The sequence below is a fragment of the Hypomesus transpacificus genome, chromosome 21 (genome assembly GCF_021917145.1).
Source record: "Hypomesus transpacificus isolate Combined female chromosome 21, fHypTra1, whole genome shotgun sequence".
In the NCBI taxonomy this organism is placed as follows: domain Eukaryota; kingdom Metazoa; phylum Chordata; class Actinopteri; order Osmeriformes; family Osmeridae; genus Hypomesus; species Hypomesus transpacificus.
The window spans coordinates 8829527-8973705 of NC_061080.1; the positions used below are offsets into that span (position 1 = coordinate 8829527).

At 42.5% G+C, this 144179-nt stretch overlaps 4 protein-coding genes and 4 long non-coding RNA genes across 17 annotated transcripts; 4 read left to right on the forward strand and 4 right to left on the reverse strand.

Moving 5' to 3' along the window:
• The first annotated feature begins 19061 nt into the window (after positions 1-19061).
• Positions 19062-37741, forward strand: LOC124483357. The gene is made up of 7 exons (XR_006957817.1): positions 19062-19575; positions 20681-20835; positions 21022-21162; positions 21364-21462; positions 21775-21848; positions 21929-22087; positions 36234-37741. It is a non-coding gene; the product is annotated as an uncharacterized LOC124483357 (long non-coding RNA).
• Positions 37742-39180: 1439 nt separating this feature from the next.
• LOC124483352 lies at positions 39181-43986 on the forward strand. 3 transcript variants are annotated; one of them, XR_006957812.1, is made up of 4 exons: positions 39181-40419; positions 40671-40768; positions 40883-40984; positions 43337-43986. XR_006957812.1 is itself a non-coding variant. In XM_047043775.1 (3 exons), the coding sequence occupies exons 1-3, from the start codon at positions 39533-39535 to the stop codon at positions 40930-40932; spliced, it is 1035 nt and encodes a 344-aa protein (XP_046899731.1). In that variant the 5' UTR covers positions 39181-39532; the 3' UTR covers positions 40933-41260. The 3 variants fall into 3 exon arrangements, 1 of the variants encoding a protein (XP_046899731.1); XR_006957813.1 differs by lacking the exon at positions 43337-43986 and having other exon boundaries at positions 39181-39956; positions 40883-41260; XM_047043775.1 differs by lacking the exon at positions 43337-43986 and having other exon boundaries at positions 40883-41260.
• Positions 43987-45030: 1044 nt separating this feature from the next.
• LOC124483349 lies at positions 45031-49925 on the forward strand. Of its 3 annotated transcripts, none has more exons than XM_047043766.1 (11): positions 45031-45145; positions 45333-45525; positions 45621-46016; positions 46153-46254; positions 46345-46577; positions 46777-46955; positions 47109-47202; positions 47504-47630; positions 47736-47947; positions 48189-48302; positions 48386-48473. In XM_047043766.1, exons 1-11 carry the CDS (start codon positions 45062-45064, stop codon positions 48386-48388), a joined length of 1737 nt encoding a protein of 578 aa, XP_046899722.1. In that variant the 5' UTR covers positions 45031-45061; the 3' UTR covers positions 48389-48473. The 3 variants fall into 3 exon arrangements, with proteins under 3 accessions (XP_046899722.1, XP_046899723.1, XP_046899724.1); XM_047043767.1 differs by having other exon boundaries at positions 48189-48251; XM_047043768.1 differs by lacking the exons at positions 45031-45145; positions 45333-45525; positions 45621-46016; ... (4 more) ...; positions 47504-47630; positions 47736-47947 and adding exons at positions 48647-48764; positions 48870-48974; positions 49083-49268; positions 49355-49534; positions 49665-49925 and having other exon boundaries at positions 48191-48251; positions 48386-48477.
• A 3175-nt stretch (positions 49926-53100) lies between these two features.
• LOC124483355 lies at positions 53101-57139 on the reverse strand. Its single transcript, XR_006957815.1, has 3 exons — positions 56974-57139; positions 56812-56851; positions 53101-53560 (listed from the first exon to the last, which is right to left on the reverse strand). It is a non-coding gene; the product is annotated as an uncharacterized LOC124483355 (long non-coding RNA).
• Positions 57140-57463: 324 nt separating this feature from the next.
• On the reverse strand, positions 57464-58899 carry LOC124483354. The gene is made up of 4 exons (XR_006957814.1): positions 58729-58899; positions 58352-58558; positions 57890-58059; positions 57464-57651 (listed from the first exon to the last, which is right to left on the reverse strand). It is a non-coding gene; the product is annotated as an uncharacterized LOC124483354 (long non-coding RNA).
• Positions 58900-60752: 1853 nt separating this feature from the next.
• On the reverse strand, positions 60753-65531 carry LOC124483356. Its single transcript, XR_006957816.1, has 4 exons — positions 64494-65531; positions 64168-64283; positions 63823-64077; positions 60753-63667 (listed from the first exon to the last, which is right to left on the reverse strand). It is a non-coding gene; the product is annotated as an uncharacterized LOC124483356 (long non-coding RNA).
• A 765-nt stretch (positions 65532-66296) lies between these two features.
• LOC124483350 (zinc finger protein 501-like) lies at positions 66297-105047 on the reverse strand. Of its 6 annotated transcripts, XM_047043772.1 has the most exons (6): positions 104702-105047; positions 86409-86609; positions 85939-86099; positions 84856-85842; positions 84557-84725; positions 83803-84193 (listed from the first exon to the last, which is right to left on the reverse strand). In XM_047043772.1, the coding sequence occupies exons 4-6, from the start codon at positions 85733-85735 to the stop codon at positions 84073-84075; spliced, it is 1170 nt and encodes a 389-aa protein (XP_046899728.1). In that variant the 5' UTR covers positions 85736-85842; positions 85939-86099; positions 86409-86609; positions 104702-105047; the 3' UTR covers positions 83803-84072. The 6 variants fall into 6 exon arrangements, 5 of the variants coding, with proteins under 5 accessions (XP_046899725.1, XP_046899728.1, XP_046899726.1 ...); XR_006957811.1 differs by lacking the exon at positions 104702-105047 and having other exon boundaries at positions 84856-84965; positions 85655-86099; positions 86409-86771; XM_047043770.1 differs by having other exon boundaries at positions 84856-86099.
• A 2402-nt stretch (positions 105048-107449) lies between these two features.
• Positions 107450-109905, forward strand: LOC124483739. The gene is given in 3 exon segments (XM_047044281.1): positions 107450-108025; positions 108027-108919; positions 108921-109905. Coding segments are annotated over 3 exon segments (2454 nt in total).
• Positions 109906-144179: the final 34274 nt, after the last annotated feature.

The window sequence follows — 144179 nt, forward strand, 5'->3', positions numbered from 1 at the left end:
TAAATCAAGTCTTTCAATAAGTGAAACTATCCGACTACTAACCTGAACTTCATTGCCACAGCCTAAACTTTGTCAATCTGTTCATGAAAATAATTCATTTCAGCCTAAACCGTACAACGGAACGTTAAATCAGATTCAACCAACGCAATCGCTACCAAGACGAACACAGCAGTAGTCTAGTACTGTAGGCTACTGTAGTAGAATTTACCGGGGCAGCTTCTCCACACAGGGCTATATCGCATTTTGCGTTGTTACTGACAATGATCGCTACCAGTGAGCTTTTTATGAATGAGCGATTTTCCACTAAATAAATGTCAAGCTTATTTACGTTTTTGGGGGCATATTTTCAGTTAGCAGATGGTACTGTTTGAATGGCGATTCCATCTTCTACTGCCGGTAACGTCGTAGAATAATCGTCAAAGGGGGTTCTTTACTCATGAATGAATGCAATATGAGTAGATTAAATGCCTGAAAATATCACAAGAAGGGAAAACTTAAAAGGACGTTTAAGTAATAGAGATTAGGTCAATTTTTACACCGGTCTACCAAATGTATTCGTTGATTCAGCTATGAGGATGCTTCTTGCAGGGGAAATGAGAAGACATCATATTTCATTCTACACTTACTCGTATTTTGAGTTGTAAACAATCAATCAGAAAACATAAGAATACGCTCACACGTCGAATTGATAGGCTCCCAATTTGATAGGAGCTCTTAAAAAGAGCAGTTCTGAGCAGCAAAAAAGAGATGCTTTTAAATCTATGTAATCTTTCTAAATAATAAGTAGGCCCTGTAAATGACTACTAGCAATGTTTTTATTTTGGTGATCCTGTTTCCTACTTTGATTTTATGTGACTTTTATTTTGGCATCGTGTTGTCTGCATACGTGATTGATCGCGCGCGCTCATGCTCGCGCGCACACACTTGTTCAATAGAAGACGCGAGAAGTCACGTTGCAGGACGGTGCATGTTTGGAGCCAGAGATTTAAAGTTAAGCTAATGGCGGCGGCCTTCCCGGGATTACTACCTTATAGCACCCTTTAATATGCGGAGCGAGGTATGTTGTTCATTGTAATTGTATTTCATGTGAATTCATTGCCTGTAATAACTGTTGTCTGTCATACTGTTATCCATGTATGCTAAAGTGCATTATTTATATCTGGCTAAATTGCCTTTGTTATTTCCCTCTTTAGTTTTCACGGTATCCATGTTGGTGCTATGCACACTCGTCTAAAATAAAGTACACCCGTCTGGAAACACTCCCAAGCCTGTTTATTCCAAGTTGAAGGGATGCTACAGGCCCTATGCATTTTTATATAAAATATACCGAAATATCAGTTGTAAAAATGTCACTAAAAAGCGGACCCCTGTGCAACTGACGCAAGCAAGCACACCCTACAATTTCCCCAGAAATTGTACCCTCTGTAGTTTGAATTGTTTTAAGGAGATTGGTCCACATGCTAGGAAGGATTTAGACATCGAGAGGGGCAGTGACGGTTCATGTGAAGAGTGTAGCAGCAAAGACGTCCATGTTATGGACATTGAAGACAAGCCAAACCAACCTGACCCAAAGTATATTGAAGTACAGAGACTGTCAAATAGATCCCTGCATTTTCAAGACAGTTGGTACAAACAATATCCATGGCTTCACTAGAGCCCTTCCTTGAAATGAGTTCTATGTTTCCAATGTGTTCAAGCGTACACTGTCAAAAAGAGCACTTTGGAAAAGAATGCAGACCCTGCCTTTTCCTCAAAGGGATTCAATAACTGGAAGAATGCTCTAGCTAGCTTTGATCGACATCAGCAAAGTAAGTCCCATCATCATGCTGTCACAATTAATGCTCAAGAGGCAAGGCCCATAGACGTACAACTGTCAAGTGCCTTGGCAATAAAACAGCAAGAGGCAAGGCATTGTCTTGAGCAGATAGCAGGTTCAATACAGTACCTTGCTAGACAGGGCTTAGCCTTTCGAGGCCATGAGGCAAATGATGGAAATTTAAACCAGCTTTTACTATTCCAGTGATCCCACCCTCACCATTTGGTTATCCCGTTGTCATGATCATGTCAGCCCCAATGCTCAAAATGAGTTTTTGACCTTGATGGGCAATACAGTAGTGAGAGGAATTGCAACATCTATCAGAACTTTGCCAGTTGTGCAGTATTCCATAATAATTGATGGCACTCAAGATATAGAGGGGAAAGAGCAAGAGTCAGTATGTTTGAGATATGTGAACCATGACCTGGTACCACACGAGGTATTCATTGGTCTGTATGCAGTATCAGGGACCACTGGAAAGGAAATAGCTCAGGTAGCTGTTGATGTCTTTTTGAGATTGAATCTTCCAATGTCTGGCTTACGTGGTCAGGCGTATGATGGAGCTGCCAATATGTCAGGCAAGTACACAGGAGCACAGGCTGTCCTGAAGAGACAGCACCCATTGGCTCTTTATGTTCACTGTGGTGCACACTGTTTAAACTTAATCACACAGTCTGCATGCACAGCTTCTCTCTTAACACGTGACTCCTTGCTTTGGATTCATGGCTGGGGATTCTGAGCAAACAATCAGGGAAATTCAAGGCAGTATTTGAGGGAATAGCAAAATCAGGAGAACACCACACAACCCTGAAACCACTGTGTCCAACTAGGTGGACAGTTATAGGAAAGGCTGTTAACTCAGTTCTCACTCAGTATGACAGTGTGTTGTCTAGTTTGGAAGAGATGTCTTCTAATGGTTCAGACACGGTTGTCAGGGCCAATGGTCTCTTAGAACGATTCCAGAAAGGGAAAACTGTCCTTGGACTCCTGCTAACATTAGAAATGATAGGGGAGCTTGAATGTTTGAACAAGTCTTTACAGAAACGAACACAGACCATTGCAAGGATGCAAGCTGCAATACAGTGTGTAAAATCTACCATCAAAGCCAAAAGAAATGAGGAAGACTTTCAGGATGTGTTTAACAAGGCAGCGGCAATGGTTGACTCCCTTGGTATTGAGCCCATTCAAATACCTCATCAAAGACAGCCACCCAAATGGTATACTGGTGGGGCAAGCCAGCATGTCCCAAAGACACCTGAAGAATACTACAGAATTGAATTCTTTAAAATGTTAGACACAGTGGATTTGCAGTTTCATGAGCGGTTTAACCTGACAGAAATTCTTCTTAAACTGGAGGAAGTTCTCTTTACTGGGGAAATGGGTGAGGTTATAGATCAGTACCCAGAACTGAACAGGGAGAGTTTGAATGTGCAACTGCGTATGTCTCTATCAAAATACACCTACAAGTCCAGCACAGAAGTTGCAGATTTTAGAGGAATGCCTGTTGAGGTTAGAGGCTTGTTTGATCAGGTGGAAGTGCTTTTTAGGTTGTTGTTAGTTATTTCTGTGTCCTCAGCAGAAGCTGAAAGAAGCTTCAGCGCACTAAGGAGATTGAAAACGTGGCTCAATCCACAGTGTCACAAATGCGGCTAAATAACACAGCAGTGTGCCATGTCCATCGGGACAAACTGGACATTCTTGATATCAAATCAAATGTATTTGTATAGCCCTTTTTACACGCAAGCATGTCACAGAGAGATCTGCCAAAAATGTGTTTCTGCCAATGACCGACGTAGACATGTGTTTGGGTCTTTTACATAGGAGCTACTGTAGAAGAATAAGGTACTAGCAGGTGGAAGCAAATTAAATCAAATGTAACGTTTATATGACAACAAAGCAATTAATGTGATAAAACCTGTATCTTTTGTTTGTATACTAGTTTCACTCTGTTACTTTTCTAAGCACAAATAATCAGCAATATATTGTTGGAAAAACAAAACGTACAGTGTGAACTTTTTGAAAAGTAGCTTTAGAGCACACTAGATACTTTGTGCCTGCAGACTTGAAGAAATCATTATTCAATTTAGCTAGCTAATATATCAGCTTAAGAAATAAGTTTAGTTAACTACTGGATGTACGTACTGTTACAGAACTCTGAATAAACCTGAATATATTTTGACACTCACACTTCTGACCTAATGTATGTAGTAATGCAGTATCTTGTGTTTGTGTGTGTGTGTTTGCACAAACACTTTCTGCTCATGCTTTTAGCAACAGGCAGGAACATCGATAGCAAATAGAATGGTAAAACTGTGTCCCCACCAATGTTCAAATCAAACCTACGCCCTTGGTCATGGGGAAAGTCGGAGCTCCCCATAAAGAGATGGGAGGGGATGCGTAAAGTGCGCCTAATTATGTATTCCGCGGTAAGTACAAAAAACACCTGTGAAAGTGCACCTCTATTTTGCGGCGAAAATTCTCCGCCTGTTAAAAGCAGATATAAACCAGGATGTGCATATGTCTCCTGGTGAAATGGCAGCAGTAACCTGAGCAGAAGTATAAATTGGCCTTAAAGTAGTACATGAGGCCCTCAGTCTCTCCGTCTTTACACATCGCTATTTCACACAATGTCCAACTGATGGCGCCAGTCTCACAGATCTTTAAACCCAGAGCCAACATGGAGAAGACTTTTTGAATCTTTTATTAGCCACAAATAACACACTGACACTGTAAATGATTAGATCACTAATTGACAGGGTAACCAACTGGCAATATACCTCATGTGGGAAGAAAGCATACTGATATTCAATAAAACATCAAGGTACATATTAGTCTTACTCCTGCAGCTTTGTCCTCCTCAAATTCAGAAGTCTAATGTACAAAGTAAATTGCAAGACTACTTACATTTCAAAGATTAAAATAATTCTTTATAGCATTGTCATACATTTTGTGCTGTGTCTTTCAAAGCTGAAGGCAATGCATCAAGAACTGATGGCCCCTCGACATCATCCAATCAGTTCCTGATGCAGTATCATCAACATCAGAAAGTGTCTGAATTGAATACTGGAAACTGGCCTCCATATTGGCTACAAAAATACAAGTGAATACCCTACTGTTAAAATAATGCATATTCTTGCACAGATAGAATTCAAACTAAATGACCGGACTGATAAAAGGAAAACCTAACAACAAACAAAAAAATACACAATAACATTTTCAGTTGAGCAACATTACAGGGGTTTAGTTTCCTGATACACAGCTCAGTATTGTAAAAGTCTGTAAGCACACACACACATCATCGCTGACTTTTAAACATACTTGCCATCATCCCACCATCCTGCCATCAGCTTTATACGCATTGGTGCAGTAGATGAATACTGCTGTGTTTAGCATAACCCCAGTTGCCACCGTGAGAGAGAGCAATAAGATGCTCACAGTTGCCAGCTGAGATTAGGCCTAAGCATAGCCATACACTGATGGGCATTGGCCAAGATAAACATTCTTACATTATGATACTGGGCATATTGGGGTAGGTTCGGGTGGGGGGGTCTTGAGAAATGCCTGTGGCACATGCACACCTCTTCTTCCAAATTACAATTTTCAAGGCACGAGCATGCTTCTGAGGATAGTTTTGCCTGGTTGGAGAAATATGTTATGTGTTATTCACACTCCTAGATATTTTACCCCTCTGTGCATAACATACAGGCTAAAAAAGGCCTCTGTTCTAGACACTGATGTCATTTTGAAACATTCCTTAGGTAGGAAGTATGTATCCAAACGGTTGTATTTTGTGTGATATCAAAAGGCGTATGAGAAGACAGATTGCAGAATCTCTGCAGGTTATTGTGAGAGAGTCTATGACATCACAGTTGCCTGCAGAGATTACCCAGTCTATCTCTAGAGCCTGAGGAGCCTGGTTGCGGCGCCTAACTAACACACAACTAAGATTCACACAATTCAATTATTGATCTGAAGTTTGTTGACAACCATCCTCTGTAACTTGCTCTAACAATTAGCTCTGTCTGTCTATCTGTCCGTCTGTCTGTCTCTCTGTTTCTCTGTCTCTCTGTCTCTCTCTCTCTTTCTCAAACCCAGTAGCATTGAGAGAGAGAATCCAGATAGCTGGATGAGTTGACAAGTACTTCAACAATGCCATCCACAGACCCTCATCAGTAGTGTGTGTGTACATGTATAAACATTTCATTGCCCCTCCCTAGCACAAACACACGCAGAGCAATAGAAGTGTTCCATAAACAAAAACTAGCTCTAATCCGCTTAACCCCTAAACTACGAATAACAAGGCTGTAGAGAAGGTCGGCTAAGTCAGCTAAGTGGTAAAAAAAAAAGCATCCACCCCTCGGTAGCAGCTGGCGCGTGCCCCCTTGTCTTTTTAGAGAGACACCCTCCCCTATTTCACTCCCTCACCCCTCATCCAGAAGGTCCACTTGTTACCATGGTGATTGGGGGTCTATGTTCTATTGTCCAAGCGTTAGTGGTCGTTGAATCACGTCACCTTATAGAAGTCATGGCCTTGGCCTTTTGACACCTCCAGACCCCTGTGACAAAATAAGAGGGAGAGGGTACAAGGAAAAGGGGAAGAGGGGAAGGGAAGGAGAGGGAGACACACTTTTAGAGGATGTGTTTCGCAGACTGAACAGACCAACACAACAGATTGTAAGCTTTCCAGCAAAGCTCATAAGGAAAGTGTGGTTAAAAATTGTTTTTTGATTTGGCATCAGGATGGAATGGGAAGGACTCTTCCAGTTAATGCAAAACAGTTGTCATACAACACATTGACTATTTTCAGAATTATGAACAACAGTACGTGTATATAAGTATGAATAGAAGTATGAGAAATATGTGTGGAAACATTCAGCTTGAGCGCATAGGAAAAACATCCCATCCTATGTTGTATGTGTCTCAATTAGAATGAAGCAGATCTAAAAAAAAAAATAAATAAATAAATAAATAAACATTTAAATCTAACCTATATTGGCCGGGTTTCCCAGATTCGTTAAGAAGCTCTTAACGCTAAGAGCTTCTTAGGAGCGTTCTAAGAGCGTTCTAGAGCGTTCTTAGCGTTAAGAGCTTCTTAAAGAATCTGGGAAACCCGGCCATTGTTGTTTTTTTTGTCAATTTTGTTTTCTGTCACTATAACAATTACACCTTTTATACAAAGGTAAAACAAACGACTCAGGCAAACTGACCATAGAAATCTTGACTTCAAGCAACAATATGCTATCTGTGTGACCTGAACTCATCAAATTCACATACTGACTAAGCCAAAATTTGAGTAACTATTAAGAATTTGGTTCAGTAATAGAGCATTGCTTATTCACTCAATCGACTGAGTCTTTTTGACAGACCTTGCCTGGTTAGCTATGAGCCCCACAGAGAACAGCAGGACCCACACGCTGAAGACCATCTGTCAAAATGATGGAGGTTGTCTTAACTGCACTTGCCCCCACATGCTTTAGCCGAAACAGTAAACATTACAACAGAAAGCATATGCACAGCCTAATTGTCCTGCATGAGTGAAGTTGACTTTTCAAAACAATGAACGTGAAAAAAAAATAATCTATGGCTAATGTTTTCAGTTGAAGAATATACCCCTCTGTTCAATTATGTTCAATTATTTTAACCCAAATGGTTTATACAAAACAAAACAAAAATGAAAGCTTTGAAGTTTTACTGAAGAATGGATAAAAACTAAAGCTCAAAGCTGTGTTCATAAATATTTTGTCATGTATCCTTGTGACAGCTTCCGCAGTGCATTCATAGATTTCTTGCCCCCAAAACCATTAATCATTAACAAACGTTGTCCTGAACATCCAAAAAGTGCACTATAAAATTAAACATATCATCATTAAATCGATAATCATTTCAAATCCACAGCATGGTGTGAGAACAACGAACACTGAAAACCTCCATTGTTCAACATTAATGGCACTTTATATAATTGGAAAGGCCATGTGATTGTTTCTCAAGCAAAGGAATTCTACCCTTGCAGGGTTTTGTGCTGCTGCAATTGTCCCATTTTTTTTTGCCACCTTGTCTTTTTCCCATAGAAGTAAGATGAACCGTGTCGGTTGGTGGTCACTCTCAAAGGACTACTGTACAATGGCCCTTCCTCGCGAATTATGAAGAGATGGAGGCTGAGACGTCCCTCCTGGAGTGTTGATTGTATTGTTTGGTTGGGGCCATCAGCAGGGTGAGGAACTGAACTGGATCGGAGAGGTGTTTGAAGGGGGGGCCTAATACACACCCCTGATGAACACCCCATAACCTTCGAACGAGCTCCAAGGCCGAATCCCAAGTACTCAGGACTCCAAGTCCACAAACAATTACGGTCTACATGAACAAAGATGACATTTTTCATTTGTTCCAGCTCTGAGGTTCCGAGTCTTTTCTGGCTGGTAACAAGGGAAGACGTGGAAGACAATGCTTCAATTAGAGCGAGTAAGACTGGCAATGGATACTGAAATTGGCCCCCCTCTAGTTGTCCATTGTCTTGCCATAGAAGACAGAAGAAAATAATGACAATATGATTTGATTCTGGTACTGTGCACTCCAAAAGCCCTAAGACGTGACATGGAGGCCTACTAAGACTAATCACTCTTTTTCTGTCATCTTTCTTGGGCCATTGTGCTCACCAGTTCAACAGTAAGACACATTGTCTTTTTCACCCCTCCTCATGCCGCATGTCTTTTGAATGGATGTGTTCTAAGTTTAGAATCATAACTTAATAATATTGTCAAAAGCACAAATTGAGTTTGTTTTTGAGGCTCATGCTCTCAAACACTCAGAAGAGTGTTGGAGATCTCATGAACAGGATTTCTATGAATTCTGCAAATTAACCATTACATGTTCTTGTTGCAAAGTAAATATTAAATCCAGTAGTATCCATGCATCGTACAGAAGTGTAGCTTTCCTGTCAATAGCTTCTCAAACACAAATAATGACTGTTTGGAAAATGAGAGATAAAGCTGCATTAGGTCTCATTTCATCACACTGAACTCCATGGGAATACAAGAGCAAACGTCAAATAACAAAACTGAGGCGTAGTTATACTAAAATAGGCCTTAATATAGGCTCCTAATATAAATTCAGTGCAAAAGTGAATACCCAATCTAATCCGTATTTGGCCCCAACCAAAATAAATCCTTAAACTACATTTGTGAGTCTGTAGGTTTAAGAAGGTATGTTAGTTCACATTATGCAAGTCCACGTCAAACCAATATAAAATAACTTACAAAATATTCATAAAGCCACAGTTTCCTTAGCTTTCCTTTGTTTCTTCAAAAAACACGTCCCTAATGCCTCCATACGGCTAACTTCAACAGGCTTGTTCTGGCCCTTAAGCGAATGTTATATGTTCAGTGTCCAGAAGCTCTGTCCCGAAGTATACGCACAGAGCATGTGTTCGAAATTCCCATCCCAATCACCAACCCCACCCTACACCACTCTGCATCTGACCACTACCAGACCAGGCCTACCTCTTCCAATGGCTTGCTGGGATCCAGTATTGATCTAACAGACATGCGCACAGGCAGCAGTACACGTGCACGACATCATACACAGACACACATGCGTGAACATGTACACACAGGTAGTGTGCACACAGCAATTCATCAACACACATTCCCCCCAAATGAACATTACAATACCAGAGAGTGGAGTCAAATAACTAATTTGTGTAAGACTGTTAAAACATTTTATACAACATCCCTGATAATGTCAAATAACGTAGGTGCTGTAACTGAAACATACATGGTACAATATTTCCATACACCTAGTAGGTTTGTCACTGATTAACTGCTGTTGTTTTACTTGGTAGGGTGGGATCATCTTATCGTTGACACGACTACAGCCGGTGACCTTCCCACAGCTCACACTTTTGAAGTCAGAATGTTTTTTGGGGGTATATCATGCGCTGAGCTCACATAGACAACCCCACTGACTTGTAGTCCCCACATGGGCACCTGACAACTTCCCAGGTGCCCTATATTACACAACACAACTGCAATACATCAAAATTCACCATAGTTTGGCCACTGCATTTATAAAATGTGGTTTATGAAAGATAAATGTTGACAGTCAAATGGCCAAGCGGTTAGGGAATCGGGCTAGGGCTATTAATCAGAAAGTTGCCGGTTCGATTCCCACCCATGCAAATTGACGTTGTGTCCTTGGGCAAGGCACTTCACCCTACTTACCCCGAGGGAATGTCCCTGTACTTACTGTAAGTCGCTCTGGATAAGTGTTTCTGGTAAATGTAATGCACTGAGTTTTATGATTATGTTTTTCTCTGAAAGTGCTTGATTAGATAAATCATGTCCATCGTTGTCTGCTGCACTCCTTTTTTGCACTACTATGTCACATTGGAGAACATAGACTCGGAATTGGGTGCCTTCAAATTCACTGTCTGTTTCTTAGAAATTATTTTGTGATCTGGCCAACAGGCTGAGTTCAGTGTATCAGTGTATCGGGCCGCGTGAAGTAATCCATTGCTTAGTGCAGCCCAACATGGCAACCAATGTGTGTATGTGTATTTTTCTGGAACGACTTATCCAAACAACTTCACACTCAACTCTGCACGTCCTTGGGTTCTGAGCAATACACCTGCCGAATATCAGTCACTCACACAATTATTTGGTGATTGATCGAGGAATCCTTTCTCCAATACCATTTTGAGTGATCCTGCCCTTTCCTGGTTTAAACTAATTAGCCTCCGGCTTTCTGTGACCCTTTGTGACCTTTGGCATAAAAGGGAGTAAAACTAAAAGAGGACCACAGGCCTGGCCTCAGAAGCCTTCTGTTGACCTCACACATACATACACACACACACACACAACATTCATGATACTATCAACCGGTCAATGTTAGCAGCTGAAAATAATGGGAGGCTAGAAGATACAATTTGCAAACAGTTTGTGCTCCACTTTAATTGAGAGGGGAAGTGTGCCACATTGTTTAACAAGTTCAGGGAAAATGAAACACAAATTCTCAAAAAATCCTCAACACACACGCATCCACCTACACTTAAACATAGTATTTTTCTCTCATGCACACACACAAACACAAATTTTAAGCAAACACGGGTGGAGAAAGGATGTACACTAAGGCCAATTCCTCTCACTATTATGGGCAATTATTTGGTTTTATTACTATAACACATGGTGTAAAACAGAAGAATATGTTCACACTTCAGGTTATGGAGCCCCAAATGGAGCCCCAATCATTCACTACCATGCCCAACTGAGAACATCACAACAATTAAGCAATGTTTGGGCTCTCTGTCTTCATGGCAAGATGAGACTAAATTAAACTAAAATAACTTTGCTAGACTGCCAGTCCAACAAAATTATTTGTAACAAAACCAAACTTCCAAGCCTTTAACTTGGGGAGCTAGAGACTAGTATGCTTGTGACAATAGTAGGTTGCCATTGTTTCCGACATTAACATTATAGGTATTGGACATAAACCCACAATGTTGTGACAAGTATGACATCAAACTCCCAACATTGCACAGTGTAATCCACCATCTCAAAGGCCAGGTGTCAGTTTGCCAGTCTGCTGGTGAGCAACAGTGGGAACCCATGTTACAGAGAGGCCATGGCCATGTCTTTTAGCCATCATTACCCGATTCTTTCCTCTTCAGTTTTACAAAGCTCATTGAGGTACTACTTTAATACCTCTACTGCTTTGCACTGCACAATTTCCAACCACACATTGTTCTAAGTTGTTTCTCAAAAATGTATGGTTTAATTATGTTTCCTACAAAAATGGCAAAACCATTTATTTCATATTGAGATGCAAACAAACCAACAGCAATGTAAAGGGTTGTTGGGGTTATTTTGTGAATAGAGAGGGTGTCCATCTTGGCACCTATATTCCGCACAGTTGCCCATGTTTCTCGTCCATGGTTTATTTAGCATTTTACCATGTATTTAGAATTTTGACTTTTGAGTTTAGCCCTTCAACCCTTTGTCTTACTGTTGTCTTCTTTAATAAATCAGTTTTTGACAATTATTTGAGGTATATCGTAAGACCCAGTAAACATTTCAGAATGGTGGCCACATTGGCTCAATTAAAATGTGCATAAGTATTAACTACTTAACACTAGAAATTAAATATTTAGATCAGACACACACTGTCTTACTGCTTGACGTGTAAAATACTAATTATCCGTGAGATATTTCAAATACTGCATCACATTGTATTTATTATCTCACATTAGAACAACAACATTGCTTTAATCCACTGATATAATTTGTTGGACATATTTGTGCAATTTTTTCATATTGTATATTTACTACACAGTGTTGCTATAGTGTCAATGGCCTTTGATTGACAATTAAATACCCCATTATTGTCTTTTAAGCTACTTCTTCTACTTCAAAATGTTTATTAATTACCATGATGGCAGAAATGGTACCTCCAGTGGCTATTCACACCATTTTGACAGCCGATGCATCACTGCAATAGTATAAGACAACCAGATGACTGCATTTTAAAGTTGATAGTGGACTTAAATAGGGTGTAAACTGTAGCTGTCTTCTGTAAGTGAATCAAAAACTTTATTTCCTTTATCAATTGACTCCAATTGTGTTTTCTTATGTTTGTTTTCAGCTAGTTTGACTAACTGGAGGACTAACTAGGCGAAGGAAAATGCCAGTATGTTGTAGTTCAAATGTGAAAACATTTTAATCAAAAATGTTATTAAATATCTATGAAAATATACATATTTATACAGAACAGGATCTAAACATCACCATTGTATTCATGCCTTCAGTAGTTTTTGGGATCTTGAGTAGGCCTATGTTTTTTGCCACATTATGTATTTGTAATCTCTTGTTTTCATCAAGTTTCATTAGAAATTGCATACAAACATCAGGCACAGGAAGGTTAATTCTAACAACACCAGAGAATAACTAGAGAGAGGGGAATGGAGGAGGAAAGAAATAGGGGGTACCTCTTCCATGTAGCACAGTGGGATGATGTGACCAAAACCAGAACAGGTGACTTTCTCCAGTGGTCCAAAACGACACAAATTCGAAGGATGACAGGGAAAGACAGGGGGATGGTTAAGAGAGACATAGAGGGAGGGATTGGAAGGACAAGATAGCGAGACAGAGGAAGGAGAAAAAAGGAGTGCTTCAAGCCCCCGTCCTGTTGATGCTCCTCTCCAACAGCTTGGCAGTGGGCGGGAGAGAGAGGTGGGAGGATCCCTTAGCTCCTCCCCCAGCTGTCTCCTCCAACGGAGTGTGTCCAGTGCCTGAGGGAGGCTGCCTCCATCTTACCCCTATTCTTTGCAGGTTAAGCTGTCCCCATGCACTGATCCTGGGACAAATATTATGATCTCAGCCATCTAAAGGTTTAGTTTACACATTAAGAGTTCATTTGACTTCAACTCTGAGAGGCAATTTGTAGGAAAATGGAGGGACAGTGACCAGTATGGTTATCCACTAATCTATCTCCTATCTTATCTCCTAGTCTACAAGGTAATCTACAAACATAACAAATATTCCTCAGTAATGTTTGTTTGTGTGTGTGTTTGTGTGTCCTTGTACACCCAACTGTACACAACTAAGTGGTCTGTAAAAAATTAGGGAGTTGGAGAAGAATGATACAACATAATCATTTGAAGAATACATGATACCTACCTTGTTCCCACGTTCCACCCTTTCTCTATATCTCTCTATCTGTCTTTCTTTTCACCCATTGTCTGAGTGTTCATGTTTTCATTAACCTCTCCCCCCGTTACTGGATGCACGTTACATGACAAGAATGGATTTTTGCCCTTTTTTATTTTTTCCTTTTTTTGCTATAAAAGGAAAGAAACATGTTTACAAAATCGCAAATTTTGATTGATTAAAGTTGTATTAAAACTGTCCCACCTTTAGTGTGTCAAGAGCCAATTTACAGATCATGTTAATAAAAAATAAAATAAAAACGCGGACTATTTTATAGGGGGGAAGAACTGCGGACTATTATACAGTGTGTGTGTGTGTGTGTGTGTGGGGGGGGGGGGTGTTCCCCGAAACACATTTAATGAACTCATCATTCCAATTGGTATATCAATGCATATCAATAAATATTTCAAAAAAGTAATTGATGTACTAAAACAAAGCATTAACGCTTACATATCATGGGTTGGAGCTACTTAGGGCTACAAAAAGTTAGTCGGTTTATGGTAAGGGTAGAGCTCAGGCAAGGCTTAGCATATCAAAAAGAAACACTGTAACAAAAGAACCCTAGGCTAGTCATACATTTACATTTAGTCATTTTGCAGACGCTCTTATCCAGAGCGACCTACAGTGAGTACAGGGTAAATAGGGTGAAGTGCCTTGCCCAAGGACACAAATTAATTTAGCACGGCAAGGACAACCGGCAACCTTCTGATTACTAGCCCGATTCCCTAACCGCTCAGCCACCTGACTCCCAATTAGGCATAGTCATAAGACAATGGAAATCTTTGCCATCTCTCCTCTATTCTCAACTGGACGTTGTACAAAACACTTCTAATAAATCTGAAGGCTTTTGTGTTCTGAACACCTTTCCATTGCAGAGGCTTTCCCTTTGCAGGCCTTATATGCCCTTACGGAAGGAAAATATATTGCAGTAATTGGAAAATATCATGTGATATATTAGGCAATATATGTCCATATATGGGATTAAATATTTATATTGTACAATACATTGCAACATATTCAACATGAATATATAATATATGTGTTTATACATCCCAAAATATATGCAATTTTATATCTAACCACCATAATGTATTCCGATTTATATTGGAAAATGTATTGGTAATATATGTAAAGATATAGTGTCACATGTATGTTTAATATATCGTAGAATATATTTTAATTATATGTAAAAATAAACATAGGTGCAAGCAGCAATGGCAAAATATTGTAAAATTGACATAATAGATAGTTACACCGGGATTACCCAGAAAACTAGAAACTTTTTTGTAAAAAATTAAAAAACCCATGTCTGAGGTTGAACCTGGAACCCTTCGTTTACCAGCACAACCTCTCATCCAATTGAGCCATTCCAAGATCTGGACTTTGCAATGTTCAGTTACTGAATAATAAAATAAGACGTTTCTCCTATGGCAATCATAGTCACATTTGGTCCAAGCTCAAAAAGCTCTAATTCAGTCATATTTTCTCATATTAAGGTGAAACTTTGCAGGGGGAAGTCACCTTCAAGCCTATTGCTGACGGGAGAATCCTAATTATATGGAAGGATATACATAAAATATATGTACAGATATGTGTTCAATATATTGTGGAATATATTTAAAATATAGGTAAAATTATATGGAAAAATATTTAAAATATATACTGACAATGATCGCTTCCAGCAAACTTCTTTTGAATCAGCCATTTCCCCCTAAATAAATGTCAATCTTATGGTATTTACGTTTTTGGGGGCATATTTAGCCCCCAAAAGTTAGCAGGTGGTACTGTTTGAATCGGGATTCCATTTGAAATACTGCCATTGACAACGTTATTAGAATACCTTCTAGATGGCTGAGCGGTTAGGGAATCAGGCTATTAATCAGAAGGTTGCCGGTTCGATTCCCAGGTGCAAAAATTAAGCCGTGTCCTTGGGCAACACAATTCACCCTACTTGCCTTCGGGTATGTCCTTGTACTTACTGTAACTTACTGTGAGTCACTCTGGAAATCGTCTACTAAATGTAAATATCACCACATGTCTGTACATTGTATGGGCATGTTCTCATATATGTACACATGCATTGTACAAAACCTCTTTACATATATTTAAAATATATTCTACCATATTTGAAGCATACATGTGACACTATATACATTTTGGGATATATAACCACATATATTATATATTCATGCTCCATATATTGCAATATATGGAAAACGGCAATCATTGCTGTATTCTGCAATATATTGCAATATATTACATGAATATATATTATAGTTTATAATATATTAATCATCAATATATTATCCCATGTATTTCCATATATAATATATTGGTCAATGTAATGGAAAATAATACATTATAATATATTAAAATGTATTTCAAATCATGTATTGGTAAATATATTTTCTTTCCGTAAGGGTGGCTAGTATGAAATGGCTTATAGCAGGTTTTGCTTGCTCATAGTAGGTAAGTGGCCAGTTCCTGTATGCTAATAACATGTTAATGTAATACACTTTGCCAACTGACCCCTGCTTCGTTTCCCCCTTCGCGCCCTCCTCCCCCAACGACGCTCCTCGTTGTCCGATGACCCCCTGTGATTTCTGCCCCTACCCCTGCCCCTCAGGACCCTAGAGGTCATCCAGCAGGAGGGCACGTGTGCCGGCCATCTCGAGAGATCCAGCCCGGGGTCATATGGAAATGACTGCAGGGACACTCCAGCTCCCCTGGCTGTTACATAACACTGGTGACTGTGCAAAACTAGATGCAGGATTTGCATCCTCCATTTAGAGCAATGGTCTTCAACGGACAATCCACAGAGCCTACTGTCCAGTATGTTTCCCTGCTCCAACGCACCGGATTCAAATGATTGCTCATGATAAGGCTTCTGCTAAGCTTGATAACAACTATTCGATTGAATCAGGTGTGTTGGAGCAGGGAAACGTCTAAAACATACAGGACAGTGGGCCCTGAGGACCAGGGTTGAAGATCACTGATTAAGAGCCTTGAGTGTTTGTGCAAAAATGTATTGTGAAAAAGATTCTGTTAGGAGAGATGCCGTATGGTAAACATGCAGTATTAGGTTAGTTTGTTCATTATGACAAATATGTTTTATGTACTTACATTTTTCCTACAGGAAGATGTTTCCTACAGGAAATCTGGGATCTAAAATTTATATACATTTTCACTATCAGTTAGTTTGCTGCCTGCCTCATTGTCTCTCAATATTATTTTACCTGCTTGACAATTAGTGAAAATATATTTGGGCACTACTGATGTACAGTATAATGTGAAATGACGAAAAGTGCATTCACAAATCAGTATGCATAGACCTATTTTAACTAACCAAGGTTACTGTTGGAGAAAGTTGAATGTGTGTCAGTAGAATAGAAAGTGGGAGGGTGCATGGTGGCAACAACACACCGCAGGGATGATTAAACGGATTTCGGCAGGGTCTCCGTGACAAGCACATTAGAACACCTGACTGCACCCCCCTCTTTAGGAGTCCCTGTGCGTCTCCCTCTTTTCACAATGGATGTCGAGAGAGAGCAAGGGAGAGGAGAACCAAAGGAGGGAGGGGTGAAGGGAGGAATGATTTGTGGTCGGACCCCTGAGCGTGGCATGGTGAGGAGCACAAAGGACAGGAGGGCGTCGGGTGGGGGCTCATGGGCTGCACCATCTGCTTTCAAACCGGTTTGAACGCAGGGTTGTTGTTTAGGGGTGGGGTAGGTGTGTGCGCATCTATGTGTGTGAATCTATGTGTGTGGATGCATACATGCATGTGTGCTTATGTGTGGGTTGGTTGGTACATGGGTGTATTATCAGGGCCAGTGATGGATCCCGCCAACTTAGACACACACCTCATCCCCATCCTCCCCAAATTACACACAACCCCCCGCTGGGTAATCGGCGGGTGACGGCCAATTCCTTCTTATTTTCTCAAGTTTTCGTAGTACCGCAGTAATTAGAGAAATTACTTTGTCTGGCCCAGATTTGGTGGTGAATGTAGCACACTCTTTCTCTCTCTCTTAAACCTTCTGCTGTCTTTTTAGTCTTCTCTATCTCTTTCTATCTACTCTAGTACTCTAGTATATCCACAATGCTTTATGTTGATATTGATCATTTTAATTGACCATGTTCTTTTTTCTCTCAAGACCATTTTTTTTTTTCAATCAACTTACATCTGTACATGAGAACATTTTTTTGTAAGTCAATTCCAGCTGTCTGTCTTTCCATATTTTCCTGATCATTTACCATGCAAGTTTTCATGTGAAAGAAGATGAATGAGGTCATATTGGACCAAACAAGGGCCTGTACTGTGTAAGACATTGTGTAACATATTGTCATCTCATAATTGTCACACACACACACACATACTGGGTCAGGGGCTCCAAGACCCAGCATGATACCTCAGGCGTGGCGATGACAGAGGCCTCTTGGGATGTATGTTCTCAAACCCCCCAGCGCTCAGTCACGCAAGGGTGAGATTCAGTTGCTTTGATTGACAGTAACAATGAGTTTCAGCCTAATTGGAAAACAATCAAAACAACCTACCTGCCTGAACAAATCATCAGTCAAATGAAAATGATATTTTCAAGTCTATATTCAATAACATCCCTTTTGATTTTGCACATTTGGCATAAACCTTTCTTGAGAACAGTTTCCAGGAAGGAATAGTTGATTATATTTGTCTTTACCCGGTCCTTGTTACGTTTAAATTAAATGAGTATTTTGATGGGTTAGTAATACTTGACTGTACAGTGTTCATTATACAGTTTAATATGCAATTTACATGATTTAACATGTAATAAATATATAACTGGGTTGTGGAACAGCCTGTAACAGTCTACTCCTGAACACTTTTGAAGTAAGGCTTTCTCCTTTTGGTGTGTAAATACAGATATGTGACAGATGAAAGGAAAACCCTGAAGAAATGAAAAACATAACAAATACAGATACTTCCTGGTACAGTTCAATTCAATATAATGTTCTATTGCATGTAACAAAATGTTGAGCATGCCCAGTTGACCTCAATTTTAGATCAAGATGGTAACCGTAAAAATATCTGAGGAAGTGCCCGAGAAATTGTGGTCAATTGTGGTTAAAGGTGCACATTAGATGACCGTGATGTTTGTAGATCTGTGCAAGCATAAACAGAAAATGTACTCTTAACCAGGTGACAGAGTGTCAGTACAGGATGTGACTGTGGGAGCAAGAACAGTCCATCAACAAATGCACGGAGAGGAATATTACGGTTAGGTTGTTGTGCATAAACCCCTTATTGCAAAGATGAATGCACATCCGAGAATTCAGAAGCCAAGAAATTCAAGAACCAGGGGCGGTGCGTCCCATTGGGCAAGTCGGGCAGTTGTCCAGGGTCTCGGCCACCAGGGGGGGCTCATCGTATTTACAATGTATTTTTTTATATTATTATATTATCATTTAAATAAATCACTTGTCATTGCAAACGAAAACACAATTCTTCAATTCTATTCTTTATAGATAAATTTGATCCATCATGGAACATATGATTCAGGTCATGACGTTTCTGTCAGGAGAGTGTAGTGGAGTGTGTATGATCGCGGAAACATGAAACGATTTCAAAGTGGAAGTGAAAAAAGAAATAAGAAAAGGGAGAAGTTAAGGTAGAAATTACGCAAGCTAACGCAGTTTTTCTAATCAAAGAATGCATCCGTGGAAGATTAAGACATTTCTGATAATGATCATTTCAAGTGCTTCTGGGCCACGTTTAGCTATTGCTAGCAGCAGCAGAAACTGCAGCCACTTCAACACCAATTACCGTATTTTATGGAAAATAAGCTGCGCCTTGTACTGCGGCTTTTTTACAGTTTTCTTGTGCTTGTGCAGTTTATATTTCGAAGCGGCTAATAGTCCGGTTTCAGAACAATAAAGTGTCTTCTTCACCGTCTCAAGATCTCCACAGACCGTACAGCTAATTTCATGCTCAGCACTTGAACGGGGGCTTATTACTTGAAAGAGGAATTATTTACTGTGTCGTCTCAGTTACACTATCAGGACTTGGAAATACAGTGACTTACTGAGGTAGGCAAATGGCTAGTAGAACATAACATTTCATAATAATTTCAGTAAATCAAACAGCTGCAAGACCCAGTGAAGTGTTATAGGCTAGCTAGCAAAATAACGCTAGCATCGCTAACAACATTACTAATTCAACTTTGGTAGTGTAACCAAGCTCTTTGTAACTTAAGTTAGTTTTAGATATAATTGTATATGATTGTGTAGATGACTGTTTGGGGTTCATTTTAGGTTACTTTATGTTGTGTAAATAATGATAGAAGGACACGGTCTTTGAACACCAGTTGAATTTACTTTACTGAATCTCTCTCACACCAGTATACCAACAGGCCTTTTCTTACTTAAACCCAACGCTTGCCTTAGCAACACGCCTACGGCAACTCCCTAAGGACAAAAAACCCCCTTTCCCGTTACACCTAGAAAGGTCTGTCACATACGTCCCCCCCTCATCATGGAACGTCCCCGTTCCAACAGAACAGGCAGACAAACAGATCACACATCCAGGGAACATATGCAACAGTAGGCAGGCCCCCCAAAAAACAACACAATTGACTCAGACACCCGTGGCCGCTCCAACACATACAGATGACAAGCCACGCACTCCCCAAACATACCAGATAACACTGACACATAACACAGGAAGACGGAGGCCCCCTTGAAAGAGGCCCTCTATGCGCACACCCCACCTAGCACAAGAGCAGCACGGGCATGATCAAAATCAACAGAAGTATATCTGAAGAGGAAAAAAAATATCACAAATATACATACACACATAACTCGTATGTATACATATTATATCTATCCTATAGTCAGGAGTCAGATGGCTGAGCGGTGAGGGAGTCGAGCTAGTAATCAGAAGGTTGCCGGATCGATTCCCCGCCGTGCCAAATGACGTTGTGTCCTTGGGCAAGGCACTTCACCCTACTTGCCTCGAGGAATGTCCCTGTACTTACTGTAAGTCGCTCTGGATAAGAGCGTCTGCTAAATGACTAAATGTAAATGTATCCTCAAAGCGACCAGGGGGACGTACTGTTCTCCCGGTCCAAATTTTCACCCGAGCCGACTTGTCAGCAACAGCAGGCATTGCACAAACCCCCCTTTCGCCCACCAGGTCAACGGACTTCGTCTGCGCGGCAGGAAGAGCAAAGTCTGGGGAAGAAACAGGCGCTACCTGCTGGGGCTACGGGCAAGGTGTATCTCCTCAATCTGTCGTAGTGCACAACCTGCTCCCGGTCCTCGGAGTCCAAATGATTTTCAATCCGTTAGGTAAGCCCACGCTCACCGTGTGAGTCAAGCACCTGAATAACCCTATAAGGTCCCTTTCAGAGAGGGGCCAGCTTCATGCGACTCTCCGTCGGGTTGTTCAGCCACACCATGTCACCCATCTCATATGGGCGATGACGCACCCCCACGTCATAGTAAAGTTTCTGTCTTTCATGGGCCATTGTTCAGTCTTGCATCACCGAAGGCGCTCTCCAGTCCCTTCACCATTGAGGACACGAACTCCGCCTGCGTCCCGGGCACCTGAGAGTCGAACAGTCTCGGAGGCACCAACACATCCGATGGAACCCGTGCTTCTCTCCCATGCACAAGGTAAAATGGGGTGAACTGTGTACTGGCATGTTTCGAAGTGTTATAACCAAAAGCCACTTGTCTCAGAAAATAGTCCCACTCACACCCATGTGACAGCAGCCTTTTGGCAAGCTGGTCAATCAGGGTACAATTATGACGCGCCACCATGCCATCCGACTTTGGATTGTAGGCGGTGTTGCATGTTTTCTTTATCCCCAATAGACGACAGAGGCTCTGGATGATCTCCGCTTCAAACTGCCGACCCTGGTCACTGTGTTAAGTCTCAGGAATCCCGTGCACTGGTACATAATCTTCAAACAGGTACTGTGTGACGGACTGTGCCGTCTGGTTGGGAAGAGCATACAAGTTAACAAACTTTGTGAAATAGTCTGCTACCACAAGCACATATCTATTGCCCTTAGTTGTCGACGGCAACTCTAAGATGTCTGCCGCCACTCTCTGAAAAGGGTGACTGGCCAGAGACCCTCCCATTGGGGCCTGTTGTTTGAGGACAGGAAACCGTAGAGTCTGAAAAGCCTCACACTGCTCACACCATCGTTTAATGTCTCTAAACATAGACGGCCAATAACATGTTTGACGAGCTTTCTCCCACACCCGCTCTGCTCCACACAGCTCCGCCGTGGAGGTGCTGCAGAATGTCTGGTACGAGAGACGACGGAACAACTGTCTGCACTAAATTCTCACCGGTTAGTGAGGAGTGCACAGACCGACGCAAAAGTCCGTCAATCACTGTAAGTTGACTAAATTCAGTCCATAACTTCCTAAGACACACAGATGACCGCGGGGTGGTTTCAGCTCAACCCCTTCAACCCAGCCCAACACTGTGGAGATATCTGGGTCGGCCTGCTGCAACGCCTGCAGGTCGACCGGTTCCAAGTCCACTGACCAGCCTACAGTTGGTTGCGACTGGCCTATGGGCAGAGAGGTAGGGAAGTCATCCAGAACATCCTGTTGAGTATGGAAAGTCTCCGGATGGCCAGGTACATCCCCTGAGTCAACGGCATTTACGTAAGTCACATTCTTGTCCTCCTTGGCGTGCATCGACACTGGCCGGCGGGACAAAGCATCCGCGTTAGCATGACACACCCCCTCTCGGTGTTGATGACCCAGTGCAGGGGGTCCAGCTCCTGTACCCACCTATGGGTGGGTTAGGGTTAAAATGTTGAATCCTCACCTGTCCCTAACCCAATCTTCACTTTCCCTCCTGATTCGCGGCTTCTGCCTCTCTCCGATTTGCACATGAAGGGATCCTCGTCTCCATACCACATCTTGTCTAGTAATGCTATGTGTAAACTCTTCTTTTCTTTCGCACGCGGCACGCCAGACTCGGCAGACGTGTCACCAGCCAAGCTAACACGTTTTACTTCACCAAAACAAAAAACGATCTAGAAATAAACCCCATCATTCCGGACGCACCACCGCTGTCACCAATGTAGCCGACTGTTTGGGGTTCATTTTAGGTTACTTTATGTTGTGTAAATAATGATAGAAGGAAACGGTCTTCGAGCACCAGTTGAATTTACTTTACTGAATCTCTCTCACACCAGTATACCAACAGCCCTTTTCTTACTTAAACCCAACGCTTGCCTTAGCAACACGCCTACGGCAACTCCCGAAGGACAAAACCCCCCCTTTCCCGTTACACCTAGAAAGGTCTGTCACAATCGTGCGGACAATTAGACACGGACACAGTCTCTTTTCATAACTTGAACTTGACTTTTACTACTGCACTTCTTGACATCGCCATTCGAACAGCTCTCACATTCACTTAATGCTTTCAGCACTTACCCCCACACCCTCGGCTTGAAGCAACGGCCCTGGTGGATGTAGGTGGTATTGCATTTCTTATAAGACTTCCGGCTCCTCCGGTCGTTTTTATTCTATTAACTCCAGTCAACATTTACAAAACTATCTCCCCCAATAATTGTTGTTCGATTCTCGGTCCTGGTTCATACTATTAGCTTTTTCATAGAATAATTTTCCAGATTTTTGCTAAATTTGAAACCAATCCGAAATGGGTAAACTTTGTCTACGTCAATAAAAGTTGCCTGCAAATGTGCTCGAGAATACGAACAGGGCACGAGCATAAATGTTCAAATTGGCCGATTGCCGATTTACCTGGAGCTGAATGAGATATTCTTATATCGAACTACAGAGGGTACAATTTCTGGGGTAATTGTAGGGTGTGCTTGATTGCATTGGTTGCAGGAGTCCGTATTTAAATTACATTTTACAACTGATATTTCTGTATATTTTAAATAAAAATGCATAGCCTACTTATTATTTATAAAGATTACATAGATTTAAAAGCATATTTTTTCTGCTCATTTACAACTCAACATACTAAGAGTGATGAGTAGATTGAAATAGTTCTCATTTCCCCTGCAAAAAGGAATGGTGATCAGCAACCTCATAGTTGAATCAAAACGAATACATTTGGCAGACCGGTGTAAAAATGTACCTAATCTCTATGACAAACGTCATTGTAAGTTTTTCCCTTTTCGTGATATTTTCAGGCATTTAGCTTTCTCATATTGCATTCATTCATTAATAAAGAACCCCCTTTGAAGCTTATTTTAACAACAACGTTACCAGCAGTAGCTATCTTAGATGGAATCACGATTCAAATAGTACCATCTGCTAACTGAAAATATGCCCCCCAAAACGTAAATAAGCTTGACATTTATTTAGGGGAAAATCCCCTCATTCATGAAAATGTCAGTGGTAGTGATCATTTTCAGTAACAAGGCAAAATGCAATATAGCCCTGTGTGGAGAAGCTGCCCCCGTAAATTGTACTACTACTATTAGACTGTGTTCGTCTTGGTAGCGATTGCGTTAGTTGAATTCGATTTAACGTTACTTCCGTTGTACAGTCTAGGCTGAAATGATATTTTTCATGAACAGATTGACAAAGTTTAGGCTGTGGCAATGGAGTTCAGGTTAGTAGTCACAAGTCAAATAGTTTCACCTATTGAAAGACTTTTGATTTAAGTAAGGGTAGTGCCAAACATGTGCCACCGTTTGACTTCCTACTGTAGCTACTGTAAACAGCTGTGGAGATGTTTTTGTTAGCTACTAGACTACTGTGAGCTACACTGGTTTGAAATCACAGGTAATGCTGATTTCACCAACAAATCGTTTACTTGTAATCAGGCCCGTAACGGAAACACATGAGGCCCCCCGCGCAGAATAAGCCTGAGAGGCCCCCCCCCCCCACCACATATGTAACGGATAATGTAATACAACTACTGACGGGACGAACAGGACCCCGACGCGATCAACTTAACTTTTTGGAACATTCTGAAGAGCCGTATAATAAATGCAAGATATCAAAACTCAAGCTTGTCTTTTGAGGAAAATTTATTCAATAAGAAAAAAACGCTCAAACGGTTTGCAGGTGAATAGCCTACACATGTGCGCGTCTTTAAGCAAATCTGTGTGCAAAGTCTTTTACCATAGTCTTTCAGTGTTTCCCACACATAGACTAATTTGTGGCGGTGCGCCACAGAATCAACACCGGCCGCCACACATTGCATTTTGTAAAACATTTTTTTTATCGCTATTTAGGTTAAAACACGCAGCATATTCGTTCAGCTTCATTTCCTTTCCCCTGCTCTCCCTCCGTCTCTCTGTCACTCATGCGTCTTTCTCACAAATGCACACAGTCACAACGTCAGCACACGTTAGCAACAATGCATACATATGCCGTTCTAGTAAGACCGACAGCTATATCAGCGAGCCTTCAGCATTAGTGCCGTAGCTAAAAGTCGAGGAAAGTTGAGGCTAATTTTCGCTACTAGTAGGTACCTTACTCACATTTACATTTAGTCATTTAGCAGACGCTCTTATCCAGAGCGACTTACAGTACTCGAAGTTTCCCCTTCGTTCTTTTGGTGAGAAGTCTCAAGAGCTAGCTACTTACCCGGCGTCATGGAGCCGAGCAGTTAACCCTTTCCTGCCGGACCATTCAAATATGGGTCGAAAAAGACCCATAGAACCCGCCTTAATAACTTTGCCATCCAATCACCGATTTTATTTCTGAAAACTGCCAGATACTCATGACAACTTAAGCTCAAAGCACATATCATTGGTTAAGGGGTTAGTGGGAGGGGGAAATAAATCTATCGTCTGCAACGGCAGCCATTGTTTTCTGAGGCGGAGCCAGAGCGGAGACCATGGGAGATTGCCTACAGTGTTAGATATACAGCTTCGAATTGAAATCGGAGACGATATTATGAGTTAAGACAAATTCCTTAATATGTGTTGTCAATATTGTCTATTAAAAGTCTCAACTTTTTACTTACGAAGAATTTGTTTGTGGGAGTGACGCGAGTGTTTTCAGGAAAGAATGACGTGTCCGGCTTGGCCGTTTGTGACAGGCAGCAATGACGGTAGTAGCACTGTTTAGCTTCGATTTGAGCAGATTTCTAAAAAACTTCGAAAAACAACATTAACTAGGTAGATTATGTATACTCTAAGCTAAATGTACATGCCTTGTTTGGCCAATTCGGTCGATTGTGGAAGAAACTCGAACGTTTTTTACTTATCGAGAGGAGTATCTAGCCATAGCGCTAGCTGCTTTTAGCTGCTTTTGGGACAGGATAATTCCGGTTTCCCCCATGTCTCCACTAGTCACAAGAATGGTCATAACTTTTAATCAAAATAAGGTATTTCTAATCTGTCTTCTGTTCTACATTGCCCACAGACTTGTGGATATTCCACCTACTCAAAGTTTTTCTCTATCTTGTAATTAAAGTGGTGACAAATTCAGTTGTCTGATGAGGTATGGTGGATGGAGAAGTTTTTGTTAAAAATATCTACCTGAAACCACTTTGATAAAATATGATTTGCCTTAAGTAATCATATATTCATTTACATGATAAAAATCCCCTAGTTCTCCTCTTCAAGATGGTATAAACAGTTAAGGTGTATGATTTTATATGAAAATCCATAAAATATGAATATTAATATGCATATCATATTTCAACAGCATATGGAATGTTCGGAATTTTGTATTAGGCAGTAAAGGGTTAAATAGTTGTTTAGCACTACCGTTACTACATGCATAATGCAGAAATGATATGTTAGTTGTTGTTAATTTTGTGAAGGTGTGAATCATTTCGTATTAATATTTAATGTAACAAATTAACAAATTAACTGTGTAACAAATTATTAATGAAGGAATTATTACGACCCCCCCCCCCCCGGTCTGACAACCCCCACCCCTCCCCGCCACAGTTAGATTTCTAATCTGTGGGAAACACTGAGTCTTTACATCTAAACTGCGCGCACGTTCATTTTCTATGCTAAGGATGGGCAGACCTGACAGCCTCTCTTGTGACATGGAGCTTCTGAGATATGTTTTGATCAGTTTCAGCTTGGAAAATGACCTTTCAGCGCTTGCGACAGTCACGGGCATTGTCAGAAATAATTTGATGGCCGTGGCTACATCAAGCACACTTGATAGTATGGGGTTGTGTTTCCAGAAACACATTTTTTGTAGGTCCAGGTCAGCGAACAGAGGGAGTGGCTGAGAACGATGACGTTAATGTCGTGCACTAGTTTGAGTAGTTCAGCAATGGCGGCGGAGAAAGATGCAAGCGAAACTATTCTGCGGTTGTGGCAACGCTGCCGAATATCCATAGGTTTAAGCCGGAGCAAGAACATTCCTTGCTGAGTTTTGTTGGTGGCCATGATGTTGTGGCCCTCCTCCCCACGGGGTTCGGGAAAAGTTTGATTTTCCAGCTACGGCAGCTAGCTCCGTTAAAGTAGTGGTGAAGGAGTTGGCTAAGGCGAACGCTTGCGATTGGTTATGGCAAATCAGAGTGGCTCTGGGCGGATCCAATAGTTTTAAACTTCAACAGAGGACCCGCCTTCAAGGAAGTTAACGTTTGTCAATGGAGAGATCCCAGACCCTCTGTACAAATGAAATGTACGAGGGTCTGGTTAGGACCAGGCTAGGTCAGATGACCCAGAAGAAACTTTCGACATCTAGTGACTGCGGTGTACCTGGCTTCCTTTACAGTGGCTTACAGTCTCGCTAAACAGAGAATCAAAGACATGACCAGCTTGTCAGCTTTGGCTGGATTCAAACCTCTGACGTTGACGTTTCCAGGACACCAATTTATCCTAGTGAGCTCGTACTGTCACTTTGAGACAGTGCGAGTATTTTTACAAGCACTCGCGCATGTTCGACCTACAAATTTTGAATTCATTGGGTGTGCATGTAACACCCTCAAGGAATGAGTTAAATTGGTCTCCACATATATTTATTCACTCTGGAAAACATACAGAAACACATTGGTAAGTCAACAGCGCAAACGGACCGGTTTTTCCTCCTGCTGAGAACTGACTCTACATAGTGCTCTATTCATACATTTGCACGTCGGGCTCAATCAATCTGTGGTCACGCGACCGAACACATGCTAGTTAGCTAGCTAACATCCAGATAATCGTTATTTACATCAACCGTTGCATCAAAGTTCACATTCTACCACACATTACATGTTATTTTAACTTCGTACACACTTCTCATGACACTTGACACCAGCTCACCTGTAAAACATACAGAAACACATTGGTAAGTCAACAGCGCAAACGGACGGGTTTTTCCTCCTGCTGAGAACTGACTCTACATTGTGCAGGAGCTATACCGTACCCACCGTTTCTAGCGCGCTGCTGCCACTAGTGGTAGAACTGATGTACTCATTTATGCATTAATAAGCGCAGCTAGTTCTGGCAGGGCAATCGGGCAGCGCGCGTCAGTCAGTGATCGGGGACGTAAGGTGTCTTACTCCACCTTCCTTACTCCTCCCACTACCACACCCATGTAGCAGCGCATATCCATTGGGCCCCGTCCGATAAGGCGTCTTTAAAAGACGCGCGGATATGCACACACTCACCCCGGTCGTTGTATGATCAGTGCTGCTGCCAATGTGTTTGTATTCCTGCGTTGTCGGTTGTTGCTTTCGCCTGTGTTGCTGTGTCCGGCTCTTGCGATCCGGGGGTGGCCTGTTGTTGTTGGGGGTGTTTGCGGGAGGTTTCGGGCATTCGCCTGGATTCGCAGCCTCTGAGAACCACCCCGACGGCGGTTGCGACGATGCAGGTAGCCGGGCCCGGCGTAACTCGCGACGGCTCAAAGATCGCCTGCTACCAGGATTGGCGGTTCAACGCATCCTGGACTCTACAATGTCTTGGTCGTGTCGCTTTCCTTGAGTGTAATCATGATGAACTGCACGTTCGTGGAGTGCTGCAAGGCCGCTCCTTTCTCCTTCCTTCTCTTCCCGAACGGTGCCCGCTGAGAATGCTCTGGTCCAGGGAGGAAGACCCGGTGCTGTTGGCCCCTCTGGACGTCGAGGTCTCTGGCGGAAACGAGTGCTCGGGTCGTCGCGCTGGAGGAGGGGTCGACGACAGCGGTGGATCCGCCGATCCCCGGTACTGCTTCGGAGGCGCTCCCGTGGCCTTCGACTTCGCATTGACTTCAGGGGAGGAATGACGTGGTACCGTGTCTTAGGACACCACCGGCTGGTAATCAGGAATGGCGTACCCGAATGAGAGGGTTGTGTATCTGCGGCTCTTTAAATCGATTGTATTGCTTGATTGCCATGGCATTCAGTAGTATACGCTGTGCAACGGAATACTCGGACTACCATCTCGGATGTGTGACTTCGGACAAAATGAACGTCCGGTTATCTAGCTCTATGCACTACGCTGGTGTGGCAAAACATGTAGGCCTTCTGGCAAGAGTGTACCGTAACGGTAAACACCAGCGTCTAGCGTTGCTAGCTACGAGTGTCATGCTAGGTACTTGCCGGAAGGAAAAAGCTAGCAAGCTGTGGGCCCCACCGTACTCATGCTGTGGGAGCTTGGGGATAATTGGACTCACGCATCTAATGTGCGGAGTGTGGCTATGCAAATCGTTGCGGGTGTATTTGACGTGTGATGGGCCGTCAGAGTGCCCCTACGCTGTGGCTATAGTCTAGTGGGTCGATGGGTACTGTTGCACCATCGCATAAAAGTATGTCTATCTGCATACATGCTTTGAAACTGTCAAGACAGATATTCCACGTCTCCCGGGAGTTCCGGGCGGGAGAAGCCAATATTTAGATTCACCGCGTGTACAAATGCACTACTATATTGAATTGTATTTGATATAAAAACTGAATGAGATTAACCCCACCTTTCTGAGGTAGTTGGGAAGAACCCTTGGACCAAGTGTTGATTTGGTGTTACTACATTACATTTACGTTTATGCATTTAGCAGACGCTTTTATCCAAAGCGACTTCCAAGAGAGAGCTTTACAAAAGAGCATAGGTCACTGATCATAACAGCGAGGTAGTCCCAAACATTGCAAGCAGCTAAAACATGAAGCATACATTGTGGAAAACAAGTGCCAAAAGTGCCTTAAGTTACTAATGGTAGTGCTGAAAATAATACATAAATACATTGTATAAGGTCTGGGATTTTTTGGGAGGTAAAACATATATATACTGTACATTTAAATTTACAAACTGTAGTCGAACCATCATTTTAGGTGTCTGAATCCAATAGTAGGCTACTCAATATACTCTGATACAGACATTCCACGTCTCCCGGGAGTTCCCGGTGGGAGAAGCCGCCACCAGGAAATGGGTCTCTGCAGGTTGGGATGACTGACATCATCAGTGTTAATGTGACTGCGGTACAATGGTCATTTAGCAGACGCTTTATTCCGAGTGCCAATATTTAGATTCACCGCGAGTATAGGTTATCAGTTACGAGAAACCAAACGATTGCAACGGTCCCTCCTGTCGTCTGTTCTGAGGGACTGGATTTAACTCTGACATTCACATCTCAAGTAGACAGCGATTTCTCAGGCTGCCTGCAGGTCAACGACCGGTGGTCCGCGCATTCTGCTGCATGCCTCTCAGTGGCACCTAATTGGTGTCGGTGGGCGGCAGCTGTAGCCTACTCTCGGTGGTATCGGCCGCCGCAGCGTCTGCACACATCGACACGCTGTCGGTGGCTCCATGTTGGATCCTGGTAATGAGCACCAGTCGGCATTGTGCACCTGCTGGACGATTGTCAAGATGTTCCGTGATCTCCACCCGCGCTGCCTCTAGGTGTCTCGGCATTTCCTGATAGCGTTTCATGCGTGCGTCGTTACCCTCGAAGCGTGTCCTCTGCGTCGTGGTGGCCGCTCGGGCCCCGCTTCTATGCATGCATCGTGCCCCATAGTTCGTGTCCCGTCTGTTGGACTTCTCAACCCGTGCTAGGCTGTGCGGCCTTTGGCGCGGCTTCGGGTATTTTATCACGATTCCATGGAGTCTTCCTCCGCCTCGATTTTCGTATCGACGAGGCTGCCTCTTTAGGTTGGGGGTTATCAAGCTCTCCGGACAAGGCCTTGTGGCCACGGGGTTACTTCCTGGCTCTTGAGACGTATCTCACGGCTTTACACAAATTGCATTCCATCGTGATGCTTGTTATTGCGTAGGAAAAAGTTTACTTTTATAATATCGAAGCAAAGTCCACATCATAAGGAGGTCTGTGCATATCAATCTAGTCAGACTGCTCACTTGCAGACCAGAGTGTGGGAATCTCATTGCGCACCGCATTCTTTCAGGCTATAGAGACGGTGTGGCGCACTGTCTTGTTCATTTCAGGAGTTCCGATAGGCAAGCATGCCGCCATTTCTCGGACGGTGCTAGACCTTAGGCCCGGGTGAGTGCGCGGTGCACATGTAGGCCTATGTTGTCTGCCGGCGAATACATGAGGACGTTTTTCAATCCACACTGATGGATGAAGGATGCAACTTTGTGATCTAAGCAGGGGCAATGAGCGCACAGCGCAGACGTGTTACACACTGGTATCGGGGTGTTCAATTAAGGTGTTTGGAACCCTCAGCAAGCTGCTAAACGGGCCAAGAGAGCAGAATTCGGATCAAGATTACGTCTACTATCATCTACCCATCTTGCACATAGGCCACTGAGGGTTATGTTGGTCGAGGGCCACTTATGTGAGCCTTCCGTGACATTGCTTGTCATAGGGCTATGCTCTTCAAATTACTGGTGTCCAACTGATCAAGGGTACTAGGGCCCTATACGGCGATAACACTCGAGTCAGTGTTTCACAACCTTTTAATGTTTCACGGTGTGGGGAATTCACCACTATTGTGCAGTGAACGTTTAGTGTCCTGAACATTCCAACCTGATACTTTGCAAGGTGCCTCTATTGTGATGTCTCGATCTAACTGCGTTTTGTCCACTCTCCTATGTCACGCCGTGACGCTGTTGTCACCGATGCCGGCAAGGCCATGACGAAATCCTGGTTCGCTCAACGATTCGCTGTGGGCTGTCCCAGGATTGGTATACATCGCAAAGCTTCCGGATTGGGGCGGCCACCTGGGCATCTTCAAGTGCCTAGCCACGCTGGAATGATGGGGACTGGTCGTCCTCGGCTTATGAGCGCCATGTACGCCCCAATGCCCTGGACATCGTAGGTGTCCAGAGATCTATGAGCTTGACGTGAACGAGCTTGCGGCCATGTGGTCAAAGGACTAATCGCAGTGTGTCAATACATGAGCCTGCATTACAGATGGTGACTGGGTCGGCTTGTTAACCCATAACAGTAGAATATCTCTTTAGATCTCGGTTTAGGCGTGGTGATCCGCAGACGTGCTCTGATCTGGTAGCTATCAATCAGAATCCATAGTGTCTGAATCGAGATATCTCTAGAGATGCCCTGGACTCCAGGGAACGGCGGGTGCTCTGCCGACACATTTGTTTATCTCATTCTCACATAGGAACACTGATGGTACAACATGCGCCTCGCGTACATCTTTGGGGTTGCCGACGGGCGCTAGAGGATGGGTCTCTAGAGACAGCTGTAACTCTGCCCTGTATGGATGAGAGGTTACCGGATCACAAGCATTGTAGAATGTCCCTGTAGATCTTGGCTCAGCACTGGTGATCCGCAGACGTGCTCTGATTCGGTAGCAATCGATCAGAATCCAGCGTCCGAGTCAAGATATCTGCGGAGACACCCTGGATACCGGCCAGGGAACAGCAGGTGCTCTGCTGACACTAGTCATTCTCACTAGATAAGCATATCTTCGTGTTCCGGCGTACATGCTGCCTTTGTGTACATCCTGATGGGTTCGCTGATGGGCGCAAAGAGGGGCAGCTCTCTGGAGGTAGCTATCTGCCCGATGTCGGATGAGAAGGGTACCGGGGAGATGGTCGGTGTGTTTGGCTTGTCGCAGGTTCACCTTCCGTCCAGCACCGGGTCTGGACGGGATGTGCGCGTGGGATGGCTCGGTAAACCGCACATCAGATGGTATGTAACACGATGGATATGCACACATAGTCTTAGTCATCGTTAATGTTAGCATGACCCCCGCATCCAGAAAACGCTTGTTTTTGCCACTAGTACGTACGTAGTGGGATGTCAGGGGGTCCTCCTGTGGCTCAGGAGCAGCGGCAGTCCGCTCTACACATAGTCTGCATGGCGGAGTGGTGGCGTGTGTTTGGGGGATTATATCTCTATTGCTCCCTGCCTCATATGTCATGTCTGTATGTGTTGCATCGAGGAGGCAGGGAGTGCTTCCCTTAGATCATCCACTCCGCCAAAGTAAATCTACTTGTCCATGTCATGTAACAATAAATGCTCAAATCTAATACGTGATTGTCTTGACTGAAATAAGCGCAGCTAGTTCTGGCAGGGCAATCGGGCAGCGTGCGTCAGTCAGTGATCGGGGACGTAAGGTGTCTTACTCCACCTTCCTTACTCCTCCCACTACCACACCCATGTAGCAGCGCATATCCATTGGGCCACGTCCGATAAGGCGTCTTTAAAAGACGCGCGGATATGCACACACTCACCCCGGTCGTTGTATGATCAGTGCTGCTGCCACCCTCCACCGTCCCCTTCTCCCCCATGCTGTCTGTGTATCTATCCAACAGGGGGATTATATCTCTATTGCTCCCTGCCTCATATGTCATGTATGTATGTGTTGCATTGAGGAGGCAGGGAGCGCTTCCCTTAGATCATCCACTCCGCCAAAGTAAATCTACATGTCCATATCATGTAACAACAAATGCTCAAATCTAATACATGATTGTCTTGACTGAAAACCCTGAACACTTCTCAAAACATGGTGCATTTCTCCTTTCAGCCAATAATCTTGCGCTGAGGGCGCAACATGCACAATGTCAGCACACGTTAGCAACGACGCACAGATACGACGTTCTAGTAAAACAGCGATATCAGCGTTCCTTCTGCATTAGTACCGTAGCTAAAAGTCTAGGAAAGTTTAGGCTATTTTTCGCTAGGTACCTATAAACCTAGCTAAAAGTCTTGGAAAGTTTAGGCTATTTTTCGCTAAGTTCCAACGAACATGTCTTAATCTGCCAGACAAGTGGGTGCCCCTTCGTTCTTTTGGTGAGCAGTTTCACGAGCCCTTTTTTGCTCCATGACGCCCCGGCGTCATGGAGCATAGCAGCTAAATACTTATTGAGCACTAGCGTTGTATCCCTGCTTGTGTTAGAGCTGTTGCGATGTTATAGGCTACTCAGCAAATATCGTGTTATGGTGTCGGAAGACTGATCGAAAAGTGCATCATACATTTAAGTCATTTAGCTAAGACTTGCATGTACAGTACGTAATGTCACATTAAATAATGTATTTAAACTCAAGCTTATATGGTGCCTCGCTGTATATCAGTTGTAAAAATGACAGTAAAAAAAAAACGACGCAGGCACACACCACAATTTCCCCAGAAATTGTCCCAGGGGCGATTCTAGGATCAGACCTTTAGGGGTGCTCAGCCCCCCAATGTGTGTGAATACAGTGCCTTGCAAAAGTGCTTAACGTAAACCCCCTTGCTAATATAAATCCCTAATTTCACTGGATAACAATTAATACATTTATGTATTATTATGCAAAATATTGAATGAAAAAACTAAGGTTGTCCCTTTCTTCATGAACTACCAGCATCAAACGATAATAAACAATATATAAAAAAATATATATATTTTTAGGGGTGCTGAGATTCAATTTAGGGATGCTTGAGCACTCATAAAAAGGGTCTAAAATTGCCACTGAATTGTACCCTCTCTAGTTACATTAATAAATGCATTGCAGGGCAATATAAGGTGTGCCCCTAAATGAAAAAAAAAAACACAGAATGAAAACACAGCAGAGAACCACCACCTCTGAATAGGTGTTACATTGTAAAACTGGGAAAAACATCATAAAGGAATTATGCTTAGGGCACCAAAATGGCTAGCAGCGGCACTGAATGCCTTAGCTCACACGCTGGCGACCATATAAATGTATGCTTGCGACTGGTTGTTGTAAAGTATGTGTACAGCTAGTTGCAAGCGTGACCGAGTCTCTGAGCTAGGAAAAAAAGCGAGCCACTGTTTAACGCTTGACCGGAAGAGTCAGAAGTGGAAAGATGGCGCGGTCCGGTTTCGCGCTCTCACTTGCCTCACTGCGCCACTGAGCACTTTTCACAGAAATGAATGGGGACGCCATATTGGAAGACAAAAGCTGCTTCGTCTAGTAATATTAGGTGTGTTCGACTTCATGCAGCACCGGCGGCGCCGACAGCCGGCTGCCTTGAAGCTGAGAATGCCATTGGCCGCTTCAAGTCAGCCGGGCTGCAGGCGACGCCGGCGCTGCATGAAGTCGAACGCACGTATCGACTCTGTTTCAGCATCAAGCCTACGGCAACTCCCAAGGGACAAAACACCCATGTCCGTTGTCACATAGAAAAGTCTGCTACAGTAGGCTATCCTCAGGATTTGCAAGCTAGCTAAACTTATACTATATCTAAAATAATTTTGTAGACATAACAACGGATTCTGCCACTAAATGAGTGACTTGGCTTTATTTCTGGACATACTATTCACAACCGAAGTGTGTTACACAATGTGCATTGCTCTTGGTACCCAGAATGCCCTGCGGCAAGCTGAAAAGCTACTAAGTTCAGGGCATTAGCTTAGTTAAATAAGCGTTGTTTGGAGTTCTTTTGTTGTGTTCGTTCCGTTTTGATATGTGTAATGCTATGGTCTATAGTTTAGATAAATTGAGTGTTCACCTTGATTGGGAATGTTGTCAAGTTAGATCGGTATCCAAGCTGTCCGATGAGACAGTTTGATAGGGCAAGTAATTAATCGCGAGTATTGGTCTGCTCAACGGTAGCCAGCGCAATGGTGATGTTGTTTGCTTAAAAATGCGGTTTATACTCTGATTTATAAACTAAGTGCTTATTCTGGGGGGTGCGGCTCAAGGGGGGCCTCAAAATAGTTTTTTGGCTGGGGCCTCCAATTAGCTAAAACCGTCCCTGTACAAAACACTATAGGCGCTGGTGTACAGAGATGTTGGACAAAAATGACATGATCATCCGAGTCATCCTTGTCCCCTAGAGAAGAGTCAATGCAATCAAAAGTTTATGCAAATCCAGTATAAAGTTAATCAGAGGGGAGTACCTTTATCCTGTCATAAAACAGTTCAATCCCGATGGGAGTGGTGCCTTCTAGAATGACAGTGCCAGAAAAGTTTGATGAGTTTGTGTGAAGTCAAACTGAAGTGGAGACAATTGGTAGTCAAACTGAAGTGGAGACAATTGGTAGTCAAACAATTAGTGAGACAATTAGTAAAGTGGGCGGAGACAAAATGCGCCCGGGGCTTTAAAAAGGAGACGTCGGGAGCAAACATTAGTTGACGAACGGCATGAGTCGAGAGGAAGAGAGAGACTAGTCTGCTGGTCGCCAGCAAGAGATGCCCTACGAATGCCCGAATGACAGCCGGTAAGGAAGCTAAACTCTGAAACCTCCTCGCTGATGTAGCCACATAGTTGGCAGACGATCAACTGACGTCACTGAACCCTGTGTTGCCGGGGAAATTTGTCCGCTTACCGCTGTTTAAGGAACGAGTGTTTGGTACATTTTAAGAGTACTAAGATGAGCGAGTCTGTAATGCTTTTGATACTCTTGACCTATGGTGTTAGTGTAATTAACTGTTTAAATGTTATATTGGGTTTAAAACTGGAAAAATCTTATAAAAATGTGTGTTTGTGTTAAAAGGTTTTTCACCTGAACCGAACTGAAAACCAAATAAAAAGGAAAATGATGAGTGGAATCCAGTCCTTTATTTCGGGGTAGAGGCATCACATCCCTTTCAAGTGGGGTGGCACGAAACATCAGGAGGAGCTTGACAGTTTGAATCACATGCTATGGCATTTTCATCCTAAAGATCTAAATTCAATTGAACACCTATTGAAGATTTTGGACCTGTTACAGAGCGCTCTCCACCATCATCAAAACACCAAATGAGGGAATATATTTTGGATGAATTACATTTAATTCCTTCAGAAGAGTTCCAGAAACCTGTAGAAACTATGCATTGAATCTGTTCTGGCATCTTAATTATTTTGTCAATGCCCTATACTGTTTAGTTGCAGTGGATTATACTGTAAGTGTGTGGAGGACTTGGCAAACTGGACGCACAGTATCTCTGTGAAAGTGACTGGAATCCTCATGACTGTGCTTATGGCACCACCTAGAGATTAAATTGGAAATGTCATCATCATAAATGTGAATGTGGTTGTGGAGAAAGCTGTCCAATGAGTTGGTCCATTATTTCCCACTTGAACATGGTGAAGGATGACCAGTGCTCATGGGGTTTGTACTTTAATAATTACACTGTAACAACAACAAAGATAGTTATAAAATAAATGGAGACCATAGAGTTGGGCTATAATTTCTAAAATACACCTTACTTTAGGACGTTCTGGCTGTCTATTACAGTTTGAAATCACATCTTGCATTACTGGTAAACAACACTACAACAAAATGTAAGCATGCCACGCATTGTGGCTGGTAGATTTTTTCTTGCATTTTTACAGCTAAACAAGTACGGTTAATATCTGAATATTATGATCATCGTGATATGTTAAGGTTATAAGTAAGGTTTTACTGGCTGTATGGCTGTCTGATTGTTCAGATTCAATTATGTCTGTTCTGTTAGTACCAGTTAGTGGGGACAAAGCTGGTTAAGTTGGCAGCCTATATAAATACAGGCCTGTAGTTCTAGCCAGCATTTTGTAAAAAAAAAAACTAGAAAAATAAGTCTCAGCCCCATTTGAGGTTGGTAATGGTGCCAGGCAAGGGGAATATTTTCCCCAGTTCTTTGTAATCCATATATACAAAAGGTCTGTCCCAGCAATTGAAAGTCTGTAAAACTGGGTGCATGATAGTATGGTTCACAGGAATACTACCTATGTATGCAGATAATCTTGTGGTCTTCAGTCCATGTCAATCTGGTCTACAACAGCCACTTACTGTATGTTCTTGAGTGGAACATGATAAAAAATACAATGTCAGTAAGAGAATCATCATGAACCAAAGAGGACAAATGTATAACAAATGTATGACTGAGTAAAAAATGTGGGATAATAAACTTGGTGTCTGTTGGACATTTCATTTTGGCAGATTGTATCAGCCCTGTGGCTACCTCTCCTTAAACTGACATTTATCAACTCTGACCCAAGTTGAACACTGGATTTTGGTGTTTCAACACGCTTTGACACTTCCCTGTTGTATGGGCCCTATCTTGCACCCAGCGCAATTGACTTTGTACACCGACACATGCATCATTTGTATTTTGCACCCGACGCACAGCAAACTTTTCTCTCTACAGACGCACGTCGGTAAATGAGGGAATTAACTTGCGATCCCGGGGGCGGTTCAGCGAAAAGAGGAGGCGTGTTCCGGCGCAAACGATCCCTGGTGCTATTTTGCAGTTTCAGAAAACAATTCCGCCACAGACCAGGAAAAACATAGTCTAAAGTCAGTGGCGCGTTATTCAGATGCTATTTTAAGGGTGCATGCTTGGCCATAATGTAGTGTGTGCACAACGTGCATACATTTTGCTTTTCTCATCTACACAGACGCAGCAGTTCCCATTTTTGCAAACCATACATAATTACAAGGCAAAATATTACCACACGAGGGAAATCATTGTGGTGATGTGAAAAAACGCATAAATCTAGTGTGTAGGCCTAACAATTTCCCTAAATTATTCAGACTAATTGCAGTTGTGACGGATCAAACCTGTTTGACCAGTCAGAATCAGAATTTGGTTTTATTCGCCATGTAGGTTTACACAAACCCGGAATTTACTGTGGCTGGAAGGTGCAAACAATAAACATATACGGATCTTCAATCAAAGTATAAAAGTACAGTAGTCTAACTAATCCTAGGAACTTACAATCTAAAGAATAAAACAATTTAAAATGTAAATTCTAAAATATAAACAAAAATATAGCTACAAGCAGCAACGAGGTTGCCGAGTAAATGGCTCTTGGGAATTTTCTTTACTCAACGTTGTCCTGAGGGCAGAAACGTTTGTGATTGGTTTAATCAGACAGCCAATCGCAAGAGAGGAGAGAATTGCAGAGGCGGGACCTCAATTTTCAATCTTCTGGCGGCATTTTAAATTACACGCAGCAATCGGAACTGGTTATCATTTCAAAGCATTCATAGTAAGTATATAAAGGTAATTTCACACATTTTCACTTGAAAAAAAAAAAGTTTAATCTTTTAATACTTGCTAGTGCTATCAACATTATGTGTGCCCATACATGTTAATCATAAGCGCTAGCTAAGCTAGGTACCTAGCTAAGGTAGCTAGTCAAGCTAACCAGGTGAGCTAGAAAGCTTAGCTAAGCTAGCTAGTCAAGCTAATCAGGTGAGCTAGAAACCTTAGCTAAGCCGGCTAGTAGTCAAGCTAATCAGGTGAGCTAGAAAGCTTAGCTAAGCTAGCTAGCTAGGCTTTTATTCATGGCTGTTTAGTCTCATCTGGTCCCAGGGCAAAGACCATTGTTTCCCGCAATTTTGTTTTAGGCAGGTTGTCTGAGGGCAGGTGAATCTCCTGGTCTCAGGGCAGGGAGTCAACTGTCTCCTCTGGTCTCAGGGCAGGTTGTCTGAGGGCAGGTGAATCTCCTGGTCTCAGGGCAGAAGTTGTATTTTTCTGTTCTCAGGGCAGGGAGTCAACTGTCTCATCTGGTCTCAGGGCAGGTTGTCTGAGGGCAGGTGAATCTCCTGGTCTTAGGGCAGAAGTCGGGTTTAGGGGGTTAGGATTAAGGTTGTGCCTTGAACTGCAGGCAGGGCTGCCTGGAAGGCGCCATTAGGGGCTCAAAATTCCATCAAGCAAATAAGAAGTCAGGGGAAAGATGAATGCAACCAAGACTTGTAAATAGGAAAGAGCAAGATGAAAGGACATGTTAGTTTTCTTATTATTACCCCATTGCCTGTTTACGTTATCTCCAGTGTTGTTAGACATGCTGAAGTCAGTATACAGTGTCTTTTTCTAATTTCAGAATATGGCAACACACTGGGTGAATGGGGTTAAAAGACAGTTGAAGAAGCCACGTGACTCCAGGGTCCACCAAGATGTTCGCATTATTAGTGGGGATGCCAAGGAGTTCATGGAAGGTTATATCAACGAAGTGCAGGAGAAGGAGCATTGCTACTTCAGACCCCCAGTCTGCCCCCTGCAGGACTACTATCACTATGGCTGTGACCGTGGGAAACATTCTACAGGCAAAAGCAATGGGGAAGCCACAAAAACCCGGGCCAATTCTTGCAAGGCATACATCTCTTTCAAAGTCATCACGGACGCCGGAATATCAGGTGCCATAATCCAAAAGATGCTACAGCACACTGGCCATGACGAGGATAATTCGAAAGAGAAGAACCGCATCCTCCCAGACTTGCATTCCCTGGTCGAAATATGGCTTCAACAGGGTTGGTCCACTTCTGAGATCTTAATAAGAAGCCATGATTGGGCTCAACAAAATGGCCATGTGGACAAAAAAGACAGCCGGTTTTACTTGACCCCTTATGACATTCGGCTTTTAAAGAAAAACCTCAGAGGTGTGACTGACAGTGATTCTGTTTATGTGGACCATTTGGTTTCCACGGAACTTATAGACAAAATCTGGTTTTATCAGCCACTTCACAATGAACAACCATTCATTGTTGTTGTACAAACACCATTCCAAAAGCTACTTTTGGAAGAGAACCCCCATCCAATGGTTTTCATGGATGCCTCATACAAAGGCATAACAGCCCACGGGTATGCATTTTATGCACTGTTATTGATAAACAAAACTGGAAGAGGCGTGCCATTTGCCTATTTTATCCTGAGTAAGGAAACCACTGCAACAGTAAGCCTCTGCCTACAGAAGCTTCAATTGAATAACCCAAGGTCAGACAAAAGTTAGCCAAATGTTTATGCTGTTTTTGTTCTTTTCTTTGTCATTAGACAGGAAATATGCATGTTTGAATCTGAAAATACCACTGGACTGAGCAACAGCTTTTGAATTTTGGATCTCACTTGGTTCTTAACTCTCTATTCTGAATTGTCTTGATACAATGTTTACACTGTATACTATACACTATGCTTTTGGGTGTGGTGCAACTTTTTCTCTTTATTTCCTTTCTTTGTAAATGTTACAGGTCAGTGATGATGGACCGTGACTTGAGGGTGCTTAATGCCATCAAAAGAGTTTTTCCCAAATGCAAAGCTTCTCCTTTGCTGGTTCCATATGCTTCAGGTAAGTCGATGATTAAACAATATTACTATTTCAATGGAAACTAACAGCCACATGTGACAGGCTGACACAACATATATCCCGAATGTGCATCTTAAACAATGTATGCTATTGTAGGCTGTCAACCGGTGGCTTGTGAAGACAGATGGAGGTCACCTGACAGCTGAGCAAAGAAATGTGGTCATTCATGCAATGGCATCAATGAAAGCCTGCCTGACGGTACTATATTATATTTTTTACATTTATGACCCCAGTGCAACCCCAGTGGTCCTGGCCAGATTATGTAGTAAGTTGGTATCTACAGGAGATATATATGGTAAATTATAATTTGTTATTGGGTAAATACCACTGCTACTAAGTAGGTGAAGACGGCCAAGCTCCAGCAGAATTACGAAAAAAATACTCTACTATTACCCTGCAGTTACCTAAGGTTAATGTTACATTACATTACATTTACATTTATTCATTTAGCAGACGCTTTTATCCAAAGCGACTTCCAAGAGAGAACTTTACAAAGTGCATAGGTCACTGATAATAACAACAAGATAGCCCCACAGCATTGCGGGTAGTCAAAAACAAGAAGTACATATTGTGAACAACCAAAAAATAGTGCTAAAGGGAAGAAACCATAAGAGCATGTAGTTAAACAAGTTAAAATTACACAACATTAATCTCTAAGTGCAGGTGTACCTGTAGGCAATAAAAATAGGATTAACTAAAATAGAATACAACAGTTTAAATCAGCTACCACTAACCAACAAGAGCAACAGTCTAAGCAAGAGTCATTGTGATCCTTGAGGAAACTAGCGTTGGGTTCAGCAAACCATTCCTAAGTACCATTGTACTCCCGGAACAAGTGCGTCTTGAGCCTTCTCTTGAATGTTGGTAACAGTCCACGTCTAATGAGAATATAAGATAGTACTTTCCAATAAAATACCTTTTCAGATACATTTATCGATGATGGCCTCATTTACTTGGCTGGTATTCCTACCTCCGCGGGAAGAGTTTCCTCTACTATCATGGTAAATCTTCTTGGTTACTGGGTATGTTCCTGCGCATGTTTGGACTATTTACTCAGTAAGTAATCTGAAACTGGACTGTAAAAGGAAGCCGTGTTTGTTTCCATGGTGTTACTGGGCTCTTACCGTATTCTTTATGAGCGAATACCACTTTGTCAATGTTACCCTTAGTATGAACTTGTACTATACGTTCCAAGGCGATACTAGGTGAAACGTGGCTATGTACTCAGTAAGTAATCTGAAACTGGACTGTAAAAGGAAGCCGTGTTTGTTTCCATAGTGTTACCAGGTTCTTACCATATTCTTTGTGAGCGAATACCACTTTGTCAATGTTACCCTTAGTATAAACTTGTACTATACATTCCAATTAAGGCGATACCAGGTAAAACATGGCTATGTACTCAGTAAGTAATCTGAAACTGGACTGTAAAAGGAAGCTGTGTTTGTTTCCATGGTGTTACCAGGCTCTTACCATATCCTTTTCAACTGTTCATTCCCTTTTCATGCAATAAACACAAACTTGGATAATGTTTCAAAGGAAAACGTGACACTTCACTCTGTAAATTGTAACATTATTGACCAAACATGATCAAATACAAAGGTTAAATCTATTCAAACCTCTATATAAAAACTCAAAATTCAATAACTTCATACCATAGAACACGTCAGTATTAGTTTGGCCCCTATGGTTTGTCTTTCCACAGCTCCTGTAACATAACATAGTCTACAAATATCTAAGATTCTACCTATTTTATTTTAGAATACTGAATAATCGATTGCCACATTTATCTGAGTGTATCCTGTGTAGGATGCTGTGGTAGTTTTGGTTCTTTAGAAGTGGTTGCACACTGGGCATCGTTTTTTCCTTGCCAGCAGCCTCTCCCTTTGGAGCCTTCTTATTAAGCTTTTACCGCCTTGAGCCGTCCTCTGAAGTAATATTTTTGTAAATATCATACTACTAAAACAGATGTTCAATGAGTCTAAATTGTATTAGCACTCAGTAGCTTCGTTTTCTTAGCGAGAAAAACTGTGTGGACGCAGATTTCACGCATCGTGAGATTAAAATGGCTAGCAAAGATTTAAATGGCTAGCAAAGATTTAAATGGCTAATTTTGGCCTCGAAATATGTTCTGGACCAATCATCGTTCTACTAGTAGGTAATGGACGATAATAGACCGATGGTTCATCCAATCACCTGCCAACTAATATATGGAAGTTCCGGGTTTTATTTCGGGTTTTTCTGTCATCAATGAGTGGTTTCGACAGTTGGTTGGTTTCGTGAGCTAACTCCAGCAGCAGTCTTGCATTACTAGGTAGCTAAGTCACAAAATAACACACAGCCTAATTACATCATTTATTTGTCAAGAAAAAGTATAGAAATGCATATGAAATGAATGTATTTTGATCTTGTGCTAATAACATGTATTTTGAAAATAAAGTTAGGCTATAGCTAATGTTAGCACATTGCTAGACAGCTACCTCAGTCGACATTGCCTGGTTGCTCGTCCACGTTGCTAACATGTTTATTTTCTTTTTATGATCTGTCTTGTAGTTCACAGTCCAGAGGATGATATCCACCGCTATCGTGTTCGGCGCACCAGGAGCATGACCCTCTGCCGAAAACCAAATGACTGCCATCATTGGGGCAATTGTGATTTAACCTTTGTACTTGTTCATGTCAAGCCATGGAAACAGTGCTCTAATTTAAAATAATGTTACAATTTACAGAGTGAAGTGTCATGTTTTTCTTAGTAACATAATCCAAGCTTGTGTTTATTCAACCCAGTCTCATCCCAACGCGTCAAATATTGACGCTTGGGCAGAGCCCTTTGGCGTCACTATACCGACGCCGGGGGACGCCTTTTTCGTCGTTTTTTGACGCCTAGGGACGCCTAGGGACGCCCATTGCCTTCCACGTTAATATGTTCGGCTTTTCCCGTAGAAAATTGTGAACTATGGCGTCGTCTTTTGACGCATTAGGTCTCCCATAGATTTTGATGAGCGGCTTTCGGATTTTTACGAAACGTCACCATAATAAATCGGGTGATTTCGTAAAAATCCGGCCGATGTGCTTTCAACAGGATTTTTGTTGTTATATCCAAGACATAAACGTTATAAATGACATAAACCTTATTTAAGGACATAAAAGTTATTTATAAAATGGACTGATACCAAATAAACCGATCTAAAAAGGTAGGCCTATATGCATAAAAAAGAAAAGAAAAATAGAATCCATCGGGGGAGGAATATCATTTTATTTTAATCATAATTTTAAGCGCATGGAAGCAATCATGTCAAATGCACTGACAGCAAAACCTATAAATTATCCAAAATTATTGTAATTTTATTATTAAACACAAGTCGCCTAAAAGTTTGACGCTCAATATCTGGCTGGAACTACTTCTTGTCACCCAAACCTCCGCTCTCTCGTACTGAAAAGGTAAGCTATTATCGATGAGGTAAACGTATATTTAAGATACTATCCTACTATACAGTTTTTTTTAAATTGTTTTTAGGTTGGTTTAATGTTATTATGTTTGACGTACATTGCCCGGTGCTTTGCATCACCAATATAAATTAATTGACTTTGTAAACTGCAAAAATAGGCTAATACACTGTGCTAGCTAGTTAGCTAGTCTAACGTTATGTCATGCAAGGTCATGAACCGGTGCACTTTCATTGGACTCAGACCAATGTTTATCTTTGCTGGCGTGGCGTTACATCTCATAGCTTGCTAGGTATGACATTTATTGTATTGTATTTTTTATCTTTTCTTACTTGCAGCTGAAGTCACGCATTTTCTGGAAACGATATCGATATCCTTATTACCTCACCATATTATTACCTCACCATATCCTTGCCTTACTGCCTATTTTAATAATTTGTCAGGACGTACCTGTGTATACCTGTGTCCACCTACCTCTGTCCACCTGTGTTACGCCCTCCACAGGCTCTGCCTGTCTTTCTGTTTGTCTTTCTGTTTGTCTGTGTTTGTGTGAATCTCCAGGCTCCAGTGATCCAGTCCACCCTACCTGCACAAGATCCACACCTGCGGTCCAGTTTACCAATAACTTGCGGTGACATACCCTGGTTTGCCCTCCACTCACCGCCAGATCGTTGTTTTTACAACCTGGTACCTACGTTCCTGGCCTCCTTGTACTTCCGAGTCTATTATCTACTATTTGTATTCAAAGTGTTCTAATATTGCACTTTCTTGTGTCCCAAAGAAACATCCCACTCGCAATCTGCCCATTTGTCTGTCTATTCTTTCAACTCAATGATGAGTGATTTGCAGTTGATGGAATTGGAGGATGAGCTCAAGAGTGTAGATACATTTCTTGAACATCTCAAGACAGAAGAGGTAAAGCAGCTTCTGTTTTGTCTATACTTAACAGTATTCCTTCTTACCAGTTCATATAAGATACATGGAGGCGTATTTAAAAGACATGAATCAGAAGGGTTACACTACTTTAACTGCTTTTTCTGTCAGTAGTCTGAAGGCATTTCCCATATTGGTAAACCTTTCTTAAACCAATTTGTAATTCTAGACAGAGAAGAACAGACAGAAAACTAAGACCACATCACCAAAGCCTGTTCATTGGAATAAGAGGGACCACAATGGGGACATTGTTCACCAGCGCCCACGAGCCCTTAGAAAGCAGTCAACATCACAAAGACCAGACGAAGGAAGACATGTTTCTTCTTCACCGCCATTAGACCATGGCCAACACCTAGACCATGGTGAATAATCTTTTGTTCCAAATGCTGTATTTCAACAGTGTGTTGTGGCGATGTTGGAGTTACGATATTATTATTTTTTCTCCTCCCTTTTGAAGATTTGAATATGCGGCAGCTTGAGGACCTTCTACAGGACTCAGAGAACATGGAATCGCAAGATTTTGTTCAGCAGCCATCATTGTCCAGTTGGAGTCAAAGGCAGAAAGAGGTCCAACAATGTTGGCAACAGGCGAGGCCACAGAACCTTGACAATTTACTTTCTGCTGAGAACATCGTACAGATGACATGCAATCACTGTCACGTGAAAGAAGCTGTCATCCGTTGTGGGGAATGTATGCCCTCAGAGTGGTTTTGTGCTGAGTGTGATGGCTCGGTACATAAACACCACACTCTACACAACAGGCAAACCATCATGGATGGATTTTTCAAATACATCCCACCAACAGAGGCTGTGACACTCTGTGACACTGGAAAATACAGCATTTGTGAACAAGGTTGGCATTTCTTTTACAATTGATTGTCAATTTTCTTAACAGATCATTCTTATCTGAAATTGAAATGTGTTATTTAAGTCATTACTCACAACCCAAACATTATTAATTGTATACCTTATGGTTCTTTGCCTTGCAGATTGTTTTCTGCCAACAGCTCTACCTCAAAGGATATGCTCCTGTGACACCGCTGATGCAGCAGTCTCTGTTGGTAGATCCATCATACTGGTTTGCATAAATGGTAGGATCTTGTTAAACTGTTGAATTTTTTTATATTACTAACACATCACTTTGGTTTCATGTTATTGATTTGCCTTTCATGTGCTCTCAGGTCGTTATGATCTTCACGTTCCGGTGCTAACATGCAAACATTGCAACCAGAAATGGGCTCCAGAAGTCAGTGACTTTGTAAAGAGTGGTTACTGGCCTGCTACCATGCAGGCACAGACACTGTTCCACCAAGATCTCTTCCATTCCTTTGAGGCTATGAAGACAGCAGCTCCAGGAATGTCCAGACAAGCCTTTACAGCAATGTTGGACCAGAGAACAAAGCAATATGGAAGAGTAAGTAAAAAGCAGTTCAAGGTCCACAAGTGGCTGTAGTAGGTAGTACATATTTCAGATTATAGACTGAAGACCTTACCACACAAAATAGTCATTTGCATCCTTATGGATTTGAAAAGTTGCATACAAAACACAAAACATACAAAGGCAAAGATGTAGTTTATCGTTTTTGAAAGCTGTATTATATTATTTTCTTTAGACTGGCAAAGTGAATGCAGATGCATTTCAGAGAAGTTTTCTGCAATTTGTGTACTGCAACTATGAAGAGAACCAACTTCTTGGAAAGGAGCCATTGGTCTGTCCAGCCTGTAGCCCTGAAATGGTGGCTGTTTCTGTGGATGGCAACAGAAAGTTGTACAGGTTCCAGAAAACAAACCAGTGAGTTCTGTGCACACATTATAAACAGCCAATGTAGTTTATATACAGTATGTCCAGCTGTTAATGACACTGTTAATGTCAATGTTTTTTGATAAGTGCTACATAAATAAAAGGTCCTATTACAAAGGTAGTCCATAATACATTGTCTTAAAGGAGTGAAGAGCCAGGGTTCTTCGATGGAGTGTTTTTAGCCCGAGACTCTGAGGTGTCCAGTTTTGTTGAGGAGGTCCGGGGAACTGTCAAGAGTGTACGTTTTACATTATTCTGAACAACATTTATTGGGATTATTTTGTTCTAATTAAAGTTAAAGTAGAAAACACGATTGCCTTTGGAGAAGGGAGTCTATGATCAGGTGGGGATACAGCACTAGATTCTTATCCAGGGGGCACAGTACATTCATATTGCATATTGCTTTATCCTTCAAATGTAAGATAGGTCAGGCAATGACAAAATCTTGACAGTTAAAGTTTGTGTGTTAGCGTGAACAGTCCTGCAATCTAGTGTACTTGAATTAACTATTGTCATGTTCAAATGATTTACTTTGGTAGACCGCAGGAAAAGCGATGTGTGGTGACACCCAATGGAATGCAGCAAGAGAGACTTCAAAGCGGGCCAACAAGTTGGATGAAGAAGGTGTGGAAATTGCTGTGTGTAGACATGGATTTCTTCTCAAAGGTTGGTATGGGTCTGATTAAGTAGTAGTAAAAAAATAAAATAATATATATTTATATTATGATCTAAATCCTCTTTCATGTGCATTGCATTGTGCTTTTTTTAAAGGTCTGAATATGTATAGAGGAGAAATCTTTGCATATCCAATGTTTCTCCAAAAAGAGTTCCAGAGTGCTACATTTTTGGCCATGGATGTGACCTGCCGATATGTGCCATACTTGACAAAAGTGTCAGAGGCCCTGACGCATCTTCAACCCCTTCAGGAAATGAGGCATTGCTTGTCTGTGATGCATGCCAAAGCCCACAATACAAAATGCGAGGTGATGCTTTTAGCCACTTGACCGTACATTTTAGAGTATGATGTGGCAAACTGAGTGTAAAATGCCATAATAAATGACAATAGCCATACCACAGTGGTCTGGACTGACCCATACAACAACCTAGGAGTGTGTTTAAAGTTTTTCTGTAGCCCCTAAGTGCTGCCCTCTAAAGTTGGTAATCTCAGGATATGCTTCAATAACGTGTGTCCACACCGCTTTACACATTATCTTCTTCCTGTAGATTCTGTGGACTGCAAGGAACCAGGAGGGCGCCGGCACCACTCTCGGTGAAGAAGTAGAGCAAGTGAATAGTTTTCTCTCCAGATGTGCCCTTACCACCATATGGCCAAGTCAGGTTTGTAAGCTTATTTCCCCTGCCAGCCTGCAAATGTACTTGTTTTACAAAATTGTATTGTGATTTTGTTTTGTTCTTCACAGTAAGAACTGACATGCTGACTGTCCATGCTATGGGGTGGAATGAACGGAAAGAGAATGGCCTCCATATAGCCTTGTCTTCTAGATTCAAGAAGGTGTGTTCACATACTGAAGATGATTAACTTTTTAAAGCAGTTACATATAAACGTAACTTTTACTTATTATACCCAAAATGCATCAGGTTGTTATAGTACCCCCTAGTAGAAATTGTAGTGGTACAGGACCTCTGGTAGTTTTAAAGACCTTCTGTATTGCTGTTTTCAGACAGTAGAGAAGACTGTGGATGTAGCTGAGAGCCTGAAGACAATGCAGGAGCAGTTGCATTGCTGTGATGACATGCTGAAACAATGGGTTGTTGATGTCAAGCAGTGGGCCAGTAGCAGTAAGAAAAATACTTAATTCATAAACACTCTCAGTCACTTGGTTGTAATATCTGCATATCTGTAGCTTAAATGTTAAAAGTGTATTTATTTTATCTCTAATCAAGGAAGCGCAGCACCTGGTCCTGTTGATGCTCAAAGTTTGCAGATCACAATCGAAGCACTCTTTGTGAGCATTTGTCAGAAAAAGCACTACCTTTACAGACAAAATGGTATGTATAGTGTAAACATAACTAATGCAGATAAATCTTAGGCTATACTGATATCTTCATTACCATGGCAGCTCTTTTTACGTACTATTGTTTTTACTGTATTTGCAGATCGCAACAAAAGGCGACAGAAAATAACTCAAAAGATAGCCCAGGAAAAGAAACGGTTGCTGGAAGACATCCAGAGTTACAACCAACAGCCTGATGGTGACCTTGTGGACACAGAGTTAGTTGTGCAGAAACTCTCTAACAAAGCTGCAGAGAGCATGATCTGGCCTTGGCAGGAACAGAACACAGGTATTGCATCAAGATTTAACTTAAGTATGCATATAAAATGTCATCAAATTAGTTTATTAATGTCAAATGTTTTTATTCCTTGACAGACGGTGTGGACATCCTTACAAAGAAGAAGCTCTTTGACCACGTAATGCTTGCCTCACGACTAAAAGAGGAAAAGCAGATCCTTGTGAAGGAGATGCTGCAGCACTGCCAGTACCTCAAGGACTCAGTGGCAAAGGTCCAGACACTGATGGGCACTGTTTTAGTGAGCACACAGACAGGAAGTAAGTGTAAATCAAATGATCTGGCTACATGCACTTTCAAATTTATAGGTCAAACTGTTTAAGTGGAAACCAATCCTGCAAGTATAGTCTTCGGTAAATTAATTTCAACATAAATTAACAACATTTCCAGGCTTGCCAAATGGATTAACCGAGGAGGGGTCCAAGGGCCTCATCAGTGCACTAAAAAGAAGACTGCAAGACCTGAGACTCCAACAGCAGACCATAGCAGGCACCTACAGATGCACTCTCAAACCAAGTAACAGGCTGGTGGAAGAGGAGGACAGGGAAATGGAAGAAGACATGGACTGGCAACGTGGCAACAGCTCGGATGATGATGATAGTGATGAGGAGGAGGATGCAGAGAATTGAATTCAAGTCACTTGGATCTGAATCACAGCTGTAATCGCCTGAGACCTAACTTGATATACTGTAATGTATACTGTGTGTTCTCTCCCTTTGATCTTTACCTGTAATGGCCCATGCGAGTCAATTGCAACGAAGGCTGCCTCCAGAGCATGACTGCAGCAGAGCACAGAGCATTATTTGTAAATGAGTGGTAGAACATAACACTTAACTTGTAACATGGGTGAGTTGGTGACCAAGCTAACGTTTTCGGGTTTTTGTTTTAGATTCACTGTTAGGTAAGGGAGCGCGCTGGCTCCGCCTTCCCATTGCGGGGAGGGCCAGCGGCTCCCAGGTTTTGGTTTTATTTTCACTAACTCAGTCTTGTTTTTCTGTTCAATAAACTTTCGTATTATTTTTTACATACATTGACTTGCGTGGTTGGACTCAATTTATGTTGGCTGGCAGATTGGGCAATTGGGAAATGATGGGGATAAATTATTCATTTATTATTCATCATATATTTATTCATCATATATTTCAATTATCTAGATTGTTTTTGAAAAATTCTGATTTAACTCTGTATAACTCGAGACAACTATCATCTCAATATTTAATATTGATTAGTGACCATTAGTGAAAATATGAGTCTGGATGAGGTTGAAGTTCTGTGTGTAATATAAGGTGCGTTCGACTTCATGCAGCGCCGGCGTCGCCTGCAGACCGGCTGACATGACGCAGCCAATGGTATTCTCAGATTCAAGGCAGCCGGCTGTCGACGCCGCCGGCGCTACATGATGTCGAATGTACCTATAGACGCATTTTCTGTTGATAGAAATGAGTGGGAATATTTGGCATATAAACCACGCAAATAGGGATCCTCCCAACGGAACCCTGAATTAGCTGAAAGCTACTGATAGCTAACTGTAGTTCTTTAAAACCAACGAGATTCCAAACAATCGTAAAACGAAGTAATCGGATGGTTTCTAATTATGCGAAATTACACATTATGACAAACCAAAAAGGCTAAATATAGCTAACAACAAATCTTGCCATACACCATGATTTAAGTAGCCCTAGCCTACACAAAAGGTGTGCTGGACTTCATGCAGGGCCGGCGGCGCGGACCAGCCAATGGCATTCACTCCTTCAAGTCAGCGAGGCCGGCTGTCGGTGCCGCCGGCGCTGCATGAATTCGAATACACCTAAAGTCAAGGCTAATCCCTCGATGCGTCATCTCATTTAAAATACTACTCCATTGCCAACTAGGGCATTTAATGCTAATATTGATTACCTCTTCAACACCTCCATTATATTATAATCTATTCATACATACTTTGTATGTGATATATCAATTGTTAAGATGTTCTGTTTTCAAACCCTAAACATGTAAACTTTGAAACATGTAGGCCTAGTTGAACTACAAATATGGCGTCGTTCAACATCTCGATTCAGTGTTTAATGGAATACGTTTGTAGTTCTTTTAGTAATTTGTGTTTTACACCAATATCATCTCCAATTTTATATTAGATTGATCAGAAATGTAAAATGTACATGCATTATAGATCAATACGCATTATATATAATCAGCACTACAAAAATAAACTTTGGAATGTCTTTTTCTCATACTTTTATTTTATATTAAATCCGAGTTTGAATGTTTTTGTCACACTGCATGGAATGTCTCAATGGAGCAACATGGAAATTTTCAGCCCGGTAGCAGCATACATCGGAGTACAAGACACATTTTAAATTTTGAAAATGAACATTTCAAGGTGGCGCTGTTGAGCCTCTATCTGGCTTAGAGGTAAAGCCATGTGAAAAAAAGTATTTACTAGTCCAAAATATTCGACAGGGCAAGCCACGAACATGTACCACCAAGGACATCAAACCCCTAACCCTAGCGCTGTCTGTTCAGACCATGTCTTATGCAGAACAACTAATCATCTTTTAAGTTTGGGGATAAACAAATGCACAAGTGGTTCTGTACCCTGGTTCTGTTTGTGCTAAACCAGGACTATGTGCCACCAAAACATAATTTGACTTTGACCACTGATGTCGTCTATTTAGATTGTGAATGGTCTTGGAATCTATACTTGTAAAGATACCTCACTGCAATGGCAGATTTGGATTTTAATAAGACTGTCGTGCAACAACGTCAAACCCATTTTTGGAAAGGTCTTAGCTTGCAGGTTCATTTATGTAAATTTGACACATTCCTGTAAACCCTTATCTGATATATTGACCTTTGAACCCTTGCCAGGGGTCACCTTAAAGCCCTATTTTTAGTAGTAGTATGGTAATTTGGGTTCCTTTCATGGCACATAGTCCTGGCTTGGTACAGTGAATGACTGGGGTTAGATAAACTGTGTCTTTTAGTTTCATAACCCTAGCCCCTACAGGGGATCAACAGCGCCACCTAGAAAAGGTAATTTTTCCTAAAATTCAATTCAATTTTCTTTCCTATCTGAAGCTAGGATCATCCTGGGATTTTGTATTTAGACCAATACTGACACTCTTCACATCATACTGGAACCATGTTCGAAGATAATGATGTCAAATAATGTTAAGTAAAGTTTACATATAAAGATATTTAAATGTTGACTTTTCGAGTACTGATACATTTTGTCTTTCATAAAAGACCAATGAATGTATATTTGTCATATTAAGTGATTTAAATGTAACTGAGGACAAAGATCTTCTCAAAAAATTAGTTTTTAAATTGAAAGTAAAAAAGAACTACATTTCCCACAACCCCGCCAATATGTTTTACCGCTAATATGCGCCATATTTGTAGTCCACGTAAGTTCGCTATGGTTATCATTTTAGTTAAGTGTAGCCCACATTATTTAATGACCTATTCAATTACTTTAAAAACTTGTATAAGTCTTACCACGTGTCAACATGCAAAAAAATAGAATATATAATGTATAATTCATATAGCCTATCTTCATGCCATCACCTTTATTAAGGCATGGATTATTCTGAATGTGACGTCATCGCGCCACACTCCCAGTACAGATTATTCACATTCAGCCACAAGGAATCCATCATTTAACATTGTATGTAATGTGGTGTTAATAAGATAACAAATTTACATCCGCTTGTGATGGCCTAACTTTTAATCTAAGTTTTCTCTTCATAGGTAGTCTACTCTTACCTCCACCATGCAAAGGATCAGACGGTTGCTTGTAGGCTAACATAAGTGAGTCCAACCATGAAAGTCAATGTTTATAAAAGTAATACCAAAGTTTATTGAACAGAAAAACAAGACTGAGTTAGTGAAAATAAACCAAAACCTGGGAGCCGCTGGCCCTCCCCGCAATGGGAAGGCGGAGCCAGCGCGCTCCCTTACCTAACAGTGAATCTAAAACAAAAACCCGAAAACGTTAGCTTGGTCACCAACTCATCCGTGTTATAAGTTAAGTTTTATGGAGGCAACCATAAATCGATGCCTAGAACCCAGGAAGTGACTAAATTACTAAATGTAAATGTAAGTGGATAACAAACAAAACTTGAACTGAGAAAAAGATTGTGGCCGTAACAGTATCACAATAAGCTCATAACATGTTACAGTGTATATCAATAACAAATATAGAATTGGGAACACTTTAAACAATAACCAGGCAGCTAGGCACAGAGATATTAACAGCAGACTTCCAGGTATCCTCCCATTCTTTTACACTGTGAAAAGAAATACACATCAGAATCAGAATATGGTTTATTCACTATGTATGTGAACAAACACAGAATTTATGGTGGCAGGGAGGGGCAAACAATAAACATACGGATCTTAAAGTAAGTAAAAGTGCAAAAGTTTAACTATTTCTTAGAACTAAAATCTAAGAATAAAACAATTTAAATATAAAACATGTATAAAAATAAGAGTAAGACTAAGTAAATACAATTTTGATAACATAGTGGTTACTTTATCAAAAGTTAGTGAAATACAGTGATCAATGTTATGTTTTTACAATTTCACCATGAGATTATGTGACTTAAGTTAAAGGTCCCCATGGCATGCTGTTTTTGGATGCTTTTATATAGGCCTTAGTGGTCCCCTAATACTGTATCTGAAGTCTCCTCCCGAAATTCAGCCTTCGTGCAGAATTACAGCCACTACGAGCAGTCCCACAATGAGCTTTCCTCAGGATGTGCCATTCCTGTATCTGTAGTTTTAAATGCTATGAGGAGGAGAGAGGCGGGGCTTACTGCCATGCTTCGGTCGTTTGTAAGCCATGATGTCCCTCGAGGAAAAAACAATATCATGCTTGCACAGTCGTAGCTAATTTTATCATTGGCGGGCCATATTGTTTGGACGGGCAAAGCAGAGTAAGGGGAGGTAACCTTTCCCCCTTATAACGCATAAGAGGAAAATTCCAGATGGGCCCATCTGAACTTTAATTTTCTCAAAGGCGGAGCAGGACATCCAGGGCTTGGTTTACACATACTGCAATTTCTAGCCACTGGGGGACCATAGGTAGCCTGGCTCTGCCCTCCTACGTACTTCCGCTCAATTTGGATTTTGCTTCTGTACTAGGTCTGGGAGCTCGGCTCTGAAGTCGGTTTCCAGAAACAAATTTGTTGTAGGTCCAATCAGCGAACAGAGGGAGTGGCTGAGAACGATGACGTTAATGTCGTGCACTTGTTTGAGTGGTTCAGTAATGGCGGCGGAGAAAGATGCGAGCGAAACTATTCTGCGGTTGTGGCAACGCTGCCGAATATAGGTTAAAGCCGAAGCAAGAACATTCCTTGCTGAGTTTTGTTGGTGGCCATGATGTTGTGGCCCTCCTCCCCACGGGGTTCGGGAAAAGTTTGATTTTCCAGCTACGGCAGCTTGCTCCATTACAGTAGTGGTGAAGGAGTTGGCTAAGGCGAACGCTTGCGATTGGTTATGGCAAATCAGAGTGGTTCTGGGCGGATCCAATTGTTTTACACTTCAACAGAGGACCCGCCTTCAAGGAAGTTAACGTTTGTCAATGGAGAGATCCCAGACCCTCTGTACAAATGAAATGTACGAGGGTCTGGTTAGGACCAGGCTAGACCATAGGTAGGATAGGGGAACTCATATTAATGTTAAATAACCTCCTAAAGTGAAGTTTTCATATCATGGGACCTTTAACACTGTGTAAGTAAGGGTTTGGAGAAGCACATTTTGTCGTATTGGCTTAAATAAAATTAAAATCCTAATAGTAATCAAATCAAATGCTTGGACAGTAATATGAATCTGGTATCTGTGGCCGTTACAGGACTATAATTAACACAAAGAATAACGAATTATTATTGGATACTGCAGTTCTTTAGTAGAGTAGAAGTTAATTTCTCTGATTCAAGTTGGTGATAGTTTCTCCACAGAGGCAATGTATGTTTAATGATAAATGTTCAACTTTTAACAACAGGAACTATAGGCTTTTCACAAGTTGCTTGAGATGAAAAATGCTGTTGGCTACATTTCAGATGGAGGAAAGAACATGAGATATAGCCAAAAGATAAGAGTACAGTCTCTTAGAGTTCGATGGGCCTAAATGTTAACCTGACAAGTCAGATAGTTTGTTGCACAGAACCACCTGGGGAAGTCATCCTTGGAAACTGTTAGGAAAAGGGCAGGCGCTTTTACCCCTAAAATTGCAAGGGATTGTATCTGTCTATTAGGGCCCGGCGGTATGACGGTATATACCGTGCGACGGCAGAAACCGGGAGAGTTTTGGCTATACCGTTTCAACCGCGGTATACTTTTGACTACTTTGAAATGTTTTGGGTTGGGCAAAAAGGGCTCGCATCTAAAGTCTTTACAAATTTGTGATATTTTTGTATTTCACGTCAAATAAATGTCTGGTTGTTGTATTGTATATAAGCCATTGCATAAATCGTATTCCTTCAATATTTAAAATTGTAGTTTAACTTTTATTTGATTTGCTATTTTCGTTTGACCTTGATGCAGATTTGCGTTGGTCTGACGGAATTTTTGATGTGGAGTACACATTCATGCCGATGCTAATTAATTATATATTTGATAACCCATTCTGCAGGTAACCAATTTGATTTGTTGCTCAAGTTGTATGTCTCGTGCTGTAAAATTATTGTTGTAAAATTACACTGGTGGCGTTGCTAGCATTCTTGATTTAGGATGACTAGTGAAGGCTAACTACTGACTAATTGAGAGTGAGGACATGCCGGGAAATATCAAACTGAGGCTTTAACGTATCGACCGAGCTTTAACAAGGTTGATACGCCGACACCGAAGTTATATATGGTTAGTAAAACTCTGAGCTGTGAGTACGTCACCATGCGGATGGCATGACTGTGCATCCGCCAATCGGAACGCTCGTACTGTCGTTGCCTTTAAATAATAGCCAGTAACGTCTTGTAGTACATGCAATACTGTTTTTTCCACCACACTAGTGGCACTGGTAAAATTTCTTAACTGAATTTACAGAACAATTACTATACCATGATATATACCGTAACCGTGATATAAAATTACTCATACCGTGATAGAAGATTTTGGCCATAGGGCCCACCCCTATCTATCACTCTCTATCTAAGGCCTGTAGCTGCCAGGAGTTCCTCTGTAGGATGATAATTCGTTTGGCCACAAGTGCATTACTTCAGACGGCCTAAGGTCAGATGGCTGAGCGGTTAGGGAATCAGGCTATTAATCAAAAGGTTGCCGGTTTGACTCCTGGCTGTGCAAAATTATGTTGTGTCCTTGGGCAAGACACCTCACCCTACTTGCCTCAGGGGGAATGTCCCTGTACTTGCTGTAAATTGCTCTGGATAAGAGTGTCTGCTAAATGACTAAATTTAATGTAAATGTAACTTGAAGCCTGGCAAGATGGATTCATGGACAAGCTAACTCAAAAAAGCTTTAATAATAATTAAACCCCCACTAAAAATAATTTAAATGAAACACAATTGCATGCATCTGAGCTTACCTGCTTTGAACGTCCCTCTTTTTAAACAGGAAATTGCAGCCTGAAAATATATGAACAGAGGAATAACAAATAAGATGATTTGCCTGATTTTTTTGGGGTCATTACAAGAAAAGATTATTCATAATGCATAAGCATATGACCCTTACATAAGACAACCTTTACCTTAAATTCTTTTTCTTTTTCCCGGGGAATGATTTTTGGGAAGACCTTGAGGAGAAGAGATGTGGGAAGAAGTAGAAAATGGGTAACATAGAGAGAGGGTTGGTGAAGGAGGTAAAGAGGGCAAGGGACTGGGGGAAGGAGGTGCGGAGAAAGAATGGGAGGGAAGAGCAGGAGAACAGAAAGAGTGGGAGGGAAGAGGAGGGGAAGAGAGAGAGGGAGTCATAGGATGTGAAGAGGGAGAGGGAGTAGGAAGAGTAGATGAAGAGAGAGAGGGAGTAGGAAGAGTAGATGAAGAGAGAGAGGGAGTAGGAAGAGTAGATGAAGATAGAGGGGGAGTAGGAAGAGTAGATGAAGAGAGAGAGGGAGTAGGAAGAGTAGATGAAGAGAGAGAGGGAGTAGGAAGAGTAGATGAAGAGAGAGAGGGAGTAGGAAGAGTAGATGAAGAGAGAGAGGGAGTAGGAAGAGTAGATGAAGAGAGAGAGGGAGTAGGAAGAGTAGATGTAGAGAGAGAGGGAGTAGGAAGAGTAGATAAAGAGAGAGAGGAAGTCATAGGAGGTGGGTGGGGGACCGGGACAAGGTTAAGGGTGAAGGTTTGATCCTGAGTGGAGGCAGGGGATGTTGCTTCTGGTGTTTCTTCTCTTGTTTCTTCACCAGCTGTGGCAACGAGGCTATTGTGGTCTGAGAGATAAAGACAAATAAGTAAATGTAGAGGGAAGCAATATGTTCTCTGCTCCCAGCTTGAATCTAACTATAACAGCCCCACAAATGAGGTTAATTAAACAGAAACAGGGTCTAATCGGGGAATATTTACTCATCAACAATATTCTATTAGTATATTTTATGTTACATAACGTGTTTAGAAACTAAATGCAAAGTTATAAAAAAGCATGTCCCAATGCAAAATATGTGTTCTTACATTTAAGATAGTATTCATAAAGGGTGGTCATTTTTTTAATGATCTCCCTCACAGGCCCCTCTGGTATGAAGCCTATGCCTGCAATGACCTCTGCTGTAAACCCCCCCCCCTCTCTTCTCTTTCCCCATGAAGAGCAGGGGCTTTAAGTCCAGTTCATGCAGCTTATTGACCTAAAAAACAGACATTAACAAGTTATCAGGCTTTGTCCTCTGTATCAGCTCTCTTGCCATCTGATCAACTACTTTTGAAATGGTATCATACTTCTTCCTACTTTTCAAAGTATCTACTATACTTCTTTTCAAATTGACAAAGCTAGGGGTCCTTACAGGAAGACTATAAGATGTGATGCTGCTATTGATTAAATGATATGGCCTGATACCAATGAAACTGGCATTGATATCAAGTTCCACCAGTATGGATCTGAATGGAACCGTAACCTAAGACCTCCACATTCTCACTCACAGATATGCGGGCTGAATCTATTACTCTGCCTGCGTTGCGGTGCTTCTTCACATTCTCCCCCCAGTCACCAACATGCAAACTCTCCTCCTTGGACTTAATCCTCTTTTTTTGTGAGAGGCTTGCAAAACATGAAAGGCATGTTTTGCGGTTGACAGTATTCATGACCTGGCAGTGAGGGCAAGGCCTGCTTTTGGGTTTGGTCATTTTCTGCAAACATAAACACATTGACATGTTATAAGCATTACAAGTAGGAATATGAGTAACACACATTAAATAATTATTATTCTTACATTTCATTCCTATGGCTTATGGGTATTGTAGTAAAGCATGAACTTCGGCATGAACATGGAAAGAAGTAATGTATATATTTGTCTCACAAACACCGAGGCAGGTAGCAAGCAGAGCGCGTAGGCAGGCAGATGAGAGTTGGGGTGAGTGGGATGTTTCTTTGGGACACAAGAAAGTGCAATATTAGAACACTTTGAATACAAATAGTAGATAATAGACTCGGAAGTACAAGGAGGCCAGGAACGTAGGTACCAGGTTGTAAAAACAACGATCTGGCGGTGAGTGGAGGGCAAACCAGGGTATGTCACCGCAAGTTATTGGTAAACTGGACCGCAGGTGTGGATCTTGTGCAGGTAGGGTGGACTGGATCACTGGAGCCTGGAGATTCACACAAACACAGACAAACAGAAAGACAAACAGAAAGACAGGCAGAGCCTGTGGAGGGCGTAACACAGGTGGACAGAGGTAGGTGGACACAGGTATACACAGGTACGTCCTGACAAATTATTAAAATAGGCAGTAAGGCAAGGATATGGTGAGGTAATAATATGGTGAGGTAATAAGGATATCGATATCGTTTCCAGAAAATGCGTGACTTCAGCTGCAAGTAAGAAAAGATAAAAAATACAATACAATAAATGTCATACCTAGCAAGCTATGAGATGTAACGCCACGCCAGCAAAGATAAACATTGGTCTGAGTCCAATGAAAGTGCACCGGTTCATGACCTTGCATGACATAACGTTAGACTAGCTAACTAGCTAGCACAGTGTATTAGCCTATTTTTGCAGTTTACAAAGTCAATTAATTTATATTGGTGATGCAAAGCACCGGGCAATGTACGTCAAACATAATAACATTAAACCAACCTAAAAACAATTTAAAAAAAACTGTATAGTAGGATAGTATCTTAAATATACGTTTACCTCATCGATAATAGCTTACCTTTTCAGTACGAGAGAGCGGAGGTTTGGGTGACAAGAAGTAGTTCCAGCCAGATATTGAGCGTCAAACTTTTAGGCGACTTGTGTGTAATAATAAAATTACAATAATTTTGGATAATTTATAGGTTTTGCTGTCAGTGCATTTGACATGATTGCTTCCATGCGCTTAAAATTATGATTAAAATAAAATGATATTCCTCCCCCGATGGATTCTATTTTTCTTTTCTTTTTTATGCATATAGGCCTACCTTTTTAGATTTAGATAGTTTATTTGGTATCAGTCCATTTTATAAATAACTTTTATGTCCTTAAATAAGGTTTATGTCATTTATAACGTTTATGTCTTGGATATAACAAAAAAAATCCTGTTGAAAGCACATCGGCCGGATTTTTACGAAATCACCCGATTTATTATGGTGACGTTTCGTAAAAATCCGAAAGCCGCTCATCAAAATCTATGGGAGACCTAATGCGTCAAAAGACGACGCCATAGTTCACAATTTTCTACGGGAAAAGCCGAACATATTAACGTGGAAGGCAATGGGCGTCCCTAGGCGTCAAAAAACGACGAAAAAGGCGTCCCCCGGCGTCGGTATAGTGACGCCAAAGGGCTCTGCCCAAGCGTCAATATTTGACGCGTTGGGATGAGACTGGGTTGGTTTATTGCATGGAAAAGGGAATGAACAGTTGAAAATAATATGGTAAGAGACTGGTAACACCATGGAAACAAACACGTGTTTGTTTCCATGGCGTTACCAGTACCATATTCGGCTTCCTTTTACAGTCCAGTTTCAGATTACTTACTGAGTACATAGCCATGTTTTACCTGGTATCGCCTTGGAACGTATTGTACAAGTTCATACTAAGGGTAACATTGACAAAGTGGTATTCGCTTACAAAGAATACGGTAAGAGCCCGGTAACACCATGGTAACAAACACGGCTTCCTTTGACAGTCCAGTTTCAGATTACTTACTGAGTAAATTGTCCAAACATGTGCAGGAACATACCCAGTATCCAAGAAGATTTACCATGATAGTAGATAAAACTTCCTGCGGAGGTAGGTAGCCTATACCAGCAAAGTAAATGAGGCCATCATCGATAAATGTATCTGAAAAGGTATTTTATTGGAAAGTACTATCTTATATTCTTATTAGACGTGGACTGTTACCAACATTAACCTTAGGTAACTGCAGGGTAATAGTAGAGTATTTTTTCTGTTGGAGCTTGTCCGTCTTCACCTACTTAGTAGCAGTGGTATTTACCCAATAACACATTATAATTTACCATATTTATCTCCTGTAGATACCAACTTACTACCAGCGGTATTTAAATAGTAATATTTATACGTTTTCAGGTAAATACTACGTTTTCTCTTCTGTCTTTACCTAATTAGGACCAGTGAAAATTACCTAGTATTAACCAGCACGTTAGTAAATAGTTAATGGGTAAATACTTTAAATTATCGCTGTATTTACCACCTAGGTACCAATCGGTAATACCCTATAAAACACAAAACATACCCTTTACTTTCTATGTAAATACCTAGTACTTAAGGGACTGTAAAAGGAAGGGTTACCCTCTACAAACTAATACATAGCAAGGCATGTCAAATTTAAATAATAGATACAAGAACAAGTCCGTCCGTCATTTGCCGCTTGTCCCGAGGCGTTCCCAGGCCAGCCGAGAGACATAGTCCCTCCAGCGTGTCCTGGGTCTTCCCCGGGGCCTCTTCCCAGTGGGACATGCCCAGAACACCTCACCAGGAAGGTGTCCAGTAGGCATCCTCATCAGATGCCCGAGCCACCTCAACTGGCTCCTCTCGACGCGGAGGAGAAGCGGTTCTACTCTGGGCTCTTCCCGGATGACATAGCTTCTCACCCTATCTCTATGGGAGAGCCCGGACAGCCTGCGGAGAAAACTCATTTCGGACGCTTGTATTCGCAATCTCATTTGAGAACAAGTACATACAGTATAATATGAGACAATATGAGACATCAGTCAAAATAAAAGGCTAAACATCTTCATAGGTACATCACAGACACATCAGATCCAAATTTTAAATCTGTACACACAAAATTAACCCAAATAAACCATAAATTACATTTGCAGCAGAGCCAATAAAAATACAACCTTTAATCACGATCAAAACACCATTGCCATTGAGAACTACCCAAAGTGAGTTATCGGACCCTAATTGGACTACAAATATGGGGTATTCACAATGTAATTGTATTGCGGGCATGATGGGACTTGTAGTTATTTCCTTTTTAAAACTATATTTCCCCATATCCTAATCAAATTGGACCTGTAAAGGAATGTTTAGGTTAATTAGACACCAATAAATGTCACACTTAGTCAGCACTCATCAATGCAACTTGTACGTACATTGTATTTATATGTTTACATTATCTTTAAAAACTCAATTTCTGTTCATGTTTATCATGTGTTTCCAACCAAATGCATTAAGGGTGTGATATTGGATCTTCTATCAGAATTTAAAAAAGATAAGAGCTTATATGTGACTACAAAGCAGGTTTTCAGTTAAAAACAATACCACTTCTAGGTGGCGCTATTGAGTCCCAATTCGGGCTAGGGGTTTGAAATTGAAAGAGAGAGTTTAACTAACCCCTGTTTTTAACTGTACAAAGACATGACTCTGCACCTTGAAAGGAACTCTTAACCCTAACCCTAATTTTTGGCCAAAATTGCATGCTTGAGTGTGGGTATTTTTAGACACATTTGCAGGAGGAAATCTGTCAGTGTCAGTAGAATATTACAATACGATATAACAATTCATATCTGTAATGATAACATGATGACACAAAATAGATTCATTCAATCATTTGGACATAGGCTATGAGTGCTGTAATCTCGGCTAAGCAGGCAAGGGTGGGTTTATGATAGTGAAAATGGATGTAATTACTAGTCAATCCACAAAAACACGTTGACATAAAGTTCGATACCACTGTCACTGCAGCGAACCTTTCTGTGGCAATCGGGCAGCGTGCGTCACCCGCTCATCATTACAACACCTGTGCCACAACCGATAAGACGGCCTTAAAAGGACGCGCAGATAGGCACACTCACCCCGATTGTTGTATGATCAGTGCTGCTGCCGCCCTGCACCATCCCCTTCTCCCCCTTGCTGTTTGTATGTTATATCCATCAGGGGGATATTGCTCCGTGCCTCATATGTCATGTATGCATGGTAGCATCGAGGAGTCATTCCCTTAGATCAGGGGTTCTCAACGTTTTGGAACTAAAGCCCCCCCAAGTCTTCCACATCATGTGTCAAGGCGGCATCAGTCAACTGAGGATATTCAGCAATCACACTCAACCAAAACGAAGAGCAAGAGCTAAAGAGGTGTCGCAATCTGGTGTCACTCTTTAATTTGACTAACTGCTCCTCCATGGCAACTTAAATGTATTTTCCTGAACAACACCGAGTAGCCTACATAAAATATTATTGTATTTTTTTCTTGTAAAGTAAACCAATGGCGCCGCCCTAATGATCTCTCCGCGCCCCCTGTTGAGAACCACTGCCTTAGATCATCCACTCCGCCAAAGTCAAACCATTTCCATGTCATGGTATCAATAAACACTCAAATCTAATAGGCCTACGTGATTGTCTTGAATGAAATGTATCCATTTCTCACCTATTTCTAAGCCTATACAAATGTGTGCAAGGTGTACTTATGCATAGGCTATCTGTATTTGAACGCCATAAAGATTATTGGCTTATAATACGGGAAAGGATTATAAAATTATATATCCTTCCAGATTGATAGGGGGTTTATAGGAAACACAGATACATTTGTTTAATTTGTTTATGTAACAGGGGCAATGCCTATGCCCAACACAACCACTGGGCCAGGGTTTGCTATCTTGCTCAGGTTGGCCAATGAAACAAGTTGATTAAACAAACACTTAAAATGGGAAAATAAACAATACAGATGGAAAAATGACTTTTGACATATTGTGGTTGAGTTGACTGCCGATATCCTTCATCCTGTGGTTGTGAGTTTGCTGCCAATATCCTTTGGTTGATGGTCTTGGGTGTATTGCTCCAAGTCATTACATACCTTTTAAGTGAAGAAGGGATAGATAATAAAAGTAGATAACAAATTAATAAAAAGAAGATAAAAGTATAAAACTATATATCCTTGAATTGTAGTCTGAATGGGCGCATGCTTGCAGTCAATCATCTCCACACACACGTTGCATAATACATGTTTACCTCAAAGTTTTGTAATGACTTTGCATGATCTGTGCCACAGAAAGAGCATCAGATGCCTGATGAAGTTCTCCCTGTTCATGTAGGACAGTTGTCCTTTCATCTTCTTCAAGAGCTCTCTCTTGGAAGTCGCTTTGGATAAAAGCGTCTGCTAAATGAATAAATGTAAATGCAAGAGCGAGTTATTCTGCTCTGCCACCTGAGAATTTATTTTCTGGAACTGAGGATAGCTGTCCAGATTGTATCCAATGTTACACCCTTAAATAAATAAAAAACACAACAGTTTCATTGACTAGCATTTGCAATATAAAAAGGCAAGTACCCGGTATAAAAAGCACTGCAAATCACCTGAGTGGTTGCGCCAGTGCAAACGATCCACAAGAAACCAAGTCTCTCTAAAAGAACCTGTAGCAAGCAGTATGTTTGCAGCTGACAGGCGTTGTCATATATGACTGTCTTGGGGCCTGAATGGGGTGCACACAGATGATTACGGACAACAAATTCACAGATAATTAGTCACGCCAATGCTAAGCAAAACCTGAACTTACATTGTCGAAAACGTTCACCGACTCCACTTGCTCCATTATTCCATTATACACTTGCTCAATAACCTTACCAGCAATATTCATTATTTTCAATAGTGTAATGTCAATGTTCAAGTAAAGTAACCTCACCATGTGTGCAGAACAGGGTGAATATGCCAGGGATCAGGTTAGGGTGTCTGCCTGCTGTCTTCCTACAGTCACTGGCCTCCTTTTTACACCTGTCTTTAGTGCACAAGCCTCTGTCTCTCACAGGAGGCAGATTGGGGAAGTAATGCCCAGGATCCTCTGGGGAAGTTAGGGGTCTCAAGACCGGAGGTGTGGACACTGTTTCCAGTGCCTTTTTATAGAGGCACTGAAAGATGGGTACCACCTCCTGAGGAAAAGTCCCTTCCATCCCAACCACGCTAAAAAACAAAGGGCATTCCTTGGCAAGTTTCCCTAAAAGTGCTGGTTGCCGCTCGATCTGGCAGTACTTCAATCCCTCCATCTCTGACATCAACTCCCCGAGTTCTTTACTGGGATGTAGCAGAGCACAGGCAGGGGAGTTCTTGCTGACTTGTGTTAAGAGAGGGCGGTAGGGCTCACTTGCATGTGTGGGTCAGGGCCAGCTTCTGCAAAAGGGGCAGGAGGAATGGGGCGCTTTTGGCACTCTGTAACATAATTTCCCTGTATTCTCCAGGGAGGATCCCGTCTGCACTGTAGCGCTGCAGCAGTTTACGGAGGTCTGGCTCAGGAATCAAATTTCTCGTTCTGTGACTGGTGAATTGAATGAAAGAGAAACAAATTTAGAAAGGTCATAATAACATGAGGCCTTAATCATTTAAATGTACAAATTATAGGGGTAACATTGGCATGCACACACACTGAGACACACAATGATTAAAACAAAAAATCATAGACTTATCTTCCACTGTTCATTACAGTTTGGCCAGAAACAAGCCTTTCTTTGAGGCCATACCGCTGCTGATACCCCAAAGAGGTGCCATCCTTAACAACCTCACTATTGAGACAATGTACACATGCATCACATGCTTAATTACAAGTTCCAAACATTGTTGTGATATTCAGCCATGGAAAAAATGTAAAGACCACTCCAAGGTCCGCAATCAATGTTAAGTGGTCTCAAAATTTTTCATTTTTTTCATGGCTGTATATCCAGACCATTTGCAACGTTGTTACAGAACTTACTTGAAGTTATCTTGGCAGATGGGACATTTGAATCCCCAGCTAAAGTCTGCACACAGAAGCTGCAAAAAGGCTATAAATGCATCCCTCAACTTGCGGTAGGACATCTGGAGAGAGTCCTGTGTCCCTGCATCTCGCAGATGAGTGTTGTACACTTCTAAGAAGTTGTACATGGTTGTGCTGCAACAGATAAAGAACAAACATGTTGAGCACCAAAGGTTTGATAATAATCTGTGTTTCTACACATGATTACATATCATATTTGGTTAACTTGCCTTGAATTTAGGAAATGATAAACATAGTCCCTGAGGACTTCATGGTGCACCATGTATGTTCCCATGTTTAGAATGAAATCACATCCACCATCACAGTTTTGAGTTTTCACAAATAACTGTCTCACCCTGTTCTCATGAATGGTGGAATTGGCATCAGCACCAGCATCTATACCAGCACCAGCACCAACACAAGCATATATACCAGCACCAGCATCAACACCAACACCAGCATCAACACCAGCATCTATACCAGCACCTATACCAGCATCAACACCAGCACCAATACCAGCACCAGCATCAACACCCGCACCAGCATCAACACCAACATTCACGGATTTCTTCTTGTGGTCCTTAAAGCAACACAAATAGGACAACGTGGATAAGCAATCCTTCTTTCTGAAGTCCGTCCGTCATCTGCCGCTTGTCCGGGGATCGGGTCGCGGGTGCAGCGACCTAAGCAGGGAGGCCCAGACTTCCCTCCCCCCGGCCACTTCCACCAGCTCTTCCTGGGGGACCCCGAGGCGTTCCCAAGCCAGCCGAGAGACAGTCAATCCAGCGTGTCCTAGGTCTTCCCCTGGGCCTCTTCCCAGTGGGACGTGCCCGGAACACCTCACCAGGGAGGCGTCCAGGAGGCATCCTAATCAGATGCCCGAGCCACCTCAGCTGGCTCCTCTCGAAGAGTTTTACTTCTTTCTGAAGTAAAACTGTAAAATATTACTAAACTAACAAAAGATTGGTATTTACGTCTCAGTAGTCCAGCGTTACGTTTAACATCATACTTGACGTTGGAAACTTGCCCAGGGAGATCCTGACTTAGGGCCTCGAAGGCCCGTCTTTTTTTTTAGATGGCCTTAAATACAAAACAAACAATAATCAGTTACTTCGACAAACATACTCAAACATTTGATGATAATAAGAACAACATATAATGAGGTTAGTGGCTGGGTGCAGTGCAGGGGTTCGTGGCCGGAGACTGGGACGGCTGGATGCGGAGCAGGAGGTAGGGGTTACTAGTACCCCTACTGGGTACTGGTTGGTAGGCAAAAAGCACACTCAGGGTACCAGGAGTTGTGGACCTGAAAGGCAGGCTGATAAATTAGGGTGACCAGACGTCCTCTTTTACCCGGACATGTCCTCTTTTTGAGACCAAAAAAATGCGTCCGGCAGGGATTCCAAAATCGTCCGGGATTTTGCCTTTTATTATGATTTTAAATGTATTAATTATGCTAGATTAGTTTATTATTTTGTTATGCATCATACATCCGTACATATCAAGGGATATATAGCCTATTAAAAGAGCATTATTACTATCATAATAACCTTTTTTTTTTACAAAAACAAATCATTTACTTATGGATATTAATCAGTGTAAACTGCTTTATTTTTTAATTTTTTACATTCATTGCTATTGAAATCAAAACATTTATTTACTTATGCATATTAATCAGTGTAAACAGAATTATTAAATAAAACAAAAAAAATACGTCTCTGGCATTGTTCAGAGGGCTGGTCCAAATGCGTTGGTGGGCCATATTGGGCCCGTGGGCCGTAGTTTGGGGACCCCTGTGCTAGAGTGTGCTGGAGGCAAGCAACAATAATATAATTCACAGCGAGTACAAGTAGTTAAATCAGTACAACTAACCAACAGGTCCCTCAATAAGAGTCATTGTGTTCCTGGAGGAAATCAACAAACATCTGATCCAACAAATCTTTCCCAAGTGCCGTTGTACTCCAGGTACAAGTGCGTCTTTAGCCTTTTCTTGAAGGTAAAGAGACAGTCAGTGGGCCCTATTTTAACGATCTGAAACGCAAGTATCAAAACGCAAAGCGCAAGTAACTTTGTGGGCGGGGCTCCGGCGCAGTTGCTATTTTGCCGGTGTGATAAATGACTTTGCGCCTGGCGCAAATCTAAAAAGGGTTGGTCTGAAGTAACTACATTACTAATGGGTGTGGTTGGGGCGTAACATGCAGTAAACCAATCAGAGCGCCATCTCACATTCCTTTTAAGAGCAGGCGCGCTTGTTACATGGCGGATTGCTATTATAACGGCGGATTTGCCAGGCACATGCCAGGAGCGGTTCACTGCCAAGGAGAATGACGTTCTCGTCAGGATAGAGAAGTGACATTGTATGGGAAAGGCAGAGCAGTGTTCTCATTGCACTAAATTGCCCGCTCATGATGCTCATTCAAATTCTTATTTTTATATATATTTCATTTAAAAAATTGTACTTAGTTTAACTATTGTACTTTTTAACTTAATTTAAGACCCGTATATGTTTATTGTTTGCACCTTCCTGCCACAGTAAATTACTACATGGCGAATAAACCGAATTCTGACTCTGATTGTGATGGAGATGGGAGAAGAAATCCACACAAATTAGCTTCGGTTAAACAGGCGTGGGAGGAAATTGCCACAATTGTTACAAATCAAGTTCACATACATGGGCCTGTCGCAATAGTCAATATATTGATTTATCGCACGGTATATGGAAAGGAGCGCAATAATTTTTAGTGCCGCGATATATTGCAACTGATCATTTTTATAATAAATAATAATAATTATATACATGTTTACATAAGAACAAATGTCACCAACATTTTAGACGATCCTGCTGCTTCAGTCATCTTGTGTGCTTTCTGTGTCAAAAGCGTAGGCGGAACTAGCGTCTCCACACACACAGAGTGGACACCAACAGGTGAAGAGAAGGCATGAACTCACTGTGTTATAAAGTGTTCTGTTTCATGACACCTGCAGCTAGTTAGGAAGAACAAGTAAAAATTGACTTGGATTCAAAGCCGCAATCTTCAGCTCCAGTGAGGGAACATTTAGTCTTTAAGTCGAATGAGATGAAAGCCAATTAACGTGAACGAGCCGGTATGTCGACTTTGATTAAAAACAGTGGAAACGAAAAGAGGAAACTAACCTAACATCTCACCTAGCAATACATAACTATCCCACCCAGTTTTTCAACCAGTGAACAACATCTGCAGCTGGAGCTGGAAAGGGATCTTCGATACAGTTCTGTTACAGATGCCTTTTCCCGACAGTGCAAATATAAAGGTTACAGCGCGAAATGGCGCACACTCACGGATAGCGTAACTCGCTATAAAACCAATGAGATGCAGCCATTAATCAGTGGCATAAAAATGAAAATTACAATTGACGTGTGTGCAATAATATCTTTTAACACAATTCATTTTGGTGCAATATATCGCACAAGAAAAAGTGGTTATGTGACAGATCTAGAGATTTCTCATGAAAATCTTTTTATTATCTTTGAAGAAATGTAACACGTCATAAATCAAAACAATGTAACGTAGCTTCGCAGAAAGAAGACCCTGGCCTCGCCAGCAGTGCGCACGGGCCAAGCTTGCGCCATAAAAATAGCATCTGAATAACGTGCCATTGACTTTAGACTACGTATTTCCTGGTCAGTGGCGGAATTGTTTTTCTGAAACTGCAAAATACACCAGAGAACGTTTGCGCTGGAACACGCCTCCTTTTTTTGCTGAACCGCCACCGGGAGCGCAAAGTCTTTCCCTAATTTACCGACGTGCGTCTGTGGAGGGAAAAGTCTGCTTTGCGTCGAGTGCAAACTAGGAATGATACTTGCGTCATTGACAAAGTCAATTGCGCTGGGTGCAAGATAGGGCCCAGTATATCTGATGGAGGTGGGGAGATGATTCCACCAGTGGGGGGCCAGACAGGAGAAGAGCTTCATAGTATAGTCCTCAGCCTCACAGCAAAAGATATGTTACATTGTTGACATTGATACGGTTTTTCACCTGTGTTTCTTCATGTGTTCAGCCAGAGAACCACTTCGGGCAAATAGTTTGCTACATTCCTGACATTGAAAAGGTTTCTCTCCTGTATGTTTCCTCATGTGTTCAACGAAAACAGACGGACGATGAAACGATTTGTTACATTGATGACACTGATATGGTTTCTCTCCTGTGTGTGTTCTCATGTGTTCAGCCAGAGTACCACTTCGAGCAAATAGTTTGCTACATTCCTGACATTGAAAAGGTTTCTCTCCTGTGTGTGTCCTCATGTGTTCAGCCAGAGTACCACTTCGAGCAAATAGTTTGCTACATTCCTGACATTGATAAGGTTTCTCTCGTGTGTGTGTCCTCATGTGTTCAGCTAGAGTACCACTTCGAGCAAATAGTTTGCTACATTTCTGACATTGATATGGTTTCTCTCCTGTGTGTGTCCTCATGTGCACAACCAAATCTGACTTCATACAAAATCTTTTGTTACATTCCTGACATTGATAAGGTTTCTCTCTTGTGTGTGTCCTCATGTGTTCAGCCAAAGTACTACTTCGAGCAAATAGTTTGCTGCATTCCGGACATTTATATGGTTTCTCTCCTGTGTGTGTCCTCATATGAATAACCAGGTGACCCTTCTGAGAAAACCGTTTGTTACATTGTTGACATTGATAAAATGTCCCTTCTGTGTGTGTCCTCATATGAGAAACCAAATTACTTTTCTGACTAAAAGTGTTGTTACATTGTTGACACTGATGTATTGATTTTCCTGTGTGACGTTTCTGTGGTATATTTTCCGTTGGCTGAGCCTCATTGTTTTGTCTTCTGTTTGGAAAAAGCAGCACTCCTCCATGTTCCTCCTCCTCCTCCAAACTCTGAGCTGTAGGACAGTCTGGAGCTACAACAGAGAGGGGCTGAGAGTCACTGCCTGGATCTGGTGATGCATAGTCTTGTCCATCAGACTCTGCTTTGATTTGCTCCTCAGTTGTGTTGGGTAGAGAGTCTCCTTCTCTGTTCTCCTCTTTAACAGTCAGGTCAAGATGTGAACGTTCAGAAAAGCCTTCCTGATCAGACTCATGTTTCACACAGGGAGAACTGAACATGGAGTCTGTAGTTTCAGACTGCAGTCCTTGGAGCTGCTCTTCCTCCTGACTGGTGCACAGCTCCTGTTCTTCTTTAATCTGTGGGGGCTCCGGGAGAGAGAGCTGCTGCACATCTGGCGGGAAGAAGAAGCAAGACAACAGTTAGATGTGGCCTGCTTCATTATTCTGCAACATGGATTGACAGCTAAAGAGACCAATTAAAACTAAAGTATGTAGATAGTATAGTACTGTCAAATGATTAAAATATTGAATCACGATTAATCGCATTAATGTCATAGTTAACTCGCGATTAATCGCAATTAATCGCACATTTTAATCTATTCTAAATGTCCCTTGATTGATTTTTGTCTCATAATTTTTTCTCATTGTAAATGTTCTTATCAACATGGAGAAGTGGATCAGATTGCTTGGTGCGAATGTTTTTTTTTATTGAAACCATCATTGCAATCGCCTGCCTTTGACGAGGGGGCGGAGAATTCGCATCAGCTGTGTGCTTGGCCATCAAGTGGTATTTCAGACTGGCGGGGTGCGATGATAGCTCAGTTCACAACGACAAAACACACAGATCACTTTGGTCTTGTCAATGGAACCATTTGGCAACTTTTTTTAAATCAACTTTCCAACAGGGTTCATACACATTTTGACCAACGGATTTCCATGACTTTTCCATGCCTTTTCAATGACTTTAAACCAAATTTCCATGACCAAACTTTTTGTGAAATCTTGGTGTATACGTTAAAAAGTTGTATTACACGGCTGTTCGTAATACTGTAGAATGCTCCATTCACTTAAATGGGGCTTCCCAACGTTCTGCGGTGAACAATTTTTTTACATTTGAACTTTGCTATGCATATTTGACCGCTGTCAAGGGAAGTGGCCTTTTTGCTTCGGATTCACATCTTTCTCCGCAAGCAGTCCGGTAACTTTTCAACCCCAGCGTAATCCGTTGCTTAGCGACATCAGCTGATTTGAAGCCTAAAGAATGTTCAACATCTATGAAGTTCAACTTCGAATTATTTTTCTGCTGATCAACACTACGAACGGTAACAAATAAATTGTAAAAAGACGCACTGTGTTAAGTTATTTTTTTCGCAAGTAGCCGTGTGCGGCATAATGTATAGAACGCCGGTCTTAGTCGGGAAAAAAAGCCCCTTCAGCCCACATTACCTCCGCAGTTAGGACTTCATTTTTTGTCACAGCATCGGTTATCGACCCCTGCTGCTAGGCGTAGCACTGGACCTCGCTGTGGTGAGAAAGCCGGTGATGGGAGCTGCTGTAGCTTTGCTAGCAGCACCCATCACCGGGCTGCTGTAGCTGTGCTAGCAGCAGCGCTCTGATGTTTGCTACCTTTGGAATGGCTAGTTAATGCCGCCTCTCCCATGTTTGAAATGTCGAATGATTTTCCACCACACAACCGACATTTTGCTCGTCCCGGGTCTTTGTCTGTTTAATGTATCTTTCCATTTGTAGCCAATCATCGTTAAAGCTACACTTTCCTGGCATTTTGAATTATCCATCGCGCTTCTCTGAGTTACTGTTGCTATGGCCATCTAACTTTTCAGTTAGTATGAGAGCGTATGCCTGCTTATATTTTGAACGTATTTCTTTTAAACGCATGTGAATTATTTAAAACTCAGCGTAAATAAACAACATGAAAATATGATTATAACAACTTTCCATGACTTTTCCAAAACTTTTGGGATTTATTTTTTTTCAAGCACTTTTCCAGGCCTGGAAATAACCATCTTAAAATTCCATGAATTTTCCAGGTTTTCCATGACCGTACGAACCCTGTTCCAATCAGAATCTTATTGTAATCCATTTTGGCGTCTCGTGCTCGCCATCCACTCAAAACGTAACGTTAGCCTACTACTGTACTAGGGTACGATTCGTTGTGTCGCGCGATTATTACGCCACTCAATATGTCGCGGAGATGTTTGAGTATAAAAAAAACAAAGTTTCGTTGAGCGCGGACCGGAGGTAGAGGAAAGGCCATCGGAGAGACGTTGAGTAATGTTGTTCTGAAACACATGGCTGAGGCAGAGAAATCAGTATGACCCAAGTCATCCAAGGTGTGGGAGCATTTCACACTAAATACATAGAAACAGTGTGTTAATTGACCGAGGTGAAGTTAGTTTCATATTCGACATTCGTCTCACATTCGGAAGACGCTACTTTGCAGCATCGCGTTAGGGACTGGGTGAAAACAACCCATACCATTTTGAAAAATGTAGACTTTTATAATATTTTTGGGAATATAAAACCTCAAACAGACACCAAAGTATCTTAACAATGTCTGGTATACTTCCACAGCCTTTACTTAATTTACTTACTTAATTATAGAAAATCACTCATCTTTGAAAATAGCTTAATCCTTACAAATTGTTAAAAAAAAAAAAAATTGTGTCAAAAAATCTTAAATATACACCAGATTATTCTAATTAAGTCTGGCCTATTTCCACAACCTTTCAATTTTCAATAAAGTTCTAAGCAAAACTCAAATAAATTGCTCATCATGGAAAATAGCATTAACTCAATGCTAATATTAATAACTTTTTAAAAATGCCTGTGTGCACATTCTGAAGATTTTTTGCATTGTGAATTTGCACTGTCAGTTCTGTTTTTGAATAAAGGGTTGAAAATTAATGCTTTTTTGTTTTTTCATCCGATTCATTGATTCATTGAAAAAAGAATCGACAGATTAATCGATTATTAAAAAAATCGTTAGTTGCAGCCCTATACTGAACTTCTTAGCCCACTCGCAAGCCCAAACAAGTCTGTGCGGCGTGCCTGTTGTTTTGTTTCCGGTCTAGCTAGATCCGGTGTGGTGTTGTAGATTTTATAATGTCAGTAGTTTTTGCAACAGCATGTGAAAAAAACTACAAAGTTTTCTAGGCCAAAAAGAACATAAATCTCGCAGTAATTTATTTTTTAATAACGAGTTTAACTGACAGCGTTTAACTGACAGCACTAATATAGAGATCTTAGCATGGGTTCTATGGGATGGTGTCCAAATAGAGAACACTCCACCCAACCCAGATATTAAAGGTCACATGACATGAAAACTTCACTTTAGGAGGTTATTTAAGATTAATATGAGTTACCCTAGCCTGCCTTTGGTCCCCCAGTGGCTAGAAATTTGGATAGGTGTAAACCATGTCCTGGGTATTCTTCTCCGCCTTTGAGGAAAATGAAAGCTCAAACGCTCGGTTTTGAAAAATCCCCTATTGTGACGTATGTATCCCCTATTGTGACGTCACCTCCCCTCTCTCTGCTTTGACAGAAACTGAGCTACGACCATGCAAGTGTTTTTAGCCTTGAGAGACATCATGGCTTGCAAACAAACGAAGCATTACATTTGCTCAGTTTGGATGTACAAAGGAAAAGAAAAGTACTTTTACGGTTGCTTCATCCGAGCCTCTGAGGACCCAGGGCCTCATTTACCAACAGGATTGCGCCCATTTCAGGCGTGAAATAGCAGGTAAAGACATAACACCGTATTTACAAAGGTTGAGTAAAAACGCAGATTACCGCTGCTGGGAGGGTAAAAGGGAAAAAGGGTGTGTATATTTCTAGCTCCTGTTTGCTGAGATTTTTTTTTCTTTTTCGAATCACCCATGGTGGCAGTACCATGCAGGCGATTTCCCGTCTGTTAACGGCACACAAATTAACAAGTTAACTAACGCTATATAATTTTGTTGCTTTATGGTTACCGAGCTTGCTACCCTTAGAATGTGGCTGTCACGTTAGCTCTGCAGCTAACAGCTGAGTTAATGTCGCTAATGTAAAGGTAGATACCATCAAGTATGTGTGTGAATACACGTGCTGTAACGGCGAGTGTTGTACATTTACGCAAGTCGCGCTAACACGAATAAGTCTCACTTGGGTAAACGTCAACTTAGACTTAAGCCTCAAGCCGTTCCACTAACGTTCTGTTCCACTAACAGGCAATGCTAATTCAAGCTAGGTCTCAATAAGCTTACACCATATAGTTAATATAACTGGAGTAAGCTACTTTTGTCTTCCAAGATGGCGTCCCCATTCATTTCTATGAAAAGTGCTCAGTGGCGCAGTGAGGCAAGCGAGAGTGCGAGACTGGACGCGGCCATCTTTCCACTTCCGTGTCTTCCGGTATAGCTTTAGTGGCTCTTTTTTTTCCTAGCTCCAAGACCTCGTGCACGCTTGCAACTAGCTGTACACGTCATACTTTGCGAAAACCAGTCGCGAGCATAGATTGATATGGTTACGAGCGTGTGAGCTAAGGCATTGCAGTTGCAAAATCTATGGGCAGAATGGGGTACAAGTCCGATGAGAATCAGACACATGATGCAAACTTAACGGAAATGTATTCTGTCACTGTATAGTATTCTTTTCACTTGTTTTTTTTGAAATAGGCTATAGGGCTAAATATAGGGCTATTCTAGATGGAACTCATCACATATGTTGATTTTTTTCTCCGTGATATGAGTATGATTTCCAACGCATTGTATCGGATGAAATTATCTGTTAACATGAACAGCTCCGTCGTTGTTCTCGCCAGGCAAAGAAAGCTTCATAGTTATTTAGGTACCAAAATCTTCCATAATGCAGACTTACCATAGCTTACTGTCAACTTTATATTCAAACGAAATGCCACGAAATTCACACTGCCTTCAATTTCACATAAGTGTCGAAATGTGACCTGTGTTTTATATGTTCAACCTAGAAAACCAAACGTCTATTAATGGATATAACGTGATCTAACAAGACGTGTTAATAATGTAACAAATAAAAGCTTGAGAAGTGTGTCAAAAATATACTTTATTGAACATTTGCCTTTGAAAGGGGCATATTCATAGAACCATATAGGCTACAAGACGTTACCATCAGATGTAAGTGGGGGTGAAACATAGTCACTACCATGGCTGCAGGTCCAGATGCTGCTTGTCTACGGCCCCCCCCCCCCCCACACTCCCCGTTGCAAGTGTCTTTGTAAATGTTGGGTGTATGTGCTGAGGTTTTAGCCTGTTCCCATACTGTACTCCTCTAGGAGCATTGTATGGGGGTTGCCTTTTTCTCTCCTCCTCTCTCCGCATGTTATGCTGTAACTTTTCTAGTTGGCGCCGTAAATGGCTGCCTGGGTAGGCTCTCCTGCCAAAGTAAATTCCTTGTCTGTGCATACTTTCATGGCGAATAAACACCAATTCTGATTCAGACCTTCATTGTCCCACAAAACCAGTCTGGCACAATCAAAAAAAGAATAATGGGTGTGTTTAACAAAAGCTTCTTAAGGCAAGACTAATATTATTTAAATATCATTTCCTATTGTGGTTAACAGTTTAAGTATTTATCTTCGTCTTTGCTCCAGATAGACATGTCAACAATCTATGCTCGCGCTTATAATAATATATTTGCCATCATGTCATGAACGTTTTTACGAAAAATCAAATCTGTTTTAAAATAACGGGAATAAACTATATTAACAACATTTCATGTATGTGTGACAACGATTTGCTAAACTTGCTACAACAAGGCAGGCAACTCAAGCCATTTCTCCCTGTGCTCATTCAATATAAGTTTATGGCTCATTCAGCTCAATGTAAATCGGCTATCGGCCAATGTGAACTTTTGTGCTCGTGCCCTGTTAGTATCCGCAAGCACATTTGCAGGCAACTTTTATGACGTAAGCAAATAAATGGGGTGCTAGTTTAGCCATTTCGGATTGGTCTCAAACTTGGCAAAAATTGGGGGGAAAAATTATATGAGAAAGCTAGTAGTATGAGCCAGGTTTGAGAATCGAACAAAAATTATTAGGGGAGATAGTTTTGTAAATGTTGACTGGAGATAATAGAATAAAAACGACCAGAAGAGTCGGAAACCTAACCGTAATGCAATACCACCTACATCCACCGTTGTAGGTGGATGTACGTTGCTTCAAACCGAGGGGCGAGAGCTTGGCTTATACTGTGCAGCCCAGATCAGGCGATCGTCGAAAAGGAGTTATGTCGCAAAAAGTAAAGCGTAAAGCAGCAGAGGGGTGTTGTTTCATCAGCATAAATAGATTTTTTTAGTTTTTTGGGAGTTGTCCCCAAAAAGGGCAATGTTGCCGCAATTAACGTGGCAAGGGAGACAACTTGTCAAACCATAACGACCGTTAACATGCGTAAATTGTAGACCTACCAAATCGTCTTAACATATATATATATATATATGCATTTAGGCCTACTGATAATTAGCGTAATTTGATGAGCTGTCTGAAACCGTTCTGACAGTAGGCTAGCCTATGGCCGATATTCTTAACAGGAGATTGAGAATAATAGCCCAAAAAAGTGGCAGCAATTGAAAATTGTAGGATAAAATTCAAAACACTGAAGAAAGCCATGGTTAATTGCACTTGATGTTGGCTAATAATGTTTTTGTCTTGACATCTTGAACAAAATCAATAAATTACTCAAAATAACTTTGCCACACGCAATTATTAACTGATAGGCTAAATGCTGAGCTTTAAGATAAAAGGGAAAGATAACCATGACTAAAATAGGGATTCACTGAAATGACTAGTATTGCACAGATCCAGAACTTACTTTTTAGATCAGAAGGTGACCCAAACTGCACACTTTGTTTGGCAGAACACTCATTTAAAATTGCTCAGCATGACTATCATTATTATATTACAAGTATTTCCAATTAACATAGTCTGCCTCCACAGATCCAGAGGGGGCTTGGACAGTGACAGACTGTGGCTGTGTCAAGTGTTGTAACAGCCTAACTTTGGGAAAGCATATCCTACTGGGAACATTAGGGGAGACTGTTGGGCACAGCATCTAATTGTCTTCTTTGGAAAGGGCAACATTTGTTGGTTGGTGTTATGGCACGCGCGTTATCCGCCTTTCCCCTCATTGAAATTACTATGAGTGTGCACCTCTGCAAACCAGGGTGATCAGATGAGAAACAGCAAATTCGAGGCATCTTACGGCAACGGGGCTACGAGCCATTGCGATACATCCATTGTAAACATTAGTGCATGGTAACGCCTCTCTCCTCCTCATGAGGATTTAAAGCTACAGACACAGAAACAGCGAGTCTTGAGGAAAGCTCATTGTGGGACTGCTCATAGTGGCTGTAATTATGCACCAAGGCTGAATTTCGGGAAAGAGACTTCAGATACAGTATTAGGGGACCACTAAGGCCTATATAAAAGCATCCAAAAACAGCATGTCATGTGACCTTTAAGACTTCACAGTTCATTTCACAACCACTATTGTTTACAGCACATGATATAACTCGTAGCTCTGATGTCATGACTTGTTCAAGGTTAGGGATAACATGTCTGAACATTTATAAAGCCTTCTGAGAAGCTCATGAGTGATGTTTGTCATTATTCTTGGATTCAACTAAGTAGCTTCATTCAATTTTTGAATCCACTTTCCTATCCAGGACTGATGCCATATCTCCTTTGGTTTCACTCCTATATCCACAGTGACACCACTGCTTTCAATTAGTGTCTGCAGGCCACAAGCATCATCTACACTCTGAACTATGATTTGAACCTGTGTTTGCTGTGGAGAATGTAGGCCCTTTTCCTGTTATTTTAAAACTGTAAAAAAACAATACCTTGCTTAAAATATTAAAGAAATGTGTCATGATCTTTAACTTTATGCCTTTTGGAAATCAGGTAATCTTTTACTCGCTTAGCTATTTATAGCAACAGAAATTTTGACCAAGGATGCCCAAACCTTGCCTGGGCGCTAAGATGTGGTTACTTTGCCCTATGACATGGATAAATTAATGTATTTTGGCAGGGGCGGATTTACCCATTAGGCAAAGTAGGCAACCGCCTGGGGCCCCCAGCTGCCAGGGGGCCCCTTGAAAGACTCCATAAAAATACTATATGATCAATAATAACTATAATAATAATAACACAAATCAAGCGAATAGTGTTTTACTGAGTGTACATCGTGACTGTCTCCTGACTAAGTAAGTGACTTCAATTTGTAGTATTGTGTTGTGTTTTTGCTAAATCTTGTGTCTGGGCAGGGCTGATAGACAGCAGTTATCCAGGCCGTTAAGTAAAGTAGCTAGCTAGAGATCGAGTTCAGGGTACTTGCCGCTGCGTGAGACCCTGGCCTTTGTTGACATAATTAGGGTCATTGTCAGCTGCGCCTTGCATATTTAAGGCGTCTGGCAATCTAGAGGCAGCCTCGCCTGGCAGCCTCGGTGCATGAAGACTCAGTCGAACAAAGACAGGGAGTCTACCGGCGGGAGTCCACCGAGGAAGGCCGACGGGGCCGGATCACTTCTTCTGATAAGTATCAACGTATTCATATTTATATTATATCCTACCTAGAACATTTTCATAGCTAGCATGTGTTTCCTTAGCATTCCTGTTCATTACACTACCCGTAGACGTAGATATGTCACAAAGTATATACGTTCTACTTCTAACCTTCACTACCTATCCAGATCTTCTCCACCTGCCCTCTCTCTTTCTTTAGGGCTCTGGAACTGCCAGTCTGCTGTGAACAAGACAGACTTCATCCCGGCGTTTGCATCTCATGCTTCTCTTCATGCCCTTGCGCTGACTGAGACATGGATCCGCCCAGAGAACACTCCAACTCCAGCTGCTCTCTCCGTCAACCACTCCTTCACTCACTCACCCCGCTCAACCGGGCGGGGTGGTGGGACAGGGCTGCTTCTATCCCCACATATAAAATACACATCCACACCACTCCCTGTTACTGCCAAATCATTTGAACATCATTATGTTATGCTAACTGATCCTATCAAAGCATGCTTAATTGTTCTTTACCGCCCACCAGGACCGCTAGCCGACTTTGGGGAGGAGCTGGACATGCTCCTCAGCGTCCTCCCGGATGATGGAACCCCCCTGATAGTCCTTGGGGACTTCAACATCCACCTCCAAGGAACGCAGGCCGTCGACTTCTTGTCTCTCCTGACTTCCTTTGACCTGACGTTGCTGAGCACACCGGCAACCTACAAGGCAGGCAAACAGCTAGACCTCGTCCTGACACGTAACTGTATCACTGACTTAACCTCTGTAACCCCACTGCAAATTTCTGATCACTTTATCCAATTCTCTGTCTCTCTCCCTCCAACCCCTCCTACCTCCCCTCCCCTTGTAACTTTCCGCCGCAACCTCCGCTCCCTATCCCCCTCCCATTTCTCCTCTATTGTAACATCCTTCCTCCCTCCCATTGACGAGTTCTCGTCCCACCCCACTAACACCGACTCCTTGTTAACCACTTTAACTGCATCACTTGACTCTCTCTGTCCCCTGTCAACCAGACCTGCGCGATCTTCTCCCTCCTGCCCGTGGCTTACGGATGTTATTCATGAAGAGCGGTCCACCCTTCGGGCAGCTGAGAGGAGATGGCGCAAGTCCAAAGACGGTCTGGACCTTGATAAGTATCACTACCTCCTTAACTATTTCTCTTCTCACATAACTGGTGCTAAAAACCTCTACTTTCTGAACATAATTAACTCTGCTTCAAACCCCCACAAGCTTTTTTCTACCTTCTCCACCCTTCTTAACCCACATCCCCCACCCCCTCCCTCCACCCTGACAGCAGACGACTTCTCCTTCTTCTTTGAGAAAAAAGTCGCCGACATTAGCAGTCGGTTCCCTAAACCCACCTTTCCTACCCTCTCACCCTCCTCGACTGACCCAACTAAATGTCTAAACTCTGGGTGGGGCATGAAGAGAAAACTCTCCTCTGTCCGAGGCAGAGATCTCTGACCTCATTTTCTCTCATCGCCCCACCTCCTGTCCCCTTGATCCTATCCCTTCCCCTCTCTTTCAAACCATCTCCCCCTCCATCATAACTTTTTTTCTCCATGTCCTAAACTCCTCTCACCTCCGGCACCTTTCCCTCTGCTTTCAAACAGGCCAGAGTTACCCCTCTACTCAAAAAACCCTCCCTTAATCCTGCCGTCCTCCAGAACTAAAGACCAGTATCACTGCTACCCTTCTTCTCAAAAACAATTGAACGTGCTGAATCTAACCAACTGTCTTACTTTCTCTCTCAGAACAACCTGCTTGACCCCAACCAATCGGGCTTCAAGACTGGCCACTCCACAGAGACTACCCTTCTTTCAGTCACCACTAACCTCCAGTCTGCCAGAGCGGCTTCCAGGTCATCCGTCATCATTCTGCTGGACCTTTCTGCAGCGTTTGATACGGTTAACCACCAGATCCTGCTCTCCAGACTTTCTGAGATGGGCATCACTGGCACTGCACTCCAGTGGATCTCATCCTACCTGTCGGGAAGATCCTACCAGGTCTCCTGGGGAGGCAAACTGTCAGGCCCTCGCCAGCTCTCCACTGGCGTACCACAGGGCTCCGTCCTTGGCCCCCTCCTCTTCTCTCTGTACACCACCTCACTTGGACCAATCATCACCTCCCATGGCTTCTCCTACCACTGCTACGCTGATGACACGCAGCTGTACCTGTCGTTCCCCCCGACTGATCCGGGGATCTCAGCTAGGATTGAGGCCTGCCTCACAGACATCTCCGCCTGGATGACCGAGCACCACCTCCAGCTGAACCTCGCCAAAACAGAACTTCTCATCATCCCGGCTAAACCCTCCATCCCCCACGATCTGTCAATCACCCTGGGATCTGCGACGGTGACCCCTTCATTCTCTGCCAGGAACCTTGGGGTTACCATGGATGACGAGCTCTCCCTCACGGCCCACTTATGCTCTTATGGGTCTTCCCTTTTGGCACTTGTTTAGTTGTTTTTTTTCACAATGTATGCTTCATGTTTTGGCTGCTTGCAATGTTTGGGACTACCTCGTTGTTATGATCAGTGACCTATGCTCTTTTGTAAAGCTCTCTCTAGGAAGTCGCTTTGGATAAAAGCGTCTGCTAAATGCATAAATGTAAATTAAAAGTCAAAACCTTTCCCAAACGTATCAACAAAGTACCAACAGATCGTTTATTCTATTTGTGTCAACGCAGGCTTCCCCTCCCACCCTATTCTACTGTGGACTATTCCATCGATTGCAGCAACTGCGCAGCAAATCACGTCATTTCAGTTGGTTAATATGAGACAGTAGAAGAGTGAAGTGAATGTAAAAAACAATTTGCTAAATGAAACGCAACTCCCCAAGCGGAGCACAAAAGAGAAAGACAAAATAGGAGAGTTAACAAATAGCTGCCAAACTGAAACTACTGAAGAAAACGTCATTTTTCTCTCCACTGGTATCCAATGATGCGGCAGCTAGCACAAGTGCTGCTCAGTGAAGTTTGGCTAGCAACAGCAGCTACTGTAGGCTAGCTTGCTCGTTGCACAATTTATCGGGGTCAGCTTCTCCACGCAGGTCTCTATACTCATTGTTACTGACAATGATTGCTTCTAGCAAACTTTTTTTGAATGAGCCATTTCCCCCTAAATAAATGTCAAGCTTATTTACGTTTTTTGGGGCATATTTTCAGTCAGCAGATGGTACTGTTTGAATCGCGATTCCATCTGAAATAGTGCCGGTGACAATGTTGTACAATAGCTTGTTTCAAAGGGGCTTCTTATGAATTAATTGAGCTAATATGAGTAGGCTAAATGCTTGAAAATATCGCTAGAAGGGAAAAACTTATGGTGTCATAGAGGTTAGCACCGTTTTACACCGGATTGCCCAATATCTTCGTTTGATTCAACTGAGGCTGCTATAGCTTATCAATATTCCCTCTTGCAGGGGAAATAAGACAACTGTTTCAGTCTACACTTCACTTTTTGTATTTTGAATTGTAAATGAGCAGCAACAAATGTATGCTTTTAAATCTATGCAATCTCCATAAATAGTATAGGTATACGCATTTTTATATAAAATATACAGAATATCAGTTGTAAAAATTACAGTTAATAAACGGACCTTTCTACAACCGACGCAAGCACACCCTACAATTTCTCTAGAAATTGTACCCTCTCTAGTTATTATTATATTTATCATTATTATATGGATTGAAACGAGTGAGAATAGGAGTTAAGGGGGCCCCATGCCTGTCTTCGCCTGGGGCCCCAAAGTCACTAAATCGGCCACTGTATTTTGGTTTATTAAACGTTTGGTTCATAGACAATTGACTGCAGCCTATGCATGTGTGCATAGGACATCTACTAGTTAGAAGTTTAATTACAACCTTAAAGAATTAACACTTTTTAATATGTCACTCATGTAATTATTTCATAACCAATTCTCCATTCAATCCTTGGGATTGAACATTGTAGGTCTTTTCTTTTGATTTTAGCTCTAGTGTACTAGACGTTTTTTCGCTTGTCTCAAAGAGGTTATGAGCTCTGCTAATCTGGTGAATATCACTCAGATAGCTAGCTAGGGACAATTGGTGCTACTAGTACATAATCACCCAGATAGCAGCTGACTCCGGGACGGTTCTGGTTAAGTTCCGGCCGATCCGAGTAACAGGCGGATCTGTTCCAGATCTGTTCCAGATTTAGTACAAGTGCAAGTACGCCTTCTCAGTGTCATTATACGGAACTGGCCCATTTTCTGATATTTTTTTACATTTTGAATTATTTATGATTTGACATGATGATGATGACGATACATTTATAAATGTACGCCCAGTCACCCATTAACCTAATTAGATGTGCTTTTAGCTTATGTTGTCATGAGTATCTGGCAGTTTTCAGAAATAAAATCGGTGATTGGACGACGAAGATTTTAAGGCAGGATAGGAATATAAATTCCCATATTTTGAATGGGAAAAGGGCAAATACGCGAATCTCAGGATGACGCCCAGCTGGACTAACTGACCAAGTATTTACCTGCAGAAAGATACACCCCCCCCCCCCCCCCCTTCTCATGGATAAAAAACAGCAACAATCTGAAAGCTGGGACGCCAGCTTTTTATACATTTTAAATGTGTAATATTATCCTGAATGAACCAGATATTTAGATATTTTTTTTTACTTGTGTACATTCACGTTATAAACCCATGTTATAACACACGTTAACAACAAAAATATGGTCTCCCAAAACTAAGTTAACATAACAAAATAGGGGTTTCTCCCTTTCATAATCTGGAAATGAAATGTTAAGGCCACTGACCATCTTTAAAAACAGTAATAACTCCTTCATTTAATGAAATATATATTTTCTACAGAGTATTTCAGTAATACTATAGTAATATATCCTATAGTTTGGAAACTGTGGTATAATTTTGGAAATGTACACTTAAACACAGAATAAAACACTTCAGGGCTTAAAATACAATAAAACCAAAACAAGCTGTCACTATTAACGGTTTATTTAAAACAAGTTGTCTGCACGACATATAGCATAGGTCATGCTCTTTAACAGAAACATAGCTACAATACATTTAAAAATCACATTTAGCCTCATCTTATAAACTACAGTTTCCTACTCCCTCCATTCATAATCTGAAATCTTTTGGATCAGGGAGAGAACTTTGGCATTGACCGCCTTCTTGGATCCCTTCTCCACTTTGGTCCCCTTATCTGGATTTATGCGGAAAATACATCTGTTAAGAAAAGCAAAAGTAAAACATTTAGAATTTTTGCATTCAGGGGAGATGGTAAAGGATCTGATAAAGGATCTGTGTAATATGAATATGAAAGTGCCTACTCAAATCATTTTACCCAAAACTTGTTTAAGTCTGATCTTAGTGAAGAAAATAATGGATCACTTGCCGTGGAAACTATATAATTTAACACCTGATCATAGAAACTCACATAATAAGTGGCTGAAGGGACAGAACATAGGTATTCAGATGGTGGTCACAAAGTTAACAGCAAATATGGTGTCAGTGGTTCATGGTAGCTGCCCATCTTGATACTGTGAATGCCCCTGAGGTACATGAACATTTTAGTGACTGGATTCTTACCTCTGCAAGAACTCCAAAGTTGTCCCCAGTGTTGCTGGATAACTGATGTTTAGGCAGTAGTATAGAGCAAACATCAGGAATAGTGCATCTCCAAAGTTGGTGACGCTGCCATTGACAATACACTGGTCTGCAGAAACCATAAAGGTCTCAGCCGTCACAGGGGACTTCCCTGTGTTAAGACAGAAAAACAGCTCAAGTTGCCAAAATGTAATAAGTTCAATAAAGTCATAATTAAAGTGGGTCTATCCAACCTGTTTGACAGGAAAGCTTGTGTTAATATTAAGTTAAATTATTCATACCACATACGATGATGCAAGGTGTCTTTGGTAGCTTCGCACAGTCAACCTCAAAAGCCAGGCATACTTCATCCATTTTATGAAACATTTGGTCTGCATCCTCATTGAAGTGCCTGAGAAGTAGCAGGAGAGAAGCAGGTAGATTGGCTTTCAGATGCTTCTGTTTGTCCACTTCCACATCTGCCAAGATGTCCTCAGTCTTGTTTCTTTTTTCAAATGATTTCAGGAATAAAACCACTCTCTCAGATTTGCTTTCTATGGCTTCTTCAGTCACATATACACCAGTTAGTTCCTTGAAATGGCTCCTCATGCCACAAGGCTCAAAAAGATATGGCCATTCTCTTTCAAGGTCAGTTACTTCTTCCCCACTGGTAATGTCTTTCCTCTGAGAAAAGAATGTAGTTGTCATTTTCATCTGTATGTTTTTGCTGTCACTGCTGTTAGAAAAGAACATTTTCTTCAGTTCTTCTTGTTTAAATTTCTGTGATTCATTTGTTTCACCAGGTGGCAGTGTATTCAGGAGCCAGTTTACGCAGCCATAAGAATCAATTCTCAACTTCTTGTGGGGTGTACCATCACAGGCGCTAGATACCTGTCTTTTCTGGGCAAAGTAGTTGTTCCCTCTCTTCGGGTTGTCTACTCTACTGACGAGCTGCTTGGTAAGGGAGTCATAACCACTGCCAACAACTTCTCCTTCAATTACATCCTTGAATGATGATGGATAGGTCACTACCATCTTTCTAGCTACTTCACTCAGGTGTTTCTTTCCTGGAAATGGGCAAACTGTGAGGATTTCACTAACCAAGAGCTTGATCATCTGCAGTCTTTCATTCTTCTTTGGTTGCTCCTTATTCTTCAGTTTTCTCATCAGTTCTGTGGGCATTTTGTTCCATGGGATTGAAAAATTAAAATGCCAGTCATTTTCCACTGGTCCACGAGTATGGAGTGCACTTGTGCTTGACTGTGGTGAACAGTCCGCATTGTATCCATCTGTCAGGGCACAAAAGTAACTTTTCATGAGAATTCCTTGTAGCATGTATTTGTAAAGGAAGTATCTTGAGCCTGTACCCCTATACAGACACATACGATGGCTGAGCGGTTAGGGAATTAGGCTTCCAATCAGAAGGTTGCTGGTTCGATTCCTCTCGTGGGTGTTTGGGGAGTTTCAGTCACTCTTCTGGGTGTTGCTATGGGGCTCTGTTCCATAGCACTGGGAGTTTGGAAGATATCTGCTGAATCATTTTCACCTAAAACATAACATTAGACAAGATGGGAATTAGTTGTTGTCTCATGCTTTGTGTTAATGAAAAAAGGTCAACATAATACATCAAGACAGGTTTTCCCACAAATTACAGTATGCCAGTTTCTCAACCCAGCCCTTGAGGCCCACATATTTCAACTAGCTCACCAGCAGCTCACCTGATTCCACCAATCAAGCCATTTCATATTAGAATCAGGTGGAGGAATATGGCAAAAGTGTGTGAGGGCAGGGACAGGCCTCAAAGGTATTGTTGAAAAGCTGCACAACAGTTCTTTCAACTAACTAGTATACGTACCAATAGCCTTAAAGCTGGCAATCACTTTCCTTGCTTCTATTGGCCTTAGGATGTTAAGAAGGTCTGCCTCCCTGACATACTTCATATCTTCCAGGCATTCCACTCCCAATGTCTTCAAGGCGTTTTGCAAAGACTGATCTCCACATGGGTTTGGAAGAACAGAGGCAATAAAAGAGCCAAGAGCATCATCTTCTTCCATATCTACAAATGAAAAGGAGGAAATCACATTGCTGCGGTCTCCCGGTCGTGTAGATTCACCCTCTACACCATCCGGAACATCAGGAGATATCTGTCTGAGCACTCCACCCAGCTGCTTGTCCAAGCACTTGTCCTCTCCAAGTTGGACTACTGCAACTCGCTGCTCGCCGGTCTCCCAGCATGCACAGCCTGCCCTCTTCAGAGGATTCAGAACGCAGCGGCCCGCCTGGTCTACAATCTACCCAGACGGTCCCACGTTACCCCGCTCCTCATCTCCCTCCACTGGCTACCCATCACGGCCCACATCAGATTCAAGACCCTGGTACTGACCTTCCGAGCAGTGAACGGGACTGCACCCGACAACATCAAGTCTCTCCTGCAGCATTACACCCCCGCCCGCCACCTACGGTCTTTTTCAGACAACCGCCTGGTGGTCCCACCGCTCAAGACTGCCCGGTCCCAACACAAGCTCTTCTCCTGCCTGGCCCCCCAGTGGTGGAATCAACTCCCCACCTCCATCAGAGACAGAGACTGTCTCTCCACCTTCAAGAGAAGGCTCAAGACGCACTTGTTCAGGGAGTACAACGGTACTTAGGAATGGTTTGCTGAACCCAATGCTAGTTTCCTCAAGGATCACAATGACTCTTGCTTAGAGACTTGTTGCTCTTGTTGGTTAGTGGTAGCTGATTCTAACTGTTGTATTCTATTTTAGTACATTTTTATTTTATTTTACTGTTGCTTGTTTTTCTACAGGTACACTTGCACTTACAGATTCATGTTTAAATTGTAACTTGCTTAACTACATGCTCTTTTGGTTTTTCCCTTTGGCACTTATTTTTTGGTTGTTCATAATGTGTGCTTGTTTTGGCTACCCGCAATGCTTTGGGGCTATCTTGTTGTTATTATCAGTGACCTATGCACTTTGTAAAGCTCTCTCTTGGAATTCGCTTTGGATAAAAGCGCCTGCTAAATGAATAAATGTAAATGTAATTATGAAATGTAACACCTGATTCAAATAAAAGGGTCGTTATCTAGCTCTGTAGAAGCCTGGTAACGAACATACATTTGAATCAGGTGTGTTGGAGCAAGGAAACTTCTAAAACAAGCAGGACAGGGGGTCCCTGAGGACAGGGTTGAGAACCACTGGTTTAATGTATTGGTCTACAACAAGGGATTCAAAGTCATGTTGTTGATGCCAAATTCAGTTCAGTGTGATTGCTATGTGAATGACAGGGCTGGACTGGCCATCTGGCATAGCGGGCATTTGCCCGGTGGGCCAACGCATTTTTGGGCCGAATCGCCAATATAATTTACAGGCTTTGTTTTTTTGGTCGGGCCGGCCCATAGAGAACTGACAGCGGCCCATTGGTTAATTTTTTTTATTGGCACTGGCCTGACCCAATGAAATCCAGGAACCCCCTTCCCCTGATTCATAATATCGCCTCCCGCAAGCCCAGAGACACAAGCTGTTGGCTAATGCGTATGCTGGTTTAGCATCGTAAATGTTTTGCATCGCAAAAATGGAGAAACAACCACCAAAGCGCAAGGGAGGCGCAGAAAAGTTCAGGGAGATAAAGAAAACAAAATCTACAGGGGAATGCCACAAAACGTGCCAACATTTCGAACATGTTTGGGGGGGCCTTTAGCTGCTTCAACATCAGCATGACCTGTAGAGCAAGGAGGAGAGGTGGCTGGCTCAGAGAGGTGCTGACAAGGTCAGGGAAGAAGCCGAGGAGGAGACTGACCCTGACAGGGCCATGGGAACGAGTGAGGAAAAGATGGAAGTAGTTGACGACGTGGTAAGGAGTAGGCAAATTAACAGGGACTCAGGAAGGGAGGGAGGCTGTGTATGTGTTTCTGTATTGTATTTAGCAGACACTGTTGTCCAAAGCGACAAAATATGAATCTTACAATAATTCAAATGAACAGTAAACTGTTTAAAAGTTGCAAAGCCAATATTAAGCAAAATAGTAATAAATATACAGGGTGTCTACAGGTATAAACAAGTTAAATGTAAGACTTTTTAAGACCTTTTAATACCACTTCTAAATGAAATTTAAGACCAAACTGACAATGTAAATACAAATCAAAAGTGGAAAAATACAATAATCTTTGCAAATAAACACAATGATCTCTGTTCAAAATGACTTTTTAAGGACCTTAGGCTGAATATAGCTGCAAGCAGCGATACGGGTTCCTCCGCAAAATGTCTAAATATTATAAACTTCTACACTGTAGAAGATCGAGACTTGGACAACAAGAGAGCAAAACTACTTCATGCTTGGCCAACAAAAAAGCTGAACGGGGATTTGAACTCGTGAGCATAATGTTACAAGTCAGTCTCTCTAGCGTCTTTGCTACACACCGACCGCTGAAATTTTATGATTAGTAAGGGCTGACTATTAACTTTTCATAGGATATTGAAACTGTTCTTGAATTGATCTCTTTCCAAACTCTCAGTCAATGCATAACTAACAAGTCATGTGGGCAACTAGGCTAGGGCAGAGCTCATATTCAACTCCTTGCTAGAATAGCCTGTGACAATACAGCAACCGACTCTCTGGTCACATTAAACTACACAACATGCACAATCAGGGTGACCAACAAGATTATATTAACTAACCAACAATAACATTACAAACATCTAACTGTATACCCCTGCATACCCCTCCTTGAGTCACCACCTTACCGCGGTGGAGGGGTTTGCGTGTCCTAGTGATCCTGGAAGCTATGTTGTCGGGGGCTTCATGCCCCTGGTAGGGTCACCCAAGGCAAACAGGTTCCAGGTGAAAGACCAGACAAAGCGTGGCTCAAAAAACCAACCATGAAGAAATACAACAATGGTTCTCAGTTGCCCCTGCCCGGAAGCGGGTCACCGGGGCCCCCCCCTGGAGCCAGGCCCGGGGGTGGGGCTCGATGGCGAGCGCCTGGTGGCCGGGCCTTTTCCCATGGGGCCCGGTCGGGCACAGCCCGAAGAGACAACGTGGGACCCTCTTCCAGTGGGCTCACCATCCGCAGGAGGGGTCATGGGGGTCGGGTGCAGTGTGAGACGGGCGGCGGCCGAAGGCGGGGGCCTTGGCGGTCCGATCCTCGGCTGCAAAAGTTAGCTTTAGGGACGTGGAACGTCACCTCGCTGGCGGGAAAGGAGCCTGAGCTGGTGCGCGAGGTAGAGAGTTTCCGGCTAGATATAGTCGGCCTCGCCTCGACGCACAGCGTGGGCTCCGGAACCAGTCTCCTTGAGAGGGGCTGGACTCTCTTCCACTCTGGAGTTGCCCTTGGTGAGAGGCGTCGAGCTGGGGTGGGAATACTGGTTTCCCCTCGGTTCGGCGCCTGTACATTGGGGTTCACCCCGGTGGACGAGAGGGTAGCCTCCCTCCGCCTTCGGGTGGGGGGACGGGTCCTCACTGTCGTTTGTGCTTATGCACCAAACGGCAGCTCAGAGTACCCACCCTTTTTGGAGTCTCTGGGGGGGGTGCTGGAAAGCGCTCCTCCTGGGGATTCCCTCGTCCTCCTGGGGGACTTCAATGCTCATGTGGGCAATGACAGTGAGACCTGGAGGGGCGTGATTGGGAGGAACGGCCCCCCCGATCTGAACCCGAGTGGTGTTTTGTTGTTGGACTTCTGTGCTAGACACGGTTTGTCCATAACGAACACCATGTTCAAGCATAAGGGTGTCCATATGTGCACCTGGCACCAGGACACCCGAGGTCTCAGTTCGATGATCGACTTTGTAGTCGTGTCATCGGACTTGGGGCCGCATGTCTTGGACACTCGGGTGAGGAGAGGGGCGGAGCTGTCAACTGATCACCACCTGGTGGTGAGTTGGCTTCGATGGTGGGGGAGGACGCCGGTCAGGCCTGGCAGGCCCAAACGTAATGTGAGGGTCTGCTGGGAACGTCTGGCGGAACCCTCTGTCAGAAGGAGCTTCAACTCCCACCTCCGGGAGAGCTTCGATCATGTCTCGGGGGGGGCCGGGGACATTGAGTCCGAATGGGCCATGTTCCGGGCCTCCATTGTTGAAGCGGCTGACCGGAGCTGCGGCCGCAGGGCGGTCGGTGCATGTCGCGGCGGTAACCCTCGGACCCGGTGGTGGACTCCGGAGGTGAGGGATGCCGTCAAGCTGAAGAAGGAGGCCTATCGGACTTTATTGGCTGGTAGGACTCCAGAGGCAGCTGATGTGTACCGGCAGGCCAAGCGGAACGCGGCTTTGGCGGTCGCGGAGGCAAAAACCCGGGCATGGGAGGAGTTCGGCGAGGCCATGGAGAATGACTTCCGAACGGCTTCAAAAAGGTTCTGGACCACCATCCGGCGGCTCAGGAGGGGGAAGCAGTGCTCTGTCAACACTGTATACGGTGGGGATGGTGCGCTGCTGACCTCGACGGGGGACGTCCTGGATCGGTGGAAGGAATACTTCGAAGACCTCCTTAATTCCACCAACACGCTTTCCGACGTGGAGGCAGAGTCTGGGGACATCGGGGGGGGCCCTTCTATCTCTGGGGCTGAGGTCGCCGAGGTGGTTGAAAAGCTCCGCGGTGGCAGGGCCCCTGGGGTGGATGAGGTCCGCCCGGAGTTCCTTAAGGCTCTGGATGTTGTAGGGCTGTCTTGGTTGACACGACTCTGCAACATCGCGTGGACATCGGGGACAGTGCCTCTGGACTGGCAGACCGGGGTGGTGGTTCCCCTCTTTAAAAAGGGGGACCGGAGGGTGTGCTCCAACTTTAGGGGGATCACACTCCTCAGCCTCCCTGGGAAAGTCTATTCAGGGGTCCTGGAGAGGAGGGTCCGTCGGATTGTCGAACCTCGGATTCAGGAGGAGCAATGTGGTTTTCGTCCTGGCCGTGGAACAGTGGACCAGCTTTATACCCTCCGCGGAGTCCTGGAGGGTACATGGGAGTTCGCCCAACCAGTCTACACATGTTTTGTGGATTTGGAAAAGGCGTTCGACCGTGTCCCTCGGGGGCTCATGTGGGGGGTGCTCCGAGAGTACGGGGTACCGGATTTCCTGATCGGGGCTGTCCGGTCCCTGTACGACCGGTGCCAGAGTTTGGTCCGCATTGCCGGTAGTAAGTCGAACTTGTTCCCGGTGAGGGTTGGACTCCGCCAGGGCTGCCCTATGTCACCGATTCTGTTCATTACCTATATGGACAGAATTTCTAGGCGCAGCCAGGGTGTTGAGGGGGTCCGGTTTGGTGACCTCAGGATCGGGTCGCTGCTTTTTGCGGATGATGTGGTCCTGTTGGCTTCATCGGGCCGTGACCTTCAGCTCTCACTGGAGCGGTTCGCAACCGAATGTGAAGCGGCTGGGATGCGAATCAGCACCTCCAAATCTGAGGCCATGGTAATCGACCGGAAAAGGGTGGAGTGCCATCTCCGGGTCGGGGAGGAGATCCTGAACCAAGCGGAGGAGTTCAAGTATCTCGGGGTCTTGTTCACGAGTGAGGGAAGAATGGAGCGCGAGGTCGACAGGCGGATCGGCGCGGCGTCCGCAGTGATGCGGGCTCTGCATCGGTCCGTCGTGGTGAAGAAGGAGCTGAGTCGAAAGGCGAAGCTCTCTATTTACCAGTCGATCTACGTTCCTACCCTCACCTATGGTCACGAACTATGGGTAGTGACCGAAAGAACGAGATCGCGAATACAAGCGGCCGAAATGAGCTTTCTCCGTAGGGTGTCCGGGCTCTCCCTTAGAGATAGGGTGAGAAGCTCGGTCATCCGGGAGGGGCTCAGAGTAGAACCGCTGCTCCTCCGCGTCGAGAGGAGCCAGCTGAGGTGGCTCGGGCATCTGATTAGGATGCCTCCTGGACGCCTCCCTGGTGAGGTGTTCCGGGCACGTCACACTGGGAAGAGGCCCCGGGGAAGACCCAGGACACGCTGGAGGGACTATGTCTCTCAGCTGGCCTGGGAACGCCTTGGGGTCCCCCAGGAAGAGCTGGCGGAAGTGGCCGGGGGGAGGGAAGTCTGGGCCTCCCTGCTTAGGTCGCTGCCCCCGCGACCCGATCCCCGGACAAGCGGCAGATGACGACGACGACGACGACGACATCTAACTGAACGAAGACAACAACTGAAATCCCTCGCATGGCTGTTGTAACCAAACTATTTTCCACAAGTCTTTGTGTTTTTTGACGCACTGCATGCTGGGTACCCAAGGGTGCTGACGCTGATTATCTAGCTGTGCTCCGACTGCGTGACAAGTATTAGTTTTTGGTCAGCTTTGGGACAAAGGTTAAGAAACGGTTGACATTTCAAGGTGAAATTGCATGAAATTGCGCATGGTATTTCAGAAGGATGTTTGACCGTTTAACTAAACAAGTAATCAAAATTATGATATGCCAAAAGACTTGCCTGGATTCGAACCTGTGACCTTGCACTTCGTAGGACACTGTTGCAACCCATTGAGCTACCCTCAAGGATGAGAAAATGTGGTCAGTTACTGTACAACAAAACATAAGCCGTTTCACCTGTAGCATGGATTGTTTGATTCGGCCCAAGTTTATACAGCTGTAATTCAATGATCTTTTGACATTTCAAGGTGAAATTGCGCATGGTACTTCAGAACGATTTAAGACGGGCTAAACGACTGTGGCAGGATTCGAACCAACAACCTTATACTTTGCAGGTCGCTGTCCCAGCCCAGTGAGCTATTCTCAGTGTTGAATATCGTCACGTTCAGTTACTGTATAAAAAAGTAAGCTGTTTCTCCTGTGGTAAGCGTTGTCAGATTCGGCCAAAGTCGAAACAGCTCTAATTCAATCATATTTTGACATACCAAGGTGAAATTGTTTACGGTAGAGCGTGATGTCATCTTGAACCAAATTAGGTTTGAAAAACCAGTCAAAATTATATTTGATTTATTGACACAAGGATATTGAGGCAATGTGTACATTTACATAAATACACCCCTTTCAGCCATTTTGTATTGTATTTCTTATTCCATGTCACTCTATATACAGACATCAATTCTACACATCTGTACAAAATTTCAAGTCAATTTGACCTTTTTTATAAGAGTCGATGCATTTTGAAGATTTTCCCAAGTTTTCACTGTACAGGAAAATCCATCATGGCGGACCTTATGGGTCCTTGAGGCTTTTTTGTTCCCCATGAGAAATGAGGCATGTACACCAAGTTTCGATTTTTTTGTCCCAGTCCAGCCTTGGTGAATGACAAAACTAGCTACAGTATTTGGCCAACAAGGGATGCTTAGTACACATGCAGACAGTCAGGTAAGAACTAAGAACCGACTTTACACTCTCTCATTCAAACAAATACACTTGCACACAGTCACACATGGTAACCCACTTTACACTCTCTCACAAACAAACACACACATGCTTGTCTCAGACAAGCTAACGTCTAAAGTTAAATGAGACACATTAAGCACAGCCTCATGAGTTAGCTAATAATAATAACGCGACTAAAGGAGACGAAATAACGTTATAACATTTCGTTTCGTTTTTATTTTGTAAACTATATTTTGTTTCGTTTTTATTAATTAACAATACTGCATTATACATTTAATTATAGTCATCGTCACATGACCAGCATTTACGTTCCGTCTTGTATCGTTTTCGTCACTTGATAAAGGTTCGTTGACCAGGATATTTTGTCATAATTTTCGTTGACAAAAGCAAAACTACTGGGAGCCATGGCATATTTTAATTTTAATTCATTATTCGGTGATCTTACAAATATTACAAATATTTCACATATTTTTTTATCATTTTACTGGCCATTGTAGCCCCTCTAGCACGTGTCAATTTAAGAAAGACTAGCCTATATCTTGTGGCTTGGTTATTACTGTACTCATTTAAAGGCTGTCACATATTGTTAGATCATTATATTCTAAATACTCTTACTCATGCAGTATTAATACACTATTGTAGATGGCAATTTTTTGCCTTACTCTGTGTCCAAAATGCTATGTTTTAAGGAAATTACTCTAGTTCCACGAAGAATGTAAGCAGGTAATGGATAGTAATCCAAACACAGCTCTGCACTTATGCTTAGCATTTTCTCACTAGCTTCTTGAACCTCATAGAGTCCAAATTCTTGGGAATATGACATAGCATGAGGTGTGACACGAAAGAACACACTCTTGTTCTCTTTTATCAGCATGAGTTCCATTTGTCCAAATTCTGGAGCCAGCTTCATTACAAATGTAACTTCAAGTTAAACATGTGTGTTTAAACTTCACCTGGGGAAACTGACTTCAACTTCAGAGGCTCGGGGGAAACTGCATCCCGGCCAGTCTTTGCCGGGATGCAGTACGACTTTAACAAAGGCAAATCTCACTCAAGAACTCCCCGAATACAGACAATTCATCAACTGCCCTGTACCACAGAAGGGAACACTTTGGATCACTGCTACTCTACAACCAGTAAAGCATACCATGTGGTTCCCCGAGCTGCACTGGGTCACTCAGACCACGCCATGGTCCACCTGATTCTTGCATACAGGCAGAATCTAAAGCGCTGTAAGCCTGTTGTGAGGACTTTGAAACAGTGGAACAGTGAGGCTATGGAGGATCTGCAGGCGTGCTTGGACTGCACTGACTGGGACATGTTCATGACTAGTACAACGGTCCTTGGGAATGGTTTGCTGGACCAATGTAAGTTTCCTCAAGGATCACAATGACTCTTGCTTAGAGACTTGTTGCTCTTGTTGGTTAGTGGTAACTGATTTAAATGGTTGTACTCGCTGCGAAATATATATATATATATATTGTTTTACTGTTGCTTGATTTTCTACAGGTACACTTGCACTTATAGCGATTCATGTTGTTTAATTGTAACTTGCTTAACTACATGCGCTTATGGTTCTTCCCTTTGGCACTTATTTTTGGTTGTTCACAATATGTGCTTCATGTTTTGGCTACCCGCAATGTTTTCTTGTTGTTGTTATCAGTGACCTATGCACTTTGTAAAGCTCTCTCTTGGAAGTCGCTTTGGATAAAAGCGTCTGCTAAATGAATACATGTAAATGACTGCCTCCAATAGTCTGGATGAGCTCACGGAGGCTGTGACATCATACATCAGCTTCTGTGAGGACTGCTGTATACCAACACGCACCAGGGTGATCTTCAATGACAAACCCTGGTGTACAGCTAAACTCAGAAGGCTGAGGCTAGACAAAGAGGCCGCGTTTAGGAGTGGGGACAGGGACAGTTGAAGAACAGGTTTAGCAAGGCGGTGAGAAAGGCTAAACGACTGTACTCGGAGAGACTAGAACATCAATACTCTGCAAAAGACTCTGCTTCTGTCTGGAGAGGAATCAGATTACCAACTTCAAGCCCAGAGCCCCCCACTCCACTAACGACTCCCGCCTGGCCAACGACCTGAATGAGTTCTACTGTAGATTTGAAAGACAATTGGACAGTCCTGAACAACCCCTTTCCACCCGTGAGGCCTCCCCCCTCCCCCCTCTACAGTGACGACTCTATCCATTCAGGAGAGAGAAGTGAACAAACTGTTCAAGAGACAGAACCCACGCAAAGCAGCTGGGCCGGACTCTGTCTCTCCAGCCACCCTCAAGAACTGCGCTGACCAGCTGTCTCCGGTTTTTACCTACATCTTTAACACCTCTCTGGAGACATGCCATGTGTCAGCCTGTTTCAAGTCCTCCACCATCATCCCTGTGCCCAAAAAGCCAAAGCCAACAGGACTTAATGACTACAGACCCGTCGCCCTGACTTCTGTGGTAATGAAGTCTTTCGAGCGCCTGGTCCTGGCACACCTTAAATCTATCACAGACCCTCTCCTGGACCCCCTGCAGTTTGCCTACAGCGCCAACAGGTCTGTGGACGATGCAGTTAACATGGCCCTCGACTTTACAGCACCTGGACTCCCCAGCATGCTACGCCAGGATCCTGTTTGTGGACTTCAGCTCTGCCTTCAATACCATCATCCCCGCCCTGCTTCAGGACAAGCTCTCCCACCTGAACGTGCCTGATTCCACCTGCAGGTGGATTGCAGACTTCCTGTCTGACAGGAAGCAGTGCGTTAAGCTGGGAACACAAGTCTTTGACTCCCGGTCCATCAGCACCGGATCTCCTCAGGGCTGCGTCCTTTCTCATCTGCTCTTCTCCCTGTACACCAACAGCTGCACCTCCAGTCATCCAGTCATCCGTCCGTCAAACTCCTGAAGTTTGCGGACGACACCACCCTCATTGAGCTAATCTCTGGTGAAGATGAGTTTGATTATAGGTGGGAAGCGGACAACCTGGTGACCTGGTGCAGCCAGAACAACCTAGAGCTCAATGCTCTCAAGACAGTGGAGATAGTTGTGGACTTCAGGAAGAATACAGCCCCACTCACCCCAAGTTAACCCTTCCGCTTCCTGGGCACTATCGTCTCCCAGGACCTCAAGTGGGAACTGAACATCAGCTCCCTCACCAAGAAAGCACAACAGAGGATGTACTTCCTGCGGCAGCTGAAGAAATTCAACCTGCCAAAGACAATGATGGTGCACAGCCATCCTCATCTCCTCCATCACCAACTGGTACGCTGCTGCCACTGCCAAGGACAAGAGCAGGCTGCAGCGTATCATCCGCACTGCGGAGAAGGTGATTGGCTGCAATCTGCCTTCCCTCGAGGACCTGCACACCTCGAGGACCCTGAGGTGAGCGAAGAAGATTGTGGCCAACTCCTCCCACCGTGGACACTCTGCGGTCCATCAGGACTAAAACCTCACGCCACAAAAACAGTTTCTTCCTTTCGCTGTTGGCCTCCTCAACAAGGCCAAGAGTTCACACTGACTTTAATGACTTTGTGTCTTAAAACAATTTGCATTTTGCACTACATTACAAAACTGTATCTGTACCATTTGTGTCTTCTCTAATATTTGTATTTATATTATAAATTGCGGCAAATTTTATTTGAATTCTATTCCACTTAGTATTGATAGTTTATGTACCCTTAGTATAGTTAGGCCACAGATTTAAATTTAAGATTCCTATATGTTTATTGTATGAACCTTCCTGCCAAAGCAAATTCCTTGTCTGTGCAAACTTTCATGGCGAATAAATCCCTTTCTGATTCTGATACTGCACCGCAGCAGAATCGCTGTGTGCGAGCCAGCCTGTGTGAACGCCGCTCTGCCCGTTTGATGCAGGGAAGTAGCTAAGTATTCGAGTGGAAAGGGGCTAAGAATACATTTAAAATGAAAAATGTTATTGTTTACTTTCGGTAAATGTATTGTTCAGTTCAATGTTTTGAGAAGCTTGTGGACATAGTGGCATTTTACAAGTACAGTTTTTGGATCACCAAAGTTAGGGGGCAGCTGGGGGGCTCTAGAGTGGGGGGGGGCAGCTTGCCCCCTGTAGATCCGCCCATGTTGTTGAGGCACAAGCCATTTCTGCTGACAAAGAGTACAGACTTAACTGCGGGCCGCGTGGTAGGCTGGCAGGTAGCCTAACTCTTGAAAAGGCTCCACTGCTCTTGATAAGACCGCTTTTTGGTATCTGTTGAAAAATAGATGCCTCAATTATTGTAAAAAAAAAAATGTATAAAGCTTACTACAACACAAATTATCATGGCTAGTAAGAATCCAACTGTTTTTCACAAACCACCAACCTTCACCAAACTGACACACAACCTTCAGTTCGAAGCACAGTCACTAGCTCTACCGACAGTATTTAGCTGGCAAAATAGTATTGGCTAGCTAGCGCTACTTTGATAGCAAAAACACAGAACCACCACACCTGAACACGTTTTGTTTACTTGCCTTGATGTTCGGGATAGTTGACACTTGACTTGTGTGCTTGTGGAGTAGGTTTGGATGAGGTTTGAAGAGTTGCCTTTCGGTACAGTTCTGCACAGTTGTGTAAAGGCGCAAGATGAAAAGAACGGCCGTTCAATCGTCTCAAAGAATCATGCCGCATAATAAAATAAATTATTGGCTCACAGGTTGAGAAGGGTGAAAATACAAAAAAATACAAACATTAACTAGTTATTAGAGGTCACAAATGTACATTTCTTTATATGTATAAAATACTGTGATTGGTTCTACTTTTGGTGAGAGAGGGGGGATGGGGATTATTTGAATATGAAAATTAGCCTATTCATATTTATTGTGAAGTGCAGCTGAGGATTCTTAAAAGGAATAAAAATTATTATTTTTATTTTTTTTTTGAAAGAATTTATCATGGGAGCACATACAAAAACTACATTGTTTGGATGATTGGATGCCACTCGTCTGGTAAATGTTCACACATGGTTTTGGTAGTGTGGTGTTCACCCTAAACAACACGCCCTTAAACAATTGAGTGAATGAATGCCAGAGGAGGCTAGTTATCTCTAATAATCACAATAATAGGTCACTGTTAATAGACATTTTAGAATGTGTGTTTGTAATATCCAGTTTTAAGGTAATTCTTCAGTGCCTTGCCTTGTTTGACCATAAATTGGGCTAGAAACATGCAACAACTTCTGAAAGCTGGCTTCCTGCCTGGGTGTATGTCAATTTTTTTTAATCTGGCCCCACAGGAAATGACTTGTGAGGCAAGATGCCCCCTTAATAAAAGTTCACTGGACAAACTGTGTATTTCAGTTGACAATTATACAAAAAAATAATTTGTATTAATTGTAACATATTCATTCATAGACCTAGCCTGGCTGCCAGCCCAACTTCTCCCCGTCCACAAAAAATTTGGTCGGGAAGTTGGATCTGGAGGGTCTCGTATTGGGAACAATTATATAAAACCAGGATCTGGGCGGACCAATGAAATTGCCACGGCGGGCTTTATACGACGATGGACAGATGATTAACAGTAACGTAATCAACAACGTCACGAAAGAGCCCTTGGGTTGAATTCGTTTTCAACAAACAACATATTACGTTGCTCTGATTGGTTGTAGGTCTATCCAATTGAGCGAGTAGGCATTTGTTTTACGAGTTCGGTTGAAACACGCCCCATAGTCACAGCCCAACGGAGAGTTTTCAGACTCATAGTCTGACTAGAATTATGAGTATGACAACGTCAGTCTATCATAGACCAGCAGCAGTTCACAATTCAAGGTTCCTACCTTTAAACCAAAAATATGTAATTAAGAAGTTATTTGTCCATGGGATGAAAGTAAATATCTGCAAAATAACTGTTAAAATGGCTAGTTTTGATAAAGTGAAATGTGTTTTAACAGAAAATTTTGGTGAAACGGTTATTAATATTTGTTTAAAAAAAATCATTTTAGTGTATTTTTAAGTAAAAATGTTTTGCTGTAATTTTTATGTAAATGTATAAATGTACAGTTTGCCATTTTTACAGTTTGCCTTTCTATCTGTATTTCCTGTAACTTAGATATACATAAAAAAATCATTATTTACAGATTTTTTTTTTTTTTTTTTACAGTGTAGTCTTGTGGACAGGATTTCAGAAACTCTAACTCAGATGCGTAGGTATATACCAGCATGGTTTGCAAGGAAACCACAATCCCTTTGAGAATTAGATTGTTGGAAAGCTACAGAGTTCAGACAATTTCTCTTGTATATAGACCTTGTTGTTCTGAAACGACATTTGGACAGTAATTTATATTACAACTTAATGTTGTTATCTACAGGTATATCCATCCTTGTCAGTCCACAGCTCTGCTCTATGTATAGTAAATATGCAAACACGCTGCTCACCACATTTGTTAGTTTTGGGGAGCTGTACGGCAGAGATGCCTTAGATATGTCACTAAAAGGTTCTGCAAAGGTTAGCATTGATACAGAGGAATGGTCCTATAATGGTTCCTAGAACGTCCTGAAAGGCCCCGAAATAACGTTCTGCTACCCTTTAACGGTCACATGACATGAAAACTTCACCTTAGGAGGTTATTTAACATTAATATGAGTTCCCATAGCCTGCCTTTGGTCCCCCAGTGGCTAGAATTTTCGATAGGTGTAAACCAAGCCCTGGGTGTTCTTCTCTGCCTTTGAGAAAATGAAGGCTCAAACGCTCTGTTTGAAAATCTGCTCCTTGTGACATCACAAGGAGCCAGGCTACCGCCCTTCTCTCTACTTTGCCCGCCCAGATAATCTGGCCCGCCCATGAAAAACTGAGCTACGATAATGCAAAGGCAAGTGTAATATCGGTTTTTCCTGGAGAGACATCATGGCTAGCAAACGAACGAAGCATAACAGTTGCTCAGTGTTTGGCTGTACAAATCAAAAGTTGTTTTTTTTTGTTCTATCATCCAAGCCTCTGCACAACCAGTATCTTAATTTTATTTTTTTCGCTGGAAATGCGCCAACACAACTTCCCAAAGTTTTGTATGTCTGCGCCAAACATTTCAGCCACCACTGTTTCCTCGTAACCGAATGCCGATGGTATTTAGTATCTCTTACAATGTCCTACAAATTAAAAATATAGTTTGTTTAACATGCAAATCATCAGAGCGAGCTTATCACTGCCTGAAAACTTGCAGCATGCGAATTTACGTAGAAGCTGAGTGGGGAACGTTGCAACTAGGGCTGCAACTAACGATTATTTTAATAATCGATTAATCTGTCGATTCTTCTTTCGATTCATCGATGAATCAGATTTTTTTATAAGCATTAATTTCCAACCCATTATTCAAAAACTGAACTGACAGTGCAAATTCACAGTGCAAAAAATCTTCAGAATGTGCACAAACAGGCACACAATTTAGAAAAAGTTATTAATATTAGCATGGATTTAATACTATTTTCCAAGATGAGCAATTGATTGGGGTTTTGTTTAAAACTATTGAAAATTGAAAGGTTGTGGAAGTAGGCCAGACTTTATTAGAATAATCTGGTGTATATTTCAGAAATGTTTTACACCATTTTGAAGAAAGTTTAGATTTGTGAGGATGTATTTAGTGTGAAATGCTCCCATACCTTGGATGACTTGGGTCGTACTGATTTCTCTGCCTCCGCCATGTGTTTCAGAACAACGTTCCTCAACAACGTCTCTCCGATGGCCTTTCCTCTACCTCCGCTCCGTGCTCAACTAAACTTTATTTTTAATACTTAAACATCTCCGCGACATATTGAGTGTCCAGTGTTTCCCACACAGACTAATTTGTGGCGGTGCGCCACAGAATCAACACCGGCCGCCACACATTGCGTTTCGTAAAACATTTTTTTTAATCGCTATTTAGGTTAAAACACGCAGCGTATTCGTTCAGCTGCATTTCCTTTCCCCTGCTCTCCCTCCGTCTCTCTGTCACTCATGCGTCTTTCCCACATATGCACACAGTCACAACGTCAGCACACGTTAGCAACAATGGATACATATGCCGTTCTAGTAAGACCGACAGCTATATCAGCGAGCCTTCAGCATTAGTGCCGTAGCTAAAAGTCGAGGAAAGTTGAGGCTACTTTTCGCTAGGTACCTTAATCACATTTACATTTAGTCATTTAGCAGACGCTCTTATCCAGAGCGACTTACAGTACTCAAAGTTTCCCCTTCGTTCTTTTGGTGAGAAGTCTCAAGAGCTAGCTACTTACTCGGCGTCATGGAGCCGACCAGTTAAATAGTTGTTTAGCACTATCGTTGCTACATGCATAATGCAGAAATGATATGTTAGTTGTTGTTAATTTGTGAAGGTGTGAATCATTTTGGATTAATATTTAATGTAACAAATTATTAACAAATTAACTGTGTAACGAATTATTAACGAAGGAATTATTACGACCCCCCCCGGTCTGACAACCCCCACCCCTCCCCGCCACAATTAGATTTCTAATCTGTGGGAAAGACTGGTGTCGTAATATTCGCGCGACACAACGAATCGATAATGAAATTCGTTGCCAACACTTTTAATAATCGATTTTAATTGATTTAATCGATTGTTGTTGTTGCAGCCCTAGTTGCAACAGAGAAAGATTTTGTGTTGGCCGGAGAAGATAATGTCCTAAGACCTATATGGGACGTTCTGGGAACGTTATAAGGCGACGTCCTTTTACACCAACGGGAACGTTCTGGGAACGTTCAATTTCTACCTGGGTATATGGTTATTCCGTAATTCCAAAATGAAACAAAACAACGGAAACCAAGGCTTTCCCCATCATTTGGTTCTTTTATTTGTTGTTGCAGATACCAGCATAAAGGATATGTAATAATAAAACAAACGAGTAAATACCATTTGTGTTATATGGTTATTCCAAAATAAAACAAAACAACGGAATCCAAGTAATTGCTCATAATCCGGTTCTGACATCCGAAATGGACAAAACAATATTACGAGACGATTTTTCTTTTTTTGCAGATACCAGCATACTGTAAAGGATATGGAATTATCAAAACAACTAATAATGGCTCGTTATAAATCCGTGAACCCTTCATTCTTTCGTTTTTCAGTTTCAAAACCAAATCGGCAAAAACGAAAAACAAACTTGTTTTTAGTTTTTTTTGTTTTAAAACCAGAACGGAAAAACAGGGAAAAAGAACAACAGAAATCACTACTTCTGTAGCGGTCTTTCTGTTTCAAAACCAAAAGGGGAAAGCGAAAACAGAAAATGCATATAAATTCAACTCAAATTTGGTTTTCCCCATAAATGCAATGCGTGGAACTTTTTCCGCCAAAATCACCAAAGTCCTATCCTATTCACGATTACATGCTGCTGAAAACGACATGTAGGCAGCCTAACTTTGGCAAATTGATATTAATTTTTTGTTATTTAAATTGTGTCATTACATAGGCCTATGCATGCACTGAAGGACCGATGAATCAGCATTAAGCATATTCCTCTTCTATTTAAAAAGGGTGTCGTAATATAAATTTAGCGTCTGCTAAAAAAAAATGACTAAATGTAAATCCCATCCCCTACCATGCCGAACACATGGGTCAAATGAAACACATGGACCAAAATGAAAACATTTGCATGTTTGGGGCCACCCACGTGGCCAGAATTTTGGCAAATCCAACCATGCCCATTAACAATAATTTGATTATTTATGATGAGGTGTACAGGTGAGTACTATACTATGCAAAGCAAAAGTAATATTGTTTTCTTAACAAAAGAGCACATAGGGATGATTGACAGAAATCACTCACCCCATTTCTGCTTTGTAGAACATTTTAGCCCTCCTTACCTGTCATCACATGCTTCAGCGCTGCAGAGAATCTCACCCATTTCCCTTTCTCCTCCATGTCACTATATCTAAACTCACATTACCCTTTATCCACAGGGGGTGTTGGACATCACTTACACACAGTACCCCTCTCCGCAGTTAGTAGGCAGCCCTTTAGGCATTGGCCAGCTACCAAGCCAGACATGCTTAGTATCAATGCTCCATTTAAAACATGCTTTTTAAGCTCCCTATCAAGCACTGAATTAGTGAATTTGAAATTGTGTTTTGCAAATTAAATGTATCTTCAGTATGTCTGGTCTATGCATAATATCTTTGAGTTTAATGCATTTAATGGATTTGTGTATGACTGTTGAACCAACTGGACATGTTATATTAACAAATACATTCGTTCCAGATGTGCAGTAGTCAACAATGGGATGTGGGACCAGGTGAAGGTCGGCCATGGAAAGGAGTTTTACCTGTGCCTGTACATGCAGGAAATCCCCCGAAAAACAATGAAGATGCGCCTGCACCACCACATTTCCACGAGAATTCCAAGATCAAAATATGACAATAACGAAAAAATCAAAAACGTCATTTTTCCGTTTTATCAGTTTTGGTTTTTAAACAGAAAAACCGCTACAGAACTAGTGATTTCAGTTGTTCTTTTTCCCCATTTTTCCGTTCTGGTTTTAAAACAGAAAAAAACAAGTTTGTTTTGGGGTTTTTCCGATTTGGTTTTGAAAAGGAAAAATGAAAGAACGAAGGGTACACGGATTGTTATACGATTTGTGTTATATGGTTATTTCATTAGTATATAAAAAACACGACACAACCAAAAACAAGCCGTTATAGTTAAACGTGTGTTCGATTTACTTACGTAAGTGACAAAACGATATTACAGCCCTATTTTGCGTATGTCAACACGCGTTGCAAAAGAGAAAAACCAATGGCCGCAAGGTACACGGACCGACCTCTTATCGATCAACATTTTTACACAAGACATCTGGGTCTGACTGTGCAAAATCAAATACGACATAATGAATATAAAAACAGCAGATTATAATCGACTATATCGAACCTGCTCGGTGAATCTTGATTTCAGGTTGAATAACAATGTCCAACAACCGTTGAAGTCGCTCACTCTCCTCCTTTGAACGAGAAATCTCCTCTTCGAACTCAGCAAACGATTTTTCAGCTGCCCTAAATATCTCCAAAGCTGCCGTTGTTAATCGCTGAGTGATAAAATCCCTGAACACCTCTAGATTGGACATTTTGGTGGTTAAAACTCGAATAGAACGAAATTGTACCTAGAGTAGCTAGCTTTTTCCTTCAAGCTCTTTCTTTCTAGCTGGATGTAAACAACTCAAGCTATTCCGGTGATACACCGGCTTCTTCCAACCTTCGCGCCATCTGCTGTGGTGGAGTTTGATCAATCGTGGCTTGACAGCTGCAAATAGGCTACTGTAGACCATCGGCGGCTCCTGAAAAAAATCTCAGGGGGGGCAATTTTTATGATAATGATTAAGGCGACCCACTCGGTAAGTACCTTAAGCAGGACAATTGTATCTATTTGTTGTGAGGTGATTAACTCATACATCAATGCCTTTTTGTCCAGTAAATAGAAGCACACAACAGAAATATTTCCCCTCCAGCTACATAAGTTACAGGTGGAAAGCTTTGAGGAGATCCGCCCCATAGGAGAGCTCTGCTCCTAATGGTTTACCTAGTGCAGCCAATGACTGAAGATCAAAATGTATACACACCTGTCACTCACACAGGTGCCCTATATAAGGGGGTGACAGCCGTCACTCATCCTCCCAAAAAATTCAGCACGGGTTGTTCTGAATTAGATTCAGATTGAAAGAGTATGAATTTTTCCATGTCACCTCTGCCGCATAAAGCTCTTTTAAGAGCTCACTGCAGGTGCCGTCACCTGGAAGCCGAGGGAGACCACCACGAATTTTGTTTCGTGTGTTTGGGACCTCGGCATGCCAGGTTGTACACTTCTTTGTTATTTGGATAACCGTTATGCTGTTGGTGTTATGGCACGGGTGATATCCGCCTTTCTCCTCATTGAAATTATTTATGAGTGTGCATCTCTGCAAACCAGGGTGATCAGATGAGAATGGGCAAATTCGAGGCATCTTACAGCAACGGGGGCTACGAGCCATTGTGATACATCCGTTGTAAACATTAGCGCATGTTGCCGCCCCTCTCCTCCTCATTAGCATTTAAAGCTACAGACACCAAAACAGCGCGTTCTGAGGAAAGCTCAGTGTGGGACTACTCGTAGTGGCTATAATTCTGCACCATGGCTGAATTTCGGGAAAGAGACTTCAGATACAGTATTAGGGGACCACTAAGGCCTATTTAAAAGCATCCAAAAACAGCATTTCATGTCTCCTTTAAAGAGGAGATGGAAGCGTCACAAGTTCTTCCAGGTAGGAGAGTTACTCGAAGACGTGGTCTCGGCCCTGCTCTCCGATGAGGAGAGTTCAGGGTCAGAGGACCTAGGCGTACTCGAGGTGACTAATGAGGTGCAAACGTTTGGGCGGGGACCTCCTGTGGAGGCTTCTTTCCCAGGCGCGTTGCGCTCAACCCCCCCCCCCCCCGCACTTCTCTGAGGTAAAAGGGCGCGTGTTGAGCTTGGCCTCAGAGGATGACGAGGAGCCGGCTACCGACCCTCTCGTCTCCTCTGCGTTGTCTCGCAGAGCAGACTTCCCTGCTGTCATAGCAAAGGCAGCGGCAATTTTTGGGCGTTCCCCTTCCAGCCTCTCCTCCTGTAGAGGAAGAGGACCCGTGGGATGTTGGCTCCTATGCTCCTAAGCCTTAAAGCCCTTATGCCCCACTATGCCTAAATTGGCTGATTATGTGCAGGGTTCATGGGATGCGCTGTTGACGGCGAATGCGCCAGTCAAGGCGCTTCTCTCGTTCGAGTGAACGGGCTGGAAGAGGCTGTTAAATCGGGTCCCCCGCCCTTGGAACCGTCCCTCGTGGCGTCCTTGGTGCCAGGGGCGAGCACCTTGTTGGCGGCGTGGAAGGCGACCCTGCCGTCCCCCCGGGACAAGCTCACTGCCTCTCTGGCAGATAAGGCTTATGTCTGGGGTGCGCAGGGAGCAGCTGCCTCTGGAAACCCTGCCCTTTTGATGGCGGCGGTCTCGAAACTTTCCACGGAAAGGCCTGAGGGACTGTCGGCCGAGGAAACATCGTGGGTTGCCAGAATGGCGTCCGCGGCTCTCCACCTGAACCAGGGGGCAGCGATTTGTTGCCGGCAGAGCGATGGGCAACAGCGTGGTTGTTCATCGCCACCTGTGGTTATCGCTCACTGCCATGGAGAGGCATGAAGTCCGCCCTGCTCAATGCTCCAGTGACTAGCGAGGGCTTGGTCGGACCGGCTGTGGCATCAGCCTCTGAACGCTTCTCGCGCCTTGTGGAGGAGAGGAAGCACCTGCTAGGGCGTATGCCCGGGAGAGCGGGTTACAGCCTTCCACCTAACCCCAGCTGGCGCGGTGGCAGAGGTGGAAAGAAGAGGAGAGCATGACTGGCAGCGGGGACCGAGGCTTCGGTTCCCACCCCTGTTTGTATGGATGAAGGAAAGAGGCTTGGACCTCCGCTTTACTCTTTCCAAGAAAGACAAGTGTTTCTTCCAGTGCCTCTTACGGTCTCGACAGTTACTGAGCTGAGCACTCGTACTGTTGTCGAGCGGAGAAATTAGTTGGTTTCGGTTTGCGGGTTTTCCACAACTAGCGATGCCGAACCATCGAGCACGTACGTAGAGGAGTCTGGCCCAGCTAGCAAGCGTGTGGCCAGACCGCTAGCCGCCCCCATGCACCATAACACAGCGTGTGACTCTGTTATCACGTTACATGAGCCACCGCTGCAACAGTACGCACAGACCTCTGGTCGCGCTGTGAGTCCTCTCGAGGCTCATAATGAGGACAGGAAGACTTCTTTTGGCCTTGAGATGCTGCTCCAGCCCTTTCGAGTTGACCCCACCTTGGGCTGTGTCGCCGATTCGGTGCACAGCGGCGGCTGGGGTCAGACGAGAGTACGGCCGTTTCCTGTCTGCGGCTCCGCAGCTGAACGCATGCCCGCTCTCTCTGCGTTATGCAGAGTGGCGAGAGTCATGCTCACTGCCAAGCTGGCTAGACAGGATACTGAGAGAGGGTTATGCCATCCAGTTCATGCGGACTCCCCCTCCCTTCAGAGGAGTGAGGGAGACACGCTTGTCCTGCCCGTGCTCCGGAAAGAGATAGCGAGCTTGCTGACCAAAGGGACGGGGATCCCTGTCCCCAGAGATCAGGAGAACTCGGGTCTCTACTCCCCTTATTTTTTGGTTCCCAAGAAAAACGGGGGGATGAGACCGATTCTAGACCTGAGGGTGCTCAACGAGAGTGTGGCCAAACGGCCCTTTCAAACGGCCCTTTCGCATGCTGACGATAAAGCGTTTGCTGACTTGTGTACAGCTGAACGACTTTGGGATCAGCACACTTCTGAAGGACGCGTATTTCCATGTCAAACTGAAGCACAGGAGATTTCTGCGTTTTGCCTTCGAGGGGAAGAAGTACGAGTACACGCGCCTGCCGTTTGGGTACGCGCTGGCTCCTCGAACTTTCTCCAAGTGCGTGGAAGCAGCTCTAGAACCGTTACGGTGGAGGGGTATACGCATTCTGGCGTACCTCGACGACCTGTTAGTTCTGGCTCAGTCTCCGGACAGAGCTATCGAGGACGCGACCTCACTGGTGACTCAGCTCAGCCAGTTGGGGTTCGCTGTCAACTGGGAGAAGAGCGCTCCATGGCCCGCTCAACAGTTTACCTACCTAGGTATCCATTTGGACACTGTTGGGATGAGAGCCAGACTGTCTGCACCACGGAGAGAGGCTAAATCGATAGCTCTCCGTGCGTTCCGGGTCTCACGTACAATCACCGCACTGTTGGTGATATCCCTGTTGGGGTTGATGGCGGCGGCTCATGTAGTAGTGCCATTAGGCCTGTTATACATGCGCAAGCTGCAGAGATGGTTCGCCCAGCTGCGGTTGGATCCGGTGCGACACCGCCGCAGACTGATAGTGATACCGAGATCAGTCAAAGCCGATCTGAACCATTGGAGAGACCCGCGTGTCTTGACGCGCGGAGTCGACATGGGCAGAGTGACATCTCTCTACCCGGTCTTTACGGACGCGTCCTTGACCGGGTGGGGTGGAGTATGTCAGGCGGGCTCGATAGGAGGAAGATGGGAACCGTCAGAGACGCGTCACATCAACCTCCTGGAGCTCGAAGCGGTTCGACTGACGGTGCCATTTCGCGCTGGTGTTGAAGGATCAAGACGTTCTCGTCAGATCCGACAACAGAGCGACGGTGGCTTACATCAACAGACAGGGAGGGGCGCGCTCTCCATCACTTCATCGCTTAGCAGAGGAAGTGTGGACTTGGGCTTTCACGCACCTACGCTCCCTGAGAGCTCAGCACATTCCAGGTCTGCTCAACGAGGGAGCGGACCAAATGTCAAGGGGCGGCCCGAGAGAGAACGAGTGGAGGTTGAAACCATCCATCGTTTCTCTGATCTGGGCACGCTTCGGCCGAGCACAGGTGGATCTGTTTGCGTCACGAGCCAACACACAGTGTCTTCTGTGGTTCTCGCTGCACACACAGGACAGACCTCCGCTGGGAGTCGATGCGTTCGCGCACCGTTCCTGGCCGAGAGGTCTACTGTACGCATTTCCACCTCTGGCCTCCATCCTCCCCTTGCTGGCTCGTGTGAGGTCGGAGGGGCTGTCGGTCATTCTGATAGCCCCCGATCGCCCCGGGGTTCCCGGAACTGATGGGGATACTGGTAGGCGGGCCTTGGCCCATACCTCACCAGATGGATGCGCTCTACTACTAGAGGGTACGCGTCGCGCTGGCGAGCCTTTGCACAATGGTGTGGAAAACAGAACCTTGAGAGCAGTGTTGCGCCCTAATCCGGCCTTTATCCCCAAGGTGATTAGCCGAGCGTTCAGGGCACAGAGCTGCGAACTGAGAGCCTTTTTCCCACCTCTGCACAGCGGAGAGGAGGAAAGACGCTTACATGGGCTGTGCCCAGTGCGCGCTCTGTCGCGCTATCTGGAATGCACAGCAAGTATTAGATCTTCTCCCCAGTTACTGATCTGCTACGGTGGATCGAGAGCTGGCTTGCCACTCTCCAAACAGAGACTTTCTCACTGGCTCTGCGAGGCTATTGGTCTCGCGTACGAGTCTATGAGATGTCCCGTGCCTGGCATTCGGGCTCATTCCACCCGATGAGTGGCAGCCTCAGCCGCCATCCTTAGGGGTGTAGGAGTGGAGGAGATTTGTGAAGAGTCGTCTTGGTCGTCGCCTTCACCATTTGTGCGATATTATCTGTTGGACGTTTCCTCCTCATCTTTTGCTCATTCTGTCCTAAGCATGGCTGGTGGATCAGGTGTAGCGAGATGACAACGCACAAGGTTCTTGTGGGCCGTAGATGCGAGTTGTTCGTTGATTATCTCGGCAAATGTGGGACAGGCAGACATTCTCAGTTGAGATGTCTTTACTGTTTGTATTCTGTTGCCCCTCCAGCTTAGCTGTTGAGCAGGCGAGAGAAACAACATGAGTTTTTAAGTAAACTTCCCCTGTTTTTCTTACCCTGGACGGCTCTCTGTGTCACAGTAGTGGCCTGACCGGGAGGGCAGACCCTGTGTATTATTTACATCAGCAGGTCTGTCCTCGGTGCCTTGTGAGATAAAGTGTCTTTTTCAGATCTAGTCTCGCTGGGGGTATATTTGGCCTCGCTCGCACCGCCTAAACCATTAGGAGCAGAGCTCCCCTATGGGGCGGAGCTCCACGAAATAGAACGATAGTTAATGGAGGTAACTCCAGTTCTATGAGTGGAGCGAAGCCCCATAGGTCGCACTAGAGTAAAAATACGTGAACACGAAAGCTCGTTGACTTACACCGCAAGCTATACCAGATTTGAAAAGCTGGCCAAATGGTTAAGTATTTGTTAACTACGTTGGCCTTCAGGTAACATTTTGATTTGGCTTCTTCTGAATCAACTGGTTCCCATAGACACTACCCCAGGGCTCTACAGTGCGACCATTTCACTCATATTTGCGCCTAAAAATATGTATGTGCGAACTTGAAAAATAATTTACGAGCACAGTGCGCGAGTGACGGGCTGTTAATAAACGGAACCACAGCGTGATGAAGTGAAGCACCATTGATTTCACATGGAAAGCAAGTGACGGAGTCGCGACTCCACGATGTGAACATAGCATAATGACGCGCGAGCGACGATTCACAACCAATGGGCCAGAGCCATTTAAAAAGAAAGTTACAACACTATTTGATATCGCCAACACATGATCACTTGGTTCAATTAGCTCGCAAAAAAACCCACTGCTGACAACCTGTTTGGTTTTCAACGGGACAGACAGTAGCAGCATCTCGATTTACTGACATTTCCGGTATATTAACACATAATATCAATTGGTTACTGGTGTGTTGTATTATGTATAGTGTCTGATACTTTATTAACATTTATGTATTACATTGACTTATAACACTACGCAGGCAGCAGTATTGTCAAGCAGAGCTAGAAATGGCTATGCTAGCTACATACTGTAGCTCAATTTAAGACAAGGAAGGAGTTTGGTAAATAGAACAGAATATACAAGGCAACCAATTGCATTCAATAAAACATTTTATTATGCAATATGTCCAGTGAGAGGGTCGTTTGTTTTAAGTGAGTGGACCTGAAATTCCTGCTGAGCGTCGACACCTAGCTGGACGATAGGGGACCCCTTAATCTGCAATTCATTGTTACTAGCTCTAATCAGATGTGCATTTAGAATCTAACAAGCTATATCTTACAATACACTTGAAGTAAAGCTTGCTATATAAAATTTGGGTGACCAGACGTCCTCTTTTACCCGGACATGTCCTCTTTTCGAGACCTAAAAAATGCGTCCGGTAAGGATTCCAAATTTGTCCGGGATTTTGCCTCGTCGGAAATAAGTGTCTTATGGGTCTTTCACAAACTATTACACCAGTCATGTTCAGTGTAACGAAGCAAGTTAGCTGGTAAATTGATCAAATTACTGCATTATTTTAAAACTATTTTCAAAATCAGCTAACTTGATAACACTGAACATGAATGGGGTTGAATGTTTGGGACTAGGTCGCAAATGACACGCTTTACTTCTGCCTTCTTCGATTAGACCACAATGGAAGTCTATGGAAATGTCCCAAATCTCTTTTTATATGGCTCTGGGTCTACCTAGCTTTGACTACCAAGCCTTTTAATCCGTGGCATGCTTATATAGTCTATAATGTCCCAGTATTTTAAGAAATATTAACTATAACTATATACATGTTTCTTAAACTATTTGTTCTAGTTCTATCAGAGTGAAAGTTGCTAGTGGTCTGGCATTAACTGTTAAATCAGTGGTGTTGTTAGACATAAAACTGTACTGGGGCACAGTCCCTTATTCATATCCCTTCTTCCAAGCTTGTTGCACACAATGCACTATTAGGCTATAGAAACTTCCCTCGCTTAACCCACTATATAACAGTTCAGGGACGCAAGTTTTATATCAGCTTTGGAAGGGACATCTATAATTAATGCAAGCTTTGTGTTTTCGGTTTGTTAAAACTCAAACTTTAGATTTTACTGGGGTACAGCAGATTTATACTGGGCACATGCCCCTGTAAAAAAGTTTAAACAACACCCCTGTGTTAAGTTATGTTTAATAAACAAATACAATTTTAAAAAACACTGTGCCCGTAAATGTATTTGTGTGCTCCTAAAAATTTTAATTTAGGAGCAAATGTACTCCTTGGTGAAAACATTAGCGTAGAGCCCTGTACCCGAATGTAAGCTACTAATCACGTATTTGGGGTTGTTTGGAGGCTATAGCCGTATTTACCACGACATCAAAGCTCCTTCTGACACCACATATTAAAAATTCATACTAAGAACGTCGCTGCTAACATAGACAATACAATCAAAATATGCGTAACACAAAATAGAAGCATTCTTTTCCTGTGCGATTTGTGAAGCCTATGGCTGCGTGTTTCTTCGCTATATCTTTTGAAATCAATTCATTTCATGATTGTATATTCTGAAAAAATGTAGTGAGCACCAAATTACAGCCATTCACACCATAATAAATGGAAGCTAAGAAAATAAAAGATTCGAGTGGGATTTGATCCCACGAGCAAAACACATGCATTGTTGTTTTCCGTTGCATTACACAGCAAGCTACTGGGGCGAATGATTGAAATGGTTACAAATGTTCTAACTACATTGGCCTTCAGGCAACATGTTGTTTTGGTTCTTCAACTAGTTACCATAGTCACTACCCGAATGTAGGCTACTCATCACGTATTTGGAGTAGACCCCGAAGCCATTTGTTTTGAGAATAATGGCTGGCTGATGAAGTTATTGGCTGGCTAGCCAGCTCAGCCAAAACCTAAATAGCTGCTGCAGCCGCCAAAATGTTAATTGCTACAAATGGCTGAAGCTGCCACTTCATGTCTACAGATGTGTATGTTATACTGATTTACTAGATCTCAATATTTCCAACTTCTAAACAGTGTTTCCTCTAGAATTTTTTTTAGCAGTGGGGGCAGGTCTGTCCACCCTATCAACAGACGTGCAATTTACTGTAGCTATCAAGGGAAGAACACAAACAACGAAAATCACCAGTTAACTTAATTTAAATTTAAAATAACTATAGACTAATACAATAACAGGCTTAAATAAACTGACAACGTCGGTTATACGATTTACACTTCTTAAGGACGCACACACGCAATCTCAACATGAGGAAACACTGCTAAAAGAGTAGCTTACAAAAATATCGATAACTAGTCCTGACACCAAGCCAAATGGCATTGTAGTCCTGACAAAACGGCATTCATACTTCCAAAAACTGAAGATCTAACAAAAGTTTGAGTATCCAACGTAGAAATTAGGAAAGTATGTGAGAACAACACAATTACCGTTTCTAGTTGTTTCCGCCATTTCAGCTCAGCGTGAGAGAAAAATGCATTCTTTCTTTTACTGTCTATGTGTCTATGATCATCACTATAGGAAAAGGCGCAATTTTAATTGGTCATCAATTCACTGAGTCCCAGGGCTGCCAACTTTTCCAAAAACCTTAGCGTGAGATTTGGTAGCCCCCCCCCAGGCGAGCTTTTGCGAGCTTCACTCCCCCCAAAAGCGAGTTTACACGGAACATATTTTACCAAGTAACCCCAAAAGATATGTGGGGTTTTCTTACACAGGTGATTGGTATTACCTGATTAGTGGAGACACAAGACAAGCTGTTCAGTCATCTCGTCTCATTAAAAGACTAAGAGCACCACAACACAACTACTACCACTATTGATACTGCTACATCTTATGCCACTACTACAACTACTAATTCTGCAGATGCTGCTATATCTTATGCCACTACTATAACTACTAATTCTGCAGATGCTGCTAATATCTCTTTTACCAACTACTATGCTAATGGTAGTTGTTTTGTTCTACTACACCACTAAGTGCGTTCACCTGACCATTAGAAAACTGATAGCAATGTTGGTTTATGCCAATAATAAAATTACTCTGTTTACATGTTTAATTAGTTATGTGATTACTCAAACACGTCTACATGATTCTTTTTATTAATCGTTGTATGCTCCACGGACAAAACTTGCACCATCATCCTTCTGCAACAAAGTGTCGCTGTGTCTTCCTGTATCGGCCCTACTGCTGTATGTTTAATTCAATCAACACATGGAATCCTACTAAGAAAGCCGAGTAAACGCAATCAATGATAGGCTACATCTGTATGGAGCTAGAAAGCTGACAAAAGTATCTGAATATGAAATATCTGAAATATTTGTGTGTCGAATTTCATAAAACGGAAATATTTTGCTGTTGAATGTATAATATCTGAATTATTTGTATGCCGAATTTACTAAAACTGAATTATTTGATCCAAAAATACAAATTTCTAAAGTTCTGATTGCAGGAATTCAGATTCTTGAAATTCAGATTGCTGAAATTCAGATTGCAGAAATTCAGATTGCTTAAATTCAGACTGTGGAAATTCAGATTGCGGAAATTCAAATTCAGATTGCTGAAATTCAGATTGCTGAAATTCAGATTGCGGAAATTCAGATTGCGGAAATTCAGATTTGGTTTTAACTAGGCCAAAGGTGAAACGGCTTGCTTTCACAGGGAAAAGTAGACGATTTCAGAACGACTCAACTTTACCTCAGAAAATCTAGGAGTTGCTCGTAGAGTTGGAGGATGGAGCCCAATGAGGTAAGTGCTTATGAAACTTGTAAAACCTGTGTCTTCTCCTCTGCCAAATTCAAATACTTAAATACAAAATGTAGCTTATTTTCAATGTTTATGGTCAAGCCTTTTCCTTCCTTGCTCCCCACCTTCAACCCAGGAGGTACAGGGCAAACACTGAAAGGCAGTGATGGCACACTGATACCCAGCACGCTATTTTACATTTGGCACAAGTTCCAATGTTTTTTCATTTCAAGAATCAACATACATTTACCTAGACTATAAATAACAGTGTATTTTGTCACTTAGTTGTGACATTAACAAACATGCTACCAAGAGCTGTAATATAATGTGTACATACATAATGAAACTATAATTTTTACTAGTTGCCCATGGATAATAATGATGGTAAAGGCTGGTGTGTTGGCCTACCTCAGTGTAACCACAAGTCTTTGCTTTGGTTCAACTGCCAGTCTGTAATTGGTGTCCTGTCGCTGGAGATCTGCACCAATCAGTGACAGGATGTGGTCCATCTGCATTGGTGTCATTCTCAACAGTACGCTCGATGATATTCGGAGTTAAAACGCAACTCCTCCACCAGGTTGAAGAAAGCCCCTTGCTCTCGCCTGCGCTGGTTAATTGCAGTCACCCAAGTTCGTTTCGTCTTTTTTATTCACTGGACGATGAGAAGTAAGGCAAGTGCCTTCCACCTATTCACTGCAGGCACTGTAATAAAACAACTCTGTTGAGGTTAAATTATTCAACAACGCAAAGCTTTCATCTATGCTATTGTAGCTACAACTAGCCTCTCTGCAATTTAAGTTTAACATAACTTGCTATATAACCTACTTATTAAGACTACTATATTATCTTGATCTTTGATGTGGAAGCTGAAAACCCTAACTATTTCATTTGCAACTAGTTAGTTTGTATCACACCAACGTTATGTATTGTTTTATAGTTAGTTTGTATCAAATGGTTTATGGTTTTAGCTATGTCCGTTGGTGGTTGCTTGGTAACTATGTCTGCCTTAAATGTAGCGTCTTCTTGATTTAAGGGTTGCTGTTGACTACATAGCTACTTACCCACGTTATTACTGTGACCCAGATGAACAGGTGCAGATGAACTTTGGCTTATAACATAAATAAAACAAACAGATACCGGATTAATCTTGAATGTAAATCTTTGACGCGTCCAGTGTAGCCGGCTAAAGAAAACATCCGCTCCGTCAACGTTCTATTTCCGCACGGCAACATTTTCGTACTTGGTGTAGCCGTAGCGTAAAGGCCGATTTATACTTCTGCGTCTTCGTTAACGGAAAGACGCATGCACGGAGTCGGACGGATTGATTGAATTTATACTACTCCGACGGCTCTGCGTGCTGAGAGCAATTCACCGCCAGAACAGTAGATGGCGCTGCACTGCGATGCTAGCTAGGTTATCGAAAAGTCAGAGCAAATTTACAAATGAACCGTTTGATCAATAAAATAAGCACATTTTCAGCAGTCCATTTCTCGTTACATTTTAATTCAGATGCTGATTTATATGTACTGTTTAGCTAAAATATGAATTGTAAAAACTTACAACAATGGCGGTCCAAGGATTCTGTTCTCTTGTTGGCATAGAGTTAATATAACTAGAGTAAGCTACTATTGTCTTCCAAGATGGCGTCCCCATTCATTTCTATGAAAAGTGCTCAGTGGCGCAGTGAGGCAAGCAAGAGCGCAAGACTGGGCGCGGCCATATTTCCACTTCCGTGTCTTCCGGTCTAGCTTTAAACAGTGGCTCTTTTTTTCCCTAGCTCCGAGACCTCGTGCACGCTTGCAACTAGCTGTACACGTCATACTATGCGACAACCAGTCGCGAGCATAGATTTATACGGTTACGAGCGTGTGAGCTAAGGCAGAATCTATTGGCAGAAAGTCCGATATGAATCATGATGCAAACTTAACGGAAATATATTCTGTCACTGTATAGTATTCCTTCTACTTGTTTTTTAGAAATAGGCTCTAGGGCTAAATATAGGGCTATTCTAGATGGAACTCATCACATATGTTGCTTTTTTTCTTCGTGATATGAGTATGATGTGTGATCATACTCATATCATCAGTGTGATTTCCAACGCATTGTATCGGATGAAATAAACTGTTAACATGAACAGCTTCGTCGTTGTTCTCGCCAGGCAAAGAAAGCTTAGTTATTTTGGTGACTGAAATCTTCCATAATGCAGACCATAGCTTACTGTCAACTTTATATTCAAACGAAATGCCACGAAATTCACACTGCTTTCAATTTCACATCAGTGTCGAAATGCGACCTAGATGTGTTGCGAACTAAATGCGAACTTATACAGTATGTTCAACCTAGAAAACCAAACGTCTATTAATGGATATAACGTGATCTAACAAGACATGTTAATAATGTAATAAATAAAAGCTCGAGAAGTTTGTCTAAAATATACTTGTTTTAACATTTGCCTTTGAAAGGGGCATATTCATAGAACCATATAGGCTACAATACGTTACCATCAGATGTAAGTGGGGGTATAGTCACTGAGGACCGCCACAAAAGCAGTCCCACAAAAGCAGTCTGGCACGATCAAAAAAAGTATAATGGGTGTGTTTAACAAAAGCTTCTGAAGGCAAGACTAAAATATATATCCTTTCCTATTGTGGTTAACAGTTAAAGTATTACATTTACATTTAGTCATTTAGCAGACGCTCTTATCCAGAGTGACTTACAGTAAGTACAGGGACATTCCCCCCGAGGCAAGTAGGGTGAAGTGCCTTGCCAAAGGACACAACGTCATTTGGCTTGGCAGGGAATCGATCCGGCAACTTTCTGATTACTAGTCCGACTCCCTCACCACTCAGCCATCTGACTCCCTATTAATCTTCGTCTTTGCTCCAGATAGACATGTCAACAATCTATGCTCCCGCTTAACATAATATATTTGCCATCATGTCATGAACGTTTTTACGAAAAATCAAAACCGTTTTAAAATAACGGGAATAAACTATATTAGCAACATTTCATGTATGTGTGACAACGATTTGCTAAACTTGCTACAACAAGGCAGGCAACTCAAACCATTTCTCCCTGTGCTCATTCAATAGAAGTCTATGGCTCATTCAGCTCAATGTAAATCGGCTATTGGCCAATGTGAACTTTTGTGCTCGTGCCCTGTTAGTATCCGCCAGCACATTTGCAGGCAACTTTTATTGACGTAAGCAAATAAATGGGGTGCTAGTTTACCCATTTCGGAATGGTCTCAAACTTAGCAAAAATCGGGAAAAATTATTCTATGAAAAAGCTAGTAGTATGAGCCAGGTTTGAGAATCCAACAAAAAATATTGGGGGAGATAGTTTTGTAAATGATGACTGGAGTTAATAGAATAAAAACGACCGGAAGAGTCGGAAATCTAACCGTAATGCAATACCACCTACATCCACCGGGGCCGTTGCTTCAAGCCGAGGGGCGAGGGGTGGGGGCTTGCTTGTTGGTCTCCAGCATGGAGAGAGATTGCAGAGGACTTTTGGGGAAGATGGCAATTCCCTAATTGCATCGGAGCCATAGATGGGAAACATATAGTCATCCAAGCTCCTAAAAAATCATGTAGCCAGTTTTTTAATTATAAAAAAAAACATTTTTAATAATCTTGATGGCATTAGTGGATGCAGATTCAAGATTTAGATTTATTCAAGTTGGTGATTTTGGCCGTGCTAGTGACGGTGGGGTGTTTGCCAATTCAGCACTGGGAAGGGGAATGAATGAAGGAAGTTTAAATGTGCCTGAAGACACCCCCCTGCCTGAATATGGTCAGCACGGTGACATTCCTTTTATGATGGTAGGGGATGCTGCGTTTCCTTTAAAACGCTACCTTTTGAGACCCTACCCTGGCAGCAACCTTTCAAGGCCAACCAGGGAACATCTTTAATTACAGGCTATCAAGGGCAAGAATGACTGTGGAGTGTGCGTTCGGCATTCTTGCTGCCAGATGGAGGGTGTTCCATACAAGGATATGCATGCTGCCGTGTCATGTGGACACGATAGTCATGGCAGCATGGCACTATTTGCTTAACCCTAGGGATAGAGAGCTGATAGAGAGTCAAAAGGACGGAGAAAGGAGTCTAGAGAGTGTCAGGCACATGGGTGGCAATAGAGGACCCAGGGAAGCCCTTCACACTCGGGAGTTGCTCTGTGAATTCTTTAACTCCCCAGAAGGAAGTGTAAATAGCGTACATAATATGTAAATAATTTTGTTTAATAAGTTTGGATGAAATGATGAACATTGTACATATGTTTTTTGTAAATATATATATTGACTATAAACAGGGCAATCTCTGCCCCCCCCCTCTCTCGTTCTTTCTGTGTCTGTTTCCCTGTCTCTCTCTAGACATTTTTGGGTTTTAATGTATTTTCATTAAAGCTTTCTTGTTGACAACATGATTCATTGTAATCTGTTTCCACTTAAAAATACATTATCAGAATTAGCACTAGATTCAGTAACACAATTTTAAAGTAATGCTACACAATGATTTGAAGAATGAATGACCGTTATTGGCCCGTTTAATAGCTGTTTATAGTAGCACTATATAAATTACTCACCAGTTATCCCAACTGCCTCCGAAACAGCCCTCCATCCGGCATCTCTTTGTCGCTTGTCCTTGTAATTGGGGTCACCGTGGTCGTAAAGCTGTCTTCGTTTCTCAATTTCATGGATTAATATAAAGTCATCCATTCTTATACTAGTAACACTTTACTTGAATCTACTTCAAATAAAACAGCTAAGTTAAAATCGTTAGAAACTTTAAATCTCCATGGAAACGGCTCTTGTGTCGTAAATAATTTTTCCAGTTCCCGTGTATAGTGAAAATAAATCAGAGTCTCGAAGTGAAGAAAATCCGAAGTCCGTACAAGTAAAAAATAAACAAAGTCCAAAGGTTGAAAATGATTCTAAGTGTTGACCCGTCAAAAATCAGGCTAAGTCCCAACAAGTGAAAATTATTAATTATTAAATAAACTAAGTCCAAAACAGACGCACTGGAACTCAGAGTCTGATGCAAAGGTTTATTCCAACACAGGGTAAAAAAGTAAGTGAGCTCCGAAGAGCAGACTGTCCGTTTCTCTCCGGATAGTCCCTTTTATACTGTATTTTCTGCCTATTATTTGTGTCATTTTTTGCTATTGGTACAACACTGTTGGTCACAGATACATTATGCATCCTCACATTATTGGTACCTTTCTGTTGATGACCATTTCTACGCTTTGTCACCCAATTGGCCCCTATACTAGGGTTTCTAATTACAGAAGCTGGGTCACGTTGGCATCTCTGTCCTTACATAAATCTGACCATGTCCAGGCTCGTGTTGGGTGCACACACATCTTAGACTTTCTTCTAGTTGGTATGGGATGCTCGTGCTTTATAAACATAGGAAACCCCTAGACACAGACCTAGGCCTGACCTGGGTGACAGCTTCAGACTTGGTTTGCAAGAGTTCCTGAAGCTCGGCCATAAATGTACGTTCTAATTTACGGCTAAGCCTCTGCATTCCTTTGAGTGGTACTTCCCCGTCCTCCTTTGCTAAAACCAATGTCTCGCACTTCTATTGTTTTTCCTCAGTCACAGCTTAGAATCAAATTTCCCATAATACAACTTAGAGTTTAATATAAGGAATAACTGAGACATTCACTTTTCAATTAACTAGTTCCATAAGTGTAACCCATCTCCATCTTTTCAGCAGGGTGACATAATTTTCTTCATCACTCGAGGGTTTGGGAAATAATCGTATTTATTGCTTCTTTCATTATTTACAGCAACATATATAATAATCAATTACATTTTATAGATTTATTACCAGACTCTATGTAGAAAGGGCCATGCAAACCTTGCGGAAAATAATAAAAATAGAAGCCAGTCTATTTATACATTTTCCGTACGGAAATTTTGTTTCCGCGTCTGGTGTAGCCACTCTCATTGCTTACAATAGGTGCATTCGACATGACCCGACTTCATGCGGCGCCGCAGCCGGCTGCAGGCGGCTGACTTGAAAAAGTGCATTCTGGTTAGACTTTTTGTCCGACTTGAGACAGCGCCGAGGACACGTCACTGTGACGTCGCCATCAAAGTACCGTGAGATCGATTCGAGAACTGCCGGCTGTGTAGCCGAGCGCATTTTCTCAAGAGCAACTGCACGGGTTCAAGTGACGACACAGCAATTTCATGATTGGCCAGACTCACACACGACAACTTTGACGTGTGTTTTGGAATATTCGGACACCTTCAGTTTCGCCAACGCTTTAAAAAGTTTAATTGAATTAAAAATGTGTTGAAGAAAAGATTTTAGTCAGCCTCTTCACTAACGGAAAGACCAAGTTAAATTATAAATAAAGTAAAGTAAGCAAACAGCGCTTGATCGGCCATGACTGACATCAACACAGCAAACCACGAGAAGCTGGAATGTCTGACTTCACAGAGCTATTTTCAACTCCTCCCCGACTGCAAGTGGCTACTCTCGCCGGTCGTTTCATGCAGCCGCAGTCCATGTCGAACGCACCTAATGTATTAGAACTCTGATGAGTCCACACCACGTCCGCAAGGCAACATTTCCGTACTTGGTGTAGCCACGGCGTTACACAGGGGATTGGTATTAGCTGATTAGTGGAGACACAAGACAAGCTATTCAGTCAACTCGTCTCATTCAAAGACTAAGAGCACCACAACACAACTACTACCACTACCGATACTGCTATATCTTATGCCACACTACAACTACTAATTGTGCAGATGCTGCTAATATTTCTTTTACTAACTACTATGCTAATGACACCGTTTTGTTCTATTACACCACTGAGTGCGTTCATGTGACCATGAGAAACGCCATAACACTTGTCGGTTTATGCCAATAATATGATTACTCCGTTTACATGTGTAATTAGTTATGCGATTACTCAAACACGTCTACATGATTCTTTGTATTAATTGTTGTATGCTCCACAGAAAAAACTTGCACCATCATCCTTCTGCAACAAAGTGTCGGCCCTGCTGTATGTTTCATTCAATCAACACATTGAATCCTACTAAGAAAGCCGAGTAAACACACTCAATGATAGGCTACATCTGCTACTGATATTACTGTCCCAACTATAATCTCAGCTGTTAAAACTATTATATTTTTACGACCAGGGCCGGCCCAAGGCATAAGCGAACTAAGCGGCTGCTTGGGGCCCCCATGGCCACCAGGGGGCCCCCAAGAGCACATTAAAATACAGTTTAATTTTAAAATTATATTATGTTAATGGTAATTATACACATTTGCAATAAACTCAATATTATGTTGACCGGCTGGCAAGGAATATAATAGCCTACTACTACTGGTTTAATAAATTATCTTGGGGCCCTGCCTTTGTCAGCACTCATGAGCAACAACGTTGTCGATTGTTGGAGAACGGAAAAGATCAGTAGGCAATCGCAATCTGACACGGCAAAAAGCAATGTCACAAAAAAGGACATATTCCTCTGGTGCAGAGAAAAGAAAACAGAGGAAGAGACAAAACAGCAAGATCAAGGTATGTTTACATGATTAATTACAGTTTTTAACCATAAACATTTACAGTCTAGAGATAGATGCGCCAAACAAGCCTTCAACGTTAGCTAGAGCTAGCTAGCTATCATTTTTGTGTAACACTTAGACTAGCTAGCTTACAAAATATAAAAGCTACATCTCCCACTTTAAAATTGGCATTTATTTAGCTAGTATGCATTTACCTAGGTGGATTTACCTATGCGAATGCTAACTAGCTAAATATATTTCAAAATACATTTCGATTGCCATTGAGCTTTGCTGTAAGGTAGGTTTGCTAACTAGGCTACGTTGTGAGCTAACATAAGCTGGCAAGTTGACAGTTATGCTCACTAACAAAGCTAGCCTAGAGTAGCTTGCATAGATCCCACCCTTTTGGGGTCATTGTTATAATATTCTAATATCATTATGCCTCAATTAGCTAGTTATAGATCAGGACTTGTGGTTTCAAGCATACATATGGCTTGCTGCTGTGTAAAAAAAAAAATGTTGTTAAATGAATATTCTGATCCGTCTACTATGTACTCATATGAATCTTCCCTGGGAGCACTGTTGAAATATTTTAGAGCTGGGTCACAACCAACGCCTCCTGCCCGAAGTGCCAGTGCTACAGTTGATGATACAGCAGGTCCGTTTTCAACAATCCCAGATCTGTATATATTTTTGGTATTTAATTTAATATCAGTTTTCTAAGAAATACGAAAATACTGTTTAGCTTTAAGTTATTTCGAGTTATTGGAATGTTAAGCTCTTTTGCACATTGCTAGTTTAAACCATAAGCTATTAAAGTGGTTAACTTGTGTACAATAGATGCATTGTCTGGTTTATTTAGCTACTTTTCATTACACCACATTAAGTACACCATTTACTACTGTAAGACTTTGAATACTTAAAAGTTCAAATCATCACCTGACCAATCTTGTGGGTTTGCTTCTGTTAAAATTATAAACTCTATAAGGGTGAAATCAATGTTATGATGTAAGCAACACAACTAATAACACTGCTAATTAGTGCATTCGATTAATAGTGTGCGAATAACCAAGCATTACAAATAATCAATAATATTTGCGTCACAGGGAGGCCCCTAAATCAATTCTGCTAAGGCCCCATAAAGGATTGGGCCGGCCCTGGTTACAACTAGCTAGCCTACTTCTTCTTCTGTTTAACAGTTCAGCTTTCAGCTTCTTCCGCATTGTAGGCTATTTAAGCTCTTAGCTTGGTTGATGCAGTTCAGCTTCCACACTGCCTCTTGAAATTCAACTATTTCTTCACAATGTTCAAACGTATATCTCCCGCATTGTATTTAAGCACTTAGCTTTGTTAGATGATGCAGTTCAGCTTCCAAACTCCTTCTTTTGTGTGAGTCATACATTTTAAAATTAATTTCAGCTTGCGGGTATTTTCTAATTACTGTATTTTCAGCCATTTAAAAAAAATTATTTCAGCATTCCAACGCATTTTCAGCAGGAAATGCATGTTGAAGTTAAACTTATTCTATTTCTTCCGTGGCACCTTTCAGCGCCTTCAAATCTTCAGCTATTAAAACTGTTCAGCTATCAAAAAATTCAGCAGTTTCAGGCCATGGGTGCCATGACTTTTCAGCTTTGTACCTCTTATGCTTGAATTAACATAAATCAATATTCATAATATTTTTAACATGGGTTTCCAATGGAGTTTTATTTCAAATCCTTTCAAACTTCTTAAAAGTTCTTCAACTTCCAAATCCTTCTTCTTCCTCAATCTTTCAACTAGAGCCACCATTTAAACTTTAAAATGTTGACAAAACCCTAAACACATTTTTAATAATTCAGCTTTTTAATATGTATTCAACTTTTTCAATATCACTGATTATGTTTCATGAGTTTTTCAAACCGTGTGTACGTGAAAGCCTAAAGTGCAGACTGAAACGCTTACGGTGCGTGTCCACTACAGCGGCGTGTCGTGGCGTGGCGCTGCGGCTTTCAATCCATTTTCAATGAAACCGGGCGTTGACGCTCGCGTACGCTCCCACAATGCCCTTGTAGCGTGGTTTGCTCGTTTAAGATTAGCAATACTTAATTTATAATAAAGTATAGTAGTTCTTGGGGGCACGACCTCTGATTCGTGAAAGGGACAGAGGAAACCTTGTTTAATAATATTGAATAATAGCACTTGTAATAATCAGTCTAATCTTAAGTAGGGAATTCTATGAAAGTAGAGCAGATCATAAAACGTGAGAGATAAGGGAGTATTATACACAATTATTTATTTAAGAGAATGTAATTATAGTGAACACATACCAGACAAGTTATGGGTTAGTTGGGCTAAAGCAGTACAGTAGGCCTAAATTCTAATGAGAGCGCACTACACAATGGCTGCGTAGAGCGCGTGTGGAGGGGGAGGGGAGAGAGAGAGTGAGGAAGAGGTACAGAGGAAGAGGCTTCTATAGTAACAATGGACGATCAATGGCAACTGACCTAACGATGGTCAAGTTAAATCATTTGTAAAATACAATTAAACATCAACAATTCAATCACAACATGCCAATATGTCACAAGTAAGAAATATTGCAAATCGCAGTTACTTTTGTCGGTTTGAAGAACGGGTTAGTTGAAGAGTCAATGGTTCGTTATGTCCAACGAATAGGAAACGGAATCTCTCGTCAAAGTTCCGGGCGCAAAGTGAATGTGCAGGTTATGAGGTAAAGGTTAGAGAATGTTGCTAACACCTCAAGTTGATCCTACGAACAAGCGGGGGTGATTGTACGTTTGGGGGTTTTATACTCCAAAGAACAGGGGGTCATCCATGTGAAGGAGACCTCTCTCATTGGTCAGTTACTTCCACCTGGGCGTCGTCTTGAGATCTGCCCAGAGGTGTGAAGTGGCTGATAGTTTAAGTTCCATTATCTCAAATGTCCATGAAATGCTTAAACTTCAGAATAGAACAATACAACGTTCATAACTGGTTTTGTTAGTATGATACAATTATTTTGATATCAAGATTGACTGATTTAACTATATCTGAAGGGGAGTTATAATCAAACATCAATTAAACACGTTCTAGGTAAATGAGAAAAACACACATTATAACACATCGACTACTGTCATTGAATTAGTGTCCATGAGCCATGTAGTCCTTGAGAAATATGTTTGTAAATCCACGAAAGAAAGTTCTCCCTTATACTCCTTTGTCTGATACTGTGAGACCATGTGGTCTCTGTTCCTGACCCCATGCTGGGTCAGGGCTTTGAAGCGTTTACTTCTGGGAGATAAGGAGAAAGGTGTGGATGGTACCAAGCTTTGTCTGTTGACTCTCTGCTACACCCTACACGTATGTCAACGCCCGGGCACGGCCCGGAATTGAACTGGCAACCTTTTGATTACTAGCCCAATTCCCTAACCGCTCAGCCACCTGACTCCCTGTTAAAATAGACAAAAGGCCAGGAACCAGACCTGATGGCTCTGGTCTGCTGTTGGAGTGGGAGTTTGTCTGATGTCTACTAGTGTGTGAAGTTATGGTCTGATATATGAAATTCACCCAAATCTAACAGATGCATACCTCTTTTGTGTTAACTTAAACTTTATGTCTCACCTAGCCAGGATATTCAGCAAAGTATAGCCAATAAAGAAAACTACACTACATCATTGCCTGTATTAGATGAGCAGAATGTACTTCAAAACAAATGTAGTATCCTTTCATGCATACATTCCCCATGACAAAGTTCTACACAGAGATTGATTGAATAATATGGTTTAATCTTACCTGATGGCCTGCACACAGCTTGTGAAGCTCTGAAGGGCCTGACTGATGAAGACTGCATCGATGTCCTTCTTCTGGAGTTGTAGGTACAGAATGTCTACGTGGGGCTTGATTTCATGAAAAAGACACAGGAAAAAGTTGAAGTCCTCATCCTGTAGCATCCTCACATAGCCAGATGCCTCTCTCACGGTGGGCTCGTGAAATGAAGCTGATGTCCTGATGGTTTCAAAACATTTAACAAGGTCGCCTAGGTTCTCATACACAGTGTTGACGATTCTGCTGTTAAAGTTCCACTTTGTGGCTGAAGCTCTTGAGCCTTCGCTCAACAATCTGGTCAAGAATGCTTGTTTTTCTCGTGACCTGGAAAAAAAGGTTGCTATCCCGCTCAGTTTGGAAAAGAAAATCTTCACTTTTCTGACGTGAGAATTAGCTTGTTGCATGATTAAATAGCTAGCATACACTCAAGTAGCTAGTTTTGGACCGTCTTGGATGTTCCCTTAAAAACTGTAGCATTTTTAAGATGCTCTTCAAATACTTCATCCAACTGTGCCACCATGTCGACCAATCCAAGAAAAATACCTGGGTTGGTGGAGCCCTCCCTTTCATCTGTTGTGGAAAAAACGTCACACTGCTGTAATTATGAAGATGGAGAAATGGTTATAGATTATATGATTGAAAATGAACCTCTTAATCGCTTGTAGCCCATGCACCAGGCTAGGACTGGGTTCCTTTACTCTCTCTTCTCTGTGCGCTCTTTTCCAGTGCCATTGACGTCACTAATTGGGGGTGGAGTGGGCGTCTAGTGGGTCACTTAATTGCCGTAGAGGTAGGCGTGTATAAATAGACACCTGGGTCTTTACACTGGTATGGTGTCACTCTGCTGCTGGCACTGGTGTGATGAAGCCATGATCTGGGTGCTGTCTTAAAGTCCGAAGGTATGTCGAACCGTCTTTTTCCTCTATTATGATTTTACTGTGGGTTAGCATACTAAAATGTTTGTTTCAATAGTGTGTGTGGAGGAGCAGACGCTGACCAAACCGTGGTATACCAGTTGTTACGTCCCCAGTGCTCCAATGTGGTTCTGTGTCCGTATGTCTGTTTGTGGTTAGTGTGTGTGTGGAGGGGCTCTTTTTCCTTCAGGTTTGTCATCCTGGGCAGGATGGCTTTGGAGGCAGCGCCTGATAGGTCGAAGTCCCTGATCAGGACTCCGCTCCGCCCCCCCCTCGTCAGTGGCTGCCCCTGTGCTGTCCCCCACATAAGCCCCAGTGGTTGACCAGCGAGGAGGCTTGGCTGACTGCTGTCTCTATTGTTTTGTGTGCTGCTTTCTGACATTTGGGGGTCTGTATAAGTCATTTGTATCTGTGGTAACATTGTTCATTATTATTTGGGATAACACCCTTCTGCTTTTGTTTCCAGGGGGAAAGGGAAAAGCCATGTGCTTTAGGCAAGAGGCCCCGGGGCTTACATTACCCGTAGGACAACCCTATTGTCTATATACACTAGGTAAGACCTGGGCCGACCAACCCCTGTATTTTGGGTAGAGCGCCAGAATTACGGTGCTAGTTAGGGCATTACTGTGATAAGGTAGGAATAGAGATTATTATTTTGCTTTCTTTGTTTTGGTCGTACCCAGACCCTTTTTCCCTGCACGTTTATTTCACAGTGATTAAAAGTACTGTTAAATTATATTTGGCCTTGTTTTCCCTTGTTTCTCACCACGACTCCATACCTCAATTCGTCCAGTCCCAGGGTTATTGTGCGCAACGGGGCGTTGCGTTCCCTCTTTCGGGAGGCGTGCGTAACACCAGTGTTTGAGTGACTAGGTATTGTGGCTGCCAAACGCTACAAACTTAGCGTTTCTTGCAAACTGACGTGAGCAGCAGGTACGTCTTCAGAGTGTTTATCAGAGTGACATTAAGTTGCAGTGTGTCTATAGACAGTGGTCACAAGTGATATATTGGGATGCTAACCCTTATATTGGTGTTTATGTTGGCTTCTTTGGCTCCTCTGCCATTAGCTCGGCGATCCTACCCCCTTGTATTGACGTGCTTTATTTATTTTACCTGTTGACCACACCAACACCTCTATATACTATGTGTTAATAAAGATTGTATTTTTATACTTTTCTAAGAACCTGTGTCTGTACAGATCATTAGTTCAGAGTTCCCCTTGCTCTGGCATTAGCACACACAAGTTTAGTCCAAGGGGTGGCGTAGTCAGTTGTACACTAGGGGGGCGCTACACACCTTTTTACTTTTATATGCTAAAACCAGATGCAAAGCTGTTGACTGATTAATACTACCACTAAAACATAAAAGACAGAGGCTAAAATGTGGAAGACCAGATAGATAGTTTGAGTGCGAGAGACAAGTGTGTGTGTAGGTTTCTTCCCGGAAGGACTACAAGACCCAGATAGGGAACTACAAAGCCCAGATATCAGAGGATAGATTTATGTCCTTAAACTCAGTATAACCTGTGCAGCTGGGCCGCAAGGCCTCACGTGGGCACTGGATGGGAGAAAGTTGGGGAAAGTCCAGGCTATTTAAATTCTGTGACAATGGACCAACCGAGTTTGAAATGAATACATGAATCTGTGACTACATATAATGTACTAATGGTAAAATATAAAAAATAATGGAGAACAAATATATAAGCAAATGTCCAAAGAAAAGTTTCTGTCAGACTCCGGGGTCTACTCATGTTTGTTGGAATCAATCCTTTGTGTTAGATTCGAATAAACACTACATTTAAATGTAGTCGAAATAATAGTCTAAGTTTTTAACCAATATCATAATGTAAAACAGCACGGAACCGGCAACAAAATACGATGCAAAGTGTTTATTCAGTGTCTTTCTTACACTCACTTAAGCCTCCAGCTTATTGCACACATTGCGGGGGAGTGAAGGTTTAAGGGTATGGGGAAATATAAACTCCCCGTAACCTTAATGACACCAATAGCGCGAGCCATCAGGGTAAACTATGCTTATTATGCAACATGAGTATCTGTTCCAGCCTTTACCTAAGTATATGTGACAAACTGAGTCATCGCTAGTTGTCATACTGTACCTTCCTGCTCATTCGCCATCCACACCAGGTAGCTCTGCACTGAGGTCCTATTACTCATATCAAATTGGTCTGTTTCATTAGCATAAGTGTTTGTTACGTTTCATCATGACAGCTAATATCTCTCACACAAGGTCTGTTGGTCCTATAATGGGCTTGTGAGCAATAGGGTCTTGTATCGTTACTGTCCCCTGCAGAAGTGAGGGCAGTTAACAATAACACCTATACCTATCCCACATAACCTTGCATCCTTGTGCTGAGGGCCTAAACTTTAAGGGCATTTCTGAACAGTATACACGACAAACCAAACAAACAATGACATCAATACAAAAAATGCTGCAATGACAACAAAACAATACAATAGGGTGACACAAACAATATGGTGACAAAAAAAAACTATAGGGTGACACAAACAGTATGGTCACAACAAAACAAAACAGGGGAACAAGAACATGGAAATGGCATGTATTTGATTTTTGAATGACTTGAGACAGTGGGACAAGGCTCCATGCAATACATAATAACGGTGTGTGACTGTGAAACATTGTGACTAATACTGGATGATGAAGATGAATGTCTGATGATGTCCAGGGAAAAGGGGATGTCTGATGAGATTCTGGGGAAGGGGCTGGTTCTCCAAGGAAGGGCGTCCAAGAGAGGGCAGTGTATGCAATTGGGGAACAGAATTGTCCAGGGTGGGACAGACCAAGTGGTCGGATGACATCCTCCACAGCCTGGGCTTCTCTTTTGGAATACGATCAATCGTACTCAAAACAAGCTTGTGCTGGTGGAACCGTTGGGTGCACGGGTTGATATTCACCCCACCTCCACCCTAGAAGTGCGCGTCCTCTCAATGCAGTGTTGAAACGTTGTGAAATCATCACTGGAGGCTCTTAAACTCAGCCCGCGACACGTCTCCAATCCACCGAGTGGTCTCAGCGGTTCAGGGTCCGGTAAGCAGCTTGTCGTATCTTCATCCATGTCTCCATCTAGGATTCTCCTCCCATTGGATCCTCTGCTTCAACTTCCATGGTCTGGGCTCCTGGAGGCAGTGGTTGGTCATTGGATCGTAGCCTGGTGGATCCTGGGTCATCGAGCCGTTGGTTCCGGTGTGATGGTCCTGGTGAACTGAATGATGGTGGCCACACTGGGCTTGGACCAGTAGGTCTGGTGGAGATGGGTCTCTGCCGGCGGTCTGGGTTGTTAGTCATTCAGCCGTAGACCCAATCTCCAGGTGCAACCATCAGCAGGTTCTCTGGAATTTCTGCTTCCTTTTCCTTTGTGGCACCTTTTGCCTGTTGAAAAACCACCTCCCTCACCAATTCCATTGAGGGGAGGACCATCAATGGGTCCTCTTAAATAAGGAACTGGAAGAAGTCTTCCAGTAGCCATTTCATGCAGTGTTAGAAATGTCAGGTGGTTAGTATTCAGGCGGTTGGTATTCAGGCGGTTGGTATTCAGGCGCATTACCATTAGTGCCGGCGGTAAGGTTTGTAGGCTTACCCAGTTTACCTTACCATCAGCCAAGATCTTTGTTACCTTGATCTTCAAGGTACCTTTGGCTCTCTCACTGTCCCTTGTGACTGTGGTTGATAAACATAGCCAGACCTTTGCCTGATTGTTAACTGTTTGAATGACAATTTAAATGTTTCGCCCACAAATTGCGGTCCATTGCAATCCCAAATCTTGGAAAGACCTCTGCACAGAAAATTTTGCTACTGATCGGGAGTCTAGATCTGCAGTTGTCACTGCCTCTCTACCCATCTACTGAACTGACAGATCTCTTAGTACCAAGATGTATCTCAGTCTTCCTATAGGCTTGTTGAATCTTGTCTACACAGTCTATAGCAGTGATTTTCAAATGGGGGTACGCTGCGGTACAGGGGTAAGTGAGATTTCATATAGACAAGTTTCTTGAAAAATAGATGCAAAATCTTCCATGATGACTAAAATGTTACTACAATGTTTGACAAGGAGACTAGCTAGCTAGCCATGTCATTGGCCCCAAATCAAGATTTTTACGAACAAAATTTTGGCATGTTGTGGAGCAGCCTGTCTGAAGTAGATTGACTAGCGCAGTGAATAGTAAATGGGATGTGAGATAAACGGTTACGTGACACTGACACTGTAGATTCAGAAAAAGTTTAAAGAAATGTTGAAGTCACTCGTTGTAATTACATGTTAGCTTGTGGCCCTGTTGTTATGGTTACTTATTTCAGATACTTAACAGGCTTTTACTATGTAGCCAGCACAATAATTTGGAACGGTGAACAGTTTCTCTGGAACTACTTAGTAGGTGTCCACCACCTCTGCAGCCAATCAGAATTGAGTATTTACCCTGACCATGATATACATATGTCTATATATTATTTATATCGTTTTTATCAAACATGTTTGGGGCCAGTCAAGGGATACTTGGCTGAGAAAAAATGTACAGGGGGTTCATTATTGAAAAAGATTGAGAAGCACTGGTCTATAAGATTCCTAAATGGTCTGTCTGGTGTTGGACTATATGAAATGGGAGCAGAAAGTGAACTGAGAAACATTATAATGTGCAAAGTACACTATCAACTGTGGCTTCTAAATATGGTGTCCCCCTTACAACCTAAAGGTGACATATAATCATCCCCCTGGCGCAATGGTCAGTACCAGGCGCATTCCGAATATCAAAGCGCAGCAACGTACGGCCAGGACTACTCCTCCATAGACCTTCGTTGGGTCCATCCTGGGTGTGTTGCATTGCCTTACGTTTCAACCACATATCTTTTTCTTGAGGACTAACTCGATCTTGCGTTAGGACAAGGGAAGATACAGTGGTGAGTGGGGCTGCATCATCCACTACTTGTATTGGTCCCATCACTGCCCAGTCCCCGCTGCCGCTTGCCTGGCTGCATCATCTGCCATGTTGTTACCTCTGGCAATGAGAGTGTCAGTCTTTTGGTGGGCCGGGCATTTAATAATGGGCAGGGCTGCGTTTCCCGAAAGCGTCGTAAGCCTTAGTTGGTCGTAGAATCCATCGTAGGACTAACCTTAGTTTTACGGGCCGTTCCCAAAGACTTCTTAGCTGAAATGTCTCTTGAAAATTCGTAACCTTTGAATGCGCATAGATTAGCCTACTCCTTACGAGCATGTTTGGGAAACGCACGTAAGAAATATCGATGGTTTCGTTTTTTGCTCGATCGTTGCTACGATCCATCGTTATCGGGAAACGCAGCCCAGGGCTGTTGGAACGTGCATGGCATCTAACAGCTGCGAAATGGACTGTCCATGGCTGATCACAGTGCCATCGGCGCTGCAAAAGCCTCTTTGCTTCCAAATGTTACCATACACCTGACAGACGCCGTATGCATATGCAGAGTCAGTGTAAACATTAAGACTCTTGCCCTTTGCCACTGACATGCTGCCGTAAGTGCCTTTAATTCAGCCAATTGGGCAGAACATTGTTAGTCAAGCTTTACAGATTGGATCATCTCAAATGTGGTATCATCTTTGAGCTGTACAACACAGTAGCCAGCGTGGTTACCCACAGCATCTCTTTAGCAAGATCTATCCACGAAACAGGGTAAGGTCTGCTGTGAAGGGTTCATTGAACAGGTCTTGTCGTGCACGTGTGGTGTCCCATCTACTGGTAACACCATCTTAATTGCTGGGTCGATTATGTCGCACCTTTGTGTGGTGAGTTCTGGGGCTGACAGTATGACCTCGTAATTAGGTCTTCTGGCCTGTGTTAAGACAAAATGTGGGTTTGTGAGTAAGACGTATAGTTGATGGGATGTGTAGAAAGTTACTGGCTGTCCCATTGTCAGTGATGATGCTTGTTTGAAAACATGCAATACAGCAGTAGCAAATCCAGATTGTTCTGCAACATATAGATGAAATGGTTTTGAGTAAATGGGATTGCCAAGGGCAGAGGCGGATTGCATGTCACTTTTGAGAGCTAAAAAGCTCCCTCCGCCTCTTCGGTCCACTGCAATATAGCAGCATTACTTGTCTGCCCTGCAGCCCTAGTAAGGGCTCGCAAAGGTGCTGATTAGAGGGCATAATGACAAATCCATGGTCTGCTGTTTCCCGCCATTCCCAACAAGGTAAGTATTTATCCTATCGTTTGAGGTTTCGGAGCCTTGGCTATGGCCTCTAACTGTAACAAGGCTATCTGTCTCCTATCCCCACTGAGCAGCCTCCCCAGATAATCTACTGTCATCTGACAAAACTGTAACTTGGCTCTACTTACTTTACGTGGTCTACTGGATAACGGTATTGGTAACCTGCAGATTCTGCAGGTCCTGGGCCAACCTTGATCAAAATCAACTGGGAGTCCCTGGGGTAATAGGTTGACTGTGTTTACCTTCAAAGGTGAAAGCAAACAGGTAAAAATGCAGAGCACAGGTCAACAACTGTTTATCATTTTGTGCATGGTAGAATGTTGGAAAGTAAAATGTGTGGATCAAAAACAATTGCCTTTGGAAAGTCGCCAATGGAGTTAATAGCCTGCAGACCATGTACCAATTGAAAATCATTAGTGTGGCTTCTTTATTGGAAAGATGGGTGTATTACAGGAGCTTTTTGTTTCTATTGGTGCTTCTGCAGTCACTAGACCCTAAGTGGGTCTAATCCCGTCTATAGCGTGGTGTTGGTGTGGATACGGTCTCTGGTAAGGTGCCATAATGTTGGTGATACCTGCCCTAACAAATATTGACAACTAAAGGTTGACATTACATTAAATTTTTACATTTACATAGTTCTGTTGGTGTTTTATATTCACTACCACTGTCTCAGCTGTCCCTACATCGTAACTTTCCTAAAATTCTATGATAACGTGTGTCAGGGGATATGTGTATTTATTTGTGGGCCTCCATTCTAATACCTGTAAAGCTACTCTTATTATTGGTCCGAATTCATGAGTTTCATGTCATTCAGTTGCCATTTTAATGTAACATGGGGGCAGAGTCCATTGGTACCATTCTTGTAATTCTGGTGGGAGTGTTATAGCTGTGGCAGCTCCTTCAGAATCAGAATCAGAATGGGATTTATTTGCCATGAAAGTTTGCACAGACAAGTAATTTGCTTTGGCAGGAAGGTGCATACAATGAACATATGGGAATCTTAAATTTAAATATGTGGTCTAACTATACTAAGGATACATAAACTAGCAATACTAAGTGGAATACAATAAAATAAAATATAAGTGGGCATAAAATAAAATATAAGTTGGTAGTTTACATATAAAATACAATATAAAATACAAATATTACAGGAATTGAATGTAGTGCAAAATGTAAATAGTTTTAAGACATGAAGTCATTAATGTCAGTGTGAGCTCTTGACCTTGTTGAAGAGGCCAACAGCGGAAGGGAAGAAACTGTTTGTGTGGCGTGAGGTTTTGGTCCTGATGGACCTCAGCCTTCTGCCGGAGGGGAGTGACTGAAACAGGGAGTGTCCAGGGTGGGAGGAGTCCGCCACAATCTTCTTCGCTCGTCTCAGGGTCCTCGAGGTGTGCAGGTCCTCGAGGGAAGGCAGATTGCAGCCAATCACCTTCTCAGCAGTGCGGATGATACGCTGCAGCCTGCTCTTGTCCTTGGCAGTGGCAGCAGCGTACCAGATGGTGATGGAGGAGGTGAGGATGGACTCAATGATGGCTGTGTAGAAGTGCACCATCATTGTCTTTGGCAGGTTGAATTTCTTCAGCTGCCGGAGGAAGTACATCCTCTGTTGTGCTTTCTTGGTGAGGGAGCTGATGTTCAGTTCCCACTTCTGGGCCTGGTTGATGATAGAGTAAAAAACATTTTTTTATCAACTCTATCCAACAGTTGGCATAATTTTAGGCTGCCTTCAAACATCTGGCAGGGGACAGCAAATGAAAATTAGCCTCTCAGACTAACTCTGGCTAACGTTCAGTTTTACTGTTGATTGATTGTTCTATGTCCCTGCAAAATAAAAGAAGAAATAAAAATTAAATATTCTGTGTGACTTTGATGTTCGTCATATAGAAGAGTGCAGTGGAGCAGTATCTGGAGTAGTGTTCTTGGTTTCCCTACTAATGCTTGGACCCACGGCTCCCACTCTTCCCATGATTGGGTCAGTGAAGATTCTTGTGGTAGGCCTACCCATTGTAACCAGTACGCTGGTGGTTATACCTGGCTGTGGGGGTCTGTTATAATCATTAGTGGACTTACATTTACATTTAGTCATTTAGCAGACGCTCTTATCCAGAGTGACTTACAATAAGTACAGGGACATTCCCCTTACGACATGTTGTAGTTCTTTTTCAACCTGTCAATGTCATTACCTAGTTTGCTGAGGGATTTTCATGTCAGCCTATTTTCTCAGTTTTATGGTTAAGACGTTCTCATGTGAAGCAGCCTGGAAATATTTTTCCAAGCCTTTGTCCGAAAATTAGCTGCTCAGCTTATGTTTTTTATACAATTTTTGCTCTTTTAGTGACAGATAAAATTACCGAAGTATTTTCGTTTACAGTTATTCTGCGGTTTGAATATTGCCACATTAGTACTAAGTCCTTAAGGGACAATCGGGGAAAGTTAGTAAATTTTTTAACCAATTGGATGAATCAATTCCTTTTAATTTTTAAACACTAAGAGAAATGGACAATGTCCGTCCAGCAACGCTTCTAGTGAGAGCCCTACGGGACGCGCTGAGCTGTCTCGCCTGAAATCACAGCTGACGCGGCCGGTCCGGTTGTTCGCTCCTCTCTATTTACAAAGATATACAGTAATATATATTTATGATTTTTATCTAATACCTACTTATTTGGTTATGCGAGCGTAAGCGAACATACATACAAGAATTAATATACTTTGAGCCCAAGCCCTAAAGACCTCTTGTCTTTATTAACATATTATTTTAGACAGTAAAGAAAATACTGAAAATACTAAAGAGTTAATATGCCTTGAGCCCAAGCTCTAAGGACCTAAGCGAATCTATATGCAAGAATTAATATGCTTTGAGCCCAAGCCCTAAAGACCTCTTGTCTTTATTAACATATTATTTTAGACAGTAAAGAAAATATGCAAGAGTTAATATGCCTTGAGCCCAAGCTCTAAGGACCTAAGCAAATCTATATGCAAGAATTCATATGCTTTGAGCCCAAGCCCTAAAGACCTCTTGCCTTTCTTGACATATTATTTTAGACAGTAAATAAAATATGCAAGACTTAATATGCCTTGAACCCAAGCTCTAAGGACCTAAGCGAATCTATATGCAAGAATTAATATGCTTTGAGCCCAAGCCCTAAAGACCTCTTGTCTTGATTAACATATTATTTTAGACAGTAAAGAAGATATAAGCGATAATGAATACGCTTCGAGCCAAGCCCTAAAGACCTTTTGTCTTTATTAACATATTATTTTAGATAGTAAAGAAGATATAAGCGAGAATGAATATGCTTCGAGCCCAAGCCCTAAAGACCTTTTGTCTTTATTAACGTATTATTTTGGAAGCGAAGAAAATGATAGGGGCTTTATTCTAAATATTTTTCTACACACGGACGAGACATACACAATACATGGACAGACATACAAAATGACAAACATACAAATATGTTTGCATCAAACTTTGGTTTCAGTGCTTTAGTTTATACATTTAATTAAAATAAATGGGTTCTTTTGAAGGAGACCTGGCCCGTGGATGAACATGCAATCGGAAAACGCATGGAATTAGCAGATGAAAAGGTTCTGCCGTACCTTATACTTTTTGTGGCCAAAGCGGAGTACAACTGCTTGTCCTCAACGGATCCAGGCTGGTCTCATTAATCTCCTGGATGCCAGCTCACCAAAATGTAGTCAAAATAATAGTCTAAGTTTTTAACCAATTTCAAAATCCAGCACGGAAATGGCAGCAAAGTGTGATTTTTTTATTTTATTTTGTATTTAATTTATTCACAATACCATTTCAAATATTACAATAATAATACAGTTGGGGTACAAGACCAATTTGGTAGAGTGAAAGGGTCCCCCAAAGAAGCTAGGAAAGCTTATAGGAGGGGGCCGATGATTCATGTAAGGGTAGTGGTACAGACTATAGGATACACAATACCACAGATGACGCACAAGTACATGCATAACATACATAACATGGTACAGACTATAGGATACACAATACCACAGATGACGCACAAGTACATACATAACATAACATTACATACCTTCAATCATACACATACATCCCAGTAATTGTTTTAATTTTTATATTAGGTATAGGTTAATAAGAAATATGTTTTAGTTGTCTTTTGAAGTTGGAGATAGAGGTCAGCACCTTGAGGCCTTCATCAATCCCGTTCCAGATCTGTGGCCCCCTGCAAACAACACTCATATTGGAACGCACATGTCTGCGACATTTTCCTGATATGAGTGGTTTGACTCTTGTTTGATATATATGTTGGGGGCTGGAGATGGGAACAAGACCCTCAATCTAGGGTTCAGTCTGTTGACAATTTGGAACATAAGGCAGGCATTATGATATTCATTTAACTCAGTCAGTCTTAATAACTTAAAACTGTGGAATAGAGGTTGGGTGGGAGAATTTATCTCTGACCAAGACAGAGCCCGTATGACTTTCTTTTGCAGGGAAATAAGTGCAAAGTGTTTATTCGAATCTAACACAAAGGATTGATTCCAAAAAACGTGAGTAGACCCCGGAGTCTGACTGAAATTTTTAAATATATAAGACATTTGCTTATATATTTGTTCTCCATTATTTTTTATATTTTACCATTGGTACATTATATGTAGTCACAGATTCATATATGCATTTCACACTCGGTTGGTCCATTGTCACAGAATTTTAATAGCCTCGACTTTCCCTAATTTTCTCCCATCCCGTGCCCACGTGAGGCCTTGCGGCCCAGCTGCACAGGTTGTCCTGAGTTTAAGGACATAAATCTGTCCTTTGATATCTGGGCCTTATATATATCTGGTTCCCTATCTGGGTCCTTCCGGGAAGAAACCTACACACACACTTCTCTATCTTGCACTCAAACTATCTATCTGGGGTGCGTTTCCCGATAACGATGGATCGTAGCTGTTACGAGGGTTCTCTACAATGAAAATAACGATCCATCGTTATTTCTTACGTGCGTTTCCCGAACATGCTCGTAAGGAGAACCATCGTACGTATCTCTTAAGTTGCACTTAACAAGACGCTGTCCATTGTACTGAAATGTGATTCTTCTGACGCAACTTGAAGACTTTAAAATTAAAACGTTAACCAAAATATTTGACGAACTACGGTACACAAAAAAATCTTTTCTGTAGCTTCAGAAAACTTTACATTTATTATAGGCTACTTATTTGAGTACTTTTCAATGTGATGCTACATGAAGGTAAAGACAATAAGGTGAACGTGCAAACTATGCTGCATCTGAATTTTACACCGGTGTTAGGACCTTGCAATCAGCGACACAGGATGCTAAATACCAATAGGAGGTCTTGGAAATTAAGTGGGCTCGTCTCCAAATTGAGGTGAGGAAGCTTTTGTTTGAAGAGATGAAGTTCACAAGGCCCTCCATTTCTGTGCCTATTCTTCTGCCCAATCAACAAGGTAGTGTCACATTTAGGTTACCTTATAGCCTAAAGCAGACAATGTTTATTTAAATTAAGTAAAGGCTGAATTGTGTATTGTATCATATATTCAGTGTTGCCTGTCCAATCCTTACATGTTTACCTTATAGATCCATGTGAGGAGCAGGAGCAGGGAGAACAAACTCCCATAAAACAACTATTTCTCAAACACATAAGTAATGAATACCCCATGTCTTCAACATGGAATCATTGTTTCTGACATGAATAATCAACTCTACTTTAATTGATGGTTGATCAATTATACTCATTATGAGTGTAAGATATGTCAGATGACATCATGATATCATGACGCTCCTGAACCACATAGAAGCAGACCTGCAGAGGCTAACAAGGAGGTCCTTTGCACTGACCCCTGTAACCCAACTACTGGCAGTGTTAAGGTTCTATGCCATTGGCAGTTTTCTGGAGGTTATTGGAGATGGACATGGGCTCGCCAAGGCCTCAGTGTCAAGATCTGTGCAGGCTGTCACAACTGCATTACTTTGCCACATCTCAGACCACATCCAATTCCCCATATCAGAGGGGACAAGTCTGCAGTGCAGGACTTAAGCTATCTTCAATGGCTTTTATGATTTTCGTACGAGTTTTCACTCCCTCCCAGCCCCTTCACCCTGTGTGACTTCCTAGTCAACCCTGTGGAGTCTTTCCATTTCCTGGGCGCCACCATCTCCTAACATCAGGCTCGGCTCTGCCACCAGCCTCTTCATCCACCGGGCTTGGCGTGCTACCAGCCCTATAATTCTAATAAACATCTTCAATGTTCAATTGTTGTTGTGTTATTGTACTCGTAAAAGCGTTACGTTAATGCATTTCTAGTTTCTATTGCACATTACAACAGCCATATTTCAATGTTATAGTATTTTGAATAAGACTGACATTTGTTTTTTAAATACCTTCATTGCATGCGCCAAACCCACTAAATCAAATTAGTTTGTGTAACCTAAATTTACTTGAGGATAAACCGGATTCTGATATTTTTTCGGCAGTTAAACTTGTATGGTTCACTAAGAAATATCCCAGTTCCAGCATAACTGGTGTAAAAAGAGGACCAACAAAATCTTATTTTCCATCAGAAGTAACTTTCAGCATGAGTTTAATGTTGTTTTCATGGTCGGCCTACGCGTGTCTCCACTGAGTCTCTGTGCTACGATGCACTTAGCGATCTACGACTGGTCTGGGGTGCGTTTCCCGAAAGCATCGTAAGCCTAAGTTCATCGTAGAGTCCATCGTACGATGGATCTTAGTTGTACGGGCCGTTTCCCGAAACCATCGTAGCTAAAGAGGCACTTGAAAATCGTCGTAGATCAACGAGAGCTCCAGACCAGTCGTAGATCGCTAAGTGCATCGTAGCACAGAGACTCAGTGGAGACACGCGTAGGCCGACCATGAAAACTACATTAAACTCATGCTGAAAGTTACTTCCGATGGAAAATAAGATTTTTTTGGTCCTCTTTTTACACCAGTTATGCTGGAACTGGGATATTTCTTAGTGAACCATACAAGTTTAACTGCCGAAAAAATATCAGAATCCGGTTTATCCTCAAATAAATTTAGGTTACACAAAATAATTTGATTTAGTGGGTTTGGCGCATGCAATGAAGGTATTTAAAAAACAAATGTCAGTCTTATTCAAAATACTATAACATTGAAATATGACTGTTGTAATGTGCAATAGAAACTAGAAATGCATTAACGTAACGTTTTTACGAGTACAATAACAACAACAATTGAACATTGAAGATGTTTATTAGAATTATAGGGCTGGTGGCACGCCAAGCCCGGTGGATGAAGAGGCTGGTGGCAGAGCCGAGCCTGATGTTAGGAGATGGTGGCGCCCAGGAAATGGAAAGACTCCACAGGGTTGACTAGGAAGTCACACAGGGTGAAGGGGCTGGGAGGGAGTGAAAACTCGTACGAAAATCATAAAAGCCATTGAAGATAGCTTAAGTCCTGCACTGCAGACTTGTCCCCTCTGATATGGGGAATTGGATGTGGTCTGAGATGTGGCAAAGTAATGCAGTTGTGACAGCCTGCACAGATCTTGACACTGAGGCCATGGCGAGCCCATGTCCATCTCCAATAACCTCCAGAAAACTGCCAATGGCATAGAACCTTAACACTGCCAGTAGTTGGGTTACAGGGGTCAGTGCAAAGGACCTCCTTGTTAGCCTCTGCAGGTCTGCTTCTATGTGGTTCAGGAGCATCATGATATCATGATGTCATCTGACATATCTTACACTAATAATGAGTGTAATTGATCAACCATCAATTAAAGTAGAGTTGATTATTCATGTCAGAAACAATGATTCCATGTTGAAGACATGGGGTATTCATTACTTATGTGTTTGTCATTTGTCACAATGTCATTTGTGGCCAATATGTGATAATTATGAGATTGCAAACATGGTCTTGGGAAGCTGTTGGCCTATGCAAGATTGTAGATATAGTCAGCACTAGAAAATAAGACAGTAAATATGTTGGATTGAGATGCTTGTATTTGTACATTGAATTGTTTAGGATGCTAGCTGGGACATGCCATGTGTGATACCATTCATATGCATGGTTTTTTACCTTGTAGTTCAATCAAGTAGTAAATATAGGACTCATATATATATGCCTACGGAAAGTGGAGTACCAAGAAGAGTTAAAAACCAAGGCACAAGTAATTTGAGAAATAGTTGTTTTATGGGAGTTTGTTCTCCCTGCTCCTGCTCCTCACATGGATCTATAAGGTAAACATGTAAGGATTGGACAGGCAACACTGAATATATGATACAATACACAATTTAGCCTTTACTTAATTTAAATAAACATTGTCTGCTTTAGGCTATAAGGTAACCTAAATGTGACACTACCTTGTTGATTGGGCAGAAGAATAGGCACAGAAATGGAGGGCCTTGTGAACTTCATCTCTTCAAACAAAAGCTTCCTCACCTCAATTTGGAGACGAGCCCACTTAATTTCCAAGACCTCCTATTGGTATTTAGCATCCTGTGTCGCTGATTGCAAGGTCCCAACACCGGTGTAAAACTCAGATGCAGCATTGTTTGCACGTTCACCTTATTGTCTTTACCTTCATGTAGCATCACATTGAAAAGTACTCAAATAAAAGCCTATAATAAATGTAAAGTTTTCTGTAGCTACAGAAAATATTTTTTTGTGTACCGTAATTCGTCAAATATTTTGGTTAACGTTTTAATTTTAAAGTCTTCAAGTTGCGTTAGAAGAATCACATTTCAGTACAATGGACGGCGTCTTGTTAAGTGCAACTTAAGAGATACGTACGATGGTTCTCCTTACGAGCATGTTCGGGAAACGCACGTAAGAAATAACGATGGATCGTTATTTTCATCGTAGAGAACCCTCATAACAGCTACGATCCATCGTTATTGGGAAACGCACCCCTGGAGCTCTCGTTGATCTACGACGATTCTCAAGTGCCTCTTTAGCTACGATGGTTTCGGGAAACGACCCGTACAACTAAGATCCATCGTACGATGGACTCTATCATCAATTTAGGCTTACGATGCTTTCGGGAAACGCACCCCTGGTCTTCCACATTTTAGCCTCTATGTCTTCTATGTTTTAGTGGTAATACTAATCAGTCAACAGCTTTGCATCTGGTTTTACCATATATAAAAAAAAGGTGATTAAGAGGTTCATTTTCAATCATGAAGCATAGCGCAAGTTCAGTCAGGCAAGACCGATCCCTGCATAGCCTACTCGATAAAGTCCACTACTCACTCCTCCCGCTAGAGCGTTCTACTTCCTCTGTTCCTATTTCGGGCTTTCATTTGGCTTCACTTCGAGTTGCGCTCCCATCTATCAATTAACGCTGTCACATGATCCTGTGTAAATCTTTTAAATACAAGTCTCTCCCTGTGTAGTTTGTCCATGCTATCAAGTGCACGACCCTCCACTTCCCCGTCGCCACCCGGTTCCTCGTCTGCTCTTCGACTCGTTGGTCGTCTGCTGCCGCCACCAGTGTCTGGACTCCGTGGGGGATTCTTCTTCGGATGTTGGGCAGGCGCCCGTTGATGTATAATTACCCGGGGTCTAAGCTCCAAACATTGTAGTACATTTATCATTCTGTAATAAACATCTTTCGCTCATCCCAGGTCTCTCCTGATTGAAATATAATCTATAACCATTTCTCCATCTTCATAATTACAGAAGTGTGACGTTTTTTCCACAACACATCCTTGCCGCGTAGGGCAAAATCAAAAACGCCACAAAATTTGACACATTGGATGAGCCGGTTTAAGATGTGCCGGTTCTTGTTCACCTCATCATTGTGGTGGAACACTGCTATCCTGTATCCCTCATCCACATGACGGGCAATGTTCACCCTCCCAAAACCACAGAACTTCAGACAGCTGTCCAAGTGTAGCTTCGCCTGCTAATGTTTTTTTACCTTTTCGGACAGATGGTGCATGTCCTTAGCTCCGGTTGTTGTCCATGCAGTGCTGTCTATTATGGAGCCTTCGGGGTGGAAAAGGAGGCAAGGATAGCAAAAAACAGCGCTAGCCACTTCACAGCCTGCTAGCCACGATTTCTTTTGGTACCAATTCTTTGAAAATCCTCGGGTGTAGGGTTTCCCCTTCTTTGTAGCTACCTGTTTAATTGTTATTTTGGTCTAGGAGGTCGGAATTGTATTGTTGACAATTTTCTTCATTGTACCTCGACCGAAAGGAGTCTCTTTCAAAGAAAGAATTGAATTAATGCACTTAACACTCGCCATCTCGATCTCTACAGCCTCTGTCGAATCTGTATGACGTAATTATACGCTTATATATATTTTATGTTTTTTTTCTTAGATTTTTAAGTTCTTAGAAATAGTTAAACTTTTGTACTTTTACTTAATTTAAGATCAGTATATGTTTATTGTTTGCACATCCCTGCCACAGTAAATTCTGTGTTTTTTCACATACATGGCGAATCTGATTGTACATTGATTACTTATGACAAGACATGGAGGGGCGAGCCCCCCCGGAAGCCATAGAGAATGCATTGAGAGCCCTTTTGTGAAAATTTTTTATTTAACATTGGAGTTAATCGAAGAGGTCTGGGGCGATTTTCATTTAGCCCCAAATCGCCCAGGGGTGCGTTTCCCGATAACGATGGATCGTAGCTGTTACGAGGGTTCTCTACGATGAAAATAACGATCCATCGTTATTTCTTACGTGCGTTTCCCGAACATGCTCGTAAGGAGAACCATCGTACGTATCTCTTAAGTTGCACTTAACAAGACGCTGTCCATTGTACTGAAATGTGATTCTTCTGACGCA

Excerpts from the sequence above, each read along its gene's own strand:
- LOC124483352 (XM_047043775.1), top strand. The coding sequence starts at position 39,533 with ATGGCAACACACTGGGTGAATGGGGTTAAAAGACAGTTGAAGAAGCCA. Across the intron at positions 40,420-40,670 it reads CTTCAATTGAATAACCCAAG|GTCAGTGATGATGGACCGTG; the intron begins GTCAGACAAAAG and ends TAAATGTTACAG. Across the intron at positions 40,769-40,882 it reads GCTGGTTCCATATGCTTCAG|GCTGTCAACCGGTGGCTTGT; the intron begins GTAAGTCGATGA and ends ATGCTATTGTAG.
- LOC124483349 (XM_047043766.1), top strand. The coding sequence starts at position 45,062 with ATGATGAGTGATTTGCAGTTGATGGAATTGGAGGATGAGCTCAAGAGT. Across the intron at positions 46,956-47,108 it reads AGGTTCCAGAAAACAAACCA|GAGTGAAGAGCCAGGGTTCT; the intron begins GTGAGTTCTGTG and ends ATTGTCTTAAAG. Across the intron at positions 47,631-47,735 it reads ACATGGATTTCTTCTCAAAG|GTCTGAATATGTATAGAGGA; the intron begins GTTGGTATGGGT and ends CTTTTTTTAAAG.
- LOC124483350 (XM_047043769.1), bottom strand. The coding sequence starts at position 104,894 with ATGTCCAATCTAGAGGTGTTCAGGGATTTTATCACTCAGCGATTAACA. Across the intron at positions 70,812-104,701 it reads AATCAAGATTCACCGAGCAG|ATGTGCAGCAGCTCTCTCTC; the intron begins GTTCGATATAGT and ends TCTTCCCGCCAG. Across the intron at positions 66,675-69,610 it reads GAACACATGAAGAAACACAG|GCCATCTAAAAAAAAAGACG; the intron begins GTGAAAAACCGT and ends TTTGTATTTAAG.